We start from the raw sequence: 120,128 nt of genomic DNA, 5'->3' as shown, positions 1-120,128 counted from the left end.
CTGGGTCACTAAATTGTTGTCCCACAGCTGGGTTCTCTACCCAGTGTGCAAAGAGATGATTAACACACAGAGTTGAGATATTTGTTTATTTCATATCTGTACAGAGTTGGGTACTTAGGTGGTAGTTCCACAAAACTAGCACATTTTTCAATGCTGCAAACACATCTTTACACAAATCAATTAGACACAAACTTAATACAATTGGTGGCTAAATGAGAATGACAACTTCTAATTGGTTAATTCCCTGTCTTGTGTTGGTTTAAAGACACCATGACACTTAAATTCCCTGCAAATACCATATGAGGAGTGGGTTAAAAGTGAGGAAGGGGCTATTTCTGATCAGGAGGTGTGGTTTTTAGATGTAAATGAAGATAGTTCACCCAAAGTTCGACCAACAAGTCATCTTGCTCTTTCAGCTATTTCTTATCTCCTTATTGTTGACAAGTGTCAATTTATGTGTTTAGTCAGAACTCATTTTCCTATGTTTTTCATTTCTGAATTTACCATGGAATCCTCCCCTTTCTCCCCTTCCTTGAGCCAGGATGTCCTTGGTTGCATATTTAGGGCCTAACCTTCTGTGACTAACCTTTGATCATCATGCTTCCTTCTCTGTGAAATTCCACCAACTCTTACTTCTATAATTCACTATCACTATACTTCTCTTTGAGACCAGAATGAAGAGTATTAGCTTCTATTTTATTCAAGTCTCACTTCTTATTTCTGTTTCGTCTTAATTGTTCAAGAGTTCTCAGGAAATCTTCTTTGTTTGTCGTGTTGGATTTCCCCTTCATCTCCACTAGAGTTTCAAATGACTGTCTAGCCCTTTTTCTGAGTATTTGGCTACAGCAGCTTACACAACATTGGATTATGACATATATACATACAAACATAATTTCCCTGGTTACCACTAACTCAATCACTTTTCAGAACCAAATTCCCAAGTCTGGAAACCAGAAAGTAAGCCATTTCCAGACCTTGGAGAAACCTAAAGAAGTGGTGGCTATCAAGGGAGGTCCCAGTTGACTGGCGGCTAGCAAATGTGACGCCCATCTACAAGAAGGGCCGGAGGGCAGATTGGGGAAACTACAGGCCTGTCAGTTTGACCTCAGTGCCAGGGAAGCTCATGGAGCAGATTCTCTTGAGAGTCATCACGCAGCGCTTGCAGGGCAAGCAGGCGATCAGGCCCAGTCAACATGGGTTTATGAAAGGCAGATCCTGTTTGATGAACCTGATCTCCTTCTATGACAAAGTGACACACTGGGTGGATGAGGGAAAGGCTGGGGATGTGGTCTACCTTGACTTCAGCAAGGACTTCGACACCATTCCCCACAACATTCTCCTCAAGAAACTGACTGCTCTTTGCTTGGACTGGCGCACGCTTCGTTGGGTTAGAAACTGGCTGGATAGCCGGGCCCAAAGAGTCGTGGTAAATGGAGTCAAGTCCAGTTGGAGGCCAGTCACTAGTGGCGTTCCCCAGGGCTCGGTGCTGGGGCCGGTCCTCTTTAATATCTTCATCAATGATCTGGATGAGGGCATTGAGTGCACCCTCAGTAAGTTTGCAGATGACACCAAGTTAGGTGCGTGTGTCAATCTGCTCGAGGGTAGGAAGGCTCTGCAGGAGGATCTGGATAGGCTGCACTGATGGGCTGAGGTCAACTGCATGAAGTTTAACAAGGCCAAGTGCCGGGTCCTCCACCTGGGGTGCAATAACCCCAAGCAGAACTACAGGCTGGGAGAGGAGTGGTTGGAGAGCTGCCTGGCAGAGAAGGACCTGGGAGTATTGGTTGATAGTCGGCTGAATATGAGCCAGCAGTGTGCTCAGGTGGCCAAGAAGGCCAGCAGCATCCTGGCTTGTATCAGAAGCAGTGTGGCCAGCAGGTCTAGGGAAGTGATTGTCCCCCTGTACTCGGCTCTGGTGAGGCTGCACATCGGGTACTGTGTTCAGTTTTGGGCCCCTCACTACAAGGACATCGAGGTGCTTGAGCAAGTCCAGAGAAGGGCGACGAAGCTGGTGAGGGGCCTGGAGAACAAGTCCTATGAGGAGCAGCTGAGGGAGCTGGGCTTGTTCAGCCTGGAGAAGAGGAGGCTCAGAGGTGACCTTATTGCTCTCTATAGGTACATTAAAGGAGGCTGTAGAGAGGTGGGGGTTGGTCTGTTCTCCCACGTGCCTGGTGACAGGACAAGGGGGAATGGGCTTAAGTTGCGCCAGGGGAGTTTTAGGTTGGATGTTACGAAGAATTTCTTTACTGAAAGGGTTGTTAGGCACTGGAATGGGCTGCCCAGGGAAGTGGTGGAGTCACCATCACTGGAAGACTTTAAAAGACGTTTAGATGTAGAGCTTAGGGATATGGTTTAGTGGGGACTGTTAGCGTTAGGTCAGAGGTTGGACTCGATGATCTTGAGGTCTCTTCCAACCTAGAAATTCTGTGATTCCTGTGATAGCAGCTGGTACTTATTACTCTACATACTCCCCCTTGTGATGCTAACAGCATGTCTGAAGCCTATCCTGTACTGTTTTTTATCACTAGCTGTGACACTTCTTCCTGTAAGACTGACAGTGCATCAGAAGTCCTGTTCCCTATTGCCTTTACTATCGCAGAAATGTTAATTATGTCCTTCTCTGGTTCACTTACCCTTAGTCACAGAATAAACCACCTGTCAAAAGAATGAAATACAGTATTCCTTTCAACTAATGGGTTTTGTACTCTTTTACTTCTCTGCATGGAAATTCTAAGCCATATCTGTTCCTTATTCAGCTTTTTCTACACTTTTCATGTTGAAAAGTGTACAGCCCCCAGGGTGCAAATGCCATCCCAATTTGGTAACATCCACTTTCTGGCTTTAATGCTACATATCCAATGTTGGTCTTTTCCATCAGGGACTGGCCATGCAGCGAGCTTGCACAATCTTTTCTCACATTGATAAGCATTTCTGAAATCTATGGTTCTGTTGCAACTTGGGTAATTTCCCATGTAAAAATGTACCATTTTAGGTAACCTAGCTTGTTTGTACCTTTGGGAGGACTACACCTCTGTATACAAATGGAGTAGATATTATATGGCATTGAGGCAAATATTTCCTATTCTTTGGGGTCTGTTGCTTCATTAATGTTGAAGTTTGTATTGGCCCAAAGGTGCTTCCAAGAAACAAATGAAGGGATAGGTACACCAATTAAGATAATCCTTTTTCTGCATGTTCAGGGAAAGTGGTGCAAGTCCAATGATTAGTCTTATTAGCTAACTCAGCTATATTGAGTTAGATAAGTGAGGATTTTCTTTCCAAGGTGTGGCCTGTACCACTATATTGTTGACATTCATATTAACCACCAATATCACTAAGTGTATTAAAGCCATAATCCTCCTCTGCATTTGGTTGGTCATTATTTCTGAGCAAGATAGTATTCCTATTGATCAAATAAGATATGTAGATGTGATAAGATAGACTGCAGTGTGTGTAGTCCAGAGTACAAGGTGAGGTCCCTTCCACCTTTCCTTTAGTAGTTCCTCCTTCCAGGTTCAAATGTAGACTGAATCTCCCAGCCTGAAATCATGCTCTGGGACATCCAAGGGAAGTAAGTCTCGCTAGTTAGGATACCTGTGTGGAGAAAATAGTAGCCACAAAAGAGGTATCAAGTAATCTTTCATTGCCCTGAATATGCATAAGACCATTTTGGTATTCTGCCCTACTGATAGGATAAGGTTCTCTGTATAACATTTCCAAAGGACATATTCCTCCCTTTACCCTAGGAGTGATTCTAATTCTCATCAAAGAGACAGGCAGTGTCTACCCACTTAAGGTGAGTTTCCTGACATAACTTTGAAGCCTGTCTTTTTAGGGTCTGACTCATCCTCTTGACTTTTCCACTAGACTGAGACCTTCAAGGGATATGTACATCCCATTGAAACAGAAGACACTTTGATACTCCTTGAACTATATCTGAAATGAAATCACAGAATCACACAGAATCATCTAGGTTGGAAGAGACGTTCAAGATCACCTAGTCCAACCTCTAACCTAACACTAACCAGTCCTCCACTAAATCATATCCCTAAGCTCTACATCTAAACATCTTTTTAAAGACCTCCAGGGATGGTGACTCAACCACTTCGCAGGGCTGCCCAATCCAGTGCCTAACAACCCTGTCGGTAAAGTTTTTCCTAATATCCAACCTAAACCTCCCTTGGCTCAATGATAGCCCACTCCCCCTTGTCCTGTCGCCAGGCACGTGGGAGAACAGACCAACCCCCACCTCTCTACAGCCTCCTTTAATGTACCTATAGAGAGCAATAAGGTCACCCCTGAGCCTCCTCTTCTCCAGGCTGAACAAGCCCAGCTCCCTCAGCTGCTCCTCATAAGACTTGTTCTCCAGGCCCCTCACCAGCTTCGTCGCCCTTCTCTGGACTCGCTCAAGCACCTCGATGTCCTTGTAGTGAGGGGCCCAAAACTGAACACAGTACTCGATGTGCAGCCTCACCAGAGCCGAGTACAGGGGGACAATCACTTCCCTAGACCTGCTGGCCACACTGCTTCTGATACAAGCCAGGATGCTGCTGGCCTTCTTGGCCACCTGAGCACACTGCTGGCTCATATTCAGCCGACTATCAACCAATACTCCCAGGTCCTTCTCTGCCAGGCAGCTCTCCAACCACTCCTCTCCCAGCCTGTAGCTCTGCTTGGGGTTATTGCACCCCAGGTGGAGGACCCGGCACTTGGCCTTGTTAAACTTCATGCAGTTGACCTCAGCCCATCGGTGCAGCCTATCCAGATCCTCCTGCAGAGCCTTCCTACCCTCGAGCAGATTGACACACGCACCTAACTTGGTGTCATCTGCAAACTTACTGAGGGTGCACTCAATGCCCTCATCCAGATCATTGATGAAGATATTAAAGAGGACCGGCCCCAGCACCGAGCCCTGGGGAACGCCACTAGTGACTGGCCTCCAACTGGACTTGACTCCATTTACCACGACTCTTTGGGCCCGGCTATCCAGCCAGTTTCTAACCCAACGAAGCGTGCGCCAGTCCAAGCAAAGAGCAGTCAGTTTCTTGAGGAGAATGTTGTGGGGAATGGTGTCGAAGTCCTTACTGAAGTCAAGGTAGACCACATCCCCAGCCTTTCCCTCATCCACCCAGTGTGTCACTTTGTCATAGAAGGAGATCAGGAGATCAAGCAGGACCTGTCTTTCTTAAACCCATGCTGAGTGGGCCAGATCACCTAGTTGCCCTGCAAGTGCCGTGTGATGACACTCAAGAGAATCTGCTCCATGAGCTTCCCTGGCACTGAGGTCAAACTGACAGTCCTATAGTTCCCTGGGTCTACCCTCCGGCCCTTCTTGTAGATGGGCGTCACATTTGCTAGCTGCCAGTCAACTGGGACCTCCCCCGATAGCCAGGACTGTTTGTAAATGATGGTAAGCGACTTGGGCAGCTCCTCTGCCAGTTCTCTCAGTACTCTTGGGTGGATCCCATCCTGCCCCATCGACTTGTATGCATCCAAGTGCTGTAGTAGGTCACCAACCAGTTCTTCGTGGATAGTGAGGGCCACATCCTGCTCCCCATCCCCTTCCAGCAGCTCAGGGTACCGGGTATCCAGAGAACAACCGGTATTGCCGCTAAAGACTGAGGCAAAAAAGGCATTAAGCACCTCTGCCTTTTCCTCATCTCTTGTAACTAAGTTTCCCCCCGCATCCAGTAAAGGATGGAGATTCTCCTTAGTCCTCCTTTTTGTGTTGATGTATTTATAAAAACATTTTTATCTTTAATGGCAGTAGCCAGATTGATCTCCAGATGATCTTTGGACTTTCTAATTTTGTCCCTGCATATCCTTATAGTCCTCGCAACATCCTTATAGTCCTCCCTAGTGGCCTGCCCTCTTTTCCAAAGATTATAAACCCTCCTTTTCCTCCTAAGCTCAAGCCACAGCTCTCTGTTCAGCCAGGCCAGTCTTCTTCTGCACCAGCTCATCTTTGGGCATGTGGGGACAGACTGCTCCTGTGCCATTAAGATTTCCTTCTTGAAGAGTGCCCAGCCTTCCTGGACTCCTCTGCCCTTCAGAACCACCTCCCAAGGGAAATGAGGCCCATCATCTGACGATAACCCTTCAAGAAGTCCAAATCATGGAATCATAGAATCTTAGAATGGTTTGGGTTGGAAGGGATCCTAAAGATCATCTAATTCCAACCCACCTGCTATGAGTAAGGACACCTCCCACTAGACCAGGTTGTTCAAAGCTCCATCCAACCTGGCCTTGAACACTTCTAGGGAGAGGGCATCCACAACTACTTTGGACAACCTGTTCCAGTGCCTCACCACCCCCACAGAAAAGATTTTTTTCCTAATATCTAATCTAAATCTCCCCTCTTTTGCTTTGAAGCCATTACTCGTTGTCCTATCACTACACTCCCTGATAAAGAATCCCTCCCCTGCTTTCCTGTAGGCTCTATAGGTATTGTAAGGTTGTTGTAAGGTGTCCCTGAAGCCTTCTCTTCCACAGACTGAAGAACTCCCACTCTCTCATCCTGTCTTTGTAGGAGAGGTGCTCCAGACCCTTGATCACCTTCATGGCCCTCCTCTGGACTCATTCTAATACTTCCATGTCCTTCTTGTGCTGGGGGCCCCAGTGCTGAACACAGTACTCTGGATATCTAGGAATTATTTTCTTTTAGCAGAGCTTTTATTACTTGTCTAGCCTGACTGGTGCAGCAGTGAAAAACCTGTTGCCATACTGAAAAGGTATCTACTAAAACAAATAAATATTTGTATTGTCTACATTTTGGCAGTTCAGAAAAATCTGTTTGCCACTGTTCCCGAGGAGTAATACCCCTTTTCATTTCACCTGCAGGAGGCCACCATTGTATTTTAAGATTGTTTACATGGCAAATCTCACACCTTTTCAGTATTATATCTGTGTTTGTTCCTATAGTATATCTTTTGATATTGCTGATCATTGCATCCACTCCCATGCAGATTTCTTCATTTAACTTCTTAAGGAGGTTTTCTATCATTTTGGTTGTTGTAAGAACCTGCCAGTTAGGACTTACCTACAATCCCTCTGCATTTTTTGAAAACTGAAATGTTTCTGCCAGCTGATAATACTTTCCAGAATATTAAGGAGGATCCATATTCAGTTCACACAGTATTAAGGCTCCTGCCACATATTCTTGTAAGGCCACTTTTTTAGCTGCCAAATTGGTCTTTCTGTGTCCTTGAATCACTTCTCCTTGTCCTTTTTCATCAACTTTGCAATGAATTATTGCTAATTCCTTTGGCTTTAAAACCTTCTTGCCCTTTTTGAATATAGAAGTGACTTTTGTTTTCCTCCAGTCTTTGGGCACCTCTCCTAGTCATCATGATTAATCAAGGGTTATCAAGAGTGGCCTCACAATAACATCTTCCAGCTCCCTCAGCACATATATGTGCATCCCATCAGGGCCCCTTGGACTTACATTACATATGTCAAAAAAAAAAAAACAAACAACACACACACACACAAAACAAACAAACAAAAAAAAAGGTCTGAAAGAGAAGTCTGCTGATAACACATAAGAAACATACATAAGAAATATACACATATATGTGTGTATAAGAAATATGAGGGGTGGAAAAGACATAAACACATTTCTAATTACTATGTAGCTGTTATAAGATGAAATGTAACATCCAGGAAATCTTTGCAATGTCCTGGGACCAGCACTGTTTAATATTTTTATCAATGACATAGTGGGATCGCGTGAACCCTCAGCATGTTTGCAGGTGACACCAAGCTGAGTGGAACAGTCGATACAACAGAAGGAAGGGATGCCATCCAAAGGGACTTGGGCAAGCTTGAGAAGTGGGCCCATGTGAACCTAAAGAGGTTCAACAAGTCTAAGTGCAAGGTGCTGCACCTGGGTTGGGGCAAACCCAGACAGGAGTACAGACTGGGAGCAGTCTGTACATTGAGAGCAGTCTCTACATTGAGAGCAGCCCTGCAGAAAAGGACTTGGGGGTTCTGGTGGATGAAAGTCTCGACATGAGCTGGTGGTGCGTGGTTGAAGCCCAGGAGGCCAACTGCGTCCTGGGCTGAATCAAAAGAGGAGTGGCCAGCAGGTGGAGGGAGGGGATTGTCTCCTTCTACCCTGCCCTCATGAGGCTCCTCTTGGAGTACTGTGTCCAGTTCTGGAGCCCTCAGTACAAGAAAGATGTTGATCTGTTAGAACGGTTCCAGAGGAGGATCACGAAGTTGATCAGAGGGCCAGAGCACCTCTCCTTGAAGGAAGGCTGAGTTCAGCCTACAGAAGAGAAGGCTCTGGGGTGACCTCGTTGTGGCCTTTCAATACTTAAAGGGAACTTATAAAAAAGATGGAAAGCAACTTTTTGCTTAATGTGAAAAAATAGAAAATCTTTGCAATGTAGGGTGTGATATTTGTGAACTTGCTTTTCCAAGTGAAAGGGACCAAGAATGTGGAAAGCAAAACCACAAACAACATCCCAGTATGCAGTATGATATATGAGGGTGTTGAAATAAGGTGTGTTGAAAACAGCCTTGATTTTTCTGTTATAGTCAGCTCATTCACAGCTTCCTGGTACATAAAATATTCTTTTTAACTGCAGCTGAATTTCCTGTTTCCTTCTTAGGAAGAACCCCAGAAACTGCTTCTCCACATGTGCTTTTTAACAAGACCAGATGAAAGTAACTGGAGAAGCAAGCAATGAGTTTTGTGCAGACAGTTACAGTGGTAACAGTGGGCACATGCTTAATTTCCTCCCTAATTTTTAAAAAAGGATGCCAGGACTCATTTTGAGTGTTGGAAAAGACTGCTGTGCCAAGTTACATCTTATGCCTGGGCATCTTGAAGAATCAATAAAATGATGCTTATTGCTTACCATGTCTGCATTGCAAAACCCAGGGCTTTACAACCTTTGGTTGCAGGACCTTGACAGTGCTGAATGCTCTGCAGTGATCATCCATTTTGTTATTCGATGAGTACATCTGTCTATGCATAGACATGCCAATACAGAAACTACTGACTTAATACATGATTATGTTTTATACAGTTTGTTAAACGGTGACCTCTCTTTTACAATGTTGTTATCCTAGGATTTGGCTGTGATCAGTATAGTATGCTATATACTGGTTGACAAAGTGTTATACTTCTCATATTAATGAAAAACCGTATTTGCTGCTGGAAAAATGAGTCATGATACCAGGCAAAAATGAATATTGAAGCATGGCCATACTAGGACATACTAATTCTCTACTGGATACCGGTAGTGGCCTTGTAGATCCTGATGGAGATAATTAAGAAGTAGGCAGGAACATAGTGATATCCCACTTCGCATTCTCTAATAATGATTCATGGAACTAGAATATATAGGATAGGACACATGGCCTGGGAAGAGTACAGGGATGCAGTCCAAATGAGCAGGGATGGGATAAGGAAAGCCAAGGCACAGATGGAACCGAGACTGGCAAGGGATGCAAAGAATAACAGGAAGGGGTTCTATGGGTACATTGCTCAGAAAAGAAAAGCCAAGGGGAGTGTACCATCTCTGATGGATGAGAAGGGTGAACTGGTAACAGACGCGGAGAAGGCTGAGGTACTCAATAACTTCTTTGACTCAGTCTTCACTGCCAGTCAGGCTTCCCAAGACTCTCGTTTCCCTGAACCTATAGATGGAGGCTGGGAGAGAAAGTCCCACCCACTGTAAGCAAAGAACAGGTTTGAGACCACCTGATGAAACTAAACAAGTAGAAGTCTATGGAGCCTGATACAAACATCCTAGGGTACTGAAGGAATCAGCTGATGTAGGTGCCAAGCCTCTCTCCATCATATTTGAAAAGTCCTGGCAGTCAGGAGAATTTGATGGTAACTGGAAAAAGGGAAACATCACTCCCATTTTTAGAAAGGGTAGAATAGGAACTTACAGGAAATGTGGAGAGCAACTTTTTGCCGAATGAGATAATGACAGGGTAAGAGTTTTTGTTTGATTGTTGGTTTGTTTGTTTGTCTTTAAGTAAAAGAGGGGAGATTTAGATTAGAGATCAGGAGGAAATTATTCACTTAGAGCATGTTAAGGCACTGTAACAGGTTGCCTAGAGAGGTTGTGGATGCCCCATCTCTGGATGTATTCTAGACTAGGTTAGATGAGGCCCTGAGCAACCTGATCTAATGGGTGGCATTTCAGTTTATGACAAGAGGGTTGTAATTAGATGATCTTCAATGTCCCTTCTAACCCAAGCCATTCTATGATTCTATGAATATTTCAGTTTGTTTTGTGTACACATGTGCACACCTGTTCATTACCTTTTGATTAAGTTTGAAATTAGGTAGTTAAATTTGGGTGTTATACCAAAGGGTTATTCATGCTTTATCATAAAACTTCCATTCTCTTTTTAAGAAGCAGAATGCTGGGAATTCATAATAATTTAAATCAGTTTTCTGATTTAAATCAGTTTTTCTAATTTAAAATTTTCTAATTTAAAATTTTCTAATTTAGTTTTTCTAATTTAAATCAGTTTTCTGATTTAAATTATCAAATCAATCTGAGTCAACTAACCATTAATAGCTAGTAAAAGACCAATGTTATCCTAATCAGTTATACAGTAGTAGTATACTACTTGTACACTTATTTAGGCTAACATTGGTCTTTTTGTTGCCTTTGGATGTACACAGTATTTATGAATGTTTTTAGCATAAGAAGTCTTGTTCAAATGATAACATTCGATGGCAGTTACGGGAATATGGGCAGTGTTGCTAAGGTGGAGCAACCAAAGCCACCAGTCCGTAAATCATGAATCCCTAGGATTTGTGGTGACTAGCATGATGCAACATGACAATTACTCAATCCTTGTGTTAAACATTACTTTTCTTCTTCCTCCAACCCCCCCCCCCCTCTTCCCCCCCCCCCCCAGCACACTTGGAAGTAATAAATTCAGCTCCTTTCCAGTTGCAAATTTACTCTGAACTAAAACATTGCTCTTCATACCTTTTTCAAAGATCTATAGGATACCAAGACAGACATCTCAATGGCTACCAAGGTATGCTCTTTCCCTTACCCTAGTTTCCCTCTCTATTTTCTAATTCTTCTTCTGTCTGTTTCATTGTCCATATTCTATGACACTTATGTAATAATGACTTTGAAAATGGATGTCCTATGTACTTCATGCATATGTTACTCTGCAAAGTATTTGTAGGGACTAACCTCAATTTTTTGAGTCTTCCTGTGTAGATAATATCAAAAGATAAACCTCCAAAACATGAATGAGAGCAAGGATAGGATTCATCTCACTGACTGCAAACATCTGCAACATAGATTTCTACATATGAGCTAATCACGAATGCATTTCATAGTGAAGTGGAACAGTGCAACAGTATCTCTGGAGTGTATGAAATATGGTTCAGGAGTGGTATTCTAGAAGAGGTTGTTTCTCTCCATTGATGTTAAGGGACATTAGTGTTAATGTCAAGAAATGTTAACGGCTATAACTGACATGGAGAAGGCTGAGGTACTCAACAACATTTTGCCTCAGTCTTCACAGGCAACTGCTCATTCAATACCTGCCAGGTCACAGAATCTCAGGGCAGGGCCTGGGGGAATGAAGTCCCACCTCTGTAGGAGAAAGCAAGGTTCGATACCAGAATCTGAATATGTACAAGTTGATGGGGCCTGATGAGTTGCATCCAGGGATGCTGAGGGAACTGGGAGATGGAGTTGCTAAGTGTATAAGGAATTGGCTGGATGGTCACATTAAAACAGTTGCAGTCAATATCTCAATGTCCAGGTGGAGACCAGTGATGAGTGGTGTCTCATCCCCTCAGGGTTCTATTTTGGGAATTCAGCCAAGCCAAGTGTAAGGTTCTGCACCTGGGTTCAGGCAATCACAAATATCAATACAGACTATGTGATGAATTGATTGAGAGCAGCCCTGCAGAAAAGGAGTTGGGGGTACTGGTGGATGAAACACTTGACATGAACTGGTAATGTGTGCTTACAACCCAGAAAGCCAATTTTATTCTGGGCTGTATCAAAAGCCCATGGCCAGCAGATCAAGGGGGATGATTCTCCCAATCTCTTCTGCTTTCATGATATCCTGCTAGGTATACTGCATCCAGCTCTGTGGCCCCCAGCACAAGAGAGACATGGACCTATTACAGACAGTTCAGAGGAGAACCACAAAAATGATCAGAGCATGGAACACTTCTCCTATGAAGATAGATTGAGAGAGCTGGGGTTATTTGAATTAAAGAAGTCTCCTTCTCTAAGGAAGAGGAGAGAGCAATAAAGGGAGACCTTATAGAGGTCTTCCAATACTTACAGAAAGCCTCCAGGAAAGATTGGGAGATGCTTTACCATGGTGTGTAATGAGAGGACAAGGGGCAAGGTTTTCAAACTAAGAGAGAGTAAATTTAGATTGGATATAAGGAAGTAATTCTTCACAATGAGGGTGGTGAAGCACTGGGACAGGTTGCCTAGAGAAATTGTGGATGCTCCCTCCCTGGAAGTGTTTATGGCCAGCTTAGATGGGGCTTTGAGCAACATGGCCTAGTGGAAGGTATGTCTTCCCAGACACGCCACGAGTGTTGGAACTAGACAATCTTTAAAGGTCCCTTCCAACCAAAACTGTTCAGTGTTTGTGCGATTCTATGACTCTATTATGTTCAGGTATGTAGATCTCAGGGTGAAATCTAAGTGAAATGAAGTAAACTTAAGTGAAATGAATGCTGCCACAAACATATATCAGATCTATAAGAGAAACCTGGGTAAGTTATATTTCTTTAGGCCTTTATGATCATTAGTTCCAGTTAGACATTTGTTTTTAACTGAAAGATATATCATTGACTCAAGGAAATCAATTGTTGAATTCGGCTGCAGTTGATAAATTGTTTCAACAAGAATTCTGCCCCTTCTATCCTCTATTTAAAGTATACTTGAAAAATGAGTTCTCTGATCTTCTTTTTGATGATGTTAGGTATTAAATCAGGGTAAACATTGGTTAGTCTGTGGAGAGCTGGATCATATGTATGGATACCGTATATTAATTTTTATGTAGTGAGAAATGGTTTTACCCTGAATGTGTTTCACTTTTTATGCCAGAATGATAATGAAGTTCGTGTGTCTAGCGATCTCTCAGAAGGTGAGATAAAAGCCATTCAGAAGAGAAGAGAAAGAGTGAAGACGTGCCTGCATGAATTACTTGATGTTCATTTTGATGAGGTAAGCACTGACAATCATGTTAAAGTAAAAAGGATAACACTCCCATGATGTAACACAGACTGTCATTTGAAGTGAGGTCAAATTATTGACCTCAAGAAAATTAACTGTATATCAGCCAAAACCAGCACAACATCACATGGTATGAAATATTCCTTTAGTCCATCTGGGTCAGTTGTCCCATACCTATTATATTGCCTTCTAGCCTCCTGCCTCCTAGCCTCCTGCTCACCCACAGCCTGCTTTCGGGGGGTGGAGTGCGAAAGAGAGAGTCTTGATGCTGTGGCAGCACTGTTCAGTAACAGTCAAATTATTGGTGTGTTATTAGTACCACTCTAGCCTCAAATCCAAAATACAGCACCATATTGGCTTCTATAAAGAAAGTTGACTCTAATCTAGTCAAATGCAGTACAGCATGTGTCTTTAGAAATGTCTTGGCTGGCTATAATAGTTCTATCTTTCACTTCTGGAAAAAAATAACAAATAAAGGTCTTGGTGATGGAAAGGGAACAGAGAAACACAGTACATACTTCTCAAGATACAGTTATATTTTGAAGCAACGTCACAGAAACATAGTCAGAACAAAACTGCGTATCAGAAAGACAAGTGCGGTTCATTCATGGTGGGACAATATAAAGGAGAATATAATTTGTGACCGTTATGTAAAGGGAAAAGAGAAATAGGGGAAAGCAGGTAGATTATGGAATGTGTCCTAAACAAAACTAACAGGTGAGGTGAGAACTTCAAGGGCCCTTATCCCTGACTGTTTGTTAAGCCTTTGCTCTAAAAAGAGTGCATCAAGATTAACCTTTATGTACTGGTGTTTTCTGTCTTCCTCTCCTCAGGATAAAGTACCTAACATTGTTGTTCTGGGATCAGGAGGAGGCCTGCGTGCTATGATAGCCCTGCTGGGAACCTTGGTGGAGCTGAAAAATCAGAATATCTTGGATGCTGTCATGTATCTGTGTGGGGTGTCAGGATCCACTTGGTAGGTACCTGTTGACTGGTGTGATAGTAGTGAACTGCTTCATAGATTCAGTAGCAATATGACCTTTCTTCACTGTTCAGAACCCTGTATGGGGCTCACAACTGATGAACCTGATGAACTGATGAACAGGTGAGATGTGGCCTGTAAAGGGGTGGGAGGCACAGGAAATACTTATAATATCACCTACAGTCCAGCAAGATTGATCTGTCATCCCTAGAGAGGAAGAGCCTCTCAATTAAGCTAACTCTGTCTTACCTTCTTGAAGCTATAATTCCCCTTATTTAGAGGTTAATGGTGATGAGGAGAGCAGAAAAGTGACAACCAGCCAGGAAAATATTGAAAACTTCTGGGTACCATACTACTCAGAAGTAAAGGGGCTTGTTTAATAGAGGTTATGTAACGTTTAGAAAGGGCCTATAAAACTTAGCTACATCTTTCGAGTGTATGTGAATGACTCAAGGTGCATAAATGTAAACACCTAGTACCATTTTACCTACTTTGCCTGCCCCTTGCCTGTTGGGAAAAGCACTGGGTCTCCTACATATACTGCATCAAATCTACTAAATTTGTAGTGATGTCTCTAACACATGACACGTTAAATAACGTTATATATATGCATGGTTATTCTCTTGAATTTTGTACTTGATTTACTTTTCAGATGTATCTTTTATGCAATGGAAAGAAACGACATTTGGGAACAGGAGCCATTTTACTTTAAAGTCTGTGTGCACCATTGTCAGCGACATGCATGGATTGTTGCACACTTAATTTAGACAACTAAATACATGTGCCTGTATGTACACCTATATACACCTAGCCTTCTCTTTTATTTAAGGGGATAGGTTTATGATCTGTAAAGATAGACTTATAGCAACAGCTTAGATGTTATAGAAGAAAATTCTGGTTTTCTTCAGGTGGTTCACAAGGACACAGGTCTACAGCTCCTGTGGAAGTCTTGGACACTTTACACCTCAAGTGTCACTATCTGTGGTTAGGAGCCCTATGTGGTGTCTGCAGTAATCCCAAACATCTTCACAGTAGACGGATAGGATGCCAGCCAGAACGACCTAGACAGACTTGACAGGTGGGCCTCTTTGAACCTCATGAAGTTCAACAAGGCCAAGTGTACGGTCCTGCTTCTGGTCTTGGGCAACCCTAAGCACAAATACAGGCTGTGCTGTGAATGGGCTGATAATAGCCCCGAGGAGGAGTTGGCAGTGTTGCTGGATGAAAAACTCAACAGGAGCTGGCAATGTGTGCTGGTAGCCCAGAAAGCCAAGCCCATATCCTGGGTTGCATCAAAACAAACATGGCCAGTAGGTTGAAGGAGGTGATTCTCTCCCTCTTCTCTGCTCTCATGAGACCCCATCTAGAGAACAGTATTCAGCTCCAACATAAGAAAGACATGGACCTGTTAGATCAGGTCTAGAAGAGAGTCACGAAGATGATCAGAGGGCTGGAGCACCTCTTCTACAAAGACAGGGTGAGGGAGTTGTGGTTGTTCAGCCTGGAGAAGAAATGGCTCCAGGGAGTCCTTACAGCAGCCTTCCAGTATTTAAAGAGGGCCTCATGAGAAAGCTGAAGAGGAACTCTTTAACAGAGAGTGTAGTGATAGGACAAAGCATAATGTTTTTAAACTAAAAGAAGTAGGTTTAAATTAGATATATTAAGATGAAATGTCAGTCTGAGTTTGGTGCTGGGAAAGCTTGTGGAGCAGCTTATCTTGAGTGCCATCACACAGAACTTGCAGGACAACTCTGGCCCAGGGTTGATCAGGCCCTGACAAGGTCCAGTCAGCATGGGTTTATCAAAGGCAGATCCTGCTTGACAAACCTGATCTCCTTCTATGACAAGGTGATGTGCTCAGTGGACAAGGGAAAGGCTGTAGATGTGGTCTACCACATCACCTTCACCTTCAGTAAGGCTTTTGACACTGTTTCCCACAGCATTCTTCTAAAGAAGTTGGCTACTCAAGGCTGGGACAGGTGTATGCTTTGTTGGGTTAAAAACTGGCTGGGTATCTGGGCCCAAAGAGTTGTGGTGAATGGAGTTAAATCCAGTTGGAGGCTGGTCACTCGTGGTGTCCTCCAGGGCTCAGTATTGGGGCTAGTTGTCTTCAATATCTTTATCAGTGATCTGGATGAGGGAATCGAGTGTACCCTCAGTAAGTTTTCAGATGACACCAAGTTAGGCACGAGTGTTGATCTGCTCAAGGGTAGGAGAGCTCTGTAGAGGAATCTGGATAGACTGGACTGATGGGCTGAGGCCAACTGTATGAGGTTCAACAAGTCTAAGTGCTGGGTCCTGCACCTGGGGCACAACAACTCCAACCAGTGCTACAGGCTTGGGGGAGAGTGGCTGGAGAACTGCCCGGCAGATAGGGACCTGGGGGTATTGGTCACTAGCCATCTGAATACAAGCCAGCAATGTGCTCAGGTGGCTAAGAAGGCCAAAAGCATCCTGGCTTGTATCAGAAATAGTGTGGTCAGCAGGACTAGGGAAGTGATTTTCCCCTTGTACCCATCTCTGGTATGAACACCATGAACATAGTGTTCAGTTTTGGGCCCCTCACTACAAGAAGGACATCGAGGTGCTGGAGCATGCCCAAAGAAAGGCAACAAAGCTGGTGAAGGCTCTAGAGAACCCAAAGAAGGGCAACAAATCTGGTGAAGGGTCTAGAGAACAAGTCTTATGAGGAGCAGCTGAAGGAGCTGGGGTTATTTAGCTTATAGAAAAAAAGGCTCAGGGAGACCTTATGGTACTTTACAATTACCTTAGAAGAGGTTGTAATGAAGTGGGGATCAGTCTCTTCTCCCAAACACCAAGTGATAAGATGAGGGGAAATGGCCTCAAGCTTTGCCAGAGGAGATTTAGGTTGGATATTAGGAGAAATTTCTTTACTGAAAGGGTTGTGTGGCATTGGCTGCCCAGGGAAGTGGTTGAGTCACCATCTCTGGAGGTCTTCAAAAAACATTTTGATGCACAACTTAGAAACATGGCTTAGTGGTGAACTTGTCAGTACTAGGTTAAATGTTGGACTAGATGACCTTAGAGGTCTTTTCCAACTTGAATAATTCTATGATTCTATGAAGTGCTTGACTATTACAGTAGTGAGGCACTAGAACAGATTTCCCAGAGAAGTTGTGGATGTCCCATCCCTGCAGATGTTCAAGGCCAGATTGGACTTTGGGCAACCTGATCAAGTGGGAGTTGTCTGTGCCCATTAAAGGGAGAGATTGAACTAGATTATCTTTAGGGTCACTTCCACCTCAAAATATTCTATGATTCTATGATTTTATGATCTTCATTGTGCAGAGTCAACACACAGACAACAGGCTGCTCTTGATGAAGAAAGTAATTCTATACACCTTAATTTATTAGGTGTTATTAGGGCCATAGAGTTGGTCTTGGAACAGTCTGAACCCTTCACATCTCTATAAGTAGTTAGCAGAGATGATATTTTAGTAGGATATGATGCCACACTGCAAATGTACCAAATTTATTGGTCCTAATAACAGACTAAAAATTTCACAAGTTTGTAAAAATGGTGACATGATGTAATTCATTTTACTTAAGTTTGTTCCATGTTCTTTAATGGATTATCTGTTTCTTAGCAGGCTTCACATCTTTCCCACTAAAGATTTATGCAAAATCTGTATTCCTACAGCAATTTACCCTAAATAAATGGCATGTAACCACCTGAAATTCAGTTTCATGTCATCTAACTAATTAAATGACATTATCAGAATGTAAGTGGGAAGCAAATGATCAAGGAACAATGATATCCTTCTATGCTGCAAAGTTCCTTGCTTGTGGAGAAGCCTATGAGTTCTTTTTCTTCACATACATTTTTTAAATCATTCCAACATCTGCATGCACATCGAAAGGAAAAAAAAAATCAAAGCTCTATTCATTTCCCTCTTTACTAGAAAACAGATTTTTCTTTCTCCTTAAAAGGTGCATGTCCATGCTGTATACAGATTCTAAATGGTCAGAAAAATTGTCCCTGGAAGAGAATCTGATCAATATTCTCACAGTGGACAGTTGGGATATTTCGAAGGCAATAGACTATTTAGAGGAGTCATCAGAAGATGAAAATTACTCACTCACTGATGTCTGGACCTGTGTTGTATACAAAATACTGCATCAGGTAAGAAACTAATTACAAACACCTTTTGAATGTTTTGAACATCTCAAAGTAATTGCAACTGAATTTGACTTTTGTGAATGTTTTGAGAAGTTGTATAAATTGAAGCAAAATTTTAGAGCATTATGTCTAATCTCTGGATATGTAAAGGTAGAGAGGTTAATCCAACTCCATTCTCCAAAGTGGGGTTGTCCCCAGTAGTACAGAAGAGAGGAACAACAACTGATGTTCATACTTATTTTCCAGTTTGATGAGAAGGAGCTGACTGATTACAAGGATGCCTCAGAGAGTGGAATAAACCCTTACCCAATTTACGCAGCAGTGGATAAGGAAAAACTGAGTGAAGCGGGTGCAAGCTCTCCAGGTAAATATGGGTTCATCTTACAGTATTTTAAATACCATCAGATATCTTAAATACCATTAGGTTCCCTTAAGGCAATGGCAGACCTAAATTGTGCTTATACCCAACCCCATTTTGACAAATGATGGAGAAAAAGAGGCACTTCCAGGGGCTGAATCACATTCTGTAAAGGTCACTTGCATGATAGGAGAGTGAGACAGCTCCAGAACAGAATAGACTAAACAGATTAGATAAGACATCAATAAAACAGATCTTCAAAATGTAGGTTGTAGATGAAATTTTATGCAGGTCTCATGTAGCAGCAATTTAAGATGTATGAATTCCTTTATGGTAAATCACAAATCAGGTTTTTTTTTGTTTTTTTTTTTTTTCCTTAGCAGCTTTTTATCATTAGTTAATCATTATCATATTTAATAGAAGAAGTCAGTAGCGTCTGCTGCAGTCCATACAGTGATTTAGTTAAAGATTTGTAAATAGCAGTGCTCACACACAAGGTATTAGCAATTTCTGTAGAGCAAGGGACTGGTGATTTCTATACAACAAGGGATTGGGGGGTTTCTAAACTCAACCCATTGAGTTTCGCGATCAAGTACTTTTCTTTTGTTGAAGTACTCACCCTCGCCTGACTCAGCTTATTCAGCAGACAATCATTGAACCTCAAGGAGTCTGCCCTAATAGACATCCCTTCTCAGGGCAAGATCCTAGGTCACAGCCCACTGTGGTCCTGGAGAACTCAAGGGGGCTTTTTGCTTAGGACCGGTATTTATAGGACTGTGAGATGAATGGCTTTGGTCAGTATTTTTCCATTCTGGCCACAAGTCATGTTAGGTAATCCTTGTGTTGCCAAACCAACCATACAATTCCAGTACTTTCCAGATTGTACAGTTCAGGTAGTCAGGTAGCAGGAGTTCCAGGTTAAGTTAGGGAGTGCCTAATCATCCCAACTCACTGCACTTGTAACAATGGCAATCCTGACATTGAAGAGTTGCTGGAGGTGAGGGAGTGAGGTGGAGGGAGGGTCTGCACCACCACAATGTAGAAGCTGGAATATAGACTTTTGGTGCCATCATAGAACTCCTTGGCCTCCATCTGAGAATTCAGAGGGGCTCAGTTCTTTTGTAAAGTTCTCTCTATTCACATTTGAGAATCCTTTTGTCACAAAAGTGACTCAGGATGTTCTGTGACACAGGGGGAATTTGTACCTCCTTTTAGTAAACGTTTTTGGTAAGATTTAGTCATGATCATGAGACAGCTGCTCAATTAGGGAAATGAGCAGGAGAGAGCGCACACACAAAATTTGCAGTAGTTTATATACGATTTGCAATAAGGCACTATGCAAACATATACAATCATATTGTTACAGCAGTCCCAACTCTGCAAAACATCTTCCCTTATTCCATGCAAAACAGAGCTTTGTCCAGGACAGGTGTGGGCCTTGGGTTGGCACCAATCTTTTGTTATGTGTTCCTGAGGCCTTGATCTTCTCTGAAGCTGATTTTTTCTCAAAACAGGAATTTTGGTGTTTCTCTCAAATAATCTGTTTGTTGTTCCCAGCCCATCAGATGAAAGTTCTCAGGCCAATGTTTATAGCTCTGGGCAGAGTCAAAGTGGTTAGGTCATAAATTCTAGGCAGAAAAGTTAACCCTTTCATTGCAGAGCACGTAGCACAGAGCAGCAGAGTGGTTAACCCCTGCCTCAGTCTTACCATACTCTGCCTACTTCACCTACTCCTCTATAACAGTATGGGCTTCCTTTCCATCCTACATCATAACAGTCAGCTCCAGGCAGATGACTCAGTTCAGGATAGGTCCCTGGTACCGTAAGTCCCTGGTAACATATATGCGGGTACTTGAATCAAGCCCTTTCTCTTCTCTTCACTGACACTAAAGTGTATTAGGGCAGTGTCGTGGTTTACTGAAACCAGGACAGGCAGTCATGCCACGTGAGCAGAAGGACTCTCTTAGTTGATAAGCATTGAGAAGCCTATGAGCACATCTGAGAGATTTATTCAGAGCTGTACAATTTGACAGATGATCTGCAGGAATCCCAGACCTTTCAGGTGTAGCAGTTGGAGGCCAGGTTATAAAGGATACCGAGAGCATAACAAGCAGCAGGCATAGCATGCTATGACTATCTTTGTTCCCCATATGAAAATTCATCTTTGTCAGATAAAGTCAGGTGATTTAAGAAAGGAAAAGAAAAACAACCTGAATGCTATCTTGGGACGGTGAGGTCAGCTATACTTCTGAATATTGTGTGACAAAACACAATATTCTTTGATTTTCTCAGGGACCTGGTTTGAATTCACTCCACATGAGGCTGGATATACTGCCTTGGGTGCTTTTGTGAGTACAGAGAACTTTGGAAGTAAATTTGAAAACGGTAAACTGATGGAGAAGAAAAAGGAAAAAAACATTTGTTACATGCAAGGTAAATCTTCCTGATTCTTCTTTGCAGAATTATCTATCTATATATATTTGTATTCTGTATATATATACAGGTATATATGGATATATATATGTATGTATATATAAACAGGTATACTATTCTGTATCTTTCTGCAGGTTATAATAATGTAGCTATTATTGTACTTTATTTGTGTGTATATATTACGTATGCATGCATTATAATGGAGAATTCTGGAGACCAGTTTGTCTCTCTTTAAACGTCCAAATGGGAACATCTGAATACCTCTCTACTCTCCACTACCTAAACTGACCAGTTTTATGTGGTCATTAAGGAAAATTAGAGACCTACATCCTAGATTAATGAAGTTAGTAAAATATTCCCAGCCTAACTGTCTAAATGTTTTATAATCTCAGCATGTTTACTTTACAGGGAGTGATGCTTCCCAAATCAGATGCACCCTGTGAGGACTGGTTCCCCCTATTATTTTGATTTGTTTCACTCTGTTTCAGTCCAGGTGCCAAATCTTTTTATTCCCTACCTACAGCTGCAAATCTCATCTCACTTGTCTATGACACATCTAAATATGTGTATCACCCTTAAACACATCTTGCATTTAATCACTTCATGCCCCAGTCTCCTCAGAACACGCGCTTGGCATCATTCCCTCTAGGAAAAAAACAAAAACAAAAACAAAACAAAACAAACAAACAAACAAACAGAAAATCCACTCTAATTCTGGCTATTTAATTAATTCAGACAGAAAAAAAATAAATAATCAAAACACAGTGAAGAAATGAAGAGTACTTATGGCTCTGGGCTCATGTGTGGGGTCTGTCCAGGGAAGTGTTCAACCAAGAGTTCTACAGTGTGAGAGTATTCAGTGTTTGCCATGGGATACTGGCCTTAATGTAAAAAAATAAAAAATAATTAAAAAAATAGCCCCCTGAACTGTAGACCTGGCATGAGGAAGAAGGAATAAATCAGATTTTGAGCTGTATAATCCAGTGGACAATAAGGGAAAACCAAGCAAGTAGTTTTGATTTAGTTTTCTACCTTATAGGTTTTGAAAGTTAGGTAAGAGGAGTGTACTATTGAAAGGCAATCTTGGATTGAAATCTTAGTAAGACAAACATAAAACAAGCACTTTAACTACATTTTCTTTTTTTTTTTTTTTTTTTTTCTTTCAGGCTTATGGGGGAGTGCTTTGGGAAGCATGGAAGAAAATCTAAAGGCTATACGAGGTACTCTATTTTTTTCTGTTGCCTCTGTGTTCAAATTACTTGTTGCATCTGCTAAAATTGAGCATATACTTCAAATTACCCTTGAGTAATCCTTGCAGTCCTCTAGTTTCAAACAAGAACATGGCTATGCCTAACAGAAGCTCTACTGGTACCCCATTTTTCCTTCTCTCAGCATTCAGTAGAATCACAAGGAATTTGGTGGAGGTAGTTTGAAATACTTTTATGGAGAGTGGCAAGAATGGAAGAATATTTTGTGATGAAATATTGAAATCTTTCTGATTTAAAAACAAGACATAAAACACAAGAATCATTCAGCCTAGTGTGTATTTCCCTGTGTGAGCTACCCCGAAGACACAACTTACAGAAGCATTCTACAGATGCACCAGTTTGCACAACAGCTCACACAAAAGGGCACACAGAAAAGGGCCAGCAGCTGTACTGAGGACAGCATCCACACCATCAGCAACCACAGCCACACGTGACAGGGCATGGTTTCTAGTACCTGCTGATAATATTAAGAGTCCTCAATCAAAATGGAGCTATAGAAGGAGAATTAATCTCTCTGACTGCAGGGAGTGCTTGCAACCTTTTACTGAGGCTCAGGAACAGGAGATGGTCTTCCAGCTGCAGGAGAACTGTGCTTGTTGAGGACCTGTGCCTCAAAGTAGAGGGTCTGTGGGAGGAGGTCAGCAGGCTTCACAGCATCAGAGATGGTAAGAAAAAGATTGGTCAGATCTGGCACAAGCTGGAAGCTTTTGGCACTAAGAAGAAAGCTCCTGCTCCCCCTGGAAATTTGCAATTAAAGAATAGATTTAGAACTCTTATAAAAGAGGAAGGACTGGGAGAATGAGAGTCTGAGCTCTGTCTCAAATGAAACTCTGTGTCAAATAAGCCTGTGCCACCTACAAAAGAAAGCGGTAATTTACAGTACTGAGAGACTCTGTGCCACAGTGAGTAGACACCTCCGTGTACCCAACTGTTCTCTTGTCTGGAGAGGCTTGCTGAGGGCTTGGATTCATGAACGTACGGAAATATAGCTGTTTCTTCTGTGAACCTGATGTTATCACCCTCCACAGTTCATCCACATGGGCATTAAAGATACTGCTAATTGAGACTTGAAGTGTCAATCATGACTACATTTGGTGTGGGATGTTAAGGGCAACAAGAAGGGCTTTGTAGGTATATAATCATCAAAAGGAAGACTAGGTAAAATGTGGACCTGCTGCTGAAATGGAGGCAGGCAGGAATCCTGGTGGCAAAGGACATGCATAAAGTTGTGTTACTTGGTCCTTCTTTGCTTCACTCTTTATCTGGCACTTAAAACACAGATCTATGAGTGATGAACAGAACCAGTAGGAGAGTAGTGCTCTTCTAGAGCGCCTGCCAGAAGACAGGGGAGATCTTTCAAGGAATCTAAAATGGAACTGTACTTACATTTACATTTAAGTGCAAGGCTAGATTTCTTGATGTCTTTTACGGAAAGACAGTGACTATTTTATGAGAAGGGGTATTCTTACTTTAATTATCTTTTTATTTCTTTCAAGACTATATCGAGTGGTTGTTACAAAGGTTACTAAGTTCCTGTGAGACGAGGACATGCAGCCCATGTGGATATGGTCATGGTAGGTTATTGTGAGTCTTTGTGCTTTTTCGCCTTTTTTTTTTTTTTTTTTAAATTAAACACTCTGATTTGCTTTCCACATGTAATCCCTTAGGGGACTGTTAGGATTGTCAGGCAAGGTACAAGGAAATCCAGGCCTTTTCCCCCCTCTCACACATGTAATAATTTGTAAGGTTTTCAACACGTAACTAATTCCCATTTACTCCAACTTTTGCTACTCCTCCTGCTGTTGTGTTTCATGGAGCTTTTCTTCCAGAATGAAAACAAAGACTATTTCTATACTGGTATGATTGTATAGCCATCCAGATGTGAAAAGCTCAGTGTTAGATGTTTTTATTGTCAGCAGGGAGAAATATTCACTTTGCTACATGGTTCCTCTCACCAGTTTAAACTTCTTTAGGATAAGACAAATGAGGGCATGCTTTCTACAGATTCCATCTGATACAATGACTACATCTTCACTAATTCATGTTAGTTACCATCTACTTAGATCAATACCACCATGCTGATGCCTGTTAAGATAAATTCCACCCTGATGTAACTTCTATCTTGTCTTTTTTAGAAGGTATGTCAAATACCACCGAGTTTTCTCAGGCTGCTTTGCTTCTACTAGAACTTCAGCCGTGTGCCGTAAGTGGGAGAGATCCTGAAGAAGTCTTCAATAAATTGTTGAAAATATTGTCAGGCAAGTGAATGTGCATCCTAATAAATGTGCCTTAAAGTACATAAGACTTGTGTGATGAAAACAAAGGAGGGAAGAATAGAGAGCTGTGTTAATCTGTGCAAAGAAATAGAAAAGGAATTTAGAGGCAAGTATTGCACATTAATGCTTACCGTAATGGTGATGCTCTCCCCACCCCATTTAGAAAAATTCACAGGTTTTTCTACAAATCCTGTGATTTATTACAAAAGCCCACATGCATTTGTTGGAAAAAGTTGTCATGTAAGTTGATGTGTATTTGTTTCTTTAATGTCACTGGCTTTTAGCTTTTTCTCCACTTCATTTTCCTTTCATTTTTTCACAATTTCATTTTTTCAGAGTGTCTTGGACTAGAAGGTACTCCAGAAGAAATACCACGATTATTGCATGGCAAGTTTATTTCATTTTTAATATCTTTTATTGCTCTTTATATCGTATGTGCTTTCAAAAAAATCCATCTTTGGAGGATTGTGAACATAAATTCCAGTGTAAATCTTATGTAAGGTCATTGTGGGATGATCTAGTGAAAATTATACTATAGAATGTATCAATGATATTCCAGTTTTCAATGTTCATAAAGCTTTCTGTTCTCATGAAAGTAATTAGAATCTGCCTTCCTGAGTAAATAAATTAGGAGGCCTAATCCTGAACAATCAGTTTCCCATTTATTCTTGTTCCAGAGTGAACCTGTACTTCTCAGGCATTCAAAACTGATGAAGTATATGTTGAAGAGTGGATTTCTCAGTGGTATTCTGTTAGCTACTTAGCATGCCGTACTCTCAAGTATTATTTGCAACATGCATCACTAGAGACATTTTGAAATAAAAAGTCATGAAATAAGAAATCCTATAGCAAGCATTTTTGGCAGCTAATCAAAATCTCCACCCTTTTATCTGCTTAGATAAAAGTAACTTTTAGTTACTTTTAGCACTAAAGTTTTAAGTAACTGAACTCATTTAGCTTATATCTACAATATTTATTGGACTATGAGTCGAATGAAGATTATTTGGATTTATTTTTAAAAAGACCGAGAAGAGGTCTAAGCAAGACACAAGTAAATTTCAAATAAGAATTTCACGTTGAAGTTCCTAGAATACGTTTGCAATGTTAAGCTGATATATCACATGTGTAGACCCAGGGCTCTGCTAGTTCCATCACCCACTGTGTATGGGCGGCTTTTTGCCAACTCCTTCTGGAGCAAATTGGTTGGTGTTACGAGATTAAATATGGCCATTGTTTCTTTAATCTCCGGTGCTTGTTCCAAGGACTGTGTACACAGATCACACCTGGCCTGTCTTTGCCCAATACAGTCCTTCAAATTATCACATTGAGCTGGTTTTCTCACATTTTCTCACATGATCACTTGGATTTCTCATGGTTTTCTGCCAATATTCCCCTCCTTGCACAGTTTGTTCTACTGGGCTGTAACCTGGCTCTCACTTTATCCATGGGACTTTCAGCTGGAAAGAAAATTAAAAGAAAGAACACTCTCTGAGCCACAAGAATGTTACAAGGGGCCCAGAAAAGATCAGGCCTTGACTGACTTATTCAAATCTGTTTCAAGTGGGTTAAGATTCCACTGACTGATGTTAATTATCTGAACTAGTGAAAAGTTTGGTTCTTTTTCTTTGGTTCTTTTTCTTTCACTTGGGCCTTGGCACTAAGGCTGGCTGTATACTATCAGCATGTATGTTCTTCTGACATGATGCATCTTCACCAGATTTTGTTGCACCAGTCAAAAAGTGAAGTTGTCTAGATTCAACTATGTTCTAAATTGTTTTATCTCTTCTTAGCTGACTTACAGAGTATCTTCAGGATCCTGACTAAAACAATGGAGTGTATTTTAAACTGGATGTGGGGAACAACTAATAACTTCCTTTACAAGTGCCGTAAGAAACTCCAATGAAATCTTTTTTATTTAAGATTCAAAAAATACAAACTGGTTATGTTATCTGAATTGATTGATGGAGCAGAATGCATGGGATCTGGTAGAGCTTTTACGCTGTGGTTGTGTGATGTTAAACCAATAAAACTGTTTTTGCCATTTATTTATTTTTTTTTAATACAGTAAGTTAGATAACTTTCCTTTCCAAGATCCACCTTCTCTTAATAGCATCCCATTGTGGGCAGCAACTAAACAAGTCACAAACAGAATTTTATTTCATGCTACTAGAATCCAGACCTGCAATATCATTGCAGACACATAAAATAGTAGCTCAATTCAGTCACATAGACACAGGCATCCAACATCACACAAACTGCCCTGAGTTCAGGGGACTAAAACATTAGGGTGAAAAGTACAAAAGAAAACCTACAGAACCCCTGTGCCCATTTGCAGGAGAACCTGGAGGACAAAGAAAGGAGACTGAGGAGGTAGAACGAGACAACTAAGTTAATAAAAATGAGTTGTGTTCCTGGCTAATGGACAGTAAAATGAGTCTCTAGATTCTATCACCTGCACTAACTGAATGCTCACTTAAAATAATGGAAGTTTGGGCACCTGGCTTAAAAGTAGAAACCTTCATGTAGACAGATATATTTGTGTCATGATCTTGAACTAGCTCATCTGTTCATTTTTCCCTCAAAGATCTTATCTTCAAATGACTAGTGCATATTTCTAGGGGCATAATCTCTTCTAAAAGATCATCAGGAATTTTGGTCTAAAACTGATCACAGTCAGAGAAAGAGGTGGCTCAAATGGATGTAGATTCCTCCTGTCAGAATCTACATTGGTCATCTGGTTGAGCAAGAGATGCAGGTTCCTATATATTTTTGGGATGCATAATCAATAAAGTCTGATGTACTCTTTTGGGGCTGTTCATATATATATATATGTATATATATATATATATATATATATACGTATTTTCATATTTGTCTTCATGAAATCTCATTGCCTTTTTTTTTTTTTTTTTTTTTTTTTCATTGGATTAGCTAAAATTCAGTCCTCTTACCTGGTCGAAAACAAAACCATCTCCTTGATTGATGCTGGCGTGGCAATAAATTCTGCCTATCCTCTGGTACTTAGAGCACAGCGTCAAACAGATCTTATCCTTTCCTTTGACTTCAGCTCCGAAGATCCTTTTGAGGTACGTATGTGGTTATCTCTTTGGTGAGCCTACTTTGAGGGTGATTAAGTTGGAGACTGGATAAATGCATTATAATCATTAACAAAGCAAATTTCAAAGGAATGTGTAAATGGATTCTGACAGGCTGGTAAGCTGACCATCATGTTGTCTGGATTTTTTTTCAAGGCAGTTGGCAGAAACATCTATTTTTAGAACTTGAGGCACTTTATCTGTCTTGTTCACAGGTATTTGATGATATACTCTCAGGTTATCAAGCTATCAGGTTATCAAAGGTGCATAAAAGCAACAAAGAGAGCACTCACAAATTTCTTAGTCTCCCTTTTTTCTTAAGGCTGGTCAGAACTTTTGTGTGGGTAACTGATGCTACTCCTTCCTTAAGAGTAATTGATGACGTTCTTCAAAGAGATCCTTCAGGTATGCAGCATGAGGAAATGTGGTATTAATAGTCTCACCAGCAAAAAAGTCTGCAGCAAGTGCAGAGGCTGAAAATTCTTGGAGAAGAGAAAGGAGAAGAAATTCAACCAGTTTCAAAGATGACACAGCAAGAGTATTTCCTAGATATTTTTGTGCTGGTTTTTGAAACAATTAAAACAATATGAAATTGTTTTTTGTTTAACAATTTTGTTTAATTGTTTTTTGTTTAACAATTGTTTAACAAAACAATTAACAATTAAACATCTGTTAATTGTTTAACAATTGTTAAACTCTCAGTGAAACCAACAAAAAAAAAAAAATAACACTCCTTAGATAGTGATCATGGAAGATATTGATTAAAATTATTTTTATTTCTATTATTTTATGTTTCTAACTCTGTTTTATTCTATTTTGTGGGGGGAATGAGGAGGGAGAAGAATACTAAACTAAACAAAAACTCCTTACTGAATGAGCAGGGAAGATATGGTTTTCATTTATTTTTATTTCTATTATTTTATGTTTCTAACTGCTTCTCTGGCTCTTTTCAGTGTGGTCACTTCAGGGACAGTGGAGGTCAATGCACCAGGAAGCACTGGCTGCTTTGGATTGCCATATATTACAGTAGGCATTTAGATTGGAGTAGAGTGGAGTAGAGTAGAAATACAGAATAGAAATTAGAATAGAACAGATCAGAACAGAATAGAATAGAATCTAGTCCAGCTGCCTGACCACTCCAGGGCTACCCAGAAGTTAAAACATATTTCTGAGGGCATTGTCAGTCTGGGGAGTCAGTATGGATCAGGACTGATGGCAGAAAAGTATCAGCTCTGGTGCCAGTAACCAGCCTAGTTACTGTTGGGCACGTCCATCGCAGTGACACTGTTCCAAGGTCAAGCTAGGAAGTCAGTCTATGGGTCAGGGTCCAGACCAAAAGAGCTAATGTACAGGCATGGCTGAGTATGAGTAGGAGACCAGTGCACCTAGGATGTAGCTCAGACACAGGCTGAAGGCCCAGTCCTGAGACTAAATGAAACTCATGGGCCCAGGGAAAAGATCTGGTCCTCTCATTGTTGCCAACTCACATCTTATCAAGAATAAAGTAAACAGAATTTGGAAAAATTAATTGTCTAGATAAGAAAAGCAGAAACACCTACTCGATGTACAAAATAGGCAAGAGCAGAATACCTTTTAATAGATAGTATTTACGGCAAAATACCTCATATTACCTCTGAGGTGACCTCATATCTGTATCTGTAAGAATTTGCTCGGTTTCCCTTTGTGTAATTTTTTTTTCCTTCCATTTCCTTTATCCTTTATTAAAAAGTTGCATTACAAGTGAGGGTAAATGTACAATACTCTTTCTGTAATTGCTTCTATTTAAATACACTTGTCTAGGGAATTAGTTTGGGGAATTTGATTCAAAAAAGAACTTGCTAGCTTTCAGAGATTTTATTAGTATTTCCTATCATTCAACTGAATGCAAGACATTTGATTGTCTTTTATGACTACAAAAGCCATGTCTTCTTTACCTTTTTCCAACAGTAATAAATAAAAGTGATAAAATCTGTAGAATCTAATCCAGAGATGACATAAATACTAAGGCATCAATAACTGCCTCTCTGTGGGAGAGGCTAACAGTGTTCTTAACACCTCAGGACCCATCTTTAACTGTAAAGCACATTATTTGTGGAGGGATTCTTTGAATGAGTTGTGCAAGAACCCAGTTAATCCGAGAAGTTTAAATTAAGTGGCTGCTGTTCACAATCCTTGCACTATCTCAAAGCAGAACATTGCAAATACATTCAGAGAAGAGTGAAAAAAGTCTCATAGGTTGCTTCTCCTCCTGAAATCTTCAGTCATTGGGGGATAAGTTTTCTCAGGGACACCACAGAAAATCTCATTTTGTGCAAGTTCCCAAAATGATACCTACCGTAGTCAATACTTTCATTCAAAATTAAGCTAGCATTAAAGTTTATGTATGGCTTGAATTGACAGTGTTGTTGCCTCCATTTGATGGTCAGATACACATGAGGAACATGTAGCGACTTTTTAATTTTGCTAGAGTGCAAGCATGGGAGGATTGCTTTGGAAAGCAAGATTTGTTCTGAAAGTTTGTGAACCTGGTCATATCTTCAGACTGTTGTATAGGTGTCAAGACCCTTTAATTTTGATATCTTTCAGTGTCAGCCTTTCTGGACGTAGCTGTAATTTGTTAAACAAAGATTCTTGCTAGAAGTGACTCCAGAAGCAAGTGCTGGATTTTCATTTATATTCTTGATTCAGTCAATTCCTCAGAGAACTGAAGAAAACTTTGATTTTTATGCATCGTTTAGGTTATAATTTACTGTTGTCTAAGAAATTATCATCATTTGGTACAAATTAATTTTATTACTGGAGATAGGATTGATTTATTCTAGGTTTTCAAAAACAGAGAAATTGTATACATCTTTTATCTTGTTTGTGTCTCAGACTGTCGAGAAAGCAGCTGACTACTGCCAGAAAAATGGTATTCTATTTCCCAACATAGAGAAGCAGGAAATGGACAAGGAAAGCCCTTCTGATTGTTATATCTTTCGAGGAGACAAGTCGTGCCCTACAGTCATGCACTTTCCACTCTTCAACAAAGTGAATTGTTCTGGTAACATATATTTGATGCTATTTTGTCTCTATGTACTTGCATTTCATATCTTCAACTTCTTGTGCCAAGCATTTGAGAGTCCCCTTTTACCTAGTGATGTTGTAAATGGACACAGAAGAAAAGGAAGAGAGCAGGCTCTAGTCATAATCAACAGATGCTTGTGCAGGTGTTAATATGTAGGATTTACCCTCACTCTCTCAGATAAATGTATGTCTGTACTCAAGGCTAAAAGATTTTATGTAATCTTTGGTTTGTTCTCTATATCAAGCTCAGGAAGTGCAGCCTAGATGAGTAGACAACGAGTTGGACTGGCAATTGGCTGGATGGTAGAGCTCAGAGGGTTGTGCTCAGTAGTGCAGAATCTAGTTGGAGGCCTGTAGCTAGCGGTGTCTCCCAGGTGTCAGTACTGGGTCCACTGTTGTTTGATTTATTCATCAATGACCTGGAGGTGGAACAGAGTGCACCCTCAGCAAGTTGGCTGATGACACAAAGCTCGGAAGAGTGGCTGATACCCCAAAGGGCTGTGCTGCCATTCAGAGGGACCTTGACAGGCTGCAGGAGGGATGGGCCAAGAGGAACCTCATTTAGTTCAACAAGGACAAGTTCAGGGTACTGCACCTAGGGAGGAATAACCGCAAGCACCAGTACAGGCTGGGGGCTGACCTGCTGAAGATCAGCTCTGCAGAGAGGGACCCAGGAGTCCTATTGGACAGCAGGCTGACTGGGTGGCAGTAATGTGCCCTTGTGGCCAAGAAGGCCAACGCTATCCTGGGCTGCATTCAGAAGTGTTGCCAACAGGTCAAGGGAGGTGATCATCCCCCTCTACTCAGCCCTGGTGACGCCACACCTGGAATATTGTGTCCAGTTCTGGGCTCCCCAGTACAAGAGGGACATAGAACTACTGAAGTGAGTTCGGAGAAGGGCTACAAAGATGGTTAGAGGACTGGAGTACCTGTCATATGAGGACAGGCTGGGAGAACGCGGCCTGCTTAGCCTGGAAAAGAGAAGACTGAGAGGAGACCTCAGTAATGTATATAAATACCTGAGGAAAGGGTTTAATGAGGATGGAGACGGTCTCTTTTCAGTTGTGCCCAGTGACAGGACAAGAGGCAACAGGCACAAACTGAAGAACAGGAGGTTCCGTCTGAATGTGAGGGGGCACTTCTTTACTGTGAAGGTGAGAGAGTGCTGGAACAGGTTGCCCAGAGAGGTTGTGGAGTCTCCTTCTCTGGAAATATTTAAAACCTACCTGGATGCCATCCTGTGCAGTGTGCTCTAGGTGATCTTGCTCAGCAGGGAGGTTGGACTAAATGGTCTTCAGAGGTTCATTGCAACCTCGGCCACTGTGATTCTGTGATCATTTTAATTAAATTGTGGACCTCCCATTAAAAAGAAGTTGAGGAGATATCACATTTAGAAGCTAGACTATCCAAATTGGGGATATTTATTACTGTTTCCCTTATAGTTACTGATGAGGAACAGGTTGGTGCAGATTTCTCTCTCTCTCTTAGATAACTGATAAAGCTGGTGATCGAATAAGTAGCTCTGAAATTGTGATTGAACTTCTGCTTTCTCATGTTGCTGGCTCCAGCATTATCTTAATGTGATAAAATTTTTTTATGTGAAACTTGTGGGTCTTCAGGGATTAATATTTTCCACAAGTCCGTGCTTCTCTTGGATGATCTTGTAGCTTTATATTTGGCATTTACTTACACAGTGTTTTCTGTTTTCTAGATAAAATTGAAGAATACAGAAGTAATTTCTCTACTTTTAACATGTCCTACTCCGAGACTAACATCAAAGATCTCCTTGCAAAAGCAAAGCTGAATGTGTCCAATAATAGTAAGAGAATTTTGCAAGAGATACAACGGCTTCTATCTTCCTCTCATACAAACAAGTTCTGAATGCAAAGGTAGTTTTTGTTTGTTTGATTGTTTTCTCTTCTGTGCAGAATAATGAATTTATGACTCTGTATTTCTCACCTGCTCATTTTTCTGCATTTCTTGTGTATAAAATTTAAAACTGATCAAATATTAAATATCTGACCTATAGATTGTTCACAATAGCAGAAGTATTTGACTTTGTCCCATGGTGCACTGAATAGTCCCAGTCAAATAATATTGCCTATAACATCCTGGCATTAGGCGAGTATGCCTGTGATATTAAAAAATGTCAAAGTCCTCAGAGCTGTCCTGTGTTTAATTTACTAGTGTTTTCCTGTGTTTTCTTGTGTTCAGACCGAGTTTAAAGAATTAGGAAATTGAATCTGAGCTCAAGAAAAAATGTTTTAGTGAGAGGTTGGTCAGACACGGAAACAGGTTGCCCAGACAACCTGTGGACTCTCCATCTGTGGAGATACTGAAACCCCAATCAGACAAGGTTCTGGACAGCTTGTTTGAGCTGACCCCGTTTATGCAGTGGGTTGGATTACAGGATCTCAAGAGAGCCTGTCAAACATAAACAATTCTGTGTGATTATGTGTAACCAGGTTGGTAAATCAACAATAGCACTACAGGAAAAATGCTATTTCATTAAACTCAGAATAATTTCTTTTGAACGAGTTCCAGTTGGAATTCAGGCATCTTCGTTGTGGTATGTAGATGTGCTTAAGCTAGTACTCCATGGATTTTTGCTTACGCATGTTTGCTTACCAGATCAGTGGTAAGGTGTATCCAAACACTATGAAAACAAAGGTTTTGTTGGCAATGAGTTGTCAACACACACACAGAGACAGGCAGATGCGCAGCTTGCCACAACAGAGAACCACTTTGCAAATCCTTATGCATTTGATAACTGACATGCTAAACATCTTCAGTGCTGTTTTGCAATGGAACTGCATATTCTCAACATGGTTTGCTGAGCCAAGACCAAAAAGGGCTTGTACCTCTGTCACCTATACCAGCAAGGACAGATCAGGATACAATTTTTTTGAAAGTCTGGTAAGAAAAGAAAAGCACCTCCTATACTTTTACCAGGAGCTGTAAGTCAAGGCAACCACACTGTCAGTGTATGAGTCCATACTTTAGGATAGCTTCACCTTTGTTGGTCACAGCATACAATTAGTCAGGGGAAAAAATATCTAGGAATGAAAATGGGAAACTTGAATGCACCGACATCTGTACTTCCCCGACCAGTATGTTTATTTTCTTTATAGCTAAACCAGGTAGAAATAAATGAGGCTTAAAAAGAGTTGCAAAGTGTGTATGTCTAACCTACTGCAGTCACACATCCACTTAATCAAGTTTTACATTTCCTCTGGGGATTAAAATACCTCCTCCCAACTTTTCAAAATATGTGGTGTTTGTCCTCATGATGTGGGCATTGAGTAAGACGTGCAAGACAGATTTCTGTATGTATTGCCTTTGGGTAGGACCTTATGCATTCCATTTATGTGCCTAAAATATCATTGTCAAGAACCAGCATTTATATCTGCCTAGACAAGTTTTGATGAAGTTTGTTCTTTAGCTTTTTCATCTAAACTGTATGAGCTCAGTTCTTCCATGCAATGTATTGGGGCAGAGTTCAAACGTGAGACTGTTATCAAGCTATAAGACATTGGTCTCTGTTTTCTTACTCGGGAGACACTTAGAATCACAAAATCATGGAATCATAGCATAGATTAGGTTTGGGCTGAAGGTCATATATCCCTGCTTAAAGAAGGGCAACAGGTGAAGGGACGTGATCATAGAATCATAGAATGATAAAGGTCTGAAAAGACCTCCAAGATCATCTGGTCCCCTACCATCAACATCACCCACTAAATCATGTCCTTAAGCACCACATCCAACCTTTCCTTAAACACTCCCAGGGACGGTGTTTAAGCGACAAATGAGTCCCAGCACTCATTTCCATGGACTATCAGAACCAAGGAAAAGCAGATTCTTGTTCAGCACAGCAGGTGAACCCCCCTGTTGCCTACCTTACCCTCCCAGGTGCCCCTACACAACAGTTATGAGGCTCTGGAACTTAATGGGCAAGCGAATGGCAATGTGGACAAAGGTCCATCCACATTGGGGGAGTTGCCAAGGGCAAGTCAATCTAAGCCCCACATCACAACAACTCCCACCAAGAAAAAAAAAAAGAAGGGTTATTGTCATAGGGGACTCCCTTCTGAAGGGAATGGAAGGCCTGATTTGCCATCCAGACCCAACCTATAGGCAAATCTGTTGTCTCCCTGGGGCTCAGGTAAGAGACATCACTTGGAAAGCCGCTCATCTGGTACATCCCTCTGATTATTACCCTTTATTGGTTTTTCATGTTGGCACTGATAAGATAGAAAAGAGAAGACCAAAAGTGACCGAAAGGAACTTTAGGGCTTTGGGGCTACTGGTTGAAGGATCGGATGCACACAAAAGAGCAAAAGCAAGAGGACTCATGTCAAGATATAGACAGTTTAATAAATGAAGAAAAGAGGGGAAAAAACAAATAATGCGTAGGCAACCAGTTCTGATGCAAAGGCACTCACCATCTCCTACAAGTAAACTGATGCCCATCCAATCTCTAAGCAATGCCTTCTCTGGAAGACAATGTCCCCTACTCCAGCCTCAACTTGCCCCAGTTTCCCCCTCCCCTTGCCCTGCCCTGCCCTCTCTTCTCCTCTCCCCTCCATTTTTCTTTTTCATATTTTATTTTTAGCGTTGTATTAATGATACTGAATATCCTTTCAGACAGTTTAGGTCACTAATCCTGGCTGCATCCCTGACCAACTTTTTGCTCACTCCCAGTAGTATGGGGAAGTTCACATCCTGAAGCTGATGGGCTCTACCAAGCAACCTAAGAGGGAATTTGCTGCTTCCAGACATTCATCCAGATGGATCTCTGCAAGTAGAGAGAAAAGGTAGAGGATGGACACAACTCAGAAAGGGAAGACAGTGTGTACTGCCAGTCTCATAGACTGCCACACAGGAGCACAGGGAAAGAAGAACATGGGTGTTTGCTGTGCAAGTTTGTGGGAAATGCCTAGAGTATGACTCCTCCTAGCAAAATCTACTTACCAGTTTGGTCCCGTAGCCACCTACAAGACTTGGCCTCCAGAAGTTCTGACCAAGATACCCTCCATTTATACCGGTGCAACCAGACTAAGGCCAACACTGTGGCCCAGGCAGTCGGCTTCACATGCTGTGGAGGAAAATGGAACAGTCAGGGGGAAAAGAAAGACCAAACCTAAAATAGCACAAACCTTTGGACAAATCTTTGCCTGAAAGGAGGACTTCTATACACACACACAAACTCTCTGAGCTTCTGAAATCCTCAATGCCAGAAAGTTCCCAGATACCTGATTACATCTCTCCTTTCTACAAGCAGACAGCCTCAATATCCTGACTGTTCTGATCTTCTCCTGATGGTTCAGCTCAGACTGGAAACTTGGAGAAGATAAAAGTTCAGCTCATGATATTTCCCCCCACCCGCCCCTGATCTGCTTACCTTACTGGGCCTTTGGCCCTTAACTTCAGCCTTGCTGAGCCTCAAGGCTGAGGTCAGGGCTGAGGTCAGGTCCCATGAGCCATTTGCTTTCTGGAGTGCCACTACTGCCCTGAGACTGGAGAAGTCACACAGTCTTGTCGACAACGGTGAAATTTTCCAGTCCCAACTTATGTGAAATGGTGGTGGTTCCTCCATCACCAGCTCTTCGGGAGGAGATTCCTGCTCTGGAAGACAGAAATATTCACATAGCTCCTATGAAATAAGCAATGGTTAGTAACCTTAAATTCTACCTTCTCCAGATATCCTCAACTGTCCTACATCCTTTCTGGGCTTTCCAAAGTTTTCCCAGACCTCCAAAGGCATCCTGGACTTTTCCAGAACTCCCAGAGCACCCTCAAATTTTCCCAGTCCCTCACAGGTATGCTGACACTGCTGATCTTATAGGTCTTTTCCAGCCTAAATGATTCTATGATCATTAAAGGTTCCTTCCAATCCAAACCATTCTATGATTATACAGCATTTAAAACCTCACTTCATCCTTCTCCACCATCAATTCTTGAACCCAGTCTCAACATGAGCTGCTCCTTTCCACATTCTGGGATATAAGACTTCTTTGAAGCTACAACAGCACTGCAATACGTGAGTGTGAAGGTGAGGAGGGTCAAGCACAGACCATAGGATATTAATGTTCTAGGCATGTCCGAGTTCTGCAGCAGAATTAACAGCTTTTATGGGCAGAAGAAGTATTGGGGAACAAAGAAGTTGGGGGCAGAACTAGGGATCATGTAAAGCTAGCCTAAATGTATACAATGTAATTTAGGTTGGCAGGAATCTCTGGAGGTCATCTAGTCCAATGCCATAATTCAAGGAAGTTTTCATTTTGATCAGTTTACCCAGGAACTTATCATGAACATCTCCAAGGTTGAGGATTCCAACAGTTCTTGGTTATTATGATTTAAAACAAAACAAAACAAAACAAAAACTTCCTTATACCCATTCAATATTTCCCTTGTTCCAACTTGTATCAATTGCCTCTTATCCTAAGGCCATGTACCTCCAAGTCTCTGTATTCTTTGGATCTTCCTCCAGTCAGGTAATTGTAGACAAAAATAAGGTATCCTTAATAACAAAACGAGCTCCTTCAACTTCTTTTTGCATGCCATGTAGTTCAGCCCCCTCATTTTAGTGGCCTTCCTCTAGATTCATTCTAGTGTATCAATGCCTTTATCGTAATGAGAGAGTTTCCAGTAATTCACATGCCTTTTCTTTCTGTTTGGACACTAGAGTCAGGCTCAGCTGACTCTGGATGCCTCCGCTGAAAGTCCTAGTTTGTTCTCACCAGTGCCTGGGCACTATACTTATTCTGGAGCTGCAGGTCTGCAGGTTGAGCAGGAGCCTTCCTATTGGTGCCAGAAGTCACAAGCCTCCAGCTTTCTCCATTCTGACTGTGAATTCCAGATGTCCTTGCTTCAGGTCACTCAAAATCTTCTCTCTGCAGACTTTCCACAAAGACCACAGCAATCTCCTCTTCATTCACCCTGATGGTGTGCAGTGTGCTCATTACTTTTCGTTCCTTCAGTTAGCAGCTCCAGGCCTTGTCTAGAGTATACCTCTCACAGAGGAGGGCACTTCTGCCCCAGCACCAGAGAGAAGCACTAGCCTCTCTCTTCAGCTCAAGACCTAGACAGCAGTCTCTTCCTTTCATGTTCTGTCTGGACTGAGGCTTCCAATGCACTAAGGGCAAATTTGCTTTGCCTATTTCTCCATCCGTCACAAGCACAGTGATAATCAGGAAGTCTGGTGAGAAAATAAATACTGAAAGGAGAGTTCAACTGTTATGCAACACATCCGAGGATCCACAGTTGAGAATTTTCTACTTACCTTTACGGGGGGATGAGAGCTTGGTCAGTACTACAGCATCAGAGGCTTTGGGATGAAGCATCTCAAGACAGAACTGGAACTTTTGGACCATCCAAAACTTGGTGGAGTTGAACCACACAGGCCTGAAGCCACACCAGAGAAGCTGGCAGGGAACCAGGTTGTGAGAGGGAGGAAGCAGCATAGGGGAGTCTAGAGGCAAAGAATCTGAGAGAGAGGCAGGAAGATGGGGAGTGAGGGTTAGACTAATGTATTTAAGAGATAGGCAAACGGTTGTTCAGGCCCACAGGATATGGGGCTGGTGATGGTGAGGAGGCATCAGACCAGCAAGTTCCACTTTCCCCTTACAATCCTATCCCCACTATTCTTGGCCTTACCATGGTGCCAGGTATCCATCAGTTCCATGCGTACAGCTATGCTGGATGTGAAGGGGGATTGGACCCCCAGGCTGAGGCTGAACGTAACTGCATTCTGCCAGATGTCCTTCTCTGACCTGCTTGTCCCATCCCGGGACAGTTTCCACAGCAGATGCATCATGGCCATACGGTGCACAGGCAGCCTGCAGAGAAAGGGGGTTAGTCCTTGTTTCCACTGTGGGTAGGGGGATGAGATCATAGAATCATAGAACGATTAAGGTTGGAAAAGACCTCCAAGATCATCTGGTCCAACCATCCCCCTACCACCAATATTGCCCACTAAATCATGTCCTTAAGCACCACGTCCAACCTTTCCTTAAACACTCCCAGAGACGGTGTTTAAGCGACAAATGAGTCCCAGCACTCATTTCCAGGGACTATCAGAACCAAGGAAACACAACTGGGATCCCTGGTCAGGTTTCCTAGGACTTGCACTAAGAGTGTTTCAAATCTCATTTTTCCAAAATCTGAGTGAAAGAAACGATTACCAGGGTTCTGCATCTGTGTTTGCAAAAGAATTTCAAAAAAGCTACACTAAGCCATGTCCCTAAGCACTATGTCCAACCTTTCCTTAAAAACCCCCAGGGACAGTGACGCCACCACCTCCCTGGGCAACCCATCCCAATGCCTGACTACTCTTTCTGAGAAGAAATGTCTCCTCACTTCCAACCTAAACCTCCCCTGGTGCAACTTGAGGCCATTCCCTCTTGTCCTATCACTGGCTATCTGCAAGAAGAGGCCAACACCCAGCTCCCCACACCTTCCTTTCAGGTAGCTGTAGAGAAGCAGTAAGATCTCCCCCGAGCCTCCTCTTCTTCAGACTGAACAACCCTAGTTCCCTCAGCTGCTCCTCATAAGACTTGTGCTCCAGACCCTTCACCAGCTTTGTAGCCCTTCTCTGGACATGCTCCAGGGTCTCAATGTCCTTCTTGTAGCAAGGAGCCCAACACTGAACACTATTCAAGGTGTGGCCTCACCAGAGCAGAATACAGATCACATCCCTGGTCCCACTGGCTACATTATTCCTGATACAAGCGAGGATGCCAGTGGCCTTCTTGGCCACCTGGGCACACTGACGGCTCATGGTCAGGCGAGCATCAATCGGCACCCTCAGATCCTTTTCTTCTGCACAGCTTTTGAACCACTCTGCCCCAAGCCTGTAATGCTGCATGAGGTTGTTGGGACCAAAGTGCAGGACCCACCACTTAGACTTGTTGAACATCATCCCATTATCCTCTGCCCATTGATCTGACCTGTCCAGGTCTCTCTGCAGGGCCTTCCTGCCCTGCAGCAGATTGTCGCTTCTCCCCAGCTTGGTGTTGTCTGCAGACTTACTGAGGGTGCACTTAATTCCCTCATCCAAATCATTAATAAAGATATTAAAGAGGATGGACCCCAACACTGACCCCTGGGGAACATCACTGGTGACCAGTCACCAGCTGGATTTCAATCTGTTCACCACCACTCTCTGGGCCCAGCCGTCCAGCCAGTTTTTAACCCAGCAAAAAGCGTACCTGTCCAAGCCATGGGCTTCCACCTTCTCCAGGAGAATATTGTGGGAGACCATGTCAAAGGCCTCGCTGAAGTCTAGGTAGACTACGTCAACAGTGTTTCCCTCAACCAAGGCTGCTGTGGAGGAGCAGCAGGAGTAAAGATGAGGGGGCAGTGGGGCAATGGTCACCCAAATCCTCTCCCCATGTCAAGGCAGAGGAGATAAGTTGGGAGCACTGGAAACCTATATTGTCTTCCCATCTCAAGGTATGCAAGCAAAGGACACCTGTTGTCCCTCCTTGAGACCTTGATAATATCCCTTTGTCTTTGTGGGCCATTATGTTATCCTCTCACCTGTCATCTGCTGATGGGAGCAGTGAGAACCTGAGTGTGTAATCGAAGGACTGACTGCCTACAAGGTACTTTAGGGTCACAGCTGCCACATCTGCCTCTGGATCCTGGGGACACAAGGGAAAGAATCAGACAGAAAAGTTTATCTGCAAAGCACAGGGAGGCTGGCCACTTAGCGTCCATCTCTGCTCTGCTAAAGTAGTAGATAGATGTCCGTAGTTGGAGCAGAGGCAGTGGCATCTCGGAGGGAAAAGACAGGGTTCACAGAGACATAACACTGGTCTTTCCCAGGTCTAGTAGAGGTGAACAACTCCCTGTGTTGAGAACATGAAACTGGGAGTGTTTCCTATACCTTCCAGAAAGCCTTGCTCCTGGATCTGATCTCTCACCTGTGCTTGTCCATGGATCTGGGCATAGATGATGCTCTGATGTCCCTGGAAGATCGACTCGGGAGCTTTTCTAATCATTGTCACCTCCAGGCCTGGTGGAAGGTCCCAGTGCAGTGAGATCTCACTTGCCAGAGGCTTCAGGGCCTGCTGCAGGCATTTCACTGCCTGGTGAGGGGACACAGAGAGCACAGACTGCTGGAGGGGGTCTCTGAGTTGGCGTGGATGATGGCATTTGGATCGCCTTGCATATCTAGGAGAACCATTGGAAGTGCTGTATAGAGCAGTGGGAATGCTGGAAGCACAGGTGCCTGGGGAGTTACCTCAGATGTCATGTCCAGTTTGGAGTGGATGCACACACATTCACCCTTCGTCTCCAGGGAAATGGCCTGGCAAAGTTTGAAGCTGTCACAGCTGTTAACAGGAAAACAGAAACACCTGTACAGGAAAAGAGAGAAAGGTTAGAGAGTGGACAAAGGTGAGAGGTAAGAATGGCAAGATTGGTATAAAGGAAAGGTAAGACTGTTTTTAATTGTAGGAATGAAACTGTGATTCAGCATTCTCTCACCCTGGAGTGAGAGAGTTTGCCTGCTGTGTAGGGAGAGGTTAAACTTTTTTTGGGTATAGAGGTCATGGGAATGGATTTGGGGCCCTCAGAGCATACTGAGGTATTGCATGGTGAGGGGAAAAAGAAAAGTGCTGAGAACAGCCTGGAAAAATTGTGAGAGAAGGCCCACTGCAAGAAGAGTATAGGCAGTCTTAGTGAGGTAAGGAAAGTGTGTGTGGAGGTCATTGCTGAAGTTCCACCAAAGAGAAGATGTAGGACAGACTAGGACCTGAGAGAATTTTTGAAAGACTGACAGTCAGGGTGAGTGACCATGTTGGGGGACAGGAACAGGGCTCCCCCATTACCGTTGGTCATCACGGTAGCGGTGGACCTCAGCCATGATAGCTTCCTCTTCACTGGAGATCTTCCTCTGGATGAATATGAAGAGCTGAGGCAGACAGGAGGGGAAACAAAGATTTTTAGGGCTGTGAACCCTCACAGAGGAAAGACACTGTCCTAAAATGCAGGCAGCCTTACCCTCTTCCACCTTGAAAGAGGGAGGGAAAGAGATTGTGTGTTTCCTTTCAGGAACACCAAGACATCTGCTAGTACAAAGTGGCACGCCACAAGGAATATCCACTTTCTCCAAAGGCAAATTCCACAGAAGCCCTCCTAAGCTGCTCTCCCCAATGACGGTGTCACGTTCTGACATTAGAATGCCCCCCTACATGGCAACTCTCAATGCAAGCGCCAGCAGCATGACTCATGATGCATACTGAAATCTGCCTTTGCCCCACTGTTTACATTCTTTCACTTCCCCGTTACACTTTGTGCCCTGATACCTGGCGGGGATGCTCATGAAGGAGTGGTGTGCTGTAGATTGACTTTAGGAGGCCCAAGAGGTCACAGCCCCCTAGATCAGGGCAGATGGAAGAGAGGCGTCTCACAGCATTGTCCATGCTTTCTTGCGTGTATTCCACACTTTGCCTATGGGAGAGCAAGCAGAATGTCAGAGGGAGAGAACCTGGTCCACAGCTATCCCCACATGACCACTTCCCAGGAAAGCCCTACCTCACTACCAGTGTTCTAGAAGCAGCCTGAAAGGAGAACTTACTCTATCAGTGCCTCTAACAGATCCAACCCAACAGCTGCCATCCAGCTAGAGCTTGTCCCTAGTTTCACTTAGAAGAGTCATACTCAACTTGCCCCTTGGCCCTGCCCCAACATCACCCCCAACTCACGGATAGAAGGCTTTGAAAGTGGCCCCAAAACTGTAGATGTTGAAATAGCAGCCCACAGGCAAACTCTTGAGGAGGAAGAGCAGTGTGTTCTAGGGACAGACAGAACAATGGGAAGAGCTTAGATGGGAAAGCTAGGCAGAACATCCACTCCCATGAAGCAGCTTGCCTCTATCCCCACCACCTGAGCAGAAGGATTGTGAAAAGTCCACACTGAAGACCTCCTCAGATGGTACCTGTGCATCCTGGAAGAGGCTGCAGTCTATGAGAAAGAGGAATTCCCCAAGTTGGCCTGTACTGGGCACCACTTCAGGAATGCTGGGCTTCAGTGTCACCATCACCACAGGGTCTCCCAGCAGGGATCCTGGAGCGTGGGGGAGAAGCAAGGAGGATTTTTAGGTTGGAACCCCCTTCTCTGTCTCTTTGCTTTTGTCCTACATATTGCCCTTAGCTCCAACCTATGATATTAACTTAGAAGGAGCTGTTGACTCCCTCAAGGATAGAGAGGCCTTTCAAAGAGATCTTAACAAATTAGAGGGCTAGGCAAGCACCAACAACATGACCTTTAACAAGACCAAGTGCCAAATTCTAGATGGGTCTAGGGGGGAGACTTATGAGGAGCAGCTGAAGTCGGTTCGTTGGTTTGTTCTAGAGAAGAGTAGACTGAGGGGAGACCTCACTGTGGCCTACAGCTTCCTCATGAAGGGGAGTAGAGGAGAAAGTGCAGATCTCTTCTCTTTGGTGACCAATGGCAGGACCTGGGGAATAGTATGAAGCTGTGTCCAGAGAGGTTCAGATTGAATATTAGGAAAGGGTTCTTCACTGAGAGAGCAATCGGGCACTGGAACAGGCTGCCCTGGGAAGCGGTCATAGCACCACACCTGTTGGACTTTGAGAAGCATTTGGAAAATTCTCTTAGGCATATGGTTTAATCTTAGGTAATCCTGAGTGAAACCATGATTTGGACTTCATGATCCAAGTGGGACCCTTCCAACTTGTGATATTCTGTGATTCTCTAATTTGATGAAGCTATTGCCTGAAAATTCCTCAGATTTCCCCAGTCTCCCTGGTGCCCAGTCTGCCATCCACACTCACCAGGTGCAGCTTTGGGATCTCTGCTCTCCACCACAGCACTGAGATTGTGAGGCCCTTTATAATACACAAGCAATTGCAAATCATCAAAGTGCCAAGGTGTGGATTTCAAGGAAACCTGAGGACAAGTAGGGTGTGGGGAGGAAAGAGAAACAAATAAAAGGACCAAGGAGTCCTTAGTATCATCAGTACATCACAGACCCTTCCCTACTTTGCCACTTTGGGACTCTGGCATCTGACAGAGCCATACCTCAGCAGATGTCTGATCTGGAGCTGTGTATTGCAGAGGGGTGTGGCTGCTGTTAATGTCTACATGAGACACACCACAGGCTGACTGCAGGCAGATTCTAAAGTGCAGGTTTTCCAGTATCTCGTCCTCAGAAATCTGCCAGTCTGTAGGGACAAAAAGATGTGAGAAAGTGAAAGGAGAGAATGTAGGGCAGCAGACGGTGATTGTGGAGTACTATCTGTCATGGGTGGTGGTGGTGGGTCAGATGTGGAATCTGAGATTTTCTCACTGCGATGCTTGTATGGGGGGATCTGTAGTCTCACAGTGTGGACTGTATAGGAATTTGTGGGGTTCTTTTGCTGTGGAATATGTGGGGAGACTTGGGGGGCTTCTGGCTGTGAGGTATGAGGGGTCATTTTCGGATTCTATTGGTGTGGCATGTGTGCAGCTATGGGGTCCTGCCCCACAGAGATGGTGAGGAGGAGTGTGCTCCTCCCTGGTATAGGCACCCGTGGGATCACTCACTAAAGCGCATATGTTGGGGGAGAAGGTATCGTGACCAGCAAAACAAGGCAGCTCCATCAGTATGCAGCGGCAGCTCCTGGATATAGCACAGGTTGATGGCCACATCCCTGTTAGGAGGCAGGGTCCCCAAGAAACAGGCAAACACTGGACCCCAAATATCTGGCTGATCTTGCAGGTATCTCAAATTCTCCATGCCTGAAGTGGCTTTGTGCAGCTTCTGGGCCTACCACAAAGCGAGAAAAATGTGTTACTGAGGTCTCAGCAGAATTTTATTCTCTCACTTCCACACTTCACTTCAACCTGAACCCCTCTCCCTGCCCCATCAATCCCCCACCCCCACTCCCCCCCAAAGAATCAGAGTACCTCCTCCTTGTCCCAGAGCATTGCTTCAATACGGGTGTCCCCCATTGTAGCATAGAAGGTGTATACAACAGTGTCAGGGTCCACAGGAAAGACGAACATGATCTCCTCAGAGACTTGCTGCTTATTGCGGAAAAACAGCTTAGACTCCACATCAGCCACAAAGTCCTGGATGGTTACATTTACTGCCACAGATTCCAGCTGTATTTCTTGATATATTGAAAAGAACCATATTCCCCTGTCAAATAATCCTGAGGAAGACATAACAGTTGTCAGACTCACTGGTTGACTGTAGAGTATTTTACATTTAAAGTGTCTGCTAGCAATAGGCAACATTTGTGTGTCCAAACTTGCCACAGAAATACAATTTGCAAAAGCTGACAAACAGCAATGAAAGGTCCCTAAGGCTGCCAGTATGTGTCACTTGGACCACATTTCCTCATCTCTCTAAGCCCCGTTCTGTCTCGCATAGACCTCAGATCACCTAATTGTTCCATGCTTCACCTTAAGTCAGACCTATCATGGCACTGTGACAAGTCTGTCCTTCAATATATGGAATGAGATAGCCCCACAGCAAGCTTCATGCAAATGGCAGGAAGTTCTCTGCAGCTCTTCAAACCTTCATACTGTATCTCAGAGACAAGAAGCAAGTCCTACCTCCTGTTTTGAGACTAATGTTCCAGAGAGATTAACTTAAGTGCGTATACGACTCATTTTGCACTACTGAAAAGGAAGGAGGGACCCTAGCATAACATAAAAGGTAGTCACAGGAGGTCCACATCATCGTCCCATTTCTTGATGTCTTCCCTGGAAAGCCCTAAGCACTATGGGTGAAATGAATCACATGTACAGCAACCTCTTTTTTCCTATGCAACTCAGAAAAAGTAAATACTGACTACAGGGCATACCTCTGAGTTTCCAGAACACAAAGATATGTGCTTCCCTCTCAACCATTCAAGAAATCAGTTCCTTTCCACATTGATTTTCCAGTAAAAATCCTCCCCACTGTTCACAGACACCACACTCCTGGCCCCAACTCACCCCTGTACACACGATGCTTTCTCAGCATGCCACTTGGCCTCATCTTGACTTGAAGGTTGAGGTTGAAGACAGGTTCTGTGTGGGAAAGAGCATAAAGTGAGTTATGAGGACCTCATGAAAGAAACTGGGCACCTCCATCTTCCAATGGAAGGGGTGTGTGTGTGTGAGCTTAATTTACACTAGACAGGGAAGGGAAGGTGGCAGAAATAATGGTCAGAGACTGAGAAACAAGGCAGAGCATGGGTTTGGGCCTGAGCGATGGCAACTGCACATGGAGGAAACCAGCACCAATGACAGGAAGAAATGGACAGAGGAGGGGTGGACAAAGAGCAGATGAAACATAGTCTGGGCATATGGGTGGATGCATATATGGATTTGTGGGAGGAGAGTGGCAAAGCTGTTGTTTGAAGAGGGCAGTATTTAGTGGCAGGAGGAGCGAATGGCAGAAAAATATGAATGTATGGGAAGTTGGGCAGGAGGATGGAATTTGTGGTTGGATGCAAGGATGGCCATCCAGGCCAGTGGGGGGAAGATGAGTTTGTGGTGGTTTTACCCAGCTGGACAGCTAAGCTCCACCTCAACTGCTCTCTCACTACCCCTCCTCAAAGGGAAAGAGGGAGAACATAAGATGAAAAGGGCCTAAGGGCTGAGATAAGGACATGGCAATCATTCAGTAATTATTGTGACAGGCAAAGCAGACTCAGCATAGGTAGGCTAGAGAAATTTATGACCTATTACTAACAAAACAGAGGAATGAGAAACTAAAAAAAAAAAAAACCTTCTCCTCATCCACCCTCGTCCAATTCCTCCACCTGAGTGGCGCAGGGGAATGGGGAAATGGGGGCTGCGGTCACTATATAGCACTTCATCTCTGCCACTCCTTCACAGTCACTCTGTCCCTGCTCCACATGGGGTCCCTCACATGGGATGCCGTCTTCCTGAACTGATCCTGTGTGGGCTTCCCACAGGCAGCAGCTCTTCAAGAACTGTTCCAATATGGGTCTGTACCACAGGGTCCACCTGTCTGAAGCAGACTGCTCCAGTGCAAGCCCCCCATGGGTGGCAGCACACCCCAAATACCCTGCCCCACTGTGGAACCCATGGTGGGACCCCATTCTCCATGATCTGCAGCATGGAGATCTGCTCTGCTGTGGGACCCATGGGCTGCAGGGGTACAGCCTGCTCCAGCAGAGGCCTCTCCACAGGCCGCAGGGGAACTTTTTTCCAGCTCCTGGAGCACCTCCTGCTCTCCTTCACTGACCTTGGTGTCTTCAGGGATGTAGTAGATCCGCTACTTGACAGGGAAGGTCTCCTCACAGACAATGACATATGCAAAGCAGAGACGTTTAATGCCTTCTTCACCTCTGTCTTCAATGCTGATGGTGGGCTTCGGGACCGTGGTTGCCCTGAGTGGGAGGACCATGACGGTGGGAATAACAAAAACCCAACCGACCCTGAACGTGTGCGGAATTTGCTACTCCACCTGGATCCATACAAGTCCATGGGTCTGAATGGGATCCATCCCAGGGTGCTTAAAGAGCCGGCTGATGTCATCATGGGTATACCTCAATATCTCAATTATTTTTCCATGATCTTGGGAATCTGGAGAGGTCCCAGTGGACTGGAAGCTGGCAAACGTCCCAGTTTTCAAGAAGGGTAAGACCTAGCAATTACAGGCCTGTCAGTCTCATGTCAGTGCCTGGTAAAATTATGGAGAAGATGATTCTTGAAGTTATTGAAGCGCACCTGGGGGACAATGCGGTCATTGGTCCCAGCCGATATGGGTTCATGAGGGATAGGTCCTGCCTTACAAATTTGATTTCCTGTTATGATAAGATCACCCATCTAGTTGATCAAGGGAAACCAGCTGATGTGATCTTTTTGGACTTCAGCAAGGCTTTTGACACGGTTTCCTATAGGATCCTGCTGGACAAAATGTCCAGCATACAACTTAACAAAAACATCACACGATGGGTGAGCAATTGGCTGACAGGCAGGTCTCAAAGGGTTGTGGTTAATGGGGCCACATCTGGCTGGCAGATGGTCACTAGTGGGGTCCCTCAAGGCTCCATTTAGGGCTAGTCCTCTTCAATGTTTTTATAAATGATTTGGATATAGGACTAGAAGGTGTTCTGAGGAAATTTGCCAACGACACCAAACTTGGAGAGTTGTGGACTCTGATGAGGGTGGAAAGGCCTTGCAGAGAGATCTAGACAGATTGGAGAGCTGGGCGATCACCAACCACATGAAGTTTAACAAAGACAAGTGCCGAGTCCTGCATCTGGGATGGGGCAACCCTGGCTATATGTACAGACTGGGCGATGAGACACTGGAAGGCAGCCCCACAGAGAGGGATCTGGGGGTTGTGGTCAACTGCAAGTTGAATATGAGCCAGCAGTGTGCCCTGGCAACCAGGAAGGCCAACCGTATCCTGGGGTGCATCAAGCACAGCATCGCTAGTCAGTCGAGGGAGGTGATTGTCCCGCTCTACTCTGTGCTGGTCCGGCCTCACCTCGAGTACTGTGTGCAGTTCTGGGCACCACAGTACAAGAAGGACATTAAACTGTTGGAGAGTGTCCAGAGGAGGGCGATGAAGATGGTGAAGGGCCTGGAGGGGAAGACGTATGAGGAGCCGCTGAGGGCACTGGGCCTGTTCTGCCTGGAGAAGAGGAGGCTGAGGGGGGACCTCATCGCGGTCTACAGCTTCCTCGCGAGGGGGAGTGGAGAGGCAGGTGACCTATTCTCTGTAAACACCAGTGATAGGACCTGTGGGAATGGTGTTAAGCTGAGGCAGGGGAGGTTTAGGCTGGACATCAGGAAGAGGTTCTTCACCGAGAGGGTGGTTGCACACTGGAACAGGCTCCCCAGGGTGCAGTCACTGCACCAAGCCTGTCTGAATTTAAAAAGTGATTGGACTGTGCACTTAGTCACATGGTCTAAACTTTTGGGCACACCTGTGTAGCACCAGGAGTTGGACTTGATGATCCTTATGGGTCCCTTCCAACTCAGGATATTCTAGGATTCTATGTTTCTCAGTCCTCTCACTCCCAGCTGCTGTGTACAGCAGATTATCCCTTTCTTAAATCTGTTCTTACAAAGGCACAAACAACATCGATTATTGGCTCCACTCTGGCCAGGGTTGGGTCCCTCTGGGGCTAATGAAACTGGCCCTTATCTAACACTGGGCAGCTTCTGGACTCTTCTCACAGAGGCCACCTGTGCAGCCCCCCACTACCAAAACTTTAGATCATCATTCGAAATCATTAGATTTCATTAGAAATCATTAGATTTCTATTGGATAATTATCATCATCCCAGAAGTCATTAAAATATTCAAATGTCCCTGAAACATGCACATTTGTTTCTACCGGTGGTCTTTTGGGGTTTTCTGGTGGACATCAATAGTCTTCCTCACTGTGTTCGCTGCTTGGACCCGGCTCTTGTGCATGAGCTAGACATCTTGTTCTTTCTTTTCTTATTATTTCATGTTCGGCCTGCATACTGAGCTTAGTCATTTACACATCCAAGAACATATGCATAGCATGAGTCCTCATCTCATCTTCTTTTGACACATCCTCCAGGCCTGCATCATCTTGCCTTCACTTTGAGGTTCAAGTCTGTATTTGCTTACAGATGAAGCTGGCTAAGTAATACAATGTTTCTAAACTTCCTCCTATATAACTAATCATAGCAAAGGTTAGACCTATCTGCTCATAATGCATTTCAAATTTTGCTCCATTGCCCTATCGAAAGGGAGAAAACATATGTCCTTTTGATTTGATATCAGTTTGACCAAGTACCAATGGTAGGACACGGTTGCCAGCTAGCAGCACTAAGAAGCTGCAAGAGAGCCAAAGAAATAGAGCTTAGCCAAACAGCCCTGAGCAGAGGTGGTCCAGTCCCCAGTCAGGAAGCTGGCCAGCAGCCTGAGCATTGTGGTGGAAGTGTAGCAGGTCTCCAAGCTGGACAAATACACCAGCACATCAGTTTGTGCAGATGCTGATCTGTCACCATCAGCAATGAAGGTTTTCCTAAGCACAGTCTGCAAAAAGAGAGGGAGGAGGAATCAAAGCACCTAGAATCAGGTATGCTCCCAAATGCCAACATTTTCCCATTCTTTCTCCATGCTATGTTGTTGGTTTTCTCTTCCCCTCCCTTCACAAAGAGCCCTTAGGAGAGAGAATATTTGTGAAAGAATGTACTGTCAGAGAGAAAGCAGGGCTGAACACACATCAGTCAGTGTTCAGATTCCATTCAGGGGCTCCATACTTACTGGAAGAAGAGGCACAGGTTCTCAGTGAGAGCTTGTCCTAAGACAGCTCCCTCCAACAAAACAGTTGGGTTACCCCATGAAGTTGTTCCATGAAGGGTATTTGCTTAGACTTCAACAGTCCAATTACTAGGCCTGAAGTTATTCCCAGCATGCTCTTCACAAGTGTTAAGGACAGAGTTCCTTTTGCTATCAGGCAGGAGAAAGACAGCTTGGAAAGTGTGTATGAGGAGATGTAAATCTTGGATTCACAGGAAATGAAAGAGGGACCATTAGAGCATAGAATTAAATCATGATCCAGCACAAATATATTTAGCTTTGATTATGGAATGGCAGAAGTTAACCATTGCTTGCAGAATTGCTGCATGAGCGTATATAATTAATTATTAGTCCATGTGATGTATAATATAATAACATCACTAATAGGAAAGCTCCAGAATAAGGACAAAGTGGCTGCTTCTGGGTCAGTTTCAACTGACTCTTCAAAAAGACAGAACTGGCTTAGCAAGGATGATAAACAATCTGCCTGAAGAAATTGAGGAAGTACAGAAAGCTACAGGCCATTGAATTTAGAGTAGATAAAAGACAGGTCAGGGTCTATGTGGTGTCATTAGGAAGAAAATTACCAGTGAAGAACACACTGTAAACTAGTGGGTCTAGTAAATTGCTGTAAGTACGCAGCAATCTTGACCAAGTGAACATTGCACACAGAGGAGCTGTTGATCCACATATTAGTTAACCTGATGTGTTGGGTCTGTCTGGGATGGAGTCACCTTTCCCTGCAGTAGCCCACACAGTGCTGTGCTCTGCACTCGTAGCTGGAACAACACTGGTATCACTCCGGTGTTGTGTCTATTGCTGCATAGTGCTGGCATAGCATCAGTACTCCTTCCAAGGCCCCAAGAGCCAGCAGGCTGGGGGTGGGCGAAGGATGGGGAGGGGACATCGCCAGGAAAGCTGACCTAAACCAATCGAAGGGATATTCCATAACACCTGATGTCACACTCAGCAATAAAAGGGGGGCTCTCGTGGGGGAGAGGGCTGTTCCTCCTGAACAACCGCTACGCGTTTTGAGGCCCTGCTTTGCAGGACATGGCCAAACACCGCTCGTTGATGGGAAGTAGAGAATAATTTTTTTCCTTCTCTCTGTGCTTCTGCGCGGACTTATTGTTTCTGTTTCTTTTTCTCCCCCTTCCCTAGCTGCTTTACAGCTTCTAGTTTCCAGCATTGAAGAAAAGTAACATTTTCTGTACCATCCTCTCTTTTGGGTTAGCTTTAATAAAGAGCATATTAAATGATACTTTACAAAGTCTGAGTGCTTTTTTTTTTTTTTTTTTTCTTCTTAATGCAAAACATGATGCAAACATCTTCTCCGGGCCTACTCAACATGTCAGGAGGGAGGATCTTGAAGCCCTTGTGCTGTGAATGTTGACTCCAAGGGCTAATATACAGGTCCTGTGGATCTCAGCAGGTTAGTAGATCTCAGGGATGTGCAAATGCTTGTCCTAAAGGAACGTGAAAAGGTCTGCATACCTTTAACATTATACTGCTATCAGTAACCATGATTGTGTGCAGCTACATTTCTGGTAGGTATTCACTGACAATTATCAGAATTAATCACAGCACAGTTAGATTGTAGTCACATGCTGACAGATTTCATCAGACTTAACTGACCTAAATGTACTTGCTATTGCTGTGATTATAACACCAATGTGCCGTGGTTTATGTAAGCTGTTAAAGATCATTAAGCATGTTCTTCATAGAGTCCCAAGTTTCTTTCTTCATTAGCTAATGCTTCACATTTTCCAGTAACAGAAAATGCTTCATACGCTCCCCAAGTGATGTCATATCATAGCAGATGTCCTTTTTCGTATCAGTAGAAGAATTGGCACTGCATTTATCGGCTGCTTTGTCCTGTAGGTCTGTTCAGGATTGCCAGTAGGTGGCTGAGTGATGGTTAAGTGGGCAAGGAGCATCACCTAGCGCATGCTTATGGTAAATACCCAGAATGTGCCGTAGTGATCATGGCTGGAGAATCATCACACACGAAGGAGTTGGTGACCCACACAACAGTTAACCTGAGGAAGCACAGGCCTGTTCTGTGCTGTGCTGCACATCCAGCTTCACCTTCGGGATTGTGCTGGGCTGCACAAATGCCTTGGCTGCAAGACAGCCTCAGCCAGATCACTGTAACAGGGCTGACACTGAAGCCTGCTCATTGTAACATATTGCATGCTGATCAGGTAGATCACCATTTGATGTTGCACAGCCTGGGGTTCCCAACATTGATGGGGATGTGATTATCTATGCTATCCTCTTTCTATATGTCTCATATTTCTTTACTGTCCTACAACATAGAATGTCATTTTAAATGATATTTTACAGCATCTGAGTGTCCTTTTTAATGGGATCATAGTAAACCAGCAAGTCCTGGTGCAAAACATTTGATGCAGGCATCAGATCCCAGTGAGAAATGCCTTTCTGGAAAAAGGAGGAAGACAGAATGAGTGCCCAGCTAGCCTGCATGAAAGTGTGGGGGCAGGTGAAAGGCATTTATTTGCTCAGGGGACTTCCCTGGTGCTTTTGGAAAGGGAAAAGGAAGTGTCTCAATGTTCCAGTCCAGCTGAAGTATTAACTCATTTCAAGGAGTAAGGTGTAAGGAAGGAAAATTTGCACTGTGTTTGGTTGGTACCTAAGTGCTTGAAGAAGCCACAGGGATATTTGGATCTAAAGTGGCTCTGCCTGAGCTGCCTGTGCAGTAGCACCTGGGTGACAGGTTGCAAACAGTGGGGAGGAAGGGCGGGGTGGCTTGGGCACCTCTGAGGTATGAGCTTCTTGTTGGGGAGAATGGGGATTGGAGACCTTGGTGACCCTGGGATGAGGAGTGGAGAGCGGGGTAGGTGGACAAGTATGGCAACAGCATTTCTATCTGGCCATTGGAGATGACAAAGGCAAAGGAGAGGGGCTGAAAGGAAGCTTGGAGCACTGGGGCATCGGCCCTGCTCGCCTCTCCCCAGTCGATGAGGAAGAGGCATCTTGCTGAATTGTGTCCCCCCTCCTTGCAAATGAGACCAGGCAAGGGGGGACCCGTCTGCAGCACGGCTCACAGTGAAGGCTGGGAGGCTGGGGCGTGCGGGGGTGGGAGGGATGAGTGTCTCCCATGTGCTCTGCTTGTAACACTGGGCAGATGGTATAATAAGCAATGGGCTATAACTGTCCTACATACAGGAGCAGAAGTCAGCCTAATGAATGGAAATCCATCCCATTGCCCCAGGAGTAAACATGAATGTTAACACAAGCAGGGTGAGAGCGGGAAGGGGATGAACTGTCTTGCAAAGTCATTCTAAGCTCTCAGCCAGGAAGATGTGATGCATGACCATGCAGTTCCATTCCAGGCATAATGATGCAGCACCTAGACAGAGCTCAGAACTGTTAGCTCTTGATGATCATCTGCAGTCATGGTGAGATTTCTGAGGGAATGGTTTTGGGAACCACCCTTTTGTTCCCAGGAGATGGAGAGCCTCCAGCAACCCTGACTCAGCTCAGCATTAATGGCAGTCTTGTATTCTCTGCCAGTACTGCCCCAAACAGTTACCAAATTAAGGGGATTTTAACACATGTAAATTTGAAAGGACCTCATAAAAATCAGACAGTTTTTCATCTGGGTTTGGGGTCTTCACATAGCAAAAGTACAGAATGAGAAAAGTAGAAAAGAAGAAAGGAAGGAAAATGACTATGTCCAAACCTGCCATCAGGGACCATTCACCACAAAAAGTAAGGGTAGGTATAAGTGTCTGCACCTTACTCATATAAGAAAGCGATACTCTCATATACACATCATCTTTGTCCCTGGTGTTGCCAGAGACCCCTGTCTCCAGTCGGCCATCCTTGTTGCCAGTTTCTTTAAGCTGTACATGGATAAACCTCCAGTTGCTGGAGGACCCCATTGTCAGAGGGGTTCCTGTGAAGACCATTTCTATTTGATAAAACTGAGTGCTGCTAAATTAGTAGAGATCTAAGGATATAATTCTGTGATCATAGTAGAAATTTTGTTTTATCAGCAACCAATTTTAAGAAATCTAGTAACAAAATATGTATGCTTATTCACTTATTCTGTGTTAATATGAATTTATGAATATCATGATCTCTGTGTGTATGATCTCATGATCACCGCGTGCATGGCTCATTGGCAATTTGAATCTTAGCTTGCACACTTTCTGTCCTCAGCCATGAAGAGCCTAAATATATAGACAACATTTAAACTAACTTACTCAAACCAGTTCTATTTCTGCACTCTCCCTGAGGGCATACGTTGTTCTTAGTCTCATGCAAAAGCCCTGTAAGTAACAAGAGATGGAGAGACTCATTGCACAGAGCAACAGAAATGAACAGCAACACAAGTTCCATGCCCCTCAGCCTGGCAGGACTGAGCAATAAAAAACAGACAGACATGGAGAAGCCTCCTAACCTTTGCAGCAGTACAGCAAGCACAAACAAACGTGCGCATGTGCATGGAACAGATGTAAGGATGGATGTAGAGGCACACACTCACCATGGAACAGGATGCTGCAGCAGGACCAACGAGCAGACAGACACAGGAATGGTTCTGCGACTGAACACTGTTAGCTGCAGCAGGAGGAGGAGGAAGAGGAGGAGGAGGAGGAGGGCTGATATCTGCAGGAAGTGGGAGGGACAGATAGGAACTGAGTTCCCTGTTACAGTGCCTGTGTGGCTGCCTGGAATGCAGACAAATGTGCACTCAGGGCTGGGAACTGAAGATGCTGCCAGTCCTTCCTGATGGAATGGGCTAGGGGGACTGGAGATACTACCAGCCCTGCCTGTTGGGATGGGTGGAAGGCACTGGGTGTATGGATGCTCAGGGTCTTTGGGCTGTTCTGAGATGTCAGTGGAGCCATAAAGAAAACAAGGCCATGGGGAATCTGAATGGGAAGTGCTTTTTGGGCCTGGATGGAGGAAAGAGGCCAGGAAAGGCACTGACAGAGACCATGTAATGTGTTGGCCACCTTCCGGGGACTCCGAGCCAGGGATGCCACTTGCAAAAGGCTTGTTGTGTACAGCCAGGGCTATCAGGGGGCAACCTACAGCAGCGATGCACAGGGTGGGGTGTCTGCCCAGTACTGCCCACTCTGCTGAGGGACTGGGCTCAGGGGATGGGGGCAGGCTCATGTGTTCCCCTCAGGAAGCACCCCACAGCCAGAAGCAAAAGTGGGTGCTGATCAGGTAGTGTCTCCAAATGGCCACCTCAGTTTACCCTGCACCCACACAAGTACTTCAAACAAGTTCATCAGCTGGCCTTCCTGACGCTCTTCTCTGCCTTTTGTTTTGGTTCCCCTCGAGTGAGCAGCTGAGCTCCACCACAGCCACTCTCTCACTCCCCCTCCTCAAAGAGGAATGGGGAGAAAATATGATGAAAAGGGCTCAAAGGTTGAGATAAGGACAAGAAGATCACACAGTAATTATTGTAATGGGCAAAATAGACTCGGCATAGGGAGATAGTAAGATTTATTGCTCATTACTAACAAGCTAGAGAAGTGAGAAACAAAGGAAAGAAACCAAGAGCACCTTCCCCCCCCCCCCCCCCCCCCATCCACCCTCTTCCACCTCCTCCCCCCGAGCGGCACAGGGGAACTGGGGAATGGGGGTTATGGTCAGTCTACAGCACTTCTTCTCTGCCGCTCCTTCTCGGTCACTCTCATCCCCTGTTCTGTAGGGTCCCACCCACAGGATACAGTCCTTGATGAACTGATCCAGCGTGGGGTTCCCACAGGCAGCAGCTCTTCCAGATATGGGTCCGTACCATGGGGTCCATCCCTCAGGAGAAAACTGCTCCAACTTGGCTCCCCCACGGGCAGCAGCTCCGGCCAGGTCACCTGCTCCTGCGTGGTCTCCTCTCCACGGGCTACAGGTCCGGACCAGAATCTGCTCCGGCAGGGGTCTTCCACAGGTGGCAGCCTCCATCGGTGCAGGTCCACCTGCTCCACCGTGGTCTCCTCCATGGGCTGCAGGGGGACATCCTGCTTCACCATGGTCTTCACCACAGGCCACAGGGGACTTCTGCTCCGGCACCTGGAGCACCTCTCCCCCTCCTTCTTCACTGACCTTGGTACCTGCAAGGCTGTTCATTCCTCTCACTCTCCCAGCTGCTGTGTGGCGTAGTGTTTTGTTTTCTTTTTTTCCTGTCTTAAATATGCTCTCACAGAGGTGCAAAACAACATCGCTTATTGGCTCAGCTCTGGTCAGCAGTGGGGCCCTTACCAAACATGGGGCAGCTTCTAGATCCTTCTCACAGAAACCACCCCTATGGCCCCCCTGCTACCAAAACCTTGCCACCTAAACCCACTACACCTTTTGCTTTGCCAACATGCCTCATTGGGTCCAACAAGATACAGGTAGGGAGCCAATTTTGGAGCAGTGAAGAAGCCTTGGAAGAAGACATGGGCATCTTGGATCTTTCTTGTAGACATTGCTGAGCTTGCTTGAAGGCACACACCCACAGACAATTGATTGCCAAAGCTGGAAATGGCTCGGTAATGGGTGAGCCTATATCCAGAGGTGGGGTACTGTTTTGAGGACCACTTAGACCTCGTTGTTCCCCAATGCAAAGTCTATTTTAATTGAGGGCTGGAGTCACCAAAGTGCGCTAAGTTGCTCCCATCCTGCAACAGTGGATTCTTGCTGCCAAGGAAATAGTAAGTTGGCACTGAAAGTGACGGACAGGGTCCATCATTTTAAGATGGTGTTTGTACCATACTTTCTGTTGGCTTTCTGTTTCTGAGCTATGGGAAAGAGATTTTAATTCCCCACTAGATGCACCATACAGAAGTTCTGCTGCTGGGCTTGCAGTTGCAACGTATGAACCTCATCCATGATCGAGTATTTGGGCTATGTTGAGTGCATACAACTGAATGACAAAAAAGTAAATAATATGGATCATAGCAGATGGAGCTATACTCTACTCATTGGCATCCAGTGATAGGATGAGACGCAATGGGAACAAGGTAAAATACAGGAAATTCTGATTACATGTAAGAAAAACATTCTAACTTCAGAGGTAGTCAAACAATGGAACAGGTTGCCAGGAGGTGCTGTGGTGTCTCCATCCTTGAAGATGTTCAGAACTGAACTAGGCAAGACCCTCAGCATACTGCTGTAGTTGACTTGCTTTGAGTGAGTGAGTTGGACTAGAGATCTTAAGAGCTTCCTTCCAACTTCAGTAATTCTCTGTTTAAATGCTAGTAAGCATTGCAGTCCCACACATCTCTTGATGACTCAGACACCTTTGCAGCTGCCATAGGATTTATGGGACTTCTACTTCCCTTCCTGACGGATTCCTGCTTGGCCATCCAAGGCTCTTTGGGTGCTTTGCCAGAAGTGAAAAACACACAAATGCTTAGCCTTAGAGCTTGGTACATTCCAATAATCTTTTGTATGCATTAAACAATAAACAATTGTTTTATTCTTTTAAACAACATCTTTTTGCTAGCAGACTCTCAACACTGGCTAAATATACCTGAAAAAAGTGACCCAAGAAGAGGAGCATGACAAGATCCTATGATTATTGGTGGGCCAGATATTGGTAGAATAAGCTGATAAGGTGTATATAAGGTAATATAACAACTCAAATCTGTGACCCACCTGGGAGGAGCATGTAAGGTTCTATTCCACTTGTTGGAGTTTCTGGCAGCTGCCACCGCAGTGACAGTCTGTAATGTCTCCACACATCAGCTCTGACACATCAGCTTCCCCATGCAGTCCCATGAGTTAGGGTCAGTTTAAAACCCTTAGCTTTGACCAGGTGATCAACAATATCTGTACTGCTAAACGTGGCAGCTTATAGACTTACAATCATGCTTGTCTCTAATATTTGTCCCTACAAGGCAACACACAAAGCTCAGAGGAGATGAATCCCAACAGAGGTTTCTTCTTTCCCATTACGGTACTTTTTGTGCTTAGGTAAATCAATCAAATAATACATTTTGCTCTTGGAAATAACACATTACTTACTCTTGGAAGACTAAACAATGTGTCTTGGTTTCTGGAGTTTGTTCAAAGAGAAACTTTGTGTGCTGTACAAAAATATGAGGCAGAAGAATTATGGGAAATCTGGCCAAGATGCCCTGATTTACCAGGTAAAATGGCACATACAGTCATCACTTATGGACTTAGAGCAGTCATTGACCGTGGATGAGACTGATTCCAGTTTCCTTCCCCCTCTGAGAAAGCTAGGGCTGTTTTCTTCCCTCCTCCTGAATGAATACTCTAATGTCCTGGAGTCACATATCTGTAATTGCTTCTACAAACCTCTCAGTCACTTTGCCAAAAGCTATTATCCATGGCATAAAGAACAAGTAGCAGAGAGATGCAAAATACAAATGACAGTATGGCCTGGGTAGCAAGATGCAAAATACAAATGACAGTATGGCCTGGGTAGCAAGATAATTGTCTAAGACGCATTGCAGTCTCTGCTACAGTGACTTTCCTGTGTTTCTTCTCTCTTCTCTTCTCTTCTCTTCTCTTCTCTTCTCTTCTCTTCTCTTCTCTTCTCTTCTCTTCTCTTCTCTTCTCTTCTCTTCTCTTCTCTTCTCTTCTCTTCTCTTCTCTTCTCTTCTCTTCTCTTCTCTTCTCTTCTCTTCTCTTCTCTTCTCTTCTCTTCTCTTCTCTTCTCTTCTCTTCTCTTCTCTTCTCTTCTCTTCTCTTCTCTTCTCTTCTCTTCTCTTCTCTTCTCAAAACAAGTATTGTTTCTTCTTCTTCTCTTCCCTTTCCCCCCCTGTCAAATAATGAGATGCTCATTACCCAAGCCCCAAGTGGTAAGATGAGGGGAAATGAACTCAAGCTGTGCCAGGGAAGGTTTACATTGGATATTAGGAGAAATTTACCTACTGCAAGGGTTGTGCATCATTGGAATAGGCTACCCAGGAAAGTGGTTGAGTCACCATCCTTGGAGGTCTTCAAGAAACGTGTAGATAAAAAACTCAGTAGCATGGTTTAGTGGTGGACTTTAGTACTAAGTTAAAGGTTGGACTAGGTGATCTTAGAGGTCTTTTCCAACCTGAATGATTGTATGATCTATTACAAGATGTTGGGAGCATGTGGGGGGTGGAGAATTTTTGTTTGTCTATGAAATAAAGAATATTTCTTTCATAAAGCAATAAAATTAAAAAAAAAAAAATAGAGAGAAAAATCTTCATCTCTAGCATCTGATACAAGGTGATGCATTATGAATACTGAATTAGTAAGTTTCATATACACTCATACTGGACAAAAGAAGCAAAAACTTCCTGAGTGCACTTTGAGATACATCCAATTTCCTAGTGTTTCAAGTTGTCAGGACATTTAAAAACAGTTGAACATAAAAGAAACATACAATCCAAATATGCAGAGGAGAAGAAAGATTCCTTTCAAGCAGCATAAGTTTATATCTTACTCAGCTCAGCTATAATTTTGACTAGTGCTCCTTTCACTTCTTTGTTCCTCAGGCTGTAAATCAAGGGATTTAATGTAGGAATTATGACCGTGTAAAAGAGAGCTATGATTTTCTTAGTGTCTTGTGAATTACTGGACTTGGGCTGTAAGTAAATCAAGGTCCCACTACCATAATATAGTGTTACAACAATAAGGTGTGAAAAACAGGTGGAGAAAGTCTTGCATCTTCCCTCTGCAGAGGAAATCTTCAGAATGCTGGAGATGATGCAGGCATAGGATACCAGGATGAGACAAAATGGTGTAAAGATGACCAGCACTGTGGCTGTAATTGTCTGCTTCTCATAGAAGGAGGTGTCAGTGCAGGAGAGCATAATGATTGGGGGAATATCACAGAAGAAGTAGTTAATCTTGTTGGGCCCACAAAATGGCAATGTGAACACCCAAACTGTCTGCACCACAGACACAACATTACCACTAGCACATGACAGCAGGACTAGGAAAAAACAAGCTCTGCTGTTCATGATGATTGCATATCTAAGGGGGTTGCATATGGCCACATAACGGTCATAGGCCATGGCTGCCAACAGGTAGCATTCGGTAGCTCCTAAGAAAATCACAAAGTAGAGTTGTGTGGCACAGCCCACGTAGGAAATTCTCCTCTCCTCTGACAGGAAGTTTACTAACATCTTGGGAACAACAATGGATGCTGTAGAAACATCCAGGAAGGATAAGACCCGGAGGAAGAAGTACATGGGCATGTGGAGGTTGGGATGCACTGTGGCAATGAAGAAGAGAAGATTTCCAGTGATAGTGAATGTATAAATCAAGCAGAATGTGAAGAACAGCAGGTTCTGCAGTTCTGGGTGGTTGGACAATCCAGAGAGGACAAATTCTGTCAGAAGAGTATGGTTTCCTAGTTCTGGTCTTTCTGCTGACTTCATCTGGGAGGAATCAAATGGACAGGGTGTCAGAGGAGCAGTCACTGCAATGAGATCAGAGCATTTCAGCCAGTTACTGAAGCAAGGAGCCTCTGGGAATCCCTGGGGAGGCATTGGATTGAGGGTTACCACTCTGGAGATGGCTTTGCTGAACAAAGAAGGCAATTGCTGTGTGTGCTGTAAGAGTGTAACACTGGTGTTCACTAAGTTTCATAGTGTGGGAGACTGACCCAAACATACAACTATTAGTAGTTGGTATTTAAGGGTTTGCTTCATCACAGGCGTAGGGTTAATTGCCAAGAACATGTGCTCCCCCAGATGTCAGGTTAATGGTCCCAAATGGTTCTATGGGAATTCCCTGCACTAAAGACAAAGCCCAGCTGGCAACGAAAACACTGACAAACCAAAGAAAGAAAGAAAGAAAGAAAGAAAGAAAGAAAGAAAGAAAGAAAGAAAGAAAGAAAGAAAGAAAGAAGAAATACAACAAAGCAAAACCAAGTAGCCTTTGTCTATTCTTTCTGTTAACAAAAGAAGGGATAATAAAGATACCCGCAGAGAACACCAATACGGCATAAAGAGTGAAGTTCAGTGCTGTCTGCCTCATTAGTCACATTGATTCATTATCCTGAAGAGTGCCTCTATGTGTGTGATGCAGATGGAGCACTATGCAGCACTGTGCCAATTGTGGCAGCTTCATGTTTTGTTACTGCCCAGAAGGGGAAACTGAGAGAAAGAGAAGAGATTAGACTGCCACAGCAGAACAAATGGTCATTAACTGCATTCTCCAGGCTCAAGTTCTGTTACCTAGGGGGGAACCCAGCATTGGACTACACTAGTGAATCTCAAGGCACAAAATGTTCTTTGGTGGCAGAAGTGTATCCTTATATGGAGAGAGTGGTGCGGAAGTACATTTTCCACAATACATATAGGGGGACCTTGTCAAGAGATCACAACAAAAGAGAATAATACATTATCAAAACAAGAGCAATGCTCACAACCCTGTCATGATTCAGCCACCTTTTGTAAATACTTAATCCAAATTCTCTGTCTGCTGTATCTTACCCTTTTGCTGCCCTTTTGTCTGTGGTTTTTCTAACATGAACAAGGAAGTCAAAGTTGAGGATGTGGGAGCCACAGATGATTTTAATTTATATATAAAATAAGGGAACTCAACATCTTCAGGCATTTAAAAATCTAATGTATTTGAAGGGAATCTTTGTGGTTTTCATTGTTTCTATTGGCATGGAAATGAAAGAATAGTACATTACTGAAGTTCCAGTTTTGAGAGAGACCTCAATATAGCCTACTCAGAATAGAGAAGAACATTAAAAGTTACCCTTAGACTGTATGGACACGTATTTACAATACTTTTCTTAACTTTTGAGGTCCAAGTAGCTGAAGTAGAATCTGCCTAAGCTCTTTGATCATTTACAAAGTTTTAACCTATTGACTTGGTACAAAGTTTTAACCTATTGCCTTGGTTTAGCTTTTAATTAAAGTTAATTAAATTCATGGCAGTCATTGCTTTACTGATAGGTTAGTGTTTTATTACCTGATGAAAAACACCTGTGAAGAACAACTCTTACTTTGTGTACTTCTTTTTTAGTAACTGTGAGGACTTACAAGTTTTGGTCTTAATACTTCTTTTTGGTCTTAGTACTTCCTTAGTACTTCCTTTGTATAATAACAATAGGCATTTTGAAGTAAGTGTCTTACCTTCAGCAGCCCTGCCGTACAGTGTCTCCAAAACGGGTTAGGTGATTTTCACTAGAAGAATTTCCTTTTTTTTTCTTCTTACATTACGGACAGCATTGGACCGATGATGCCTACAGCCAGCTTACATTGCAGTGTCCCCTCACAAAGCTTACATTTTTGTTGGTTTGGTTTGGTTTAGTTTGGTTTGGTTTGTTTCTTGGCCAAGAGAACATCTGAACTACCTCTGAGTCATCATTTACTCCGAGTTTAAGTAGACTCTCTTGAAATCCCTATTTCCCTTTTGGGTGGGATCTTTTTCAGATGACTTTGGAACTGTAGAAGTTGGTTGATCTGAACTTGAGGCTCCCTCTGTAGACAATGGGAGGGAGTGAGCCAATTCCATACTTCTAATAGTAGATTAAATGCTATTTTGAGTGGCAAACTTCTCTTACTTGTCTGTAAAGGGGGATCAGAGTGACTTCTTCAGACTTAAGCATATCATGTTTTACATGTTTAATGCTATGAATTGTGCATCCTGAAAGAGTTGATGATCATTGTTAACCAAGAGGGTGTGAAAAATAGCTGAAAACATCAAAAGATGTGTGATTCAAGTTATATAACTATGGGAGAGAAAGCTTTGTTTTAGCCCTACCTTAACCACTGATCTAGTCTGCTGTCTTTGTCTATTTGGACTGGGTGCTTTTAGGGGCTGTAGCTGACATTTCATTCATTTCTAGCTAATTATTTTGAATCTTCAGTCTTACCTAATTTTTAACTTTGAATCCTCCCCTCCCCTCCCCTCCCCTCCCCTCCCCTCCCCTCCCCTCCCCTTCCCTTCCCTTCCCTTCCCTTCCCTTCCCTTCCCTTCCCTTCCCTTCCCTTCCCTTCCCTTCCCTTCCCTTCCCTTCCCTTGAAAGAGAAATAAAAACTTGAAAGGCAAGTTTTACAATGACATGTCACTCCCAGAAAGAACTGAGACATCAGAATTCATTTCTGAAACAACCTCAAAGACACCAGTATCAAAGACTACGGCATTGAGTGGGTATATCACATCCCCTGTCATGCACAAGCCTCTGGAAAAAATGGAAAAATACAATGGACTGTTAAAGACTACACTAAGAGCAATGGGTGCTGGGACATTCAGACACTGGAATATGCATTTGGAAAAAGCCACCTGCTCAGTCAACGCTAGGAAATCTGCCAGTTGATCTGACCCTGCCCAGTCAAAACTTTTATTTAACGTAGAATGGGATAAAGTCCCTGTAATGCACATAAAAACAAAACAAGCAAACAAACAACAACAACAAACTACATGCTGGCAAAGACAGTCTTGGTTATTCCTGCCTCAGGCAAGAGCAAACCAAAGAAGAATGAATTTTGATGGAACTAAAGTGCAGCAATGATACAACTGGAGAAGTATCGTAGTATTGCACCAGAGCTGGTCTCTACATGCAAAAATTTAACACCACACACCACCTCTTCTACCCTGAAAGACCATTATGTCTGATGGAGCCCAAAGTCATGAAAGCTACAGCCCTTGCATAGAGGGCTGAACCACAGAGGGATAGGCCGTAGACCAACGGATATCTGTGTGTATATATCAAAAGGCTGGAAAGGCGGTGATGATTAATGAGAATGTTTTGGAAACTGTGACACCTGACCATGACATAAATGGTATAGAATAAGAGGTGGATATTGCCCTGGTTTTGGCTAGGACAGAGTTAATTTTCTTCATAGTGGCTGCTATGGTGCCATGTTTTGGATGTAGGAGGAAAATAATGCTGGTAAGACACTGGTGTTTCAGTTGTGGCTAAGCAGTTCTTACCCTAAGCCAAGGGCTTTTCAGCTTCTCATACTGCCCTGGTAGTGAGGAAGCTTAGAATCCACAAGAAATTGTGAGGGGACGCAGCCAGGACAGCTGACCCAAACTGAGCAGAGGAGTGTTCCATACCATATGACACCACACTGAGCAATAAAACTGCAGGGAGTTGACCAAGGGGGCTACAATTATCTGGGGACAGGTTTGGCATGAGTTGGGTGTTAGCGAGAAACTGTGTTGTGTATCACTTGTTTTTTGTATTCTTCCCCCTCTCCCCCATTTTCTTTCCTATTAAACTGTCTTTATCTCAACCCATGAGTTTTATCTGTGTGGTACTTAGCTGCTGGCTGGGTTAAACCACAGCACACTGGCTGTCCAGGTCTCCAAGTACCCAGCGAAAAATCCTAAAATCTGAATAAGTCTGTGATGAACCTTTGCCTCTTCTGTGATGGATCACAGTTGCATAAACTAAATTAAACTAAACTAAATTGCGGTAAATACCTGTATATTAAATGAGTAAGACTTTCCCATTCTTATGCAATAGCTTTGTTCTCTGTTCATCACTCCTTAATTTCCTGGACAACTATATTATTCTGATAACGATAAATTACCAATATTTCACGCAATGCATTGATCTGAACAAAGAATATTTCTTAAAAGAAAGTTTGGAGATTTTGAAAATTTTGAAATAGAAAATGATTTCAAAAGCAATCAAAAATATTTTCATGCTTATTGTCAAGTCTTATGTTCTGCATTTTTTCACCTGATCACAAATAGTCCACATGAAAAGAAAATCAAAATGAAAACAAAGAAACAAACAAAAAATAAATCTGGAACAACCGTATATAAGTTCCCTAGAATTTTTTAAAAAATAGAAACTTAAAAAATAACTGGACCCTTAGTAAAATGAACTACTGTAATGGACAAGGGATGTTTTCATTGGTTTAATTGGTGTTGTTGATTTTCTGTTTTCATACAGGTTCATTGCTTTATTAGTCTACAACCGCTTTGATTTCCTAGCAGCTGTTACCTTCAGAGACAGCATCTTAGTCTTGCATCAATTGTTATTTAAATTTCTTTCTATGATTCTATGATTCTTCTTCTAAAGCAAAAATCAGTTATTAACACATTATCTAACTTCGCTTTTACATTTCTCTGTAAAAGAAAACAACCATCTAAGAAAGGAATGACAGTTGTGAATTTCTCATTCTGAGAAAGACATTGTTGAGAAATTTCTTGATGGCATTCTTCATCTCTGTGTTCCTTAATGTGTAGATTATGGGATTCAGCATTGGGGTGATGATAGTATAAAGAGACGACATGGCTTTGTCCGCCACAAACTTTTTGAATGGCCATGCATAGATGAAGATGCAGGGTACAAAATGGATGCTCACCACTGCAACTTGGGCTCCACAAGTGGAAAAGGCTTTGTGCTTCCCTTGTGTGATATGTGCCCTGATTTTGACCAAGATGACAACATGTGACACAATCAGGACAATAAATATGAGGATCATAAGCAGTCCGCTGTTGGAAACCATGAGCAACTCAACCGCATAGATATCTGTACAGGCTAGTTTGATTACCTGTGGGAAATCACAGTAGAAATTGTCTAGTAAATTTGGTCCACAGAATGGCAACTGAATGATCAGTGCTACCTGCACAATAGAATGAACAAATCCCCCTATCCATGCTCCTGCAACCAGGCCAAGGCAAACATTGTGATTCATGATATTTAAGTACTGCAAAGGTTTATGAACAGCCACATACCGATCCAGAGTCATCACTGTGAGGATGACAACCACAGCACCTCCTGTGAAATGGAAGAAGAAAATCTGTGCAATGCATCCTCCAAAACTAATGGACTTATACTCAGACAGGAAGTCCCATAGCATCTTGGGCAGAGTCACTGAGGATTCGCTGAGGTCTATGAGGGCTAAATTTCCTAGAAAAAAGTACATAGGCTTGTGAAGCTCTTGATCTATGATTACTGTGGTGATGATGGTGACATTTCCAAGCCAAGTCATTGTGTAAATTATGAGGAAAGTTGCAAAAAGTACATACTGTAACATGGCACTTTCAGTAAAACCAACAAAGAAAATATTTTTCACAGTGGTGGTGCAATTCTCCAGCTCCATTACTACCCTATAGGATGCAACCAACAGAGACAAGATTAGGTGAAGTAGTTATTATTCATAAATATACTTGCTAAGAGTAGTCTATTAGCTACTCTATTGTTCTGCCTCAAATGTGATAGGCCTTTGTATTTCTTTAGCTTTTCTTGCACTGCAGTTTTAATCTCTAGAAGTCCTCTTCCTACAAAGTCTTCCAGTACATCCTTGAAAATGATCAGCCATAGGATTCATGTCATTTGACTCTAAATGCAGGTTTCAATTCGGAATTTTGGCACCTAAATTTGCATATCTGCATTTTATCCATCTTCATGTAAACTACACTTCTAAGCTTTCGCTATAGTTAAAGTAGGTGGGCATGATTTGACTAAATGTAAGTGCTCAGTGTCATTTTAGATATCCCTAGGTAATCCAGATATAATCACAGAACTGGGAGATGTGACATAGTATCTATGTAAAACCTTGGCATCATGCTGTTCTAGAGACAGCTGCTGTGTATCACCAGGAGATCTCATATAGCATAGATATATGTGTTTAGTCAGCTGAATTCCATCGTTGGGCTTTGGTCAGTAAATTCAAACAAAAACTAGAGTATCAAAATACTCTCCGTAAAAGAAAACTTATTCCTTCAGCTGTCCATGTTCCAAATGTTCAGTCTATGTGTGGGATTCAAGTTGAATTTCCACAGATGTGTCCTCCTTCCTTCTTTCCCTCCTTTCCTCCTTCATTCCTTTTTTCCTTCCTCCCTCCCTTCCTTCCTCCCTCCCTTCCTTCCTCCCTTCTTCCCTTCCTCCCTTTTTCCCTTTCTCCCTTCTTCATCTTCCTCATTTATTCCCTCATTCTAATGACTCTGCATGCAACTGCAGACCTGCTGTATTTATTTCCCATATTGCAATATAGCTACTTTTTTAATCACACCAAGAAGACCTCAGAAAAGTTAGAGAAATACTTTGATCCTTGTTCGCATGTCAATAGGCAGGCAAAATGACATACCTAGCAGATTCTGGAGTTTCTTCTTCTCCAAAAGTGGCCTGAATCCTTGTCTGTGGTATGGATGATGAAGAGCTGTGATGGGAAACTTCTTGGAATAGCTAGCTTTGAAATCAGCAAAGATGACGTGAGGTATGGATTCTTCAGATACACAAGAGCCAGTTGTATTCTAAAGATGTCTGTTATTCCTTGTGCAGTTTGGTGGAGGCTCAAGCTTCCTGCTAGTGGGTAAAAAGATTGTTGCAGATAACACTTCACTTTCATGTGACATACACTAAAATAAAAAAAATAATAATAAATATCTTCAGGGGCTTTAAAAATATTGTAGAATCTGCAAGGTACGTGTTCTCAGTGTTACTCGTACCTTTTGGAAAACCAGAAGTGTTTCTTCAGTCTGCATGCTCAGTATAAAAGAGCTAGTCTATCCAAATTGTCTATCCAAATTTTGATAGTTGCAATTTATAAGATTCATCTTAGCTAGTTGTCTACACTGATTTCACACTAAACACAAAGAAACAATTCTTTTCACAGCACAGCTTTAAAAAGACCTTTTAGGTGTTTACCCCAAAGTAAACGAAATCAAGTTCAGTAGTATTGCTTTCTCCTTAGACTATACAATGTCTTAATGTCTATCTCCGATGAGTTTCTGAATAATTTCAGCTAAGGGCTTGTCAGTGATTGCAGCACTGCAACAGGTAGTTGCTTAGTAAAACTGTCATAATTGAGTATGTGATTGGCTGGTTTAACGCATGAGTGAAGGGGGTGTATTCCACATAAATTTAAGCATTTAGACACTTTAATTAGGAGTGAGCAAGCGTGCAAGCATGCAAGCAAACAAATAAGATTTTTTATTATTTTTTTTCCAGGCAACGAGATCTGCTAGGTAGCATAATGTAGACAGATAGGATAATAGGATTCATCTCACTTAAACATAGCTGCCTAGAATTTAATTGACTAAGTCTACACATATCATCCAGTTCCTATCTGTAAGCAGTGGGACAAGATAGTTATTTATAAGCAGAATTTATCTCATTAGAGTTGTCCCAAACTGGTCAGATGAATCACCACAGCTGCTGATACAATTTCAAAAGGGGAGTAACATCCATTTATCAGAAAAGGAGTAAGGGAGCTGGTGCTCATGTTCTTCCAGGCCTATAGGAGACAAGCTATTCTTTGTCTAGTGTACGGGAATGGAAAGGGTTGTTTCTATTGTTACTTCACCGCCTTGATTTTTTTAAAATTTTTGCCTCCTTAGGAAATATCTTCACTTTGCCAATTAAGTTACCTGTACAATTTGCCCTCGGTACCTCCTGTGATTACTCATCCGGGATTACTCTTGCTTCAAATCCAACCTCTTCAGGATGTTCTGAAGACTGGTGCAGTTCTGAGGAGAGCTCACTCCATTTTCTCTTTTCTATTGGCAGTAAGGTTGACACCACATAAACTTTGACTTTTTTTTCACCAGAAATAATTTGTAAAGCTATCCCATCTTTTGCTGCATTCTCAAACACTCCTAGATGACCTTACCTTATTGCATGTAACAATGGCACTTTGGCATTCATGTTTCAAACATTCTTCTGGGTAATGGTTCAGGCACTTCAGCATGTAATAATAACAATTACATTTTAAGATGCTTTATTGGTCTCTGAGAGAGGTCTAGCTTAACTGATCGTAACATAAACACAGCCGGTCTTAAGCAGTGAGCTTGAGCTGCACTGCAAGATGTTTTTTAGAAGGGAAAAAAAATAACTCCATAGGACACCTCTTTCTATTACAGATAAATACATCATGTTAGCAATGAAGATGAGGCTGATGCAACTCCATGTCTCCAGGACCAGCCAGAACCAAGGCTGAACATCTATCTCCAGTTGGCACACACACACAGAACAAACCTACACACCATATGTATGTACAAATATACATACATGGCTAGAACACAGAGCAGCCTTGAAAAAGGAAGGAAGGAAGGAAGGAAGGAAGGAAGGAAGGAAGGAAGGAAGGAAGGAAGGAAGGAAGGAAGGAAGGAAGGAAGGAAGGAAGGAAGGAAGGAAGGAAGGAAGGAAGGAAGGAAGGAAGGAAGGAAGGAAGAAAGAATTGGATGAGGAACACTGACAGAATGAAATGCAAACTCTGCTGACTGGCCTACAAAACATTAATTTTTTAGTTTGCTTTTTAAAGAGAAAGGTAACATAAGCCATCTCAGGGTACATTGTTTGCCTGACTTCAGAATCTTCACAACAACTAACTAATGGCAAAATGGTTAATTATATTTAGCATTTTTTTGTTGTTGTTGTTTCGATGTGCCCAGGGAAATTAACTTCCCTGTGCAACATTGGAAGCCTAATTAAAACGCTGGAGAAACAAAGTTAAGGAAACTTCATTTAAGCTTCAGCTAACTTTGCTTCTGAAAGCTGATCTACTTTTACCTCTATGAAATGAGTTAGAAATTTTGATTTTTTTAATTTTATTTCCAAAACGGGCAAGGTAAGATCTAAAGTGACTTTTTGTTTTATTTTGTAAAAAGATTATTTACTCTAATACAGTAACACTAGAGTGATCAGCCTGAATCACTTCATTGGAACATGGCTTTCAAATGGCTACAGATTTTACTTTTGCCTCTTTTAAAGATGATTCAGATTGCGCTCCAAGAGGAAATAAATATTCAAAATCATTCATCCATTAATTCTAAACATTGTTTATATGAGCCCACCTATCAGACTCTACCAGCAATATATCATGTTCCCTGAATTCACCTCTTCTGCTCCTTGTTTCTATATGCCACATGTGCATGAAACAAACCCAGATGAATAGCTCACACAAACAGGAACTTATGTGGTTGATAGTGAGATTGGTCTTCAGCTAGCGTAAATCAGAATTTCACCTCTAATAATAAATACTGGTTTTTGGTGTCTAAGAAACACAGCTATTGATTTTGCTACAGTCTACCTCACTCACACATGCCATCCTGTCTCCTTCATAAAGAACAGACGTTCTGGTCAAATTGTGCCATTTAGTAGATCATAGCTTCACAGGATGTAGCCAAAATAGACCTAGGCAGCAGCTTATGGTTGGATTCATGTCTCTAACTCCCATACATGAACTATTGATTCCAACATGTCCAAATGATGGGTTTTTGTTCATTTGTTTGTTTCCTTCTTTTTCATTTCTTTTTTAATGCCAACTCATTGGCATTAATAACCTGGAAAGATGGAGAGGAACACAAGGTGTATGCATTGTCTGTCCAACTTTAGAAGTATGAAGAAAGCCTCTCTTCCGCTCTATGGGCCTGTGTCTCAGCTGTGAGGAAACTTTCCCAAGAGGTCCAGCAAATCAAAGAGTTATGCCCTAATCCTCTTTTTTATGAACCAGTGTCTCACCTGTTAGGAGAAAGTGCTCCTCTGCCCAAGAGAGGACATAGCGGGTACACACCATGTGCCATGCTGTGGTTTTACCTGTGCAACCACAGGGAGGACATGAGGAAGTGGGATGGAAAATCTACCTCAACACTAACACATAGATACACAAATTACAAGGAAAAACAATGGAAAAAGGGACTGAAAAAGGGACTGCTAAGAAAATGACTGCTCCAGTATCCAGTGAGCAGATCTCCAGAACAGATGAGTTGAGTTTACTCCTAGCTTCAATGAAGGGACATTTGATCCACATTTATATGACATGAGTAATGAATTTCAACACAGTGACCACAACTGATTGGAAGGGCCCTGCCTCCAGCCAGGCAGAGGAAAGGAGCAATCAGGTTTATTGGACTGTGTGGATTCAAAGGCTTGGCACATCAGACCCACAGAAGTATTAGGCTCTAGTGGACACTAATACACGGTGTAACTTAATGCCATCAAGTTAGAAAGGGGCAGAACCCATCTTTGTTACTGGAGTGACAGGGACAGCTGGTTGCATTGGAGGCTGAGGTGAGTCTAACAGGAATTGAGTGGCAAAAGCACTTGGTGACAAGTCTGGAGGCTCTGGTGCATCTTTGTCATAGACTACCTCATGGTATGGTATTTTAAGGATGCCAAAGGGTACTAGCGGGCTTTTGGCATAGCTGCCTTGGAGACAGAGGAAATTAAACAGCTGTCTGCCCAGTCTCTCAGAAGACCCTTCTGTTGTGGGACTGAAGAGGGCTGAAGAACAGCTGATATTGCTAATACATTTTTTGCAATTCCTTTGGCAGCAGAGTGCTGGCCACACTTGGCTTTCACTTGGAGTGGTGTCCAGTACACCTGGAATCAACTGCCCCAGGGTGGAAATACAGCCCTACCATAGACTGATCCAGGCTGCACTGGAACAGGGGGAAGCTCCAGAGCACCTGCAATACATTGATGACATCATCAAGTGGGACGGTACAGCAGAAGGAGTATTTGAGAAAGGGAAGAAAATACTCCCAAGTCCTTCTGAAAGCTGGTTTTGCTATAGACCAAAGTGATATCAAGGGACCTGCAAAGCAGATCCAGTTTTTAGAAATAAATGGCAAATTGGATATTGTCAAATTCCAGTGGATGTGATCAACAAAATTACAGCTATGTCTCCACCAGCTACCAAAAAGGAAACAGCTTTCTTAGGATTTTTTTGGCCTAAGAAAAGCTTTCTTAGACTTTGTGGGTTTTTGGAGAACGCAAATTCCAAACTACAGTCTGATTGTATGTCGTCTCTATCAAGTGACCCAGAAGAAGAACAATTTCAAATTGGGCCCTGACCAACGACAAGTCTTAGTACAAATTAATCAGGATATTCATCATGCTGTAGCCATTGGGCCAGTCCAGGAAGGACAAAAATCTAAAAAACATGCTCTACACTGCAGCTGGGGAAGAATGTCCCCACCTGCGACATCTTTCAGAAAGTACCAAGGGAGACCCCAAGTCATCCCCTAGAGTTTTGGAGTCAGGAATATACAGGCCAGCACGTGGATAGGCTGCTTGAGGGGTAGGCCTGACCATGGACACTTGGAAAGGCCACCTGGTTACTCAACACTAGGGTATCTGCCAACCAAACTGTCTGCACACTCAAAACTCTTATGCAGCGTAGAAGGAGATAATATCCCTGTATAAAAAACTTACTGGGGAAGACAGTCTGGGTTATTCCTGCCTCAGGTAAAGGCAAACCCATTTGTGGGACTGCTTTTGCTCAAGTACCTGGGTGCTCTTGATGGTAATGCGTAATCATGGGGAAGTCCCATATTTTGCTCAAAGGGATTTAATTTCGGTTGAGAAAAAACAATGATTTGAATTGTATTATGTTAATTGCTATATAATACAATATGTCATCACTACTATGGTTGCTATATGCCACATCAGCAGTATTACAGTAAGAGTCACCCAGATTATGTCTTTAATATCTTACTGATGATTTGGAAGAGGGAATTGAGTGCACCCCCAAGTAAGTTTGTAGACAACACCAAGCTGGGGGGAAATGTCAATCTGCTGGAGGGCGGGAAGGCCCTGCAGAGGGACCTGAACAGGTTGGATCAATGGGCAGAGGCCAATGGGATGAGGCTCAACAAGTCTAAGTGGCGGGTCCTGCACTTTGGTCCCAACAACCTAATGCAACATTACAGGCTTGGGGCAAAGTGGCTCAAAAGATGTGCAGAGGAAAAGGATCTGAGGGTGCTGATTGATGCTTGCTTGACCATGAGCCAGCAGTGTGCCCAGGTGGCCAAGAAGGCCACTGGCATCCTCGCTTGTATCAGGAATTGTAGCCAGTGGGACCAGGGACGTGATCTGTATTCTGCTCTGGTGAGGCCACACCTTGAATAGTGTTCAGTGTTGGGCTCCTCACTACAAGAAGGACATTGAGACCCTGGAGCATGTCCAGAGAAGGGCTACAAAAGTAGGAGAGGAGAGCAACTACTGGTCTATAGTTCCCCAGCTCTTCCTTTATACCATTTATAAAAATGAGAGTGATATTTCCCTTTTTCCAGTCACTGGGAACTTTGGCCTGAGTGTCTTGATTTTTCAAATATGATGGAGACAGGCTTGACAACTACATCAGCCAATTCCCTCAGGAATATTCCCAGCCCCTGCCTAGAGGTTCGGGGACTCAAGAGATATGGGAAGCCTGACCATTAGTAAAGACACCGAGGCAAAGAAATTGTCAAGTATCTCTGCCTTCTCCACATCTGTCATTACCAGATCTCTGTCTTCATTTGTCAGAGGTGGTACACTCCCCTTAGTCTTTCTTCTGTGGCCAATGTACCTATAGAACCTCTTCGTATTATTCTTTGAATCCCTCGCTAAGTTTAGCTCTTGGTAATTGGAGATTCCTCTCTGAGAGGCACTGAGGGACCTATTTGCCACCCACACAATCTCTCAAGAGGTTTGCTGCCTACCTTGAACCCACATTCACGACATCACAGAGAGGCTACTGAGCTTGGTCAAGCCAGAGGACTATCACTCTTTCCTGCTCTTAAATAATCACATACCTTAGGGCTTTTATTAAGACCCCTGGGCATCTCAGTTAGCACTCTGGAAGAATGGCTGCTTTCTATAATTGTGTAACCTCCACACTTGGAACAAGAAACCACCTGCAGCCCCAGTTGTCTCTTAAAGAGACAAAGAAAGTAACATACAGAGGATGCAAAGAAACAAAATCTTCTTCATCCTCTGGCATGCACCACTCATCCTTTATCCGCAGGAGGTGAGTGAAGCATCAAAGGTCATGGGCAATTTGTTTGCATTCTGTTGTGCTAGTGCTGACAAGCAGACAGGGAAAAAATCGCTGAAAATGGGCATGGAATTTAACAGAACCAAACCTGTGGTGCATGCACAGCAGTGCTAAACATAGGAGTGTGGGGGAGAGGAAGAGAAAGAAGCTTCAAGCGGAGATGATGGACTACCAACAGAGATCCTGAAAGTGAGATATGTATTGAAGCTTTTATGCATTTTAGCTTTTGTAGGATTTTAAAGCTGGGATTGCTTCAGAAATAAAGTCACGGCTTGGAAAGAAGCTAAGAATTTGGTAGCTGGAGATCTGTTGGTACCTGGGAAGCACTTGGGAAAACAGTAGATAAGAGACAGAAGAATTAGGGGTGTTCAGGTTTTAGCTGTCTTGCATAAAATTGATGTCAGTGAGAATTACCCCAAATCAATGAACTATCACAACCAATAAGGAAGAAAAGAATTACAGGCAATACTGTTCTCCTCCCGGTATGGGGATGTTGACTGCTAACCTTGCCTGAGGAGGAAGGACATTCTGCTTTGAACGGTGGATGACAAGAAGGGTGAGAACTGTAGTTTCACAGACATTTAGGTTCAAGAATGCCAGTCAGAACCAAGGAATAAATTCAGAGATTATCTATAATTTTGATCTGTCCAAAGAAAAAAAAGCAAGTCTGAGGTAGACATGTAAAGCAGAATTCAAACAGTTGAACATAGTATTCAGTGCTGTCAGATCTGTTAGATCTGAAACTGTAGAGCAGAGCACATAAAATGGCACAAGAAGATGTAGCTTCAGTTGCTTCTACACCAGTTAGGGATGAGCAACCTAGGTGGTAGAGATGTGAAGTCATGAAAGTCAAGTGCAACCACAGATGTATCTATAGGCAAGCAGAGGTGAGTGTTACTGCATTGGATGGGTGTGTGGGGTCAGATAAAGGACAGCAGTGTGGAGTGATAGATTCCTACAGGAATCTTCCTGGCACGTGATGGGATGGGAAGAGTTGTTAGGTTAGTTCCAGAGCCGACCAAATCAATGAGAGGAAATATAAAGTGAGGCAAAGAGACACTTAGCTCCAGATGCCTGTCGGCATGGATTTGCAGGTAGCTGAGAAATTAAATAGTGGACAATTATCAACCTATTTATACATGCATCTAGCACAATGAGCCTTTCAACTGTCCATGTAGTAAAGGAGGAAATACAGAAAACCCAAAATGTCAATAATGTGTTTTTTGTTGTTGTTGTTGTTGTTGTTGTTGTTTTGGTTTGTTTATTTCAAGGCATGATGAGAAATTTTGATATTTGACAGAAACATCAAAAAGTGTCTTAAAGGGTATTTTTCTCTCTTTTTTCCTTCCTTATATTTCTTTATTTCATTATTTTATTTTAATTAATGCAGTAACAGGCAGACATAGTCATGCATACAAATATACCATCTTTGCAGCAAAATGAAAGAAAGATATTAGAGAAGAAAGATTTTATCTCCTCTTTGTGAGAGAGGAGATAAAATCCACAATTCCATTCAAAATGTATGGAAATTTAAATGACTTGACACATTCCATGGAAAAGCTCAATATGTTTTCAAAATCTCTCTTCAAGTCAATTCTTGGTGGATTAATTTCAGAGAGATATTTAGATAATTGAATTTTCCTCATGGTTCCAATGGTCTGATGATTTCTTTGGAAAATTAGACACTGCTGAGGGATTTCTTTGAGGAAAGATGGAAGTCAGTATGTGATCTCGGCTCCCTTGAAAGACAATTGAGGAAAATATATTCTTTTAAAAAGTGCTTGAATTGAAAAAAATTATGGTGGAATTCTTTATTCCTTGGGCTGGTTGTACAGATATCATTGACTGTAAAGTGATTTTAAATTGTTCAATTGTAATACACTTCAGATATGAGTGATCTATACTTAGCTTTCTTTCATAATCCGTGGATCTGATTGTTAGGTTTACTGAGTTATTGGAGTGCAATTCATCTAGACTTGTTTGACTGTCTACATTAGAATGAATTGTATAGTACCCTGGAAGGGCCTACTTTTGTCATTTGGAAAGGATGTATACAGGAGTAGTTCAGATAGACAATTACACTGTAAACCACAAAAAATAGCTTACTATAGGAGACTGGACTGATACTTTATGACTTACACTTAATCCTGGTGCCCGTTCACGGGGTGTAGAGAAAATGTGGAACACATGATGATGTGTGGATGTTTTCAGTTTATATTTCCAGTACAATGCCCAGGTTAATGGGAATCTAAATTACTAGCTTTCAAGTATTTCACCATAAGAAGTGCCTTAAAACTAGGCAATGGTCAAAGCATGTGCTTATTAGGCAGTCTAAGTATACCTGAAGTTGATTAAATATTTTAGTATATTTACACTGGTATTTGTTCATTTTTCTTTGATTACTGTTTTTCAGGGTTTTACAGAGTCCAAATGGAGTATGAGAACAACACAGTAGTTAAAGAGTTTGTTCTGTTAGGATTTTCTCAAACCCACAAAGTCCAGATGATTCTCTTCTTCTTCTTCCTGCTGTTCTATATGATAATTCTCCCAGGCAACGTGCTTATCATTCTCACAATTCAAGGAGAGTCCCAACTGGGAACACCCATGTATTTTTTCCTGGCCAATTTGGCATTCTTGGACATCTGTTACTGTTGCGTGACCCCACCTAAAATGTTGGCTGACTTTTTCTCACACCAGAAGACAATCTGCTACAATGCTTGCATGGCCCAGCTTTTCTTCCTCCACTTCCTGGGAGCAGCTGAAGCTTTCCTGCTCGTGGCCATGGCCTATGACCGTTATGTAGCCATTTGCAAACCTTTTCACTACACCAGGCTTGTGAACAGGGCAGTATGCTATGTCCTGGTTGGAGCTTCATGGGCAGGGGGCTTCATCCATGGCATCACTCTATTTGCTCTTACCATTGCTCTCCCCTTCTGTGGCCCCAACATCCTGGACAACTTCTTCTGTGATGTCCATCAGCTGGTTAAATTGGCCTGTGCTGATACTCACACAGTGGAACTTTTGATATTTCTCAACAATGGAGTTGTCATTGTCATGTGTTCTGCACTTCTGCTCATCTCCTACGCTGTCCTGCTGCTGAAGCTCCGGACACAGCCCTCCAAGGCAAAGAACAAAATTGCCTCCACCTGTGTTTCCCACATCATTGTGGTTTTTGTCATGTGTGGCCCAGCTATGTATATCTATGTCTTACCCTTCCGAGCTGTCCCAATGGAAAAGGTTGTTGCTCTTTTCCATACAGTCATCTTCCCCCTGACTAATCCCATAATCTATACCCTGTGTAACAAGGAGATCAGAAGCTCAGTGTGGAAGCTGGTCACCAAATACATTCTTACGTGTGGAAAAATATAATAAAGAAATAGTTAAGTATTTTGAAGTAAATAAAACTGTTTTTGTTGCTGTTGTTGTTTTGTTTGTTAATAAAGTTCTCTTAGGAGCAACTCCATGATGTACATTATGTAAGAGCATAATATATAATCAGTAATCTTTAAGAAATTTTCTTCCATCAAAAAAGCCATAGGGTGATACTAATTACTGAATGGAATCATTTAGAGGAGAACCAAGCTGTGTAAAGGAATCAGATCAGTTGTGCTATGAAGTTACTCTTAAAAATCTTTCTTATTTTCTTTCCTTTTTTTCTTTTTTTTTTTTTTTTATTTTTGAGAAATAATCTGGTAGGTGTTGAGACTTTCTAGAATTATTAATGGACTTGAGATTCTGATGCAGAGAGTCAAAATGGTTGCAAGCATGTTAATTCAAGATTTCAGTTTATAGTTGAACTTTGCACGTTGATGCTGGCTCCCTGGAGGCATGACTGCCTCCACTCTTCCATCGCTGCCTTTGAATGAGTTGATTGCTTCCTCACAAAGGGACATTGTGTATACTGCTGGATCATCTAGTTTGTAGGCAGGCTTTTGCTTCTCATCCAACATAGCTAGTCCACTGAAATTGTTAAGTGAAAATCAAAGGCAATGTGGTCATGGTCTTATGGGAGGCATAGAATCATATATTTGGATTGGAAGACAGCTTAAAGATCATCTAACTTCAAACCCTCTGCCATGGGCAGGGATGCCACCCTCTAGACCAAGTTGCTCAAAGCCCCATCCAACCTGTCCTTGAACACTTCCAGGGATGGGAAATCCACAACTTTCCAGGGCAACCTGTTCCAGTACCTCACCACACATTGATTGTAGTGTTTCTCTATACAGTTATAGGCATCTGCAACATAGAATCCTATGGATTCCTGCAAAAGGCATTTCTAGGGAGAGATTCAGCCAACACAGTTTCTACTTTGAGTTGAAATAAACTGTGCCATTTTTTCTGTCTTGGCCCTTACTTGCCCTGTAATTTACCTCTTGTTTTGCCTCTCAAGTAGAATTGGCCAAATAATTCCTTGTTGAGAAATATTAATTCCTTTTGTTGAAAAACCAGGATTTCAGAGAACATGGTTTTCTTACTGGAGTGTGTACTTCATAGACAATGTAGATGCAGAATATGCTAAATATAGCTCCATCCACAAAGTCTCCACTAATATGCAAGAAGGCACTGCACTACAGCGTACAGAATCACAGAATGGCTGAGGTTGGAAGGGACCTCTTGAGATCATCTGGTCTGGCCCCCCTGCCAAGCAGTATCACCTAGAGCACAATGCATGGGATGGCATCTAGGCAGGTTTTGAATTTATCCAAAGAAAGAGAATCCACAACCTCTCTGGGCAACCTGTTCCAGTGGTCTGTCACCCTCACAGTAAAAAAATGTTCCTTAATATCTGAAAATTTCTGTGTTTCAACTTGTGCCCGTTGTCTCTTGTCCTGTTGCGAGGCACCACTGAAAAGAATCTGACCCCATGCTCTTGACACCCTCCCTTCAGGTATTTGTACTCATTGAAATAAGACCCACTCTCAGTCTTCTCCAAGCTAAAGAGACACAGCTCTCTCAGCCTCTCCTCGTATGAGAGGTACTCCACTCCCCTCATCATCTTTGTAGCCTTCTGCTGGACTTGCTCCAGGAGCTCTATGTCCCCCTTCTATAACTGGATGCAGTACTCCAGGTGAGGCCTCACCAGAACTGAGTAGAGGAGGAGGATCACCTCCCTCGACCTGCTAGCAACACTCTTCCTAATGCACCCCAGGATACCGTTGGCCTTCTTGGCCACAAAGGCACATAGCTGGCTCAGTTAACTTGCTGTCTACAAGGACTCCCAGATCCTTCTCCACAGGCCTGTTTTCTAGCAGGTCAGCTCCCAACCTGTACTGGCACCTTGGGTTATTCCTCCATTGGTGCAGGACCCTGAACTTGCCCTTATTGAACTTCATGATGTTCACCTTGACAGGCTCCAGCCTGCCAAGGTCCCTCTGAATGGCAGCACAGCTCTCTGGGATATCAGCCACTCTTCTGAACTTTGTGTTGTCAGCAAACTCGCTGACAACAGCTGCACCTCGCTGAGGTGCACTCTATTCCACCAACCGGGTCATTGATGAATAAATTGAACAGGACTGGACTTGATACGGACCCCTGGAGGACACCACTAGCTACAGGCCTCCAACTAGACTCAGTGTCACTGATCACAACCCTCTGAGCTCTTCCATCCAGCCAGTGTACCTCACTGTCCACTCATCCACCCCATACTTCCTGAGCTTGCCTGCAAGTACGTTATGGGAGAGAGTCAAAAGCCTTACTGATACCAAGGTAGACATCATCCACTGCTCTCCACTCATCCACCCAGCTAGTCATTCCATCATAGAAGTCTATTGGCTTAGTCAAGTGTGATGTTCCCTTGGTGAACCTATGACTACCTGACCACTTTATTCTCCTCCGTGTGCTTGTACAGGTCATAGTATCCTCAGTCCTTATGTAACACCATCTGTAGCATGCTCTAAATAACCAAATATAGTTGCCTGTGAAGTAGGATTTATTTTGTTGTTGCTGTTTATCCCCTCATTTAACTATCTTCTGCATACCATTTGGCAAAATAAAACTGTCAAGTTGAAAATGGACTTTTCTAAGGTCAGCTTTCTTTACTAACCCCTTTCTGAGGGTGGTCTTCCTAGTTAGACCACTTTGAAGACAGCTTGATCCCCACTTTGGGGATTGATTTGTTAGCTAGTGGCACTGGTTATGTTTTGAATATATGTATGTGCCTATAAGTAATCAATAATGAGAATGCTTGCTATTTCACTAGCATTGTTTGTAATAAACTGTAATATTAGTATATATGCTTACTGCTTTATTACTGACTACTGCTATTGACTTGTTATATATAAACACATAAAAATACACACACACTTGTTTTCCTGATAATAATTCATAATTGCTCGATAAATATACTTGTGTTATTAAACACATGTGTACATGCTAGCAGTGATTTGTAGTAACTCGTTGTCGGATACCCCGACCAAAAACCCCGGGACAAACGGACACAACGACCAGCATTCTGTGCCGTAAGCCAATTTATTGCTGCGTGACAGTATCTTATATAGTGCCAAAGCATCCCACCCAGGAACTCAGGACCCCCCCTACTGTGCTCGCAGGCACCCCAGACCCTTCCCCTTGTGCACGCAGGCACGACCCAGAATAACCCCACACTTGTCATAAAGCAGGAAAACCTATGAATGAAAACCCTTGTGTACTATGGAATCCTGCAAATCCACCTGTAGGGGCACGATGCTCAGGCCGAGTCAGCTGGAGGTTCTGACACCTTTGCTCTAGCATGAATCTACCTGAAAAAAAGGAGAAGGCAAGGTCTCCAAGTCACCCATATCCATCACTCTCTGTATCCCCTCAAATGGATCCCCTCCTAGCTTAATTACAAGCTTACAATTAATTAATTACAATTTATTATCAGATTGAGACAAGCAAAACGGAAGAGCTTAACTAAGTCTCTTGTGATCATGTGGTGAAAGACATTGGGAAAAACAGGAAGAGGGACTTCCAGTAACATGGAGAAGAGTTACAACACCTGAAAATCTTCCCTGCTAGCATACCTCTTTTGCAGGGGGCAGAGACATCCTTCCCCCAAGGTGCTCTTTGAGCAGCTCATATACATGTTGTGGAAGAGATGACATATTCAGCGGTCACAATCCTTAAAGAGGTCCGTGCCCTTCACCAAAAGCAGGTGATGTGGAGATTGCAGTTGGAAATAGGAAGGATGTCTCCTAAACTGGAGATGCACAAAAGAAGACAGAACAGGAAAAGACACCCTCTTTCACCCAAGGGAAGGTATATGAGCCAGGGAACCACAAAAACAAGGCCCTAAACAGCCTGAACAAGGAATGCTCAAGCCACAATGTCCTTCAAAGCTGCAGAAAGGTCAGGAAAGATGAAATGGTAGCCGCTCTCCAGGGTGCGCTTTGGTACCACTTTCTGGCCCTCCAACAACATAACAGCCCGCTCGACCCCAAAGACAGCTCGCACGGCCCAGGCAGGCACTGGCAGTAGGGCTGGGCGTCCCAGGGCTGCAGCAAACTCCTGAGTGAAGGAGCTGTTGGAGGTTTCAGGAGAAGATGGGGAGACACCATTAAAGACCCCTTGCAGGCACTCATTCTCCAGGGCATGACATATGATCCCAGCCAGGTCCTGAATGTGGATCCACGGGAATGGCTGGTGCCCAGACCCTATGGGGCCTCCCAGTCCTAGCCAGAATGGCCAGAGCATCTGAGAGATTGCGCCACCACCTCGGCCCAGCACTACACCTGTGGAAAGAACAGAGTGAGACAGGGACCCACTCCAGCCCCAGACCTACAGCCAGGAGACAATCCTTAGAGGGATGGACCTGGGATCGCACCCCAACAAGACAAGATACATAATCTGATGCACTTTTCCCACCCCTTCCCCTCCTGCCCCAGCTCCAAAGCAGAGCCACTCCAGACACGCATGATGTCCTGTCTTACCAGATCTCACCAGAACACCACGAGTTGGACCATCAGGGATGACAGCTGCAGCTTCCCAGGAGCTCACCAGACGTGAGAAGAAGTCAAAATTCCCTCCAGGGCTATCCTCAGTATACTCAGCTGTGGGGCTAGGGCGGTAATAGCCTGTGGGTATAACAGCAAAAAGTGGGTTGGGGTTGAATCCCATAATCAGCTGGCCCTCTTCTCCCCAAACCTGTCTCCAGGGACATCCTCATATGAACAGCACTAGGTTTCGAACTACAAATGCACTCTGCAGGTTCAACAGCATGTGCTAGTATTCCAGCTGAGATGGCAACGCCATGAATCAAATGCACCAACAAACAAGGCACTGAGCTGGCTGCATAGAAAGGAGCTTCCTGCCTGTCATAAATGCTAACCCGCAGCAGCTTCAAAGCCTGTAGGAAGCAGAAATGCAAAACTGGAGATGTATGGGGGGATTCAGCTGAATCCTTGCTTAGACAACTTGGTTCTACAGATGCCTTAAGGCTTTCATAGGGAAAACATTAGGTCCTGTCCTAATGCTACCAAGTGAAAGCATGAGAATCCAAGTTCCACTCCAGTACAAAAAAAAGCTGACCAAGCCTTGCCTAGTCGCAGCGATACTGATGGCAATAAAGGTGACATTTCAAGGCAAGACATATTTTCCCCAGAAGCATGCTTCTGTCTGGAGGTACACCTCTCCTCATCAGCATGAGGCACACTGGGCCCAACCAATACCTACGCCGGTGACGACGACCCAAGCATTGGGTGGCTGGTCAGCATCAGCAATGGCTTTGGCCAAGGTCCTGGTGGTTTCAACTCGGCTGCTGATAACTTCCTTGCAGAAAGCATCTCCCCATCTGGAAAAAGGAGAGCCACTCATACTTCCCACCAGGATATCCCAGGAAACAATAGCCCCATGGGGAGCCCCCATGGTCAGCTCACAAGCACAGGAGATGTCACATAAATTCCCCCCACCCCAGAGTAGGAGGAGGACATAGAATGTTACTACTTAACTATATGGTAACTGTGGGAGAACACGGCTCACCATTTCCCAAAAAAAGGCTATAGGTTTTGGATGCCCTTAGGGCAAACACATCAGAAAATGTGGGCACCAAAGCTGTGTGAATTCTCCTCAAACACCTGGAAAAGACATTTCCAAAAACACCCTGGCAATACAGGAACAACTTCCACAGTCCATTTTGGTTCTGACTTTATCTAAGCATATTATTAAGTATTATCTAAGCATAGGCATCTGGTGCCTTTTTGGACATATGCAACTACTTTGCCTGGCCTCCACCTGTCAGTCCAGAAGGAAATGCATCTTTTAAAATTCTCAGGGGACTTAACAGGCCTACAGAAATGTTTTGGATACCTGAAGACTCAGACGTCAACAGCCAGGGAACCCAGGTTGTCCTTTCTGGACACCCTACTCCCTTGCCAGACCCACTCCACATTTTCTGACAACATTGGGTTGTCTTGCCTTCACCTTGTCCCCAAACACTATGGGACACTAAGTTACAACACTACATTACCTGCGGAAAGGGTTGAGGACATTCTCACCAGCCAAGTTCACCACTGCATCACACTGGGGCAGTCCAAGGCGGGACAACTCTTCCTAGGCAGGGGTAACAGAGACATCACACACCCAGCCTTCCCTCTTCTCAAGCCTTCCCAACAACCAAGCTCCCAAGACATCCAGCCAGTTACTTCTTGACCTTTGTAAAACACTGCCTGTTGCACAAGCATGAACAGAGAACATTTTGCTCCTTGGAGCTGCAGCAGTACCCACCCCAACTGACCACAACCAGTACAGCACCTAGGAGATGCAGGGTACATCAGTGGGAAACAGTTTCCCCACTGCAAATTCCCTGCATGCCATGCCAGGTAGGCTAGTTCCTCAGCCTTGACATGGTCTCCCTTCTGTAATCACTCTTATTTCATACCCAGCTGATGCGATTCTTGCCCCCTTGTCGAGAGACATGGGTCACCTCATGACCACGGCTCTGAAGCAAATGGGTCAGGGCTCTGCCCACAAATCCAGTCCCACCACCTGTGAAAAAGACAAGATATTAGAGACCAGAAGCAGCTTGCAAAACTACCGCAGGAGTTCCTGTTACCATGGCCATCCTCCTAGGGTACACCACGGGGCCCTGATCACCCTCTCCCCAGCCCTCCCACTGCAGACCTCCACCACTCCCCATACCCTGGCTCCATGCACTGCATCCTACCCCTCAGGGTGCCTGGATCCCAACTGCTACCAAATCACGCAGGACACTGAGGTGCTGGAGCTTGTCCAGAAAAAGCCATTGAAGCTGGTGAGGGGTCTGGAGAGCAAGTCTTATTAGGAGCGGCTGAAGGAGCTGGGCTTGTTCAGCCTGGAGAAGAGGAGGCTCAGGGGCGACCTTATTGCTCTCTACAGGTACCTTAAAGGAGGCTGTAGTGAGGTGGGGGTTGGCCTGTTCTCCCACATGCCTCGTGACAGGACGAGGGGGAATGGGCTAAAGTTGTGTTGGGGGAGGTTTAGGTTGGGTAGCAGGAAAAACTTATTTACTGAAAGGGTTGTTAGGCACTGGGATGGGCTGCCCAGGGAAGTGGTGGAGTCACCATCCCTGGAGGTCTTTAAAAGACGTTTAGATGTAGAGCTCAGTGATATGGTTTAGTGGAGGACTTGTTAGTGTTAGGTCAGAGGTCGGACTGGGTGATCTTGGAGGTCTCTTCCAACCTAAACTATTCTGATTCCGTGAATCCAGGCCCAGCCCCCCCCCCATTCCCAACCCACAACTCCCTCAGAGCTCCTGCAGCCCCCCCTGCGCCCTACGGCTCCCCGGGGACCCCCGCTCCGCAGCCCCCCCCCCCGCCCCTCACAGCTCCCTACGCAGCGCCCAGCCCCAGCAGCGCGCAGCCGCGCCCCGCACTCACCCACCAGCACCCGCATCGCTGCCCGGCTGCGCATGCGCAACCGCTCCCGCCCGGCGAGCGCGGTCGCTCCCCCTCCCGCCCTTGGTGTCCCGGCGCGTGCGGCTCCCCACCCCCCTGGGGGATCCTTAAAGGGCCCGCGTGCTGCGGGCGCTGACGGGAGGGGCTGAGGCGGGAACGCCAAGGGCGGCAGGCGGCCGCCATGGGTGACGGGTCCTGTGGTGGGAAGGTGGCGACGGAGAAACGGCTGCCGTGAGCCCGGCAGGCGGTGGGGAACGTGCGGCTCCCCAGCCCAAAGCGAGGGGAACGGGGGTTAGCGTGACACAGGTGATGATTATTGGAAGAATGCGATGAAATGGGAGTGTGGCCATCTATTAATTTAAACAGTGAGTGAGGCAGGAATTATGGCCGTTGCATGGAGAGATAAGAAAGGAACTTGGGTAACAGTAGCAAATCGGCTTTGGAGATAGAGAAACTCTGAATTTGGCTTTGGGGTGATGTGACCAGTGAAACAGTTGGGAGCTCATGTTGAATGTCTACACTAGAAAGCAGTACATAGTGAAAACAGTAACCCAGGGGGAGAAATTCACCCACCAACCGCCTGCACTGTCGACAGGACTGTCATAGAATCATAGAAACACAAGATTAGGAAGGACCTACAAGATCACCTAGTCCAACCGTCCTATCATCAATACTGCCCACTAAGCTACTCATATCTCAACATCATGTCCTCAAGGTGGAACTGCTGCGTTGAAAGAGCTGCTTGCCAGCCACGTCTTGTCGCCTCCAACAGCTGTAGTGTGTATCTCGCTCTCCTGAGCAGGAATCTCGAACCAGAAGCCTTGACTCATGTCAGAGCTCTGCCCAGATTTATGTGTTTGTGAATAGAAGTTGCCATCTACTGCCATAGACATCAACTTGGTAAATGGACCCTACAATGTATGCCACTGACTAGTGGTGTTCTGTGCCTGCAATTGCCCTGTCCCCAGCTTCCCTGGGACAGCTGTTACAGACGGAGCCTCTTGGGCTGGAAACGAGCCCATTTCCAAAGCCTTTATGATCCAGGCATGAAACTGGACTTACCCAACAAGAAACAGGTACCTGCTGCAAGTACTCTGCCTGGCATTGTGACTTGCTAAGTGTTGCCTCACCTTGATCACTTGAGTATGTGGCCTAAATTTCAGCATGCTTCACTACAATGTAATTGTCTAGCTGAGGTGCTGTATCATAGCCTTGCTTTGTATAAGCAATACATACACATACAGTAGCTGGAAGTGGCGAGCCATGACAAACAGGACAATGTGAACAGGATGTGAACAACCTTGGGTCAGTGAGTGACAGGAGAACATCTGATATTGCTGCAATGACATCATAATGAACTCATCTGATTTGTGGCCTGGACAGACATGTGGCAATAAAATAAAAAAATAAATAAAATAAAATAAAATAAAATAAAATAAAATAAAATAAAATAAAATAAAATAAAATAAAATAAAATAAAATAAAATAAAATAAAATAATAAATATGGGAGGGTAACATTTCTACTTGGATGACTGACAGTGCTCTAGTTCTCCCTGTGTCTGTGAGGGCACCATGTCACAACTCAGAGCTAAAGTCAGGCTCTTTCTGCTCTACACTTCCTCTTGCTATTGTCTCATTCCAGAGGTCCTGCACTGTAGCCCCTGGCCATTTCTCTCTTTGTCTTGAGAAACTCAGTGTGCCCAACCATTTGTATACTTCATTTCCCAAGCTCATTACCAGCCCACCAGAAAGCTCAAGTTCTTTGTTCCCTCCTGTTGACACTGTGTGAATGTGTTTCTGTGTTGGAAGGAAGGCCTTGCAAAAGCAAAGAGTGAAAACAAATATTCAACTGGTACCACAGACTTGTCAAGGAAACTCAAGGAAATAGTGGATAGGTACTGACCAGAGATTTCATAAGGTTGGGAAACTATGTTTCTCTATGCCAAAAATTCTTTTATTTAATCAACACTTTATATACAATGTCTGAAAAATTTTTTCCTCATGAAAGAAAAAAAAAAAAGAAAAAGAAAAGAATAAGAAAAAGAAAAAGGGTGAGAAAACGGAGAGTAAATCCAAATCCCTTATGCTTTAGCAGCAGCTTAAAAAATAAAGAGTAACTTTTTTAATTAATATGTTCAATTTTTTAGGCAACCAAAACTTAAGGCAACCAAAGTTTTTGGATTCAAGAACCATGAAACTCAAATGTAAAATATTCCCAGATTCCATCAAAGGTATACATAATCCTTTACTGAAAAATGACATAAAACTAATGAAAAATAATAATATTTTTGAAAGAAAGTTAGCTGAAAAATGATACTGCCCAAGCATGACTCTGTAACCCAAATTCGAATATATCAATCTGGAAAAATAACAACAACAACAACAAAAACACCTACCAAGAGCTAGAAAGAAAACAATTAACAATCTAACCATTTTCTTACTCTTTTACCTTTTCTCCTTCGTTTTGTTATGATAAAAAAATAATAACAATAAAAATAAATGAATAAGAAGACCTCATGAAGCCCATATGTTGGGTTGTGTCTCTACTTACCTGGCAGGGGAGACACCATGATCAGGCAGGTGGTTTTCCCAGGGCAAGGCTCATCCCCAGCACTCCGGGTGTGCTGACCCCTGCAATTTCCCCAAATGCAGGAAACTCGACTGTATAATTTGTGGTAGTAGGGGTCTGTATTCACGTATTTTTCCTGCACCTAGGATGGGACAACCCTGGCTATATGTACAGACTGGGTGATGAGATGTTGGACAGCAGCATTGCAGAGAGGGATCGGGGGGTTGTGGTCGACTGCAAGTTGAGTATGAGCCAGCAGTGTGCCCTGGCAGCCATGAAGGCCAACCGTATCCTGGGGTGCATCAAGCACGGCATTGCTAGTTGGTCGAGGGAGGTGATTGTCCCACTCTACTCTGCGCTGGTCCGGCCTCACCTCAAGTACTGTGTGCAGTTCTGGGCACCACAGTACAAGAAGGACATTAAACTGTTGGAGAGTGTCCAGAGGAGGGCAATGAAGATGGTGAAGGGCCTAGAGGGGAAGACGTATGAGGAGCGGCTGAGGGCACTGGGCCTGTTCAGCCTGGAGAAGAGGAGGCTGAGGGGGACCTCATTGTGGTCTACAACTTCCTCGCGAGGGGGAGTGGAGAGGCAGGTGACCCATTCTCTGTAAACACCAGTGATAGGACCCGCAGGAATGGTGTTAAGCTGAGGCAGGGGAAATTTAGGCTGGACATCAGGAAGAGGTTCTTCACCGAGAGGGTGGTTGCACACTGGAACAGGCTCCCCAGGGTACAGTCACTGCACCAAGCCTGTCTGAATTTAAAAAGCGATTGAACTGTGCGCTTAGTCACATGGTCTAAACTTTTGGGCACACCTGTGTAGCACCAGCAGTTGGACTTGATGATCCTTATGGGTCCCTTCCAACTCAGGATATTCTAGGATTCTATGGAAAAAAAAAAAAAAAAAAAGAATAAGAAAACCTCATGAAGCCTCATATGTTGGGTTGGGTTTTGTCTTGAAACCTCATATGTTGGGTTGTGTCTCATATTTTTCAGAAATAAGATATATTTATTGAAAAACAAAATTTCAGTGGCTAAGTTTTTAAAGGAAATTTTCAATCAGTTGTTGATGTAATTTAAGATTTTAAACTTGTTATCAAACAAGCAGAGATGCATTTAAAGTGTGTTCAGTAAACATTTAATAAAAATTAGCTCATACTGCCATCATCTGTTCTAAAGAGTTACTGGCTCAGAATTAGATATACGTACTGTAGAATCTACGTTTGGGTGATAAATCTTACCATTTTTGACTGCAAGAGGTTTACGATTACATTTGGGTGTCTTGACATTAGACATTTACAATATAGTTGTTACAAACTGAGCTAGCTGCCTAGAAAAGCTTTACAGGCAAAGGAGAGAAGGTGCATCAGCAGAAAACTTTTTTTTTTTTTTTTTTTACCTTAAATGTCTGCCTCTGGCAGGGTTGCTGCACACTAGATCAGGTTCCCAAGGGCCTCACCCAGCCTGGTCTTGAACACCTCCAGGGACAGGGAATCCACAACCTCTCTGGCCAACCTGTTCCAATGCCTCACTACCCTCTGAGTAAAGAATTTCCTCCTAACATCTAATCTAAATCTCCCTTCTTTTATCATAGAATCACAGGATGGCCTGGGTTGAAAAGGACCTTAAAGCTCACCTAGTTTCAACCCCCCTGTTCTGGGCTGGGTTGTCAACTACCAGAGCAGGCTGCCTATAGCCGCATCAGGACCCCCAAGTCCTTCTCTGCATGGCTGCTCTCACGTTTTTCTTTGCCCAGTCTATATAAATACCTGGGATTGCCCCAGCCCAAGTGCAACACCTTGCATTAGGTGATGCATTAGGTGATGCCTCTGGATGGCATCCCTTCCCTATATTGTATCGACTGCACTGCTCAGCTTGGTGTCATCTGCAAACTTGCTAAGGGTGCACTTGATTCCGTCATCTATGTTGTTGATAAAGATGTTGAAGAGCACTGGTCCCAAGACCAACCCCTGAGGGACACCATTTGTGACTGGTCTCCACAGAGACATAGAACCATTGACCTTTTGGCTTTGTGGTGCACGCTACCACCAGAAGGTTTGAAACATACTCAGTGCTTCATGCCACTATCGGAAACACCATCCTGGGCCTTGAAAAGAAAGATTTATGGCAAGGTGACACTCCAGAAAGAACTGAATCAGAAAACAGGACTCAATTCTGAAACAACCTCATAGACACCTGGAACAAAGAATATGGCTTTGAGTAGGTGTATAACATTCCCTGTCATGCACCAGCCCCTGGGAAGACAATAATATGGTGGACTTTTAAAAACTGAGAGCAATGGATGATGGAACATTCAAGCATGGAGATACAGATTTAGCAAAAGCCATTTGGTTAGTTAATACTCAATTATTTGCTAATTGATATGGTCCTCCCAATTGAAACCTGCATGTGCTGTAAAAGGGGATAAAGTCCCTGAAGAGCACGTACAAAAAACATGCTGGGGAAGACAGTCTGGGTTATTGCTGCCTCAGGCAAAGGCAAACACATCTGTGGGATTACTTTTGCTGAAGATGTGGGACTACTTGTTGAAAAATGCATAGGGTTTGGCAAGTCTGATGTGTATCTTGAGGGGATTTGATTTTGTCAAAGAATAGCCAATGATTTTAATTGTAAGATGTTAGTTGCTATATGATGCCATCATTATATTATGCCATCATTGCTATGGTTGCTATATGTCATGTCAATGTTATTACAGTAAGAATCACCCAAACCAATGAAGAAAAGATTTTGGTGGAACCAAGCGAAGTGAAGCGGAGATGGAATCAGAGCTGACCTCATCATGCAACTATCCAACACCATGCACCTTCTCTCTTGCCCTCAGAAATGCCCCATTAAGACAGGTGGAGCCCAAAATTATAAACTAAATGAACTCAATGGACATTTTAGTGGGAAGGCTTATAGACTAAGGGTATGATATCTGTGTTTATATATCAAAAGACAAGAAGTGTGGTGGTGATTAACTGGGATGTATTGGAAAGTGTGGGACGTGAGCACGATGCACATGGAATAAGAGGTAGATATTGTCCTAGTTTTGACTTGGATAAGATTAATTTTCTTCCTTGTATCTGTTATGGTACTGTGTTTTGGATTTAGCAGAAAAATAGTGCTGATAACACACTGATATTTTAGTTGTAGAACATTGCTTACACCGAGTCAAGAAATTTTCAGCTTCTCATCCTGGCAAGGTAGAGAGGAGCTGGGGGACTGGAGATGCACCAGAAGTTGTGGGGGACACAACCAGCACAGCAGACCCAAACTGGCCAAAGTGGTATTCCATACAATATGACATCATGCTGAACAATAAAACTTGGGGAAGGTGGCCAGTGAGGAGCTCCCATTACTTGGGGGTTGACTGGGCATCAATTAGTTGGTGGTGAGTAATTGTGTTGTGCAGCACTTATTTTGTTACTCTTTTCTCTGTATTTTTTTTTATTTATTTTATTCTTTTCTTATTAAACTGTTCTTATTTCAACCCATGAGTTCTGACACTTTTACATTTTCTTATTCTTTCCCCTGTCCCAGTACAGGGGAGTAAGTGAATGGATGTGTGGTGCTTAGCTGCATGACAGGTTAAATCACAAGAATTGATTATATAGGAGCTTGACACCTGACCTTAACACCACATTTACCTTTGACTGTTACTATTAATTCTGCTTAAAAGGACCTACGGGGACGTTCATAGTGACATAAGACCATGAGTATGACTGTGTGTCATTCAGTTCCCTGCAATTCCAAAATTTAGAGAAAAAAAAAAAAATTTTTTTTGGACCAGCTTGCTTCAGCTTCTGAAGTACAAACCAGAGTTTTTCATAACTTGAATTAATTATAAAATCCAATGTTTTTATATGGTTTTCTTATCTTTCCAATCTCTCATTAAACCTGCTGATGCTTCTGCAAGGAAACTGTTTTGTTAAAGAAAACCCTTTTGACAGCATCCTTGATTTCCTGGTTCCTTAGGCTGTAAATTATGGGGTTGAAGAGAGGAACAACAATAGAATAGAAAGCAGACACAATTTTGTGTGAGTCATGAACTGCAAGTGTTTTGGGCCTCACATAGATGAAAATGCTTGTTGCATAGAAGACAATGACCACTATAAGGTGGGAGGCACAGGTGGAAAAAGCTTTTTGGCAACCTTGTACAGATGAAATGTGAAGAACAGTGAAGATAATATAGGCATAGGATAGCATCACTATGGAGAGAGGCATCAGGAGAATAAATAAGGCAGCCACAAAATCCACAAGAACAGCTCTTTCCATATCTGTGCAGGCTAAGTTCAAGAGAGGCGAAACATCACAGAAGAAATGGTTAATTATATTGGGTCCACAGTAAGTTAACTGAGAGATAAAAAATACTTTACATCCAGAAATTAAGAAACCAGTCAACCAGGATCCCATAGTAAGGTAGACACAGACAATATGTCTCATAATGGTGGAGTAATGGAAAGGCTTACAGATGGCAACATAGCGGTCATATGCCATGACTGCTAGGAGGAGGCACTCAGTGTTTCCCAGGCTGAGGAAGAAATACAGCTGTGTCATGCATCCCATGAAGGAGATTTCCTTTGCCTCTGATACAAAGCTCAGCATTGTCTTGGGAAGTGTGACTGTCACATACCAGATTTCCAGGAAGGACAAGTTAATTAGAAAGAAATACATGGGGCAGTGGAGGTTATAGTTTGTCCAGACAGCCAGAATGATGATTACATTTTCTGCTAAAACTAAGATATATGCAATGAGAAATATTGCAAAGAAGAGAATCTGCAAGTGAGGAGCAATGGGAAATCCAAGAAGGATGAACTCTTTGACCGTGGTGTGATTGCCAACTTCCATGTCTCCCATCTACCTCTGTAAAGACAATGACATCAATGATTTATTATTAGTGAATATAATTCACTTGTCTCTCTGTATCTCTCTCTCATTTTACAGTTGTTTTACATTTCTTTCACACTACGTTAGTGTTGATAGTGCTATACTTACTAGTACCGTTAATCATTAAGATAGTCAAAGATATGCTAGTTAAAAGAAAATTACCGTAACTCAAGAGGATTATGAATTCTCTGAGCTACATAATGCCTAACTCCTATTTGACCTTCTACAGAGAATAATCTGTTACTCTGTCTTGTCCTTTTCTAAATTTTACAGTGCACTAATCTGTGGGTTTGTGAACAGAGTTGCCAGAAAATCAATCCCCATAGATACTTGTGAAAATCACAGCTATCAACATCATTAGCAGCATCTACGTAGTCACTACCAATGCATTATTACTTTATAAAGTAGAAATTTTTATAAAACTCAGAACTTAAGCTGTAGCTATAATGAAATTAAAATAGCTCTCATAAATAAAGTTTTTCTGCTCTGCAGACCACACATCCAGAAATTGTGCTCTTAATCCACAACCCAATTTGAAAATTTTCTATATTGTGTCCCATTTTCAAAGAATTTTGAAAAATTTGCGTCTTCCCATTTTGCAGAATATGTTCCAGTTCTTGTATAGAAAGGGTACAAACTTGAATAACTACTGAGTTTTGGGGTCCTCTTTCCCCAAGGACAAATTCAGTTGGATACTATAGCTATATAGTATCCAACTATGATATAGCTATGTAGTACCACTTAAGAAACTTCAAGATACCTGAGATTTCCAAATGTGTGTATCAGCTGAGATACAATGAGGTACTGTAATTATCAATTACTTTTAGCTAGATATAACACAGGACCTAAAGAGGACCTCTGACCTGGTGAAATGGCAGCTGGGAGCTGAGCAGAACATTTCTGAGCATCTCAATGGTGGACAATTTATTCAAATCTTTTTTGTTAAGTGGAATTGGTATCTTGACTTTCTTGTCTTTACTGATGTAAGTCTGTTAGCTAACATGCAACCATAGAATATCCTCAGTTGGAAGGGACTCAAAAAGGTCATCTAGTCCAACTCCTGATTCCACAAAGGACAACCTAAGAGTTAAACCATATGCCTAAGTGTATTGTCCAAACACTTCTTGAACACTGACATGCTACTACAAGAGAAGTTTTGACACATACAGACTGATTAAGTTATCTAAATAGTTACTTACTATTATTCAAGATAGCCTAAGCTATCCAATATACACCTATGAGTTGTTACATGCCCATCATTAATTGGAGGTTATCATCTATTAGACAGCTTTAGACACTTTGATAATTCAATCTTAACTCCTATCTCAAATGAGAACACCTACATATAGACCCCAAAGTTAAGAATTCTTATGCTGAGAGCTGAATCACATCACTGCTGTCCGGTTATTGGGGAGAAAAAGAAACAAGAAAAGTGAAATCCAGATAACATATGTATCTGAATGAAAAACATTGATTTTTTTTCTCATTTTTCTTTGTTAAGAGAGCCAATGTTGGCTTTCACAAACTTATATGTCTAAATTCTAAAGGCTTCAAAGTACATATTTTTGTTATTAAAAGCAAATCATATGGATTATACCTTAAAGAATTTCTTGAAAAAGGTTTCAGAACTCTTGCAATCTATTACATTAACATTCATAATGTGCTTAGTTCTTAAGTGCCTAAATATAGAGGTCTTCATAGTGTCTTTTTGTAACAGTAGTCCTTTTTCTCAAAGTTATTTGAATGAAGAAGGGAAGGGAAGGGAAGGGAAGGGAAGGGAAGGGAAGGGAAGGGAAGGGAAGGGAAGGGAAGGGAAGGGAAGGGAAGGGAAGGGAAGGGAAGGGAAGGGAAGGGAAGGGAAGGGAAGGGAAGGGAAGGGAAGGGAAGGGAAGGGAAGGGAAGGGAAGGGAAGGGAAGGGAAGGGAAGGGAAGGGAAGGGAAGGGAAGGGAAGGGAAGGGAAGGGAAGGGAAGGGAAGGGAAGGGAAGGGAAGGGAAGGGAAGGGAAGGGAAGGGAAGGGAAGGGAAGGGAAGGGAAGGGAAGGGAAGGGAAGGGAAGGGAAGGGAAGGGAAGGGAAAAGATTGACAAAAGGTATCTTTGATTGAAAGATATCGTGTGTGTTGTTTTTTTTCTTTGCATGAAAATTCATGTTGTATGAGAAATAAGATTTATTTTGTGGCTTCTCGCTAAAAATATTTAGTTAAAAATGTATACATTTTATCATATTTTTACCATCTTCCTTAACCAATATAATACATGAAAGACACAAAGTATTATTTTTATTTACAGTAAGAAATATTCAAATAGCAAATACTACAATTTCACTTACAAATTTGAATCCTTCTACCAATGTTGAATGGATTGCTTGATGTTCAAAGAAAAGGTGAGAAGTTCGGAGAGAATGTGCTCTGATATCCATTTATGATTTCTTTACTTTCCTGAAGACTTCATTTGTGCATTTGGTTAGTTCTTCCAAAGGGACCAATCAAAGAAACAAATAATTGCTTCTCTTCCCCAGCCTGGCAGTAGTATTTGTCATTGAACTTAAAGACATGTACCTGTTGTAGTTTAAATCAGCAGGCAGCTAGACAACATAGAGCCTTTTGTTCACTCCCCCTACTCTACAGTGGGATGGAGAAGAAAATTGGAAAGAAAAGTGCAAGAAGTCATGGGATAAGATAAGGAAAGTTTTATGTTAAAGGAAAAGAAGAAAAAAAAAAAAAAAAAAAGCAACTAAAAGAATAACAAAAGAAGTGATGCAGAACACAATTGCTCACCATCACCCAAGCAATGCCCAGTCAGTCCCCAAACAAAGGCATCCCCCTTGCCAATACTCCTCTCCCCTTCAGCCGCCCCTTACACACACACACACAGTTTTATGTTTTAACACAGTTACGTTTTTTAACACAGTACTCGAGGTGTGGCCTCACCAGAGCCGATTACAGGGAGACAATCACTTCCCTAGACCTGCTGGCCATGCCGTTTCTGATACAAGCCAGGATGCTGTTGGCCTTCTTGGCCACCTGAGGACACTGCTGGCTCATATTCAGCCAACTATCAACCAATACTCCCAGGTCCTTCTCTGCCAGGCAGTTTTCCAGCCACTCATCTCCCAGCCTGTAGCGTTCCTTGGGCTTGTTGTGACCCAAGTGCAGAACCTGGCACTTGGCCTTGTTAAACTTCATACAGTTGACCTTAGCCCATCAGTCCAGCCTATCCAGATCCTCCTGCAGAACCTTTCAACCCTTGAGCAGATCAACACATGCATCTATGTTGTTGACATCTGCAAACTTACTGAGGGTACACTCTATCCTCTCATGCAGATCATTGATAAAGATATTGAAGAGAACTGGCCCTAGTACTGAGCCCTGGGGGACACCACTGGTGAGCGGCCTCCAACTGGATTTAACTCCATTCACCACAACTCTTTGGGCCCGGCTACCCAGCCAGTTTTTAACTCAATGAAGTGTACGCCAGTCCAGGCCATGAACAGCCAGTTTCTTCAGGAGAATGCTGTAGGAAACGGTGTCAAAAGCCTTATTGAAGTCAAGATGGAGCACATCCCCAGCCTTTCCCTCATCCACTATGTGTGTCACTTTGTCATAGAAGGAGATCAGGTTCATCAAGCAGGACCTGCCTTTCATAAACCCATGTTGACTGGGCCTGATCGCCTGGTTGCCCTGTAAGTGCCGCATGATGGCACTTAAGATAATCCGTTCCATGAGCTTCCCCAGCACCGAAGTCACACTGACAGGCCTATAGTTTCCCAGGTCCATGCTCTGGCTCCTTTTGCAGATGCACATCACATTTGCAACTGGGACCTCCTCTGATAGCCAAGCTGCTGATAAATGATGGAAAACGGCTTGGTCAGCTCTTCCACCAGTTCTCTCAGTACCCTTGGGTGGATCCCATCCGGCCCCATCGACTTGCATACATTTAAGTGCTGTAGCAGGTTGCCAACTATTTCCTCATAGAGTATGAGGGCCACATTTTGCTCCCTGTCCCCTTCCACCAGCTCAGGGGACTGGGTATCCAGACAGCAACTGGTCTCACTGCTAAAGACAGAAGCAAAGAAGGCATTAAGCACCTCAGCCTTTTCCTCATCTTGCCACTAAGTTTCCCCCCGCATCCAGAAGAGGATGGAGATTCTCCTTAGCCCTGCTTTTTGTGTTGATGTATTTATAAAAATATATATATATTTTTTGTCATCTTTAACATAAGTAGCCAGAATGAGCTCCAGATGAGCTTTGCCCTTTCTAATTTTGTCCCTGCACAGCCTCGGAGCATCCTTATAGGCCTCCTGAGTGGTCTGCCTTCTTTTCCAAAGGTCATAAACCCCTGAGCTCTAGCCACAACTCTCTGTTCAGCCAGGCTGGTCTTCTTCCACCCCGGCTTTTCTTTGGGTATGTGGGGACAGACTGCTCCTGAGCCTTAAAGAGTTCCTTCTTGAAGAGTGCTCAGCCTTCCTGGACTCCTCTGCCCTTCAGGGCTGCCTCCCAATGGACTCTGCCAACCAGTGTCCTGAACAGCTCAAAGTCTGCCCTCCAGAAGTCTAAGACAGCAGTTTTACTGGTCCCCTTCCTTACTTCACCAAGAATAGAAAACTCTACCATTTCATGGTCACTCTGCCCGACAGCTTCCACCAGTCCCGGATAGTCTCTGTTTGTGAACAGAAGGTCTAGCAGGGCACCTCCCCTGGTAGGCTCACTAACTAGTTGAGTCAGAAAGCTATTTTCCACACACTCCAGGAACCTCCTAGACTGCTTTCTCTGAGCTCTGTTGTGCTTCCAGGATATGTCTAGGAAGTTGTAGTCACCCCCCTTGTCACTTTGTGTTGAGGAGGTCCAAGTCGATGAATGAGTTGCTCCAATGCTTCAATTGTGCTGTTGATTAGCATGTTTGGTGGGTTTAGTAAACAGCAATCCTGACACTGTATCAACGGTAGTGAATATATATTGCCACACCCTCAATGGAGGCAGGGGGTCAATGTAATCAACCTGACAGGTATTTAAAGGCTACTGACACCGTTTTATTTTCCCCTGGGGTCTATATCATGCTCTTAAAGGTAGCTGTCTACAAATAGCACAATTATGTGCACATGCCTTTTACATATGTAATTGTAAAGGGGGTTGATTGTGAGCAATGCACAAGCAGTATGAGCTGATCAATGTCCGCAAGCTATACATGCAATTTATAGCTTGACCATATACCTTGGCAGAGGTCGTATCATCTACTTCCCTGTTGTTTTGCGACTCAGAAAAATTGTCTTTTTGGTGGGGTGAGACACACTTTACTTTTAAGAGATACTTAAAGGATATTTTGCCAAATTTCATAGAATCATAGAATATCCTGAGTTGGAAGGGACCCTTAAGTACCATCAAGTCCAACTCGACACCGCACAGGTCTACCCAAAAGTTCAGACCATTTGTTGCCATATGTCTGCCCTCATACAGGGTATTTCTGTATATGCTAATTTTCTTGGTCCCATCACAGTAACCGCATTGTGAGGCTTTTGTATACAACCCAGCTGTCAGTGTACAAATAATGCGCCTTTCCTTCAAGGATAGCCAAGGATGCTGCAATCAATTCAGCGTACTGACTGGATGCCTGTACACCTGTTTGCTGCAATATAATCCCTGAAACTGGAGCATACACAACTGCTCTCCATTGTCTTCATCCAGTTGAAGTGTATGTTGCACTCCCATCGGTGAACCAGGCATCTTTTTTGTGCTCTTCTGTTAACTCATTGTAAGGGTGTGCTTCACCCACAAGAGATTTGGGGAGGTATGTGGGGTGGGGGGTGTGGGGTATGGGGCTTCCCATAGTGCAGGCCCACAGTTAAAGGATACACTTCCTACGAGCGTGGTTTCTGGAGTGATTACATGTGGTTTTCCTGGCAGGAATCATTGCTGTAAATAATGTTTCCAATGTGTGGCTGCCTGGTCTATCCCTGTGTGTGCCCTAAAAGAATTACCTGTAACCCACCTATGAATAGTTAAGGGTGGATGTACAGTTACACTGTCTTGGTCTGCAATTCTTTCAGTTTCTTGCACTGCCCAAACTATCTTTAAGATTTGTTTCTCCATCAGGGTATGACAGAGAAACATATGCATGGCAGATCTTTGGACCCAAATCCTATAGGTTCTTTCTGACTTTTCAGCCCAGTCATTTGCCATAATCCCCATGAAACTATATCATTTAGAATTGTTATTTCTAATTAAAAAGTGTATCACTGCCTTGGAGTATATAATTGTATATGCTCAGAGCATTTTTGTAGGCATCAAAGGCTTCTTGTTGTTGTTTGGTCCATTGCCAAACAGCTTTTTTTCGAATCATTTTTGCAGAGGGTGCTTTAATACTGCCAGATGTGGAATAAAGGTTCTCCAATACCCTAAAATTCCCAGGAAAGTCTGCAGTTGTTTCACTGTGGTTGGCACAGGGAATTTCTGGACTGTTTGCTGTATCTTTTCTGGTATTTCTTTAGTCTGTCCATACCAGACTGTTTCTAGAAATTGCACAGTAGTACTAGTCTTTGTATTAATTGCCCAGCCTTGGTCTTGTAGGTGCAGTTTCAGTGATTTGAAAGGTACTTTGATTTTTTGTTTTGACTCTGCCATAATCAGTAGATCATCAATATAATGATAAATAGTGATGGTACCTGACCATACTGCTAGTCAGCTGCTATCATTTGGTGGCTAACAGAGGGACCGTGTATATCCCTGAGGCAGAACATGAAATGTATATAGCTTTTATTGCCAGGTAAAGGCAAATTGGTCTTGGCTTTCTAAAGGAACATCTATCAAAAAGAAAGCATTAGCAAGATCTATCACCACCTTCCAGGGTTGCAATTTGTTTGCTAATTTTCTCTATGACAGTAACCATGTCTGGCACTGTAACTGCAAGTTGGAGGGAGGGGTGACTTCATTCAATCCTCTATAATCCACAGTCATTCTCCAAGTTACAACCATCAAACAGAACACATGTTCACATGAGAAGTTCTTGCTGCACTTTTAGATAAAGGCAAGGATACAAGTGGCATGATCACAAGTACTGAAGGCTCTACTATTAAAAATCAAATGACAAAGTTTACCCTGTTGCCAATGGATGCACACATCACAATACAGGCCTGAACACCAAGCTGTATATGCAGCATGGCACAAACTTGTGCCGGCTCAGGTTAAAAATTGCATGGATTAGGATTACTAACTCGTCCATGTACAATTGCCTTTCAGTCAGGATTACTGTAAGCCAAACATGAGGTCATGTGAAAGTATGGCTAACAAAAATAGTATACATACAGCAAGAGTGACATTTCTTGTATACAGCAAGATTGTAATAGTATAAGAAAATCAGACAATTTGTTTGACATGTACTTAGCTCTCTGTATCTCTGTCCATAGGGATTTGGCTAACTGATTTTCATTGATATCCATCTTCCTACATGGTTTTGAAAACAATAGATCTTATTATTAGGTTTTCTAAAAGAATTTTTTTCTATTACTGAGAGCATGGTAGGAATTATTGCATTATTATTGTAGCAGAATAATTTACAGCCAGGTGAGTTTAGTCATGTAAGCATCCTCACAAATAGCAAGGAGATATTTCCACATAGAAACAATGATACAAGTTCTTCCTTACCAGACTTCAGTGCAACAAGTCATTGATGACTGAAGCAACCATGAAGAAGTAAGTAGTAGAGGTCCTACCCATATGCATTTCAAGAGGGAAGCCTCTCAGGAGTGTCCTTGCTCATCAGTATCCTCATCCTAGGCACCTGTGACTAGAGCAGCTTGTGACTATGATCTTTCTCAGAACCTCTTTCACTTCCTTGTTCCTGAGACAGTAGATTAGAGGGTTTAGCGCTGGAGTGAATACAGCATAAAAGATGGACACTATCTTGTTGAGGTTGAATGGATGGATCCTTCTGGGCCTGGCATACATAAAGAGAGTGGCTGAAAAGAAGATGATGACAACAGTGAAATGGGATGTGCAAGTGGAAAAAGCTTTTCTCCTTCCCTGGGTTGAAGGCATACGCAAGATGGTTGACAAGATACAGCAATAAGAGAAAATAATGATCAGGAGAGGTACCAGAAGGATCACCAAAGCCAGTGCAAAGTCCACTGTTTCTGCAAGGGACATGTCAGTGCACGAAAGGTTCAAGACTGGAGAAATGTCACAAAAGAAGTGGTTTATGACTTGTGGGCCACAGAATGTGAGGCGTGAAATAAAAGATACCTTGACCAAGGAAATAGAAAAGCCTCCTGTCCATGAAAGAATTGACAGCTGAAAGCACAACTTGTGGGTCATGATGGCTGGGTAGCGCAGGGGATGACAGACAGCCACGTAGCGGTCATAGGCCATTACAGCCAGGAGGACGCATTCAGTGCACATGAGGGAGATAAAGAAGTATAACTGGGTCATGCAGCTGGAGAATGAAATGGTCTTGTTCTGTGACCAGAACCCAAACAAAAGCTTGGGCAATGTTACTGAGACATACCAAATCTCCAGGAAGGACAAGTTTCCCAAGAAATAATACATGGGCTTCTGTAGATGATGGTTCCTTTTCACCACAAAGATGATGATTGCATTCTCAGTGATTGTCACCATATAGGTGACAAGAAAGACCAGATAAATTAAGGTCTGGATCTGCATCCCATAGGAAAACCCCAGAAGAATGAACTCATCGATAGTGGTTTGGTTCTTCATAACATATTGGGTACACACAGCTATCCCTGCAGATGTCAAAGCAGAAGAAATAGAAAAATGTTAAGAGTTCCACAAAAGGAAGACTGTGTGAAGAATTAGGTCACTTAATAAACTGTTTCCCATGGAAACTGTTTTTCACTAAGTAGAACCAAAATTTACGACCAGAATGAAGTGAGATGTCCACCCATCATTGTTTCCCTTGATTTGTTATCTCGCTTTTAATAGCAACACTGGAAAAAGCAAAACAAACCAAAAATGAACGAAAAAGCACCAGAAGACCTTCTTAAAGTTATCTGTTTTCTTGTAGTATAGAGAAGACAAAAAAAAAAAAAAAAAAAAAAAGAAAAGAAAAGAAAAGAAAAAAAAGACTAACATTCACACTGCTGAAAACAGCACCACAAAAGCTCAGATAGTATGTAGACAAAAGTGTTTAAGAAAAAATAATATAAATTGAACAGATCATTTTCAAAAATATTACAGATTTTAGTAGTTAATGTTTTTAGCAAGTCAAATGAGATTTTCAGTGAGTGGCAAGACTGGCTCCTTCAGCCTACAATTCATCTAACTGAAACACATCTTAGAAAGAGGAGAGTAATTCTCTCTTCCATTTCGATATCTTCATCTTAGCTCTAGACATCTATCTAGTGGTTGTTTTAATTTCAATAACTTAAAGTAGACATTACATGTTTCTGTTAACTGTTGTGCTCTAGATTCCATTTCAGATATTCCATCAATGGATACCTGGATAATAGGCATTAATTGAGCATTCATAACCTAGAGTATAACATAGTCTTCAGATGTAACTTATGCTAAAATATATAATGTATTTGCACTCTAGAAATGCCTATTTCTCTTCATAGAGATTTCAGTGACCCTTGATTAACCTTTAAGTAGATGCCATTGTTTATAGTAGAACTGTAGATGATTTAAAATAGAGGATATAAGGTTTGTTCTTACTGCTTTTAAGGGAAATGAACATATAATTAACATGCAAACATACCTCGTCCCAATCTACTTGCTTGTAGATTTTACAGCTCATTAATACAAGCAAGTTTGTGGAAAGCTAAAAAAGAAAGATGTCAACACAAGAGATGTACTTATGTACTAAGAACAGAAACATACTCTTTAGCTATTTTCTTTCATTACCTACCTGAATAAGTATGGTCCTTTGATTAAGGGATGACAAAAGAACTGCAGAAAAGGAGTACTAGCATTCAGCAGTTTCAAACTCTTGCACTTTCAATTAAGAGGGAAAATCTGATGAAAAGACTTAATACATTTTGCTATTACTCTTAATTTACAGCTATTTTCCCATATCATACAACTGTCAGTTTACATGAAGTACATGACATAACAAAGAATAAATTGTTTTTGAAGCATTTAGATCAATAACTTACACCAGAATGGATCTGTGATTTCTTGTCATGTGCTACTACAAGAAAACGTTAAGACTTGCTTACCAATTCAGGATTCCCAGGTATGCATTTGGCCGTTAAACTCTTGCAACAAGCAGAGGTATCAGATAGAGTTTTTCTGAACTATCTGAAGGGTTGTCCTTTAAAGGAGTCAGTGATAATTATTATTTTTTTGGTTGGTCGGTTGTTTTTCTTCTCTTTGTCTATTTTTTCCCCTTCTTTTATGGGAAAGCTTCCCTTGCAGCAAAAAGGTCTGAGCTAGTAAAGTCTTTTACCAATTAAAGTAATGGAGGGTGTAGAAGCTTATTATCTCTAATTATCTCCAATAACTATCTCCAGAATACTCTGTTTTGCTGTGGCACACCATGGGCTGCAGGGAGATAACCTGCTCTACCATGGGCCTCTCCACAGGCCACAGGGGAACTTCTGCTCCAGTGTCCAATCACCTTCTCCTCCTTTATCACTGCTCTTAGTGTCTGCATGGTGAGTTCTCACTTCTCTCTCCTCTAGCTGCTATTGCACAGTGGGCTTTTTTATGTTTCTTAAAATGCTCTCAGAGGTGCAACCAATGTCACTCATTGGCTCAGCTCTGGCCAGTGGTGGGCCCCTTTTGGAGCTGTCTGGAGCTGGCTTTTAACTATCATGGGGGAATTCTGGACTCTTCTGACAGAGGCCACCACTGCAGCGTCCCTGCTAACCAACTTTTGCCATGTAAACCCAATACAAAATTGCATGTCCTGGGGGTCTGCATGAAGGCATATAAGTACATTTAATGGACCAAACAAACATCCTTGAATTGATTCAAGAAATCTATGTGTTGAAATATTTCAGTTAAGCTAAGAATTTTTATCTCTAAAAGAACTTGTTTATAGTAACTTTGAACTTTAGCTGTTATTGAAAACAAAACTCCAGCTTACCTAGGCCTACACTTATTTGCAGTCTGATTCCTAACAGACACAAACTCCCAGAGATGAAAATTTGACAACCCTATCTTCAGTGTTTTCCAGATGCATACAACTGAAGTGAATGTGTACACAAACACGGATGGCTGTAACTAATTTGCTTTACTGTAGCCTTTGAAATATTAGGTGATTCAGTTTGAAGATAAAAACAACAATGTTTAATATTTAAGAGTATCATTCATTCAGACACCTAAAAATGTTTGTAGGCACTGACCACCCAAACTTTCTATATGGCAAAGATGAATTGGACAAAAAAGTGTGTGGAATCTAGACATCAATTCAGTTAATCAAATGCAGGGCCAACAATCAAATGTAACTCTGTCCAACAACCTGAAGTAGCAAGAACACCTACCTGGGACTGGCTGATATGATTCAAAATCTTACAGTGCATCAGCTGAAGGCTGAAAAGAAAGCAGGGCCAGCCCAAGAAAAAAAGATGAAAATACAGAAAGCTTGATGGAGCTGAGCTTTTGTACTGGGTCTGGATGGAATGGAGTTAACTTTCCCTGCAGCAGCCCTTATAGTGTTGTGCTCTGCACTTGTAGCTAGAACAGCATTGGTGTCACACCAGTGTTGTGACTATTGCCGAGCAATACTGCCACAGCGTCAGGACTTGCTCCAACCCCCACCTCCCCCAAAAGCCAGCAGGCTGGAAGTGGGCAAAGAGATGAGCAGGGGACATCCCCAGGGCAGCTGACATAAACCAACCAAACAAATGACCATATGATGTCACACTCTGCAATGAAAGATGGGAAAGGGGAAGGAGGGATGAGGAGGGGTCCTCATTATGAAAATGTCTGTCCTTCCAAACAACAGCTACATGTACTGAGGCCTGACTTCAGGAATGTTGTCAAGTACAGTTTATTGATGGGAAGTAGAGAGTCATTTCTTTCCTCTCTCTCTGTATTTCCACATGGCTTTTGCTTGTTTTCTGTTTGCTTTTCCCCTCTTCCTTTTCCCTTTAAGGAAATTATCCTTATCTCAATTCCTGAGTTGTTTTTTGTTTGTTTGTTTGTTTGTTTGTTTGTTTGTTTGTTTTTCTTCTCCTCGTTTCCAGCATACTATCTTCTTCCCCTCTTCTTGTAAGGAAGGGGAGTGAGAGAGCAGTTGTGGTGGATTTCAGATGAGTAGTAAGGTAAAGCCACCACAGCTTTATTTCCTGAGCAGGTTCATTACTTCTCCCAACAACGGCAACTATGGCTGGTGAAAACATAATATTTACAGAATATTTTCTCCTTTGATAGTACAAAACTAATAGGATTCCACATCAAGTCATCCAGTGAGTGTCCTCACACCCTGCAGTTGCCCTGGTTTAGGAGGATAAAAGGCACAAAAAGCCCAAACCTTAGCCAGAGCATGGACTTCTGCCACAGGCTCCCTGAGTAACTGTCCAATTGTTGTGATTTATCCCAGCAGACAGCTAAATGCCATGTAGCCATTCACTCACTCCTCTACCCCCTCAGTGGGATGGGTGAGAAAATTGAAAAGAAGCATGAAAGAAGGCATGGGTTGAGATGTGGTAAGTTTAATTAAAAAGAAAAAGAACAACAAAAAAAAAAGGAATGGAACAGAAAGGGAAGAAAAGAATCACACAGAATCATTTAGGTTGGAAGAGACCTCCAAGATCACCTGGTCCAACCTCTGACCTAACACTAACAAGTTCTCCACTAAACCATATCACTAACCTCTACATGTAAATGTCTTTTAAAGATCTCCAGGGATGGTGACTCCACCACTTCCCTGGGCAGACCATTCCAATGCCTAACAACCCTCTCAGTAAAGAAGTTCTTCCTAATATCCAGCCTAAAACACCCCTGGCGCAACTTTAGCCCATTACCCCTTGTCCTGTCACCAGGCACATGGGAGAATAGACCAATCCCCACCTCGCTACAGCCTCCTTTAAGGTATCTGTAGAGTGCGATAAGGTCGCCCCTGAGCCTCCTTTTCTCCAGGCTGAACAAACCCAGCTCCCTCATCTGCTCCTCATAAGACTTGTCCTCCAGACCCCTAGGTGATCTTGGAGGTCTCTTGCAACCTAGACAATTCTGTGATTCTGTGATTCTGTGATTGTACGGGACTTTGAGCAACCTGGTCTAGTGGAATGTGTCTCTCCCTGTTGCAGGGGGTAGGAATTAGATGATCTTTATGGTCCCTTCTAACCAAAACCATTCTATGGTTCTGTGATTCTATGTTTCTTTTTGACTACAGGGACAACTGAGCATCAATGGCTGGCTCTCTGATTTAGCCACAATGTCTGTATCCAGAGTTGGATTATCAACAGAACGTGTTTTGGAGGTGGGATGAGATCCAGAGACCTTCTCTTCCCATTGAGGGTGCTGAATAGTGTTGACTAGTGTTGGGGTGGTTCCTTCTGACTGGAAGATAGTCAATGTTATACCCAGTTTCAAAAAGGGTGTGAGAGAAGACCTAGAAAACTACAGACGTGTCAGTCCAACCTCAGTACCTAGAAGATAAGTTGAGAAGATTCTAATGAGGTATACGGAAAGGCAGTTAATGAACAAAGCAATTACCAGGCATAGTCAACATGGATTTATGAAAGGAAAGTCCTGCCTTAATAACTCGATCTCCTTGTATGATAAGGTCACTCTCTTTGTGAGTGGAGTGAAGGGAAGACAATGGATATAATATTTCTGGGTTTCAGTTAGGCAATAAATACCATCCCTCACAGGATCCTTCTGGACAAATTGTCCAAATGTGAGTTGAAGAGGTTCAGTCTACACTGGATAATGAACTGGCTCATCAGTAGATGACCATTCAATATGACCTCAAAGGGTCATAGTGAATGGGGGCTACATCTGGCTGGTGGGCAGTCATTAACAGTGTTCCTCAGGGCTCAGTTATAGGGCCTGTCCTGTTCAACATTGTTATCAATGATCAGGATGCAGGAGTTGAATTCATCCTTGGCAAGTTTGCTGAGAAATCTATTCTATTATCTTTGTCTTCCAAATGGGGGTGGGGGTGTGGGGTGCAGAGAATAAAAATGCCTACGAATATACCCAGTAGACTTGTCTTACACTGTCTATAGTTGCAGAGGTCACAACATGAGATCAGATGTAAGGCACTACTATGTTACAGAGCCTATTGCTATTGAAATAGTGACTGTCACCATCTGAAAAGTTAGTTCCTTCAGACTATTCAGTGACACATCCCTCGGGGGGGGGGGGGGGGTTAGGAGGGTGTAAATAAGAAGCTCTGCAATGGCAAAGGGGGCCTGCCTACTCTCTCACATCATGCAGGTATGGCAACAAAATGTCTAAGGTACTATTCCCGTTTCCTTTCTCTTTGTCAGACAGGAACCAAACTATTGCATATTTAATTATTCTGTTTCGACAGTTCTCAGGTTCTCTCACTCCCACTTGGACTCCTGAATCTCTGTAGTACTCACAGAGAGCAATATAGACTTGTTACTGTTCTTCGAAGGGCTTCTTTGACCTCCTTGTTCCTCAAGCTGTAAATTACAGGGTTCAGCATGGGTATTGCCAGGGTATAAAACACAGAGATGATCTTGTCATACTCCACAGAGTATTTTGAACTGGGCCGTAAGTACATGAAGGAGCCTGTCCCGTAGAAGATGGCAACAGCAGTCAGATGGGAAGCACACGTGGAGAAGGCTTTGCATCTGCCTTTGGCAGATTTCAACTTGTAGATTGTAACCCCAATGCAGATATAGGAGATGAGAATAAGAAGGATGGTTGAGATGACAAGCACGGTAGCACAGGTGAAATGTACCAGGTCAGTGATGTAAGTATCAGAGCAGGAGAGCTTCAGGATGGGGGGCACATCACAGAAGAAATGATCGATGATGGAATTGCAGAAGGACAGGTGGAATATAAATAAAGTCTGAATGGTTGCATTCACACAACTCATGAAGTAGGACATGCACACGAGGAGGATGCAGAACCTCCTAGACATAATGACAGGGTAGAGCAAGGGGTTGCAGATGGCTATAAATCGGTCATATGCCATCACCGCCAGGAGGTAGCACTCGCCTGTCACTGCAATGCAGAACAGGAAGAGCTGAGCTGTGCATGTTGTGTATGAGATGACTTTTGTCTCAGCCACAAGGGTCATGAGTGTACTGGGTATAATGATGGTGGAGTAGCTGACATCTAAGAAAGAAAGGTTGCTGATGAAGAAGTACATGGGGGTGTGGAGCTTGGAGTTGATTTGAATGAGCACAATCAGCCCCAGATTTCCCACTACAGTCAACAGATAGATAAGTAGAAACACTGTGAAGAGAAGGACCTGTAACTTCAGGTTGTCGGTGAATCCCAATAAGATGAACTTAGTCACCACGGTGTGATTCCCTTCTGCCATCTGTCATTGACAGGAAAAGACAGAGTTATGCTGAAAAAAAAAAAAAAAAAAAAAAAAAAGTAAATGCCCATCAATACATCAAACTGGCTAGAGTCAGGCGCTGATGTAAGGTAAAGATATAACTTTGCCAATCTTCCTATTTACGTTTTTTAAGTTCTGAACTCAAATTATCTCATTTTCATTTCCTGCATTTCAAAGCCTTGTATTATTTCAGTGTACTCTGAATGAGCACAGGTTAACAAATCACACTTACTACTGCAGATCTCACTACCTCTTCCTCCCCAAATGCTTAATTTAATGTGTAAATGAGTAATCTGCACAGCTAACATTAACCCCATAGTATTTGTTTCACCTCACATAATTTAGATGTTTACTCAAATATGATTTGCAGGATGCTCTTGAAATACTCATTTTTCCCATATGGATAATTAACTTTGTACATAACAATGTACAATGTACAAAGTTATATATAAATAACTTTTATAACATAATATATAATATATAAAAGTCAAACACATGCTAAACTAGAAAAATCTATCAAAAGAAATGGGGTCAGACATATGTACCTTATGATTATGTCAAAATTTCAGGTCAATTATGGTAAGCAGAAAGCCAAAGCTAAGGGTTTGGAATAGCTCACCTATAAATATTAATGGCATTTCAGCTTGAAAGGGAGCAGAACTTCTGCTCTGCTATTATTTTCAAAAAATCAAGAATAACATGAGAATTATAATCAGTTGACTTCTTGAGCACGTTCTCTTTCTGAAGGCTAGAAATAAGCCCAGGAATAAGAAATTAAGTAGAGACCTTGGAAGAACTGATCTTGTCCATTTCACTTTTCCAAGGAAGAATGAACTCTGTTGATATAACATATGAAAATATTTGTCTGATTTGTTCTTTAAACTCTCCAATAGATTGCCCATGTTCCCTACTAATTTTGCTTCTTTATAGAATGTTATCATAGAACGGCTTGACTTGGAAGAGATCTTAAAGATCATCCAGTTCCCATCCCCTTGCCATGGCAGGGATGCCACCCACTAGATCAGGTTGCCCAGAGTTGCCATCCAACCTGGTCTTGAACACCTCCAACCACAACCTCTTTGGTAACCTGTTCGAGTGTCTCATCACCCTCTGAGTGGAGCTATTCCACCTAACATCTAATCTAAGTCTCCCTTCTTCTGGTTCAAAACCATTTCCCTTTGTCCTCTCATTGTCTGCCTGAGCAAACAGTTCTCTCCACCTTTTTATAAACCCTATTGAAGTATTGAAAAGCTGCAATAAGGTCACCCCACAGTCTTCTCTTTTTCAGGCTGAACATCCTCTGCTCTCTCAGCCTTTCTTCTCAAAAACTTAAACATGATATCATAAACATGATAGTTAGTATTCTCCATGAGATTAACCTAAATTTTCCCATTGCAATTAAAATGAAAATGATTTGCTCTGTCTTACCCCCTGTCCCCAAGCTGTTGTCTTGAATTAGTGTGATCTCATGTCAAAGAGAAACTCATCAAAATGAGAAAGCTAGTAAACTGAGCTCCCACAATTTGAAAAAATAAATAAATTTTAAAAAATATATTTATTTTTTTTTCAAGAATACCCATATTGCTATACTGTAAGGAATGGATATGGGGGAATCAACCCACAAAAAAAAAATAATAATTAAAAAAAAAAAGTATAAAATATGTTTAGACATTTGTGTTCATCACAAAACTCTTACTCCCAAGCCTGTTCTTACCTTGCCACAAACACTGTAGCATGCTTGGGTGTACTGGTGTTTCTTCTCATGTCAGTGGACTGTCCTGTAAAAGAAAAAGGAAATTCAGCTAATGCAGATTTGAATGCAAGATGCACAGTCTTTATTGACTCCTGACACTATGGGATTTACATTCTCTCAAACTAGAATGAAAAATATACTGTATCTGTACAGATACAAAGAGAAAGTGTACCTGCAGAAGAAGAAAATCTCTTGTTCCTTATCAAAAAGGAGGTATTTTAGCAGCTTACATGCACATTCATATACTTGTGCTCTGTTTGGTTGTTGAATTTCTGGTTGGCCACAGAGTCTCTGAATCCAAGACACAGTAGACTAGGCACAACGGGACCATTAAAATGTTCTGTGGGCTCCCCACGGAGCCACCTTTCCTGCAATATGCAATATGCATATGCACTTTATTCGCATCAGTTTTAAGGAGAATAATTTTCTTTTTCCTTTTCCTTTTCTTTTTTTTTTTTTTTTTTTTCAGAATCACAGAATGTTAGGGATTGGAAGATGAATTGAAAGATCATCTAGTCCAATCCCCCTACTAGAGCAGGAACACCTAGATCAAGTCACAGAGGAACACACCCAGGCAGGTTTTGAATGTCTCCAGAGAAGGAGACTCCACAACCCACACTTGGCAGCCTGTTCCAGTGGTCTGTCACCCTCACCATCAAAAAGTTTCTTCTCATATTTTAATCTTCCTATATTCCAGCTTGCATCCATTGCTCCTTGTCATATTGTTAGGTGTCACTGAGAAGAGCCTTGCTCTATCCTCCTGACACTCACCCTTTACATATTTATAAACATTAATAAGGTCACCCCTCAGTCTTCTCTTCTCCAAGCTAAAGAGACCCAGCTCCCTCAGCCTTTCCTCATAAGGGAGATGCTCCACTCCCTTAATCATCCTTGTGGCTCTGTGCTGGACTCTCAAGCAGTTCTCTTGTCCTTCCCTGTCCTTCTTGAGTTCCTTTCCTATATGATTCCTTACTGGGTCTGGCTGAGATGGAGTTAACTCTCCCTGCAGCGGCCCATATAGTGCTGTGCTCTGCACTTGGAGCTAGAACAGCCCTCATATCACACCAATGTTTTGTCTGTTGTGGAGCAATGTTGACACATCAACAAGACTCCCTCTGACTACCCCAGAAGCCAGTAAGCTAGGGGTGGGCAAAGGTGAAGAGGGGACATCGCCAGGGCAACTGACCTAAACTGACCAAAGAGATATTACAATATCTGTACTATACTGTACTCTACTCTACTCTACTCTACATGATATACATACTATACATACTATATACCATATACCATACATGATATACATACTATATTATGACACGCTCAGCAATAAAAGGTGGGAAAAGGGAAAGCGGAAAGGCAGGGGGAAAAGGGGAAGTCAGTTTGTAAATGATATCAGGAATGGTATATCCTTCTTTCCCTTTGGGGTAATTAAAGCACCTTTTAAGTTTTTCTAGTGTCTATGGGTAACCAAAATACTCCTATTGCTAGGTTTCAGGAATGAGTTTCTCTCTCTTTTTTTTTTTTTGTTTGTTTTGTTTTTTTTTGTTTTGTTTTGTTTTGTTTTGTTTTTTCCCTAACATTAAACAATTACTTAAGAATGCCATGCTGGAATCTGCCCCAAAAAAGTGTGGTGGTGGGCAGCAAGGTGTGTGGGAGGATATGGGCAAGTACCTGTCATGGTTGTCTCTTCCGATGATTTTGAACTTTACCCCTGAACAAGTGCGAAATCCTGAAAAACTGACAGAATGCTTGAAAGATATGTGCCCTGATCCTGGCAATGCCAGAGAACTCCAGCTTGCTGCACTGTGCTGGAGCCTAGCCTATACCTGTCAAAGAGTAATAGGACAATAGGTAAGAGGAAAGGAACAACTAGATTTACTGGACTGAGTGGATCTGAACACAGTACTTCAGATGGGATCTCAAGAGAACAGAGTAGAGGCAGAGAATTACCTACCACCCACCTTCTGGCCATGCTTCTTTTGATGCAGCCCAGGATATGATTGGCTTTTTGTGCTACAAGTGCACATTGCCAACTCATGTCAAGCTTCTTGTCAGCCAGTACCCACACGTCCTTCTCATCAGGGCCGCTTTCAGTCCATTCTCCACCCATCCTGTATTTGTGCTTGGGATTGCTCTGGCCAAGATGCAGGACCTTGCATTTGGCCTTGTTGAACCTCATAAGAGCATCAGAATAACAGACAGGTGGACCGAGCTTTGACAATTGAATTGCCTCAGGTGGACCTGGACTGCGGACATAAGGGTGAGCTGTTTGTAGCTTGATGGGCCTATGAAATATCAGGACATCTGGGGAGGGATGCCACATACAGATAGGCTTGTGATTGAGGGGTGGACCTGACCATTGAGGCCATCACACAGGTCACCCATAGATGTGAAACCTGTGCTGTGATCAAGAGAGCCATGTCTCCCTGGAATAGGGGGCGGTGGCTAGGAGTTTGATATGGTGATGCCTGGTAAACACTCACCATGGTAGAAGCAACTACTGGAGCAAGTCCAGAGGAGGACTACAAAGATGATTAGAGGACTGGAGCACCTGTTGTACAAGGACAGACAGAGAGAACTGGGCCTGTTTAGCCTGGAAAAGAGAAGACTGAGGGGAGATCTCATTGATGCATATAAATATGTGAAAGGAGGGTGTCAAGACAATGGAACCAGGTTCTTTTCAGTTGTGCCCAGCAACAGGACGAGAGGCAATGGGCACAAACTGAAGCACAGGAAGTTCCAGCTGAATATGAGAGGGCACTTTACTGTGAGGATGACGGAGCACTGGAACAGGTTGCCCAGAGAGGTTGTGGAGTCTCCTTCTCAGGGGATATACAAATCTCACCTGGATGCCATTCTGTGCAACATGCTCTAGGTGATGCTGTATGGCAGGTGGGTGGATGATCTTCAGTGGTCCCTTCCAACCTTGGCCATTTTGGGGTTCTGTCATTTCGTAACTACTGGGTGGCTGGAAACAAACCTAGTAGACCATGCCACTGTCTGAAACATTATCTTTGACCTGGAAAGGAAAGTTCTGTGGCATCATGGTACACACGAGAGAATTGAATCAGACAGTGGGAGTCACTTCCAAAACAATCTTGTCACCTCCTGGGCCAAGAGGCATAGCACTGAGTGGGTGTATCACATCCCCTATCACCCACAAGCCTCTGGAAAGGTTGAGACATACAATGGGCTGTTAAAGATCATGTTATAAGCCTTAGGAGCTGAGACATGGAAACACTGAAACATTAATTTACCAGAAGCCACTTGGCTAGTGAACACAAGGCGATCTGACAACCACCCTGGTCCTGCTGAAACAAAACCCCTACATGCTGTGGGAGGAGCTAAAGTCCCCATAGTGCATGTAGGGAAGTGACTGGGGAAGTCAGTGTAGGTTGCTCCCAAGGGAAGAGGCAAATCCACTTGTGGGATTGTCTTCACCCCAAAAATGGACTACTTGTGGTGGGTGATGCAAAAGGATGGGAGTATGAAGTGTGTGACTCAAGGAGATTTAACCTTGGGGGGAAAAAAAAAAAAGAAAAAAGAAAAAAACAAAAAACAAAAAAAAAAAAAAACACTAATCTGTAATCTAAATTACATGTTGTAGGAAGACACTGCAGAACCAATGACAGGTCAACTTCACAAGGAACTGGGCACGTGCAGCAACTGAAGCTAAGCTGCTGCTGGTGTCCAGAAATCCTACTCTGCCTGTCCTGAGTGACCACTTTCACAGATGAAACTTAAATCATCAACAGTTCTTATGAACATTTTGGGAGAGGCCCATCAAATGAAAAGAAATACCTGTATATATATCTGTTAAAGGACAGGGAACAGTGGTGATGAGAATACTGAAATACATGGAACCTGAGTGTGACACGAATGCTATGGAATAAGGGGTTGTACAGGGTCTGGCTGGGATGGAATTAACTTTCCCTGCAGCAGCCCATATAGTGTTGTGCTCTGCACTTATAGCTAGAACGGCATTGGTATCACACCAGTGTTTTGTATGTTGCTGAGCAAGGCTGGCACAGCATCAGGACTCCCTCCAAAACCCCCCGAGAGCCAGCAGACTGGGGATGGGCAAGAGGTGAGGAGGGGACATAGGCAGGGCAGGTGACTTCAACCAACCAAAGGGATATTCCATACCATATGAGGTCACACTCAGCAAAAAAAACGTGGAAAAGGGTAAGGTGGGTGGGAGAGGGGACGAGGGGCTCTGAAGATGTTGTAGCGGTTTTATTCAGCTGGGCAACCAAGCCCCACCACAACCACTTTCTCACTTGCCTTTCTCAAAGGGAAAGGGGGAGAAAATACAATGTAAAGGGCTCAAGGGTTGAGATAAGGACAGGAAGATCACTCAATAATTTCCATGATGGGCAAAACAGATTCAACACAGGGAAATTAAGGAAATTTATTACCTATTACTAACTAGCTAGAGAAGTGAAAAATAAATAAATAAAATTAATTAATTAATTAAAATTAAACGGTGAACCCCCCCATTTAACCCCCATATTACTTAATTAACACCATATAAATTAATTAATAATTAATAAAATAAATTTTATTAATTAATTAATTTAAAAAACTTACACACACACAACCCCCCCATCCACCTTCTTCCACATCCTCCCCCTGAGTGGCACAGGGGAACAGGGTTTGTGGTCAGTCTATACACTTGGTCTTCTCTGCTCCTTCTCAGTCCCTCTCTTCCCCTGCTCCAACGTGGGGTCCCTCCCACAAGATGCCGTCCTTCCCGAACTGATCCTGTGTGGCCTTTCCACAGGCAGCAGGTCTTAAACAACCACTCCAAATATGGGTCTGTACCACAGAGTCCATCCGTCAGGAACACACTGCTCCAACCTGGGTCCCCCACGGGCAGCAGCTTCTGACAGATCACCTGCTCCTGCGTGGACTCCTCTCCATGGGCCACAGGTCTGGTTCAGAACCTGCTCTAGCAGGGGTTCTCCACAGGCCGCAGCCTCCTTCAGATCAGAGTCACCTGCTCCAGAAAGGGCTCCTCCACAGACCACAGAGTGAAATCCTGCTCCACTGTGATACACTACGGGCTACAGGGGGACAGTCTGCTCCACCATTGTCCTTTCCACAGGTCACAGGGGAACTTCAGCTGCAGTGTCTGGAGCACCTCCTTCCCCTCCTTCTTCACTGACCTTGGTGCCTGCAGGGCTGTTTCTCACTCCTCACTCTCCCGGCTGCTGTTGCACGGCAGGTTTTTCCCTTTCTTGAATACGCTATCACAGAGACACAATCAACATCACTTACTGGTTCAGCTCTGGGCAGTGGCAGGTCCCTTTGGAGCTGGTTGAAACTGGCCCTTATCTAACATGTGGCAGGTTCTGGATTCTTCTCACAGAAGCCACCCCTGCAGCCCTTTGCTACCAAAACCTTGCCACGTAAACCCACTACAGACGTGTTCTCCCAAATTACCTCTATGTATATTGTGGCCCTGCTTTACGGGTCATGGCCAAACATTGCTAATTGATGGGAAGTAGAGAGCAATTTTTTTTTCTACTCTCCATGAGTCATTATGGCCTTTGCTTGCTTTTTTCCTCTTCCTTTTTCCTTTAATTAAATTATCTATACCTCAACTTATGAACCTAGCCTTCTTTTTTTTTTTTTTTTTTTTTTTTTTTCTTTCTGGCATTACTTCTTATTCCCGTCTTCCGAGGAGAGGGAGTGAGAAAGTGGTTTGGTTTTCAGCTGCCCTCTCAACGTAAAACCACCACAGCATAGTGTCAATGACACCTGAAATACTACAAGAAGGAGTTAATGCCTTTGAATTGGAAGGGAGAAGATTCCCCTCCTGTTACCTGCATCAGCAAATAACATAACTAGCACCTAATATCAGGTTTTTAATTGCTAATGTATGGATTCAAAATAGCAAAATGTTGTTCTCAGGAAAAGGAATTTACAGCTAGCAGAAAGGGGCCTACTTTGATGTGATTGCTACCAGCAGCAGGTTAGGGTAGTCTTCTCTTCCCAGGGTTACAGAGCAGATGAAGTTTATCTGAAAGTTTATATATGGGAGAATTCCAAGTAATGGTCTAGATGACATTTTTGATACTTTTGATAGTATTTATTTATTTGCTAGTGTTTCAGTAGTGCTCAGGAACCCTAGGCCTGGGTCTGTGACAGTATAAGAGAACAGAAAAGGGATCCTTTCTTGTTACAGTTTATATTGTTCTTCAAATCAGAAGATACACCTTCAGATCTTCCTAATTACAATAGGAGCTAAAATACAGCTTGTCTTTCAGAGGGAGTTCTTGGGTAATTTTCAGAAGAGGAACTATCGTGAGTGATACTTGATCTCTGACACTTTTGAAAAGTTACTGTTGTTCTACACCTCTCCCTTTTCATGTCCTGCTTTTTTACTCCACAGTTTTTTTATGGCACTCTTCACTTCCTCATTTCTCAATGTATAGATGAGTGGGTTCAGCATGGGTGTGATGACAGTGTAAAACACTGCCACACTCTTGTCCTCTGACAGATTGCTGGAAGGGCGTATGTAGGAGAACGTGCATGGCCCGAAGAACAGAATCACTACAGTGATGTGGGACCCACAAGTAGAGAGGGCCTTGTGTCGCCCTTCGGATGTTTGTCTTCTCAAGGAAACCAGGATGACAATGTAGGACACGACCAGGATGAAGAAACAGCTCAGAGTTATCATTCCGCTGTTGGCAACAACAAGGATGCCCACAGCATAGGTGTCAGTACAAGCCAGTTGTAGTAGGGGGTGGACATCACAGAAGAAGTGGTCAATTTTGTTGGGGCCACAAAAGGGGAGAAAAGAGGTTAGGAGAGTTTGCACCATGGAATGCACAAAGCCTCCCACCCATAAGCAGATCAACATCCGGTCACAAGTACGCCTGGTCATGAGAGTGGTGTAGTGGAGAGGTCTGCAGATGGCAGTGTAACGATCATAGGCCATCACTGTGAGGATGAAGATCTCAGTGCAGCCAAAGAAATGTAGCCCGAACAGCTGCATTATGCAACCCACGAAGGAGATGGTTTTATTTTCAATAAGGAAGTCAGCAATCATTTTGGGAGTTGTGACAGAAGAGTAACAGATATCTACAAAGGATAGGTAGGAAAGGAAGAAATACATGGGCGATTTCAGATGTTGACTGTTCATTACAGTGACAACAATGAGCAGATTTCCTGACATGATAATCATATAGAAGAACAAAAACATAACAAAGCATATTTTCTGAATTACTTGATTTTCTGAAAGTCCAAGAAGAATGAATTCCTTCACACTGCTTGCATTCTCCATGTTAATCGTTTGGTTGGCAATATACAATATACAGTCTATACACCTGGAAAGAAAAGGACATTATTCTTCACTTTTTTCATTATTAATAATGAATTAGTATCAGAAGTATATACAGACTAAAAAATATACAGGATTAATATTAATACAGGATTAATATTAAGCTTACAAAGTGATTAATTTACATATTATTTTAGTAGATATTTAATTCTACATGCATACAAATTCAGACATATCTGTGATTTCAGGATTTTGAAGAACTGGCTATATGGCTGGTGAAAGGGAAATTCAGACTGTTACTGCTCAGTGATATTAATTTGTGACCAAGGAATGATCTGATATGGAGGGCAAGAAGACCTGACTAAAGAAAAGGTTAAAAATTGGCTGAAAGCAGGAATGTCAGGAAAAGACTCCTTGTAAAGGAGTGAAGTTTCCCTTGCTGAGGAGATAAAAAAGAGATGCAGAATTGTTTTAGAATGAGAGAGCTCAAATGCCACCTTTGGGCAACCAAACAGGTGCTGGGAGATGAACTGCTCACTGGGCTAAGGGACCTAATGCAGATGCTCTCAGGACTGATGCTGGGGCAAGCATATATAATGGGAGATATTAGGAACATGGTTTAGTGGGTGATATTGGTGGTAGGTGGGTGGTTGAACCAGATGATCTTGGAGATCTTTTCTAACCTTACTAATTCTGTGATTCTGTAAGGAATAGAGTTGTGCTGCATCTTTGCAGACTCATTATAGAACCACTTATGATGGTGGGATTCTATCCAATGCATTGTTCACTAAATCTTTTTATATTTGAGTCAAATGCATGTTTAATTTTCCCCAAGGGGTACAATAACAATTCCTCAACATTGGTGTTCTTCCATGGACTAAGGATAACGCCAGAATGTTAATGACTGTTACAGGGCTGATCATGCCACATGTTTACACTCAGTATAGACAAAGTCCAAGATAAAAATTATAGAAAAATACTCAGAAATATGCTTTCAGATGCTGATTTGATTTATAAATAATAATGATCTTCAAATTATTTACTGGGGGAATGAAACCACACAGGGGGAAAAAAAATCTATTGTGTATATATATTTTGAAAGATAAATTTATAATTTATTGAGGGGAAAATGAATTCTGGGGAAATTGCATATCATGGAGAAAAAAGCAAGGAAATTCACTGATAACTTAATTTAGTGTTTAGCATTCCTTTACATCTCATCACTGTTTCAGAGGGAGGAAAAACAAATTAATCTTGTGACAGCTTCTCAGCTTTTTTATATGCTTTGGGGAATGTTCTCAAGGATTATCTTCCACTTAGTGAAACTGATCTAGCAGGTTGTCAGTCTAAGTCTCGCTAAAGGCACAAGGCTAAAATACTGTCCTTTACAGAACATTTACCATGAAGAACATAAGTAAATTTATATTACTATGGTAAAGTTAACTTTAGAGAATGGTAAAGTTAACTTTAGAGGATAATCTTTTTTTTTTTTTCCTGAACATAGTTCAAATGCTTCCACAATGCCATACCCTTTTTAATACTATGGCTGAGCTCCTTACATCTGTACATCTGTACATTTCTACATCTGTACAGTTTCTTTTTCCAGACATGGTTATGGACAGACATGTCCATTGTTATGGACATGAGGCTTCTTTGGCTCATCCCATTCCTGCTATGGCTATCAGAGCAATACATGTCACTGGCAAATAAGTAATCTCATTTTAAAAAGATATTTAGTTCTTAACATCTCAATCTTTCAAACCCTGACAATCAGTGTCCCATTTTTCAAAGAAGTCTGTGAACAACTAGATTAAACTCCCCACAGAAATTAACTAAAAATAGGTACTCTTAGAAAAGAATCACCAGCTGCTTGGGTTCGTTCTAGTATCAAAATATTCCCTGTCCATTGGTGTTAAAAATCACTATTGCCAATTCTGCTCAGTGAAATTTCAATCAGTTCCCCTAGTTTGTGTCAGTAATCTCTGAGCAGACCTGTAGAATGAATCGGTTGGTTTAAATTATCTGGTCACAATTTAAAACTACTTGAAATTTTCTGGTCACAGTTTAAACTTACATCACAAACTCTGCTGCAAGCAAAAGCTGATCAATCATACAACAGAAACAGAAATGGAGAAAGCCCATGATTAATCTCAAACCCACAAAGTAAAGTCTAGAGAGGAAGTGGAGATAGTTAGTGACTTTTCCTGTGCTTGCATTATGTGAAAGATATTCTTTTTCTGGTATCTCTCCAAGAAAAAAAATAAAATAAATAAATAAATAAATAAATAAATAAGGATCAATTAGAACAACAGGATATCAATTTCTACCTGTTAATACAAAGCTTTGATCCTTTCCATCCCTCCTTTCATTTAGCAATAGCGCAAATGTCTCCAGAAAATAACATAAAATATTACATAATCACACCTTTATGGCAGTACAGTTACCTAGAGGGAAATAAATATCTGGGCTCAAACCAGGCAATAGCAGAACTGGAAGCAAACAGCACTAGTCCTTGTATCATGTTTAGGTAATCAGCTGTTCAGAAAAGAATGATCAAGAGATAAGTGATCAAGGAAAAATGAATTCTGGAACAATGGCAGATAGGAAATTCCTAAGCTAAAAAAAAGGGTGTATGTTTTTTTGAAAGAATTGTGAAGATACAACCTGTTAACAATACAGCTTTACTGTATATCCCTCTTGGTAAGGTCCCTGCCACAACCACCAAATTCCTTTTACAAAATATATATCTGACAGGGAAGGGAAGGGAAGGGAAGGGAAGGGAAGGGAAGGGAAGGGAAGGGAAGGGAAGGGAAGGGAAGGGAAGGGAAGGGAAGGGAAGGGAAGGGAAGGGAAGGGAAGGGAAGGGAAGGGAAGGGAAGGGAAGGGAAGGGAAGGGAAGGGAAGGGAAGGGAAGGGAAGGGAAGGGAAGGGAAGGGAAGGGAAGGGAAGGGAAGGGAAGGGAAGGGAAGGGAAGGGAAGGGGGAAAAAAAAAAGAAAAAAAAAGACCAAAAAAAAAAAAAAAAAACAGACAAACTGGAAAACTTACCTTTTCTGTATTTAGAGATCTAAGTTTTTCTGAAAGTGCTATATAATTTTATCTCCTCGGTGTCTGCCGTCCCTGGTATGAATGTGTCAGAACACAAACTCTTTAAAGAACATAGAATTGAATCTTAAAAGCTTCCAAAAATTGCTTAGAATGTGTCTTTTATTGCATAATCCCATCTAATTTATTTTCTTGCTTTCCTGTATCACAAGTGTTTCTTGACATTTCCTGCTTTTGTGACAACAGTGTTCATGGTCTGTCTCAATTATGTTGCCTGTGTGCACTGAATGATGTTTTCATAACCCAGCAACAGCAAGTAGGGTGGAGAACAAAACCGATGAAGTACCACTCTTTAAAACCTCTCCCAGGGAATCCAGCACATGAAGATCTCTTGAGGATTTAGCTGGGAGTCATGGAGATGTAGTGAAGGAAAGGCCTGAAAGGAAGGGGCAAAGGAGGAGGAATGAATTCTGTTTTAACTGAAAAGTTTAAGCAAATGTATTTTAAATTAGTAGTCATTGAGCCATAGCTTTATACTATTATCCACCATAAGCAAGTGG

At 42.8% G+C, this 120,128-nt stretch overlaps 10 protein-coding genes and 1 non-coding gene across 12 annotated transcripts; 3 read left to right on the top strand and 8 right to left on the bottom strand.

Moving 5' to 3' along the window:
• Positions 1-10,897: 10,897 nt before the first annotated feature.
• LOC139999629 (cytosolic phospholipase A2 gamma-like) lies at positions 10,898-20,311 on the top strand. The gene is made up of 6 exons (XM_072028646.1): positions 10,898-11,019; positions 13,077-13,196; positions 14,039-14,181; positions 18,139-18,331; positions 18,575-18,692; positions 20,244-20,311. Exons 1-6 carry the CDS (start codon positions 11,008-11,010, stop codon positions 20,309-20,311), a joined length of 654 nt encoding a protein of 217 aa, XP_071884747.1. The 5' UTR covers positions 10,898-11,007.
• Positions 20,312-35,173: 14,862 nt separating this feature from the next.
• Positions 35,174-54,714, bottom strand: LOC119713025 (von Willebrand factor A domain-containing protein 5A-like). Its single transcript, XM_072028873.1, has 18 exons — positions 54,601-54,714; positions 45,780-45,854; positions 44,742-44,989; positions 44,379-44,601; positions 43,875-44,017; positions 43,628-43,742; positions 42,769-42,896; positions 42,536-42,624; positions 42,137-42,281; positions 41,660-41,742; positions 41,071-41,185; positions 40,751-40,915; positions 40,365-40,468; positions 38,481-38,662; positions 38,107-38,310; positions 36,226-36,449; positions 35,796-35,919; positions 35,174-35,619 (listed from the first exon to the last, which is right to left on the bottom strand). Exons 2-18 carry the CDS (start codon positions 45,820-45,822, stop codon positions 35,540-35,542), a joined length of 2,415 nt encoding a protein of 804 aa, XP_071884974.1. The 5' UTR covers positions 45,823-45,854; positions 54,601-54,714; the 3' UTR covers positions 35,174-35,539.
• A 4,768-nt stretch (positions 54,715-59,482) lies between these two features.
• On the bottom strand, positions 59,483-60,433 carry LOC119714013 (olfactory receptor 10A7-like). The gene has a single exon (XM_072028756.1). The coding sequence runs from the start codon at positions 60,431-60,433 to the stop codon at positions 59,483-59,485; it is 951 nt and encodes a 316-aa protein (XP_071884857.1).
• Positions 60,434-65,119: 4,686 nt separating this feature from the next.
• Positions 65,120-66,079, bottom strand: LOC119714012 (olfactory receptor 4D1-like). Its single transcript, XM_038168574.1, has one exon. The coding sequence runs from the start codon at positions 66,077-66,079 to the stop codon at positions 65,120-65,122; it is 960 nt and encodes a 319-aa protein (XP_038024502.1).
• A 10,089-nt stretch (positions 66,080-76,168) lies between these two features.
• On the top strand, positions 76,169-86,997 carry LOC119714101 (olfactory receptor 4N2-like). The gene is made up of 3 exons (XM_038168857.2): positions 76,169-77,061; positions 77,421-77,436; positions 86,595-86,997. The coding sequence occupies exons 1-3, from the start codon at positions 76,169-76,171 to the stop codon at positions 86,676-86,678; spliced, it is 993 nt and encodes a 330-aa protein (XP_038024785.2). The 3' UTR covers positions 86,679-86,997.
• On the bottom strand, positions 80,188-84,667 carry LOC101797031 (epimerase family protein SDR39U1). 2 transcript variants are annotated; one of them, XR_005261258.2, is made up of 7 exons: positions 84,568-84,667; positions 83,592-83,698; positions 83,181-83,263; positions 82,384-82,505; positions 81,646-81,789; positions 80,740-81,447; positions 80,188-80,475 (listed from the first exon to the last, which is right to left on the bottom strand). XR_005261258.2 is itself a non-coding variant. In XM_038168858.2 (6 exons), the coding sequence occupies exons 1-6, from the start codon at positions 84,599-84,601 to the stop codon at positions 81,032-81,034; spliced, it is 906 nt and encodes a 301-aa protein (XP_038024786.1). In that variant the 5' UTR covers positions 84,602-84,667; the 3' UTR covers positions 80,188-81,031. The 2 variants fall into 2 exon arrangements, 1 of the variants encoding a protein (XP_038024786.1); XM_038168858.2 differs by having other exon boundaries at positions 80,188-81,447.
• A 132-nt stretch (positions 86,998-87,129) lies between the features above and the next one.
• LOC119714178 (U1 spliceosomal RNA) lies at positions 87,130-87,295 on the top strand. The gene has a single exon (XR_005261278.1). It is a non-coding gene; the product is annotated as a U1 spliceosomal RNA (small nuclear RNA).
• Positions 87,296-91,048: 3,753 nt separating this feature from the next.
• On the bottom strand, positions 91,049-92,026 carry LOC119714011 (olfactory receptor 6A2-like). Its single transcript, XM_038168573.2, has one exon. It carries the CDS (start codon positions 92,012-92,014, stop codon positions 91,049-91,051), a length of 966 nt encoding a protein of 321 aa, XP_038024501.1. The 5' UTR covers positions 92,015-92,026.
• Positions 92,027-99,803: 7,777 nt separating this feature from the next.
• LOC119714010 (olfactory receptor 6B1-like) lies at positions 99,804-100,748 on the bottom strand. The gene has a single exon (XM_038168572.1). The coding sequence runs from the start codon at positions 100,746-100,748 to the stop codon at positions 99,804-99,806; it is 945 nt and encodes a 314-aa protein (XP_038024500.1).
• Positions 100,749-106,527: 5,779 nt separating this feature from the next.
• LOC119714009 (olfactory receptor 5AP2-like) lies at positions 106,528-107,463 on the bottom strand. The gene has a single exon (XM_038168571.1). The coding sequence runs from the start codon at positions 107,461-107,463 to the stop codon at positions 106,528-106,530; it is 936 nt and encodes a 311-aa protein (XP_038024499.1).
• A 7,586-nt stretch (positions 107,464-115,049) lies between these two features.
• LOC101804566 (olfactory receptor 4S2) lies at positions 115,050-116,562 on the bottom strand. Its single transcript, XM_021274702.4, has one exon. It carries the CDS (start codon positions 116,526-116,528, stop codon positions 115,593-115,595), a length of 936 nt encoding a protein of 311 aa, XP_021130377.4. The 5' UTR covers positions 116,529-116,562; the 3' UTR covers positions 115,050-115,592.
• Positions 116,563-120,128: the final 3,566 nt, after the last annotated feature.

The sequence above is a fragment of the Anas platyrhynchos genome, chromosome 28, assembly GCF_047663525.1.
Source record: "Anas platyrhynchos isolate ZD024472 breed Pekin duck chromosome 28, IASCAAS_PekinDuck_T2T, whole genome shotgun sequence".
NCBI classification, from domain to species: Eukaryota; Metazoa; Chordata; class Aves; order Anseriformes; family Anatidae; genus Anas; species Anas platyrhynchos.
Note: the sequence above shows the minus strand (reverse complement) of the source record. Positions and strands in the feature narration are given on the sequence as shown.

Excerpts from the sequence above, each read along its gene's own strand:
- LOC139999629 (XM_072028646.1), top strand. Across the intron at positions 13,197-14,038 it reads TTGATGTTCATTTTGATGAG|GATAAAGTACCTAACATTGT; the intron begins GTAAGCACTGAC and ends TCCTCTCCTCAG. Across the intron at positions 18,332-18,574 it reads TATACAAAATACTGCATCAG|TTTGATGAGAAGGAGCTGAC; the intron begins GTAAGAAACTAA and ends CTTATTTTCCAG.
- LOC119713025 (XM_072028873.1), bottom strand. The coding sequence starts at position 45,822 with ATGAGGCCAAGTGGCATGCTGAGAAAGCATCGTGTGTACAGGG. Across the intron at positions 42,897-43,627 it reads AGATCCCAAAGCTGCACCTG|GATCCCTGCTGGGAGACCCT; the intron begins GTGAGTGTGGAT and ends CCCACGCTCCAG. Across the intron at positions 36,450-38,106 it reads GCTCTCATCCCCCCGTAAAG|AGCAGGAATCTCCTCCCGAA; the intron begins GTAAGTAGAAAA and ends TCTGTCTTCCAG.
- LOC119714013 (XM_072028756.1), bottom strand. The coding sequence starts at position 60,433 with ATGAAGTCAGCAGAAAGACCAGAACTAGGAAACCATACTCTTCTGACA.
- LOC119714012 (XM_038168574.1), bottom strand. The coding sequence starts at position 66,079 with ATGGAGCTGGAGAATTGCACCACCACTGTGAAAAATATTTTCTTTGTT.
- LOC119714101 (XM_038168857.2), top strand. The coding sequence starts at position 76,169 with ATGGAGTATGAGAACAACACAGTAGTTAAAGAGTTTGTTCTGTTAGGA.
- LOC101797031 (XM_038168858.2), bottom strand. The coding sequence starts at position 84,601 with ATGCGCAGCCGGGCAGCGATGCGGGTGCTGGTGG. Across the intron at positions 83,264-83,591 it reads GCAAGAATCGCATCAGCTGG|GAAGAGTTGTCCCGCCTTGG; the intron begins GTATGAAATAAG and ends ACCCCTGCCTAG. Across the intron at positions 81,448-81,645 it reads TGGTGTTCTGGTGAGATCTG|GTGTAGTGCTGGGCCGAGGT; the intron begins GTAAGACAGGAC and ends TTCTTTCCACAG.
- LOC119714011 (XM_038168573.2), bottom strand. The coding sequence starts at position 92,014 with ATGGGAGACATGGAAGTTGGCAATCACACCACGGTCAAAGAGTTCATC.
- LOC119714010 (XM_038168572.1), bottom strand. The coding sequence starts at position 100,748 with ATGAAGAACCAAACCACTATCGATGAGTTCATTCTTCTGGGGTTTTCC.
- LOC119714009 (XM_038168571.1), bottom strand. The coding sequence starts at position 107,463 with ATGGCAGAAGGGAATCACACCGTGGTGACTAAGTTCATCTTATTGGGA.
- LOC101804566 (XM_021274702.4), bottom strand. The coding sequence starts at position 116,528 with ATGGAGAATGCAAGCAGTGTGAAGGAATTCATTCTTCTTGGACTTTCA.